The sequence below is a fragment of the Bidens hawaiensis genome, unplaced genomic scaffold (genome assembly GCF_021521415.1).
Source record: "Bidens hawaiensis isolate Kalapana, Puna unplaced genomic scaffold, B.hawaiensis_p1.1 tig00005142_1, whole genome shotgun sequence".
NCBI classification, from domain to species: Eukaryota; Viridiplantae; Streptophyta; class Magnoliopsida; order Asterales; family Asteraceae; genus Bidens; species Bidens hawaiensis.
In genome coordinates, this window is record NW_027491327.1 from 515,415 (window position 1) to 659,593 (window position 144,179).

The window sequence follows — 144,179 nt, forward strand, 5'->3', positions numbered from 1 at the left end:
TTCGCTTACCCGAAAGTGTAAACCAGTAATTACACAATACTATGCTGAGGGATTTAGTCCCTCACAAGTAAAGCATGATAAGGACAAGTTACCCTTAACAAATATTCCACCTTTTGTCACGGTGCATGGTGGGAATATTCGGTTTTTTTTTAGTTTTTGTTCCCATAATCTTTTCCCCTCAAAAAAAAAAAACACAATCAATAACTAATAAAATGAGGAAGATGGTGGAAACATTTTTGTATTTTTATTTATTTATTTATTTTTAATTATATTTTGAGTTATGATTTTTTTAATTATTTTTTTAGAGGTTTTTTGTGTAGCTATAAATTTTTCTCATCCTTCTCATTTTTATTTCCCTTTATAGAATAACTTGATCATAAATTATTTATAATATTCTTATACAAATATTCCGTAAAATAGAAAGACTTAATAAAACTTTTTTTAAATGAAGACTTTCTTGTGTTTTTGGCCATCACACTTCTTAAATTAGAGAACCACTTGCCCACTTTGGCCAGATTATGTTATTTTAACCAGTCCCACGCTGGCTTTAGAGTTTGGCTTAAGCGTTCCCGCGGAAACCATACCGACAGCTGTCACTTGACAGTTATTGTGCCGTCACAAGAGCATATCTCTAGCGTAGCACACTGTGAGACAAAACCTAGGTGGACTCAGGATTCAAACCGACAACCTCACAAGGTCTAACTCAAATTCTTCATTACCATAATCCACAAAAATGACTCAAGTGGTGATCGAATTTGGGTATCTACTGGAGAACCAAAGTCTTCCTACCACTAGGCCACATGTGGTGAATTAAAAGACTTAATAAATAATAATCCATACTTTATTTTTCTTAAAGTTAAAAAAATTAAAGCTCGTGACATTTCGATTAATTATAAACTTAAAAAAACCTAGGTTGACTCAGGATTCAAACCGACAACCTCACAAGGTCTAACTCAAATTCTTCATTACCATAATCCACAAAAATGACTCAAGTGGTGATCGAATTTGGGTATCTACTGGAGAACCAAAGTCTTCCTACCACTAGGCCACATGTGGTGAATTAAAAGACTTAATAAATAATAATCCATACTTTATTTTTCTTAAAGTTAAAAAAATTAAAGCTCGTGACATTTCGATTAATTATAAACTTAAAAAAAGCAAGGAAAAAAGAAAAAAGAAAGAAGTTTTGTAACAGAAAAATGCACTTAGTTTACCTTTTTACCCTCATCTTGGACCCTTGGAGACCACGTTTTGTTTACCGTGTCAGTAACTCTGATCACTCTGGATCTTTGTGAATTCTGTAACTGGAAGGCGATGAAATAATAATTTATTATTATTCGTTTTGTTTGAAAGAAAAAAAAGGACAAGGATAAAGAATACTGATAAATTGTGATAAAGTCTTAAAAAAAAGACTTGGTTTTTATATAATTTAGGTTTGATTCCTGTCTTAATTATTTAGTTTTACCGGCACTAGGTGATGATGACAGACTAGACGAGTATGTGATGTTAATTAGTTGGATACTTGAAGTGAATGTGTTTTATCTCACCGCACTGTCGTGCCTTTGGGCGAGTGTTCACGTGCGTTAGCCTTAGGTGAGGAAATCGTTTTAAAAACCGGTTTTTTAATCGCACCGGATTGATATAAAGCTAAATATATATAAATCCCTTGTATATTTAATATAATATTTTATTAGTTTTCGTTCGGTTTTTATTAGAATTTGTGTATTACTAATTTATTTGAATATTTTAGGTTCCGGGTTTCAACCATGTCAAAAAGAGGGCGAAAACAAGCAAAATGGGAGAAGGCCCGTCGCGCGTAACTTTGGGCTCAGTTTTCTAGAATCTTCTACAAATATTAAGACTTTGGACTCAGTTTTCTATAAGAATATTCTACAAATATTAAGTTTATGGGCTTAGATTTACAGAATCTTCTACTAATTTTAAGTTTATGGGCCTTAAAAGTCTATATAAACACCCATAAACTTAACCCTAATCATAACCTGAAAGCCATAAACAAAATTTGGAGCTCAAGAGATGATCTTTTGGAGGTTTTGAAGGCTTGGAATCATACGGTGGCGTGCTTATCATCCAAGAACGAAGACCACGGGTTTTATCGCCTTTAATCTTTCGTTTCTTTTGTTTTCCACCATGAATTTCTTTATTATTGTTTTGTTTTATTTTATGATGTTAGGCTAAAAATTATAGACTGCCTAGGCTTATGATGAACCTATTTTGACGTTGTGTTTTGATCTGGAATTTATTTATCGTTATGATTTTTATGATTTAGTAAAAGGTTTAATCATATTAAATTGATGCATATGGATATTTAGGATTGTTTGATTAATTGTTATTATTCCATAGTTGCCTAGATTATTGTTTGTCATTATGATAGGTTACTATTAGGTCATCTACTTTATGTTTTTGACTATTTTATGATTGATATGCATTAAGATCATAGGAATAATAATTATTAATTAATTAAACCTAAGTGTGTTGCTAACCTAAATCTGTAAGATGCTAGGTTATTGATAGATCTTTATTATTTGATCTTGCTAGATTTAGTTCTTCGTAAGGAGTCCGTCTAGGTTTGATTATTTAATTATTGTCTATTGAATCAATTCGATATATTAAACTGTCTTTGATTTCCGCGCTGTAAGGTAGGATTTCGTATAAAGGAACTAAACTGTAAACAATTGGGTGACCGTAAGCGAACTTGATTTTTAATACTGGTGTGCGTTAAAACTTGTTAGAAATCCATAGGCTTTCTCTTGAGAAGGGTCAGGGGTCCTATTTGGTTTTTCTTTTAAGTGTCTATTTGACGATCCCAGTCCATAACTAAATATTTTCCCGAGTCAATTCATTACCAAAATTTAAGGGAGTCTAGTCTAGGTAGTTTTCTCATCATCATCTTATTTTCATAACAAACTTTGTTTTCGTTTAATTTATTTGTTTTCTTAATTAGTTTTAATTATAGTATTAATTTAGTATTTTAAATAAAAACCCCCTTAAACAAATATAAATAATAAGTCGTGTTTTGTAGTCGAGTCTAATTAGCTAGTAAACGTAATTTAAAGAGTCTCGTGGGTTCGATAACCGGACTTACTTAGCTGTACTAGAGTCGACCGGTTCACTTGCCGGTTAGTAGTTTAGTTAAGTTTAAGAGTCTAGAATTTATTACTTAGTGTCTAGATTAGCGTGTTTTTATATAACTACTTTTAGCACATCACGGATTGTGCTAAAAAATGGTACAACCGGTTGAATCGTGCTAAATAACTTACTTTGTAATTTGATATAATTGCAACTTCAACTCAAAAAATAACCTAAAAGGATAAGATTCCATAATAAAATACAATCCAAAAGTATAATTATAATACAAAAAATTAATACAAAAAACTTGTTTTTAAAAATAATCCAAAAGTATACCCGTTTCAATGTTAATCGCTAGGTTAAAAGTAATTTTTAAAAAATATAGGCCGCAAAATATCAAAAATCTCTTGGGATTTAAACCGGCCAAAAGACGAGTGTATCCTGATGTGATGAATTTAACCAGTAGCCCATTTGAAGTATTCGTGTACGTAAAAATAGTTGAAATTTTTTGGTGGAAGGACTTACTAAAAGAGTTAGTGTTGTGTGTTTCTCCTGTCAGGTTTCTTGAATTTGCGAATTTTTTATCGGTTTATTTGCCCTCCTCCAATCCGTCTAGGTATTACTTTGTTGCATACTCCTAACATTAAATAAGTAAACAAAACTTATTGTCATGAAAGGTCTAAACTTTGCATATAAACAAACCACAGGTGCCACTCTGCAAACCTCCATAGCCTTTATATTTACGCTGACAAAAGCACATCGTCGTATAATATTAATATTAATTAATAATAATATAACTTGAAAACAATTCATTCCTAAATCTTTTTATTATCTCCTTCATTCATACCTCGTTCTTTCGATTCATTCGCAGAAACCCAGATTTAATAATCATCCAATTCCCCCAAATTGTTCTTCAATCCATCCAATTAGGGTTTTTTTCCGCCTTCGCGTCTTCATTCCAATCGAATTGCTGAGTTTTTGTGGCGAATCGATCAACACCCACCAAATTATCCAATTCAATCGGTTATTCGTCGATTGATTCATTTCAATTACCGATTCAGTCACCCAATTGCTCAAATTATCAGTTTCGACGTGTTCCGATTCACCCGGACCCTTAATTGGACTCAGTTTCTGAAATTAGGGTTTCTGTTCGATGAACAAATGAAGACGATTGATGAACTTAAACAAACCCATTATCATCCGCCCGTGAGTTTCGTCAAGAAACAACGAACAGCTACAGAGTACCGAGCAATTGTCGAAAACGTCGAAACCGGACCGGGTTTTATCGAATATGATAATGTGGTTAACGCCTGGTGTTCGGGTACTGAATTGAAGCCCAATTCGTGTTCAATTCAGTTGCTTAAGTCGTCTCGCGGACGGGTTTCGGTCCGCCCGTCTCGGTTTGCTGATTCAGGGAACGGGTCGTGGAATAAAGAGAACGATAACGAGAGCTCGAATAAGCGGAAAAACCCATTTAATGACGGGGAATTCGTATCGAAGAAGAAGCCGAATGTGGAGATGGAAGTGGATTTGTGTTTTATTGATGCTCCGGTGTTTTTCGATGATAATGTGTTTGATGGCAATAATAATAGTAATAATGTTAGTAGGGAGGTGAAGAAGAACAACCGGATCGATTTATTTGGCCCGCTGGATTTTGCGACGGGTGATATTGTTTGGGCAAAGTGTTCGAATAGGTTTCCGGCTTGGCCCGCGGTTGTGATTCATGCGAAACATGATGCTCCTGTTTCTGTGCAGAAAGCTTTTGTTGCCAACACTGTTTGTGTTATGTTTTACGGGTATTCAAGGAAAGGAACTCGGGTATGCTCGGTTTTTAAATTTCGGTTATTCGGTTACCTTATTATTCGGTTTCGTGTTTAATGGTTTTTGGATTGTGTTTATTATTTTTGGTTGTTTAGGATTATGCTTGGGTGAAGGGTGGAATGATCTTTCCATTTTTGCAGTATATGGATAGGTACTTTGTGCTTTATTTGTTGTACTTTTTAGTTATATTTTCATCAGGGCCGTTTCCAAGAATCACTAAAAAATTTGGGCCTGAAGATGAGTATAAATTCGGGCCTTAAGTAAAATAAGTAAAATATAAATTCGATTACTTATATATAAAAAATAATCGAGTATTGTATATGAATTTGGTTTTGGGCCTGACTTATTGGATATTGCTTAAACAAAACTTTTGATTGGGCATAATACCATTTTTTATAAATATATAAATATGTAGTTTTTTTTTTTTAAATTTTCGGGCCTAAGGCGGTCGACCTCCCTGCCTCCCCATCCCAGACGGCTTTGATTTTCATGGGAGTATTTTTATTTGGGGTACCCGAATGTTACAGCATCACAAGAGGGTAAAAATGTAAACTTTTGATCCGAGTCATCCGACCCCCTTGTGATGCATGTAAACGGAGGATACCCCGAGTAAAAAAAGTACTAATAATGGTTTACTAAAACTTTTATAAAAATTTTAGATTTGAGGGACAAACTCAATTATTTGGTTGCAAACGAGTGGATTTTCGTAAGGCGATAGAAGAGGCGTTAAGTATAGAAAATGGGAATTTGAATTCTGGATATAGAGATAAACAAGAATGTTCTATTGATTCGGATTTGGTTGAGACCCGTGTGGGACCCGCTACGGATCTTGATCATGAATATTTCAACCGTAATAAGGTAAGTTTTTGCGGATATTATTTTGTATCTTTATTTTGCATAACGAGTGGATTCTGATTATCTTTACTTGTTTAGAAATGCTGTGATGGTTGTAATCTTTGGGTACATGATGATATTTCAAGCAGTTGTTTCAAGGTATTATTATATTTACTAGCAGTTTTATTGATTCGTGACTTTTAAATTTTTAGAGTTTGACTTAACTGGTTGTATTGATATAAGGATATGGAAAACAATGTATATTACTGCACCGAGTGCAAAGATCAACATGCGTTTGACCAAATAGTTGTAGATGAAAGTCAACCCAAAGTCAGCAGCTGTACCGAAAGCAATGGCTACAGTACAATTCCTGAGAAGATACATGTTGTTTGTACGGACATGGAAGGGATTTACTATACAAATCTTCATCTGTAAGTTCGCATTTTTCCGGTTTTGAAATTTTAAATAATGTTTAATTAACTCAAGTTTTTATATGTTTGTATCAGAATTGAGTGCAAGTGTGTTTCATGTGGGACCAGGAAGCAAACTCCATCCGAATGGGAACGACATACCGGATCCAGAGCAAAAAAGTGGAAACACAGCATTAAAGTCAAAGATTCGATGTTACCACTAGAAAAAATGGTATAGTTTGATTAAAGTATGGTATATCCGTTATTATTCTTATTGACATTTAACGTTGCAGCTTGTAGACTTAAAGATTGATTATTATAAGGTTGCTTCGACTCAGTTAGATGAACAGCAACTGTATTCATTTCTTCAAGGTATAATTCATATTCTTAAGTTTAGTACTTCTACTGTTTTATATAAATAATATTGATCTTTTTGATAACTGTAGTGAAGTATGAACCTATTTATGCAAAGTGGACAACCGAACGGTGTGCAATCTGTAGATGGGATGAGGATTATGATATTAACAAAATCATTATATGTAACAGGTCTGATTATTTATTTTTTCAATATGCAATGTAATAAAATTGTGAACGGTTTATTTAATCAGGGTCAATAATGTTATTTTTATTTGTTATCAGATGCCAAATAGCTGTCCATCAAGAATGCTATGGAGTTCGTGACATGAATGATTTCACATCTTGGGTTTGTAGGGTGTGTGAAACGCCCGAGGTTAAGAGGGAGTGTTGTCTCTGCCCCATTAAAGGTTAAAGTAGTCGTTTACTCTGTTTTCAGTTTATTGTTTTTCAGAGTTAAGTTTGTTCAAGTCCAAAATGGATTTTTTTTTTGTCATTTTTCCATTTTCGTTCTTGGCACTAACTCTGTTAGATATTTTTGTTAAATGAAAAGGGCATTTCAGTCATTTTACACCTAAGGATTATATATGTAACTAATAGCAGTTGGGCTGTCCCAACTATTAAATTGTTTTAAGAAGGTGCTTGAATTGTCCTTCGATATGAAATTACCAAAATACCCTGTCAATTAACATAAAAATCTAATAGAGTTAGTGCTAGAGACGAAAATGGTAATATGAAAAAAATTCCATTTTGGACTGAAAGGGTTAAAGTATCAAAACCACGGGGATGAAAAACAAACATTAAATTGTATCATTTTTCTACAGGCGGTGCCTTGAAGCCAACTAATGTTGATACGTTGTGGGTCCACGTCATATGTGCATGGTTCCGACCCGAGGTCGCTTTCTTAAGTGGTGAAAAGATGGAACCCGCAGTTGGACTTTATAGGATTCCACCTGAATCATTTGTAAAGGTAAAAATTACAAACAATGTCACATGTTGACCAAAGCCAAACTTTATCGTGCTTATTTTTTTTTTTTGAACTTTTTTGTAGAGATGTGTAATTTGCAAGCAAGTTCATGGTTCGTGCATACAATGTTGCAAATGTTCCATATCCTTCCATGCCATGTGTGCTTCACGGGCCGGTTACTGTGTTGAGGTAATTTATCCATAAATTGTTTTTTCAGATATAATATAACATTAATTTGAATATTTGATGACACTAAAATGTTTGTTTCAGTTGCATTCATCTGAGAAAGGCGGGACATATAAAACCAAATGGTCAACATATTGTGCTCTCCACAAGTAATGCTACAAAACTTATTATTTATCATTATTGATTTTTGGGATTAGTTATTATTATTATTATTATTAAAAAATTGTTTTACGTGGTTATTTTTATTCAGAACCCCTGCAGATAACGGGATTGTGATCAGGACTTCTTCAGAGGTGTTTTGTGCAAAAGGATTACTTGAAAACAATAATCATAATCAGAGTTTTAGGGGGTCAAGGCTCGTGCAGTGTACAAGTTCGACTTCATCAACAGTCGAGGATGACGAGGAGATTGAGCCACAATCGGCTGCCAGGTGTCGTGTTTATAGACGAAAATCTACAAAAGTGCGTTTTTCTTTTAAATTATTATATTAAATTAATGACAAATCATATCCATTTGCTTTCTCTCACATCTATATATTTTATTATTATTTATTTTTAGAATGACTTGAAAGAAGCAATATTCCACCGGTTAATTGGCCCGACCCAGCATTCAGTAGATGCAATTGATCGCTTAACCTCTCACAATGTAATCTCATAATCGTTTTTTTAATATTTTGTTAATCTAAAAACATATTCTCGTCTTAATTCTTATTTTAATACAGGAAATTCAGGATCTGAATACTTGCTCTACATTCAAGGAACGACTCAATACTTTACAGGTATGGTTTAACTACGGGTCATGTTAATACGTGCACTTATGCATCGTTCTTATCGTGTGTGATGTGTCTCTAAATTCAGAGGATTGAAAAACACCGGATCTGTTTCGGTAAATCTGGAATACATGGATGGGGCCTCTTTGCACGCCGGAAGATTCTAGAAGGAGAAATGGTATTTTTATTTCTTTCAAAATGTTTCTAGAAACACATTAATTGTTTTATTAACTGTATTATTTTGCAGGTTCTTGAATACCGCGGTGAGCAAGTGAGGCGTAGTGTTGCGGATTTAAGGGAGGTACAATATAGGTCACAAGGGAAAGATTGCCGTGTGAGTTAATTCTTTAAATCTTTAATTATGAAAGTTAATTATTGTTTTAGTATTTATTGTGATTAATATAATATTATTTTGTTTTGCAGCTGTTTAAAATTAGTGAGGATATTGTAATTGATGCGACGGATAAGGGTAATATGGCTCGTTTAATCAATCATTCGGTAAGTTTCCTTTGTAAAAAGTTCAACGTTTGACTTTCTACTTAGTTTGACTGATCCAAATTGTTGACTCTTTTGTGCAGTGTATGCCCAATTGCTATGCTAGGATTTTGAGTATGGGTGTTGAGAGTCGGATTGTTCTTATAGCTAAAACCAACGTTGCAGCTGGCGATGAACTGACGTATGATTTTTACATATTGTTAAAAAAAATTAAAAAATGAGTTTGTTTGGTAGAAGTTTTTATATCATCTGTCTTTTGTGATGACAGGTATGATTACAAATTTGATCAAGATGTGCAGGATGAAGTAAAAGTCCCCTGTTTATGTAGAGCCGCTAATTGTCGAAATTTTTTATGAAAGCGCACACCATAATACTTGATTTTGCTTTTTTTTTTAAACCAGTTATAACCTGTAAATCTGCGGTTTTTAGGCAACTGAATATCCGGGTATTTTTTTTTCATTATAGTTTGATATAAAGCTACTTTAATTCTTGAGGTATAATGGTTTTTTTTAGGCTGCATCAAGTTACCCGATAATGTTCTAGCCAGTTTTTATTTTATTTTTTTGGATTTTTATTTCCATTTGTAGATAATTATATTTACATGATACACAAAATCACAAGTACTTATTTAATTCAATACAAACATAATTTGCTTTTAGTTCATGCTTGTGCAGTGCATCCAAAGCTTATTTCACCCTGCAAATAATTAAATAATACCCTTTAGACTTTAATATATGCATATATTTATATACATTTTTTAAAGACAAGTTTTATTTTACTTTTTGGAACCTAAACTCAACACATTTAGGTGTTTAAGACTTTGTCTTTGTCACTGAGCCACACACTATTTAATGAAGGACATGTTAACGTCTTAATACTTTTCGACTACTTGCTATAAAACTTTAAATTTAAAAGCAATAAAAAATAAACAAGCCTTTAGTATTTCTTCATCTGTCATAACAATGTGTCAAACTTCTTCCTTTTTTACCAATTGTTAAAACTCCTTAAGTTTCACTTAGAAAGCCAAACTTTTATTCGACCGACTCGTTCAAACCCGAAATATATTATATTTTATTTTAACGAAAAAAACTTCAATAAGTTATTTATCACGATAATCATCAAAATCCATCGGTAAATGCTTGAGACGTCACAACAAAATGTCGTGAAAACTATTTTTACCAACAAATATTAATTTTACTGGAGAGAGAAAGAAACTAACTTTCCACAATCGTATTCCTTATCAATGGGTGGAAACGAGGAGTTGACACGACATTTCTTCGGTAGAAGAGGCAGTCGTTTAGCGTCATAAGTGATCACCCTTGCCACTTGTTTAAAACATTCGCACATTGCCACACGGTCATCTTTGGTTCTCCCCAATATGTTTATGTTCTCGACTGACATGCAACAAAGGACCGATGACTCTTGACCGATCATGAAACCTAAGCACGGTGACAACATGGGTACAACCCATGCACAATTTGGGGCAGACAATGCGGCCAGGTTCCATGAAACCGATAGTAGACAGATTGTGATAAACCATATCTTGTAAATAAAATCCATTATTTGGTGGTAAAGTTGTCGAATATTGATTTTTACGCGTTTGTGTGTTGTGTATGTATATGTGACGTAAAGCTTCATGTATTAGGTGTGTTCTCATTAAGTCACACTTTTGTGCAAGTGTCGTATGAAAAATATGATGTGATTCAATAGTTAAGATGACATTTTATTTTAATAAAATAAAGAAAAACTAAATTGTCTAAGCTCTTTCTTGTTTCATTAGACAAATCGACATCCAAATGAGTATAAAAATCTTGGGAGTCTTAAATTATTGTGTGTGTGCAGAGAATTTTAAGTCCGTTATCATTTAACACCCTTTAACCTATGAAGGGAGTTGCATGCCACTCTTTGACCCTTGCCAACTTAGCTTTAACGCCTAGACGTTAAAGTATACCCCTAGGCCTTAGTTTTAGGAACTTTTTTTAGGCTAGGTTAGTGGATAGAGTGATCTTGCCATTTTTTAAGACGTGAGGTAGTTTTAATTCGATCGACTTTACTCAAGCTTTTAAGCCGCTAAAAAATATTTGCTTGTTTACGCATGGCTAAGTGGTTTAATTGTATGGTGTTCGTCATTTTAAATTGATGTGGTGGTTTCAAATCCTTACAAATTCAATGTTAGGGGATTTTAAATGAAAAAACTTGTTAAAAAATTGCTAGTTTAGGTTTCGGTCCTAGATAAGGGTGCAAACGTGCCGAGCCACTTGAGCGGGTTAATAAAAAGCTTGAAACGAGCCTAGCTTTTTCTAGCTCGAGTCAAGCCCGATCCTCATATGAAGCTCGTTTAGGCTCTTCGAGCCTTGTGATGTTTTTTAATTCAATATACATTAAACTTCTACGTATTATTTTCACATCGGATAACCGAGCTTGAGTCGAGTTCCAGCTAGTTTAAGGTACTATACTACCTCAAGCCAAGCTTAATGTTACAGGCCAAATACTTGAAGATCGAATTGCTTGAATGTGCTTGAATGCTTGGGTTTGCTTGCTCGTTCCGGACTTCATTGGGCATAACCTCAGTGAGAAAGGGAAGCGCGCATACGACCTGTTACCACTCGTTTGATGTGCCTAAGGCAGGACGAAACTAATGGACCTAATCATATGCAGACGAATTGGCTAGTCTTCGATGCACGGAGTCTGAAAAATTGCTCTGTAACATTAAAAACTCGTTTAAGCTTTTCTCAAAATATATGAAAACTAATAAAAAACATATACAAATTAATTAATCTTAAATATATAAAAACGAAACCTTTAAAAGCTCTTTGGTAATTCATAAATTCTCTCAAGCCATCTGATTGCTTTATTTGTAAATAAAATTTTTTTATGCATTTGACCCGAATTCACATGTATGGGTTTCACCAAACCCAGATAGCCCTTAAACGGGTTATAACATCTCATTATATTAAAAATTAATCTCAGCAAATATTTAATATGAAAATCCTATAAAATTGGGATATAATAAAAATTAATATATGATTTTTTTAAATATATATATATATATATATATATATGATTTTTTTAAATATATATATATATATATATATATATATATATATTTATAACTAGATTTTATCCCCAGTATTACGGGGGTTGTTTTACATTATTTGTTTTCAATATTTATATATGTCTATTTGGATTTTAATTTTATTTATTGTAAGAAAGTTAATAATTAATATACTTGAGGTTTAATGATGAAATGGTTTCACAAATAAATAATATGTTATAATCCGGTTTAAATGTTATTTGGGTTTGGTGATACCCATTACCCATTTATTTTCTTTATTATAAAATTGTTTCTTAATTATAAATAATATTTTTTTTTAAATAAAATAGGATATTAATTTTTAGTATATCCCTATTTTATAGGATTTTCATATCAAATATTTGATGGGATTAATTTTTAATATAATGATATGTTATAACCCGTTTAAGAGCTATATGGGTTTGGTGAGACTTTTACCCGTGAATTCGAGTCAAATGCGTGAGAAGCCTTCATTTACAAATAAAGTAATCTGATAGCTTGAGAGAATGGTTGTTTTACATATTTCGTTTTTTAATATTTACTTTTTGGATTTTAATTTTCTTTATTATAAGAAAGTTAATAATATACTTAGGGGGTTTGATGATGAAAGGGTTTTATAAAAAATGATATGTTGTAACCCGTTTAAAAGCTATCTGGATTTGGTAACCCATGACCCGCTTATGTGTTTTACTATAAAATTGTTTATTAATTATAAATAATATCTTTTTCTTTTTAAATTGGATATTAAATTGTAGTATATCCCTATTTTATAGGATTTTCTTATTAAATAATTGGTAAGATTAATTTTTTAATTTAATGAGATGTTATAACCCGTTTAAAAGCCATCTGGTTTTGGCAAGACACATACCCATGAATTTTGGTTAAATCAATGAGAGGTCTCAATTTAAAAATCAAGCAATCTGGTGGCTTCCATAAAAAGAGGGAGCGACTACATTGCGACACTTAAGATTTTAGGGTTTTTAATTATATATATTATAGATTAAGAAACAATTCTATAGTAAACAAACTAAATGGGTCATGGGTCTCACTAAATCCATATAGCTTTTAAACGGCTTAAAACATCTCACAACCAAATCCAGCTTTTAAAACGGGTTAATACATTTCATTTATTTGTGAAACCATTTCATCATCAAACCCTAAGTATATTATTAACTTTCTTATAATAAATAAAATTATAATTCAAAAAAATATATAAAGATTAGAAACGAAAAATATAAAACAATCCCCGTAATACGGGGGATTAAATCTAGTAAATAATAAAAGAGCCGATTTAAAAAAAAATGATCTCGTCTACGAGCAACAAACCACCCACCATTTCCCCATTTTATTCTGCATAAACCCTTTTATCCCCTAGGCTTAAACCCTCTATTCTCTCTATCTCTGAGGCTTATACAAGTTTCATTAGCATGGCCTTGAGATTGATCTTCATGAAAACAACAAAGATGATGAACGATAGTGTATTCCAACACAAACTCAAATACCAATCGGTTAACATATATGGGCTTACTAATCTAATGGCTGCAGCTGAATCTCAGTTATATTACTATTCATCAAGACCTTTCAGAAACAATTACAAACGTCGTCGATCCGCTATATATGACAGCGACAAACAAACCGACAAACAAGACCAAATTAGTGTTTATTTTTCTTTTTCAAGTAAAAGCTTATGAATTATCTTTGATAAATGTGTACAATTTAATCTAGCTTGTGTGGAATTTTTCAAAATTGTTTATTTTGTTGCAAGACATATGCTCTCATCAACTATATTTAGTTGACATCGTCGTATGTTTTTCAGGTAATGTTATTTTGTTTTTTTATTTTTTGAATTTTAATGTTATTTTGAATATGTATGAACAAGTTGTTTATTTTAATGAACGTTTTTTTAATACATTGTGTCATGATTTCCATCTACACACTCACGACGATTTGCTATCGGTCAGGGGTGTGACATGAAGTACATGCTTATTCATGACAATTCTTATTTCATACACTACCGAACATAGGATCCCGCCCGGGGGGGGGGGGGGGTAGCTCCTTTAGTGGAGATTCAGGGGCAATTCCTACTTGGTCAGGTGGAATTTGCTTCGATATTGCATGGGAATGGGGGTAAATGAGGACTGATGATCAATAAAAATATAGTTAATACTTTTTGTGAAGAGTTGAACCGTTTCATTGTGTATGCTCCAGACCTGTGTATAAAAGAAATCACATGTTCTTATTAAATTTAACACATGAACTAACACTTCGGTTTTCACCAAACTTGTTATTTTATAACAATTACTATTCTTATGATTATTGATTCCATATACAAATGAAATACTTTAATTTGAAAGTGTCCCAATCAAGATTCACAAAGACATTTATGGTGCATTCGGTTAGCATAATTTTTAAATGAAATTTGAACAATGTGATTTGGATTTTGGATTGGAAAAGGAATAGTTTCTTTGGAAAATCCATAATGTAGTTGGTTGATAAAAAGCTTGGAACGATTTGAGCTTGAGCAGGGCCCGATCCTCAAATAAAGCTCGTTTAGTTATTGAGCCTTAGCTCGAGCCTTGTGTATTTTTAAGTTTTCCCAGTATTGAAATTGTACGTACTAATTTTACACTGCACCGTAGAGATCAAGCCGAGCTTAGTGTCACAGGCCAAATATTTGAAGCTGAGATTGCTTCTTTGTGCTTGAATGTTTGGGTTTGCTTTTAATCGGGCACGACCTCAACAAGATAAACGACCCGTACATGCCTAGTTGTGCTTGCGCAACTAGCGCATAACTGGTTGCGAGTTGTTGCTACTCGCCTGATGAGCCCAAAGTAGGACGAAACCTGATCGTAAGTGGGAAGGAAGAGTTCAAAAGATTGCCCCGTGACATTAGTCTCGTTTAGGGGTGTTATTCAACTTTGTTTTTCGTGGTTTTGGGTTTTTCGTATCGGGTTCTTCGGGTTACAAAGTTTTAAAACTTAACCCGAAACCCAGCTCAAATCTCTCACAGGTTTTTCAGGTTCGGCTAATTCGGGTTTCGAGTATCATATATAAATTTTTTATAAAAAAAACCGCAATGCTTAAATTAAACAACATATTATTCTTTGCTCATAACGGAAATAACTAAATAATAAACCAACATAACCTGATAAAACAATTCAAAAAAAAAGTAAAACAAAGTAACAAACTCCAACAATAATCGTCTTTAATTAGGCGCGATTTTGTTGTTCGATTATAACAGTTTTTAGTAATAAACTAGAAAACATAAATTAACAATAAACTGTTGATCCATAATAGGTAAAATAACAGTCGACTTGGTCCAGATTCTGATAACTTTAGTGGCTCATAATTAACCCATTACACCTAAAAATATATTTAGATTTAAAACTAAAAGATTATTCGGGTTGATCCGAAACCCATAAATCAGACCCGAGAACCAACTCAAATTACTTCAGTTTGGGTTAGTCTTTTTTCGGGTTCGGATACGAGTTTTCTCGTGTCAGATTTCAGATAAAAGGGACAACCCTACTCTTGTTTAAAGTTTTTTTTTCCAAAAGAACAAATAATAAACGAGTCAAACCCTCCCTTTTTATTCGGTGAACAACACAAGTGGTAAACCCTTTTTCCCTCACAAGAGGGCTTAAACCCTAATCTCTGTTTTCTACCTCCGCCCCTTTACAAATATTCCGGTGACCGGAGCATGCCTTTCAGATTCTTCTCACTACCACACCTCCGTCAACTCAACTCCTCCTACATGAAGAACACAAACCCAACTGGGTCATCATCCAAGAGACTATGGTTTTTTAATCTAACGGCTGCAGCTCAATCGCGGTTATATTCATCCAGACCTTCTAAACACATCTCCCCTAAAAGCTTAATTGAAGACGAAGCTGAGCTTAGTGACTGGGTTAACGAGCTGAGATCCGACTCGTTTAAGAAGTCCAGACTGTATAGTGACAGTGATGTTAATGATGATGATGACGTCAGAGGACGTAAGGGTTCGGATTTGAAGAGGAAACGAGAGAGTGATGGTAATAATAATAATAGTAGGGGTTTGGGTGATCGCGGTGATTCGAGGGGACACGGGCGGTCGAATGGGCGGTTTTCGGGTGAATTGGAGAAAAAGATTGATGGGTTTAAACATGGGTTGGGTAAGGGAAACGTGTTTGGATTTGATTCGGAGCGGAAAGGGATAAAGGCGTTTAATCGGGATTTGAATAAGGGAAAGGGAAATGGGTTTGATTTGTCGTGGAAAGGGAGGAAGGCGAGTGGTGATTACGGGGTTGTGTTGAAAAGAGGGGGCAAAAGTGGGAGGTTTATGGTGTCGGATGAAGATGATGAGGTGCGGAAGGATACGGTGAGTAAGTTTACGGAGTTGATTAGTAGTGATGAAGGCGATGATGATGATGAGGAGGATGAAGAGGATATCGACGATGATGATGGTAATGATAATGGCGTTTTACAAAAGTCGGCTAGAGTGAACCCGCCTAGAGTCTCGCCGGATGGAAGTGAATCCTATCTAAGTGAAACAAGGTACATTTTCTGAGATATTGTATTATGCTCAGCCTTGGTTTTAATCGAAGACGCCTTTTGCACGCGAGGCGCAAGGTTTTATATAAATTTGTTGTGTATATATATATTATAGGTTTAAGCATCCCTACTTAAAATTTGGCTATAAATAAGCATTATAAAAACCACATGAATTTAGAAAGCATGTTGTACAACATTTCAATGCACACGCCTCAGCTGCTCCTCATGTCGCTTTTTTGCCTAAAAATCGCGCCTCATTTGCTTCTTTTGAGCTTTGGTTGCATGGAGCCAAAATAGATGAGATCTGCACCTTAGGTCGCCTCGCACAACAGTGCATTTCAGGCGTGCTTTTTTAAAGAAAGTCTCAGCTGATGTGATCGACCTTTTAATATTAAAATCATATGAATTTTCTACAGGTTTGATCAATGTTCGGTTTCACCAATGTCATTAAAAGCGATTAAGGATGCTGGTTATGAAAAGATGACCGTTGTGCAAGAGGCAACTCTTCCTGTCATTCTTAAAGGTTTGTATTTTCTGAATATCACTTAATATTGAAAAGTATAAATAGTCCAGTAATTAAATGAGATCGAATTTTGATTTGAAATTAATATAAAATTTTTGGGAAGGATGTGTTGGCCAAGGCTAGAACGGGCACTGGAAAAACCGTTGCGTTTCTGGTAAGAACATTGTATAAAAGCAATTTATAAAAAGAGTTGTATTTAGTTTTTAATATGTATTAATTTCAGCTCCCGTCAATAGAAGTAGTTGTGAAATCGCCAGCTGTCAGCCGAGATCAAAACCGACCTCCAATTCAAGTACTTGTCATCTGCCCGACTAGAGAGCTTGCAAGTCAGGCCGCCATGGAAGCTAACAAACTGATAAAGTATCATCCTTCTATTGGTGTTCAAGTAGTTATTGGTGGGACTCGGCTCGCTCTAGAACAAAAGCGTATGCAAGCAAGCCCATGCCAGGTTATCTTTCACTCTTATAAAAACTTTGATATCAAAATTTGTTAAATAACTAAAACTCTTGTTTTTATAACTGTTAGATTCTTGTGGCGACACCTGGGCGTCTGAAAGACCATATTGAAAACACCGCTGGATTTGCCACGAGGCTAAAGGGTGTTAAGGTTTTGGTTCTTGATGAAGCTGATCATTTATTAGACATGGGATTTCGCAAAGACATTGAGAGAATAATAGCAGCGGTCCCGAAAGAGAGACAAACATTACTATTTTCTGCCACGGTCTCGCCTGAGGTATTATCTTAATATAGTTTTATTGTGACACAAGGCACCGAATTGCGAATTATTTAGAAATGCTTTCTGATGTGAAGGTTCGTCAAATTTGTCATATTGCTTTAAAAAGAGACCATGAATATATCAACACTGTTCGCGAAGGTAGCGAAGAGACTCACACACAGGTATATTGTTTAAATATTGCTTATCTGTAATGGTTTATTATAAATTTAATGATTTTTATTTTTGTGAGCGTGTGTTTTAATTTTTTCAGGTTCAACAAACGCATTTAGTTGCTCCACTGGACAAGCATTTTTCACTATTGTATGCTCTCCTGAAAGATCATATTGCAGATGATCCTGACTATAAGGTAAATTTTTTTATTTATTTAAAAATCTTGACTTTGCATGAAACCGAATAAACCAGTCTGTATTCGAAAAACCGGACCGAAACAAAAACTGATAGCTTTGTTTTATGTTTTTGTGAAAACCTAACTTTGGGTTTGGTTTCGGTTTTGCATGAAATGAAACCGAGAAAGCCAGTTCAAACCGAACTTATAGATTTTCCTTCTTAAATTTTAATCAATTTATAATATATTAATAAATGTTCTAGCCCAATTGTATAACAAACAGTTAGTTAAAAATTATTTTTGTCCAAATTTTCAGCCTAAAATATTCAAGCCCAAATGCTAAAATTGAACCCAAACTGAAAACCGAAAGCAAAGGGTTTTCAAAAATTCAGAAGCCGAATTTTTACAACGGTTTTTTATGATTGTTGAATTTTCCTTTGGTTTAAAAACTCAAAAAAATCAACGGTTTTAATTTTTAAAACATGACTGTTAAGTGTATAACGTTTAAACTTTATATTCAGGTTCTTGTGTTTTGCACAACTGCAAGGGTGACACAACTTGTCGCTGACTTGCTTGGTGAGCTCAAATTAAACATAAGAGAAATTCATTCCCGAAAGCCACAGAATTACAGGACTCGGGTTTCAGATGAATTAGAAGGTCAAAGGGTCCTATTCTTGTAACTTCTGATGTGTCTGCACGTGGAGTCGATTATCCAGATGTAACACTTGTTATTCAGGTATGACTCTGTTTAAAGCACGCCCATTTTGACAGTTGACTTGAACCCGTTTTGATCTGCACAGGTTGGGATTCCGACTGATAAAGCCCAGTACATTCATCGGCTAGGAAGAACAGGGCGTAAAGGGAAAGAAGGCAAGGGATATTATTATTAGCACCATGGGAAGAATTCTTTTTGTCTACAGTTAAAGATTTGCCTATTTCAAAATGCGAACCGCCTTTGGTAGATCCTGATACAAAGAAAAAGGTTTGACTTTTTTCTTTCTTTTTCTCGGCTATTCAAAAAAATTAGCGGTTTGCTCTAAGTTGAGCTCAAAAAATGCCCGGCTTGAAAAAACTCGCTTGTAAGCGAGCCAAACCGATCTGACTCGGTTTGTAAACTAGCTGACCCGAGCCAGGGTTGGCTCTCGTGGCTCGCATGATAATTGCCTTGTTAGAATTAAACCCTAATTTTTTTAAATAATAATAACAATAATAATATTATAAGAAAAAAAATAATTAATATAGTATTTGAATCTATCTCTCAATCTTTTATTAAGAATTTAAAAAGTTAAAAATACATAATGGTTAAAAGTTTTTTGTTTCTGTGTCAGTATATGTGAAAATTTTAAAGCATAAATAAAAAAGCTAACAAGCCATGAGCTGACTTGAGCCTTTTACGAGCCGGGCTCGAGCTCTACTTTTCAGCTCACTAGATAAGCGAGACGAGCTGTCTCGTTTAAGTTGAGCTTGAACCCGAGTCCAGCGCTGCTCAATCTGTTCTCTATCTCATGGAAGTCAAAGGCTTGACTTTAGTTATGTGAGTCTTCAGGTGGAGAAGGCATTGTGTCATGTGGAGATGAAAAATAAGGAATCTGCATATCAGGCATGGCTCGGGTATTACAATTCGAACAAGACGATCGCGAAAGATAAATACCGACTTGTGGAGCTTGCAAATGAGTTTAGCCGATGCATGGGGCTTGATAATCCACCTGCACTTCCTAAACTTGTTATTGGTAAAATGGGATTAAAAAATATCCCGGGCCTGCGGTCTAAATGAGACCCTGGATTGGATGTGAGTGAGATTTGAGAAATTTTAGTAAAGCCATTAGAACAAAAACAGTATTATATGTTTATTTGGAACTATTTATCTTATTTATTGCATTTTGTTGCTACTTTATTAGCGTATGGTACCTCACTTTAAAACTCGTTTTTAAAGCAAACGGAACATGAAGACGCCCACAACAGCCACCATTCCCTGTTTAAATCTGATATGGTTCAGGCGCTTGAACACATTTCCTAGCAAGCGCGTCAAAGAGACGTATCCTATACATCTACAGTATCTGTGTTGTGGCACAATAGCAGTGATCTACAAGAAAATAGTTACTCGTCGATAAATCATACTCGTTTCTATTTTAATAATCTGTTAGTTTGATCATATCTATTTGTGATCCGCTCACCGCACTTGTGTTTATGCACATGTTTTGTGTTCATACTTGTGTTCATGATATTTCTTTAAGTGTCTTCGATGTTATTAAGGACTTGAGTTGAGTTCGTAGTTCAGCTACGACCCCTGTGTCACAATCTGTAGTTCTCAACACTTGCGAAACATTGTAAGACCGTCCACTCAAGCTGATAAATGTTCTTCTCACCCAAATCAAAATTTAGAACGTTAAAATATAGCTTTCTATAACGAATGTTATAAGATTATGTGTACTGGTTTAACTAAAAAGTGAAAACTTAACTCCTATTTATTAACACGTAGGCATGAGAACTCTCACTAACTTTTCCATAAAAAACACGTAATTGTATAACTAAGAACACGATTAATATTTATTTTCTATTTTTCTAAAAATTATGAAAAAGTGGTTTGATTGGTTAGACATGAGTTTGGTCCCACACCCCCTTCCCTTCACGCTAGTGGCCGCCAAGCCAATGATGCTCCTGCTCTTTGGCGCCCCTCACGCCCTACCCATTTTTGTGTTCATGTTTGGTGCCTTATGTGGCTGCTATGGACAAGGACGTTTAGAGGTGCACAAATCGGGTTTTTCAAATACCCGGTTCCGGGTATGGAACCAGGTTCGGGTATGACTGGGTATTAGAAAATTAGGTATTGGTAATACCCAGGTCGGGTTCAGGTCCGGGTACTGCCTCTAAAAACTATACACTTATGTATCAGGTTCGGGTCGGGTATATAACCGGGCATTCTAAAACTGGGTATTTGAATAACCTATTTTTGGGTATTGAAAAAAAAACATATTTTCAGGTTTTTTGGGGCTTTTTTCCGGGTATTTTTTGGGTGTATATTGGATTATCTAAGGGGTTGCACTTTTTAGGGGTATATTTTCGGGTATTTTCAGGTATTTTTCGGGTATAGATCGGGTATTTAAAAAATCCGGCTTCGGGTATTAGAAAAACTTGGTTTCGGTTTTCGGGTATTACCGAGTACAAATCGGGTCCGGTTTAGGTACGGATTTTGGTACTGAAATGCTTACCATCCATACCCTACGGATAGGGTCGGGTACGGGTTCGGGTATTAAAAACCCAGGTATAAAAAAACCGGCTCCGAGTTTTCTTTTTCAAGTCCGGTTTTGAGTTTGGGTTTTTTTTCGCACCTCTAAGGACGTTAGGCCATTAGCCCATAACAACTAGTCTAAGTGGAGTTTTAGATGATACGATGAAACTATAAAACTAAATTTAAAATTTTGAATCTTGTGATAAAATATTGATTGTAATAGACCCTAAGTATAAGTTAAAGATAAAACACAATATAATCACAATACATGTTGTTGCCTTTGCTATCGGATCTATATTATTATTTGTTGTTATCACTTATCATTATGCTTCTAAATCCTAAACTTATGATCCTATATATACATATAACACCACGTGCTTATAATTTCATCACCATATATCATCCTGCGACATTAAGGTTTTCATGGATATGTTTGATCCGAGAACTGTGGTCAAGGACAATGACTCTACTCCTGAAGATGGTTGTGATCATGGAGACTTTAGTTTTGCGTTCAACGATAGCAAGTTCTCTGATTGTCTTCTTCGCATCGCTATCTATTCAGAGCCAATATTCGAGTCTACACGGTCACCATCAGGTATATATCGATCATCTATCATGTATATCATTAAGTAAACCAGAGAACTAGAAAATCGAAGTCTCGCTAGAACCGGGTCAGTCATTTATTTATCAAATAAGTTATGCAAACTTTGCAAATTGCAAAACAAGTTTATAATAATTGTATGTCTTCTTTCACGAAAAATTAATTTAGATTACAACATGAACATATCCAGATTAAAAACTAATTGTTGAAGTTATATAAATCATTAGTGACGATAGATTAAGGGAAGCTCATATCATTATATATTACATTATCTTGAAAGTTTGAATAAAACTAATATTGGCTGCTAGGTATTCTAAATTAAAGAATGAAATGGTTGTCGGCTAAAAAGTTACCCTATATAATTGGGGATTGGTAACTTTATTTAATTTTTTTTAATATTCTGGTTCTTCAGTTCCATGTCTATATCCACTGGTTTTACCTAGAACCGAACCAGGAACCGTTTAATGCAAATACTGAGAATCGAAAACCTCAAGGTAACACACATTAGCGGTTCTGAGGCACTGGTTCGATTCCAGTTCCTCGGGTCTGGCGGTTCCGAACCGTTTCTTGCCCACCCCTAGAAAAATCTTGACAACTTGTCTTCGAGATATGTAATTAAATTTTTTTTTTAAATATTCTTTATCTCAAGGACGGGAATATGACAATATATAATTCAAACTGAAATATGAATTGTTTATAATTGTAGTAAGAGTTGAAGTCATGCATATTAGTTCTCCAATTTTGGCTGCAAGAAGTCCATTTTTCTACAAGGTGATTTGATTTCTGAATATTAATTTTTGTTAACTCGAAATTTGTTTCATTTTTAGTTGTTTGATAGTTTTCATGCAGCTCTTTACGAATGGGATGAGAGAGTCAGAACAACGCGATGTAACCTTGCGAATCAATGCATCAGGTATGTAATCGTCTGTTTATTAAATTTCTATGAAGTTTTTGTTTTAATTTTTATGTTTTACTTGTGGATTTTGAACAGAGGAAGCTGCTTTTATGGAACTTTTGAACTTTATGTATAGTAATAATTTGAGAGTTATAACCGCTACTGCACTGCTTGATGTACTAGTGATTGCTAACAAATATGATGTTCCTTCATGCATCAGACATTGTAGCCGTTTATTAAGAAATCTACCAATGACGCCTGAATCTGTACTTGTTTATCTTGATCTTCCCTCCGCTATTTTAACAGCCGAAGCATTTCGCCCCCTAACATTTGCTGCCAAGCAATTCTACGCGGTCCATTACAAGGACATTACCAAGTAAGTTTCATCCAAAGTAAATCCAAAATGTTTAATAATTATCTATATAGTATAATTAAGAAGTTTCGTGTCTTTTTGAATACTTTATTAGTTTTGTTATTATACATATCATTTTGATAGATAAACAATTGTGATGCCTTGTTGAGTTGGTTGGTGCTAATTTGTTAATGCACCGGGTAAAACACTAGTTAACGAACAATCTAAATTTTGTCAATAATGGCAGGTATCAATATGAGATTCTTAGCTTGCCACTTGCTAGTGTAGAGGCGATAATATCTAGTGATGATCTCAAGGTGGCAACAGAAGATGTAGTTTACACGTTTGTCATCAAATGGGCCTGGGCCCATTACCCTAAAAGAGAGGATCGTCATAAAATCCTCATGGCCCGCCTTGCAAAGTTTATTCGTTATCCTTACATGACACATCGAATGCTTGCAAATGTCCTCATTGTCAATGAGTTCGACCCTGAATTTGCCCAAAAGGTAGTAACGGAAGCAATTTCTTTTAAGGCTGAGGTCCTACGAAAACAACATACATATGAACAAAGGTTTGTGAAACGGACCTACAAGTACCAACCCGTTAAGATGGTTAAATTCGAACAACCCTATCCACATCATGTAGTGTACGTGGATTTAAAACGAGACGTGTGTGCAAGTTTCTTCCCATCAGGCTATGTTTGTTCCGAAACCTTTAATTTAGGCGGTAAAGGGTTTTACTTGTTTTTCCAATGTTCCAAAACAGTAAACACGCTCCAAGAAATGTCTTTCGGTATTTTTTTGGGTGCAATGGAAAAAGTGGCGATTTCTTTTACGGTTGACTACGAGTTTGCAGTATTGTCAAAGCCTAGTGAAAAGTTTGTTACAAAATGACATGGTAGCTATACATTTGAAGTTAAAAAAACTAGGTTTGAAAATAGTTTCTTTGTAACCTCTTGGAAGTTGTATATTGGGAATGTTTATTTCATTGATGATGCTCTTTATCTTTATGCTAAGCTTAATGTAAGGGATTTGACTAACAAAGAATTAAATGATATTTAGATTTTGTTCAATTACAATTTGTTGTCATCTACTTCTTGAACGATATACCATCAATTTTAAATAGAAAACTACAAAAACGATATAGACATATGTATTTATTTTTAACTATGATACATAAAAAGGCTATGTAATCACACATAAGTGCCTCCTTTTTCTCTTTGTCATACCTAATTAATTAGGGGTGTGTTATCAAATAAAAAGATTATGTAATCACACACACGTGCCTCTCTTTTCTCTTCATCATACCTATTTTTCTAAAGTTTTGGATCTATAAATTAACTGGTACAACCAATCCTCATATACAACCATATGCGACCCTCATCGTCACCGTAGCACATCACCGGTCAAGACCACCATCGTCGGTTAGCATTATTGTACATATATTCGTTGTCTCGCAAACATGTGTTCCTCAGGTTTGGTTACCTTTAGTTGTCATATATTGCTAATTGATATTGGATTGTAGTAATCCAAACTTTGGCCTATTGGCCGATATTAATCCTAACTTAAGAAATTCCCTACATTAATCTCAACTTTCACTATTGGCCTCCACTGAGTCTTTTCTTAACGGGAACTAACCTGTTTTGTTTTAGAGCAAAATATATTATTTATCCAAGTTGAGGGAGACAAATGAAAAATGTAATTTAACTTAAAAACTCACCACCATGGCCGCCCCGTCGCAGCCACCACCACCACCACCAACACCGCCGCCACCAACGCGACTGCCGTTTCCGACATCGCCACCACCACCACCGTTGCAGCCACCGACACTGCCACCACCACCACCACCTCCACCACCGCCCCCGCTACCACCATCGCCACCACCTCTGCCTCCTTGAAAATTTTTATAATTATTATTGCTGGCCAAAAGATCAAAGTTTGGATTATTAAAATCCAATATACCATTTTCAAAACCTCCCTTCATAAACTAGTGGTGGCAGCGGCGACGGAGGTGGTGTCGGTGGTGGCGGCTACGGCGGCCGTGGTGGTGAGTTTTTAAGTTACATTACGTTTTTCATTTGTGTTCCTCAACTTTGAGAAATGATATGTTTTGCTCTAAAACTAATCGGGTTAGTTTTCGTTAAGAAAAAGCTCAGTGTAGATCAATAGAGTGAAAGTTGTGATTAGTGTAAGGAATTTCTTAAGTTGGGATTAGTCAATGAATGTTATTGGTAAAAAGGGTCATTTTAATTATTATCCTATTTTAAAAATAATGTTTTTCATGTATTGTTGTTAAAATAAAAAAGAAGGGTGAGGGAAAAACGGTAATTTCAATAACCGTACGATTCCTTGTCATATTTTCCACTTCTGTATAACAATTTCTTGATTACAGTCGCTGAAGAGTACACGTACACATTACACAATATCATTTTTTCACACCCTGTTTCATTTCTGTTACTCTGTTTGTTAGTCTTCGTTTCTTTCTGTTATTCTGCTAGTTAGACATTTCTTGAACTGACGCTTCAATGGAGGACAACCGTGGTCTCATCAACCCTCATAACCAACATCGGAATTCCACATGTATGGCGCACATGTACAATTTCAGGCCACGTGCCGTTTCTCTGACAGACACGGAACGACTGAAAGCCGTCAAATCGTCGCTGGTATGCTTGTAGAACTCATTGAGATTTCAGGCATCATCCGTGAAGAAAGAAACCGTTTAAGGCCACCGGAAGTTAGTCACATCGGTCTTGAGAACGATTATTGGTGTATGATCGATACACACCTTCAACGCTACAACACCAATCGCCTGCTGTTTGGCCACAATTTCAGAAAGGTTGAAGAAAACAACGACGTTGAAAAGGAACAGGCAGAGGTAGACGTCACGTCCAGGCCGCCAGTTGCCTCATCATCCACCACGCCAACTCCGGCGATTGCTTTGGCGACATCGTTAAGTAATCGAGTTCGTCATTCTTAATTAATAAGGGATCCAGTCTCTTAGGCTGCTACCGTCGCCTTGTGAAGTCTCACACATTTTCCGTCTCGTGCACTTGATGTAGTTTCGCCACCGCCACCCAAATTGCAACAGGAAGAAGCCGTAGAGGAATTCAACCAACTGTTGAGTGAAAGTCGTCAATTAACCGCTAGTATTCGTGCTGAAATTCAGGACCTCCTTGCATTGCTTAGCGGATACAAGAGTCGAAAGCCAGGGAAAGATGGAGCCTTCGCCCTATAACCTTCACATATATTATTAGAGTCTGCAACCCTTTAATGAATCGCATCGCATGACCAATGAACGAATCGCATCGCATGACGGTGCGATGTGATTCCTCTCTATTTTGCGATTCAAATCGTTGTTGTCTTTATTTTACCATTCTATCAGCTATTTTCTCTGTGACCCTTGTTTATGACCCGTTTTACCATTTTAATGGGTTCTGGGTCATAACCACTTCATCTTTCTGTCTATTACATGGCCCGAACATACTCGTTCATTTCAAATCTCACTCACCAACCCGTTCACTACAAAGTTTACATTTTTCTAGCACGATATGGCTCGATTTGCTATCCTACCAAGTTTCATGGCAAACCGACCTAAAACACTTAACCTTTTAATTAAAATATACCTTCTTAGATCCGGTTTTCTCTTCAGATCTGATTCAACACGTGAATCTAGGCGTTTGTCTTGTTTGTCTACGATAATCGGTTGCAAATCACCTTCAATCTCGCCCAGATCTGGATTCGGAAGATAGGAGAGTGTTTGTGTGTGTGTTTTTAGTGTGTATGGAGGCAATGTTGAAATGAGAGTGGCAGGGTTTTATGAGGGGTTAAGGGTGTATATATACCCCCAAGCCCATGGACCTTAAGGCCCATCCCCGTCCATTAGTCCATCTTTTATTTTCCAAGTCCACACTCAACTTATTATTATTCAACATAAGTAAATAATAACACACAATTAATTAAATAACGGTCTTTTATTATTTATTCATAAAAGTAAGATGCTACAAGAAATTAAAAAATCAGGTACCCAAAAATATTTCACCATTTGTTTTTTGTTTTTTTTTTTGTTTTTCAATTTTGTTGGTTAGGGTTTGGATTTGTAGGTTAAATATTTGTTGTTACTATGTTATGTTAATTTGTTAAATATTTGTTGCGTTTATGTGTTAGGTTAAATCATGGTAAAGTCGAAAAGGATTGACTCTTTTTTTAAAAGAAAGGTTGATGAAAATCTAGACGAGGAGAATAAACGTCAAAAAGTTTCATCACAAAAGGAGCCACAATCACAAGAACAAGAAAATCCACAAGGACCACAACCACAATCAAATACAAATGAAGTGGATCCTAACCAAATAGAAAGAGATCCGGCTAAACGAAAAGCAACATGGGAGTACCCGGTTAATTTGAGGGAACAAGTAAGACGAGCTTATTTGAGTTTATGACCTTTTCAAATAAAACTTGCAGAATATAAGAATAAAGGTACAAGCAAGCATACTCGTAGGTTCCAATATTCCTGGTTTAATATTTTCCCTGGTTGGTTAGAGTATTCTCCAACAACATAATCTTGTATATCTCAAACACTTCAACATGTCCACTGAATCTTAGAGTTTGATGTAGAACCTATATAAATTATAGGAAAATCAGATTAAAAATAATACAAACAATAAAGTGAAAAGAAAATGAAATGACAATGCAAGTAAAGAATAATATATGATAATCGACCATTAGCGTAGAATAAATACTTTACCGGAATGTTGTGTACGGCTAATATATCGAGAGACGGACGGAAGAAATGAAAACGTATACAACTGGGCCGGTCCTGACCTAGGGCAAACCGGACAACCGGCCGGGTACAGGTTTTTCACAAGCACAAAAATTATCTATATACATATTATATATAGTTTTTAAAATATAAAACCGACGTAAGATCTTGCCGTAGAGATGTAGACTAGTTAAGATGAAATAAATAGATAGAATACAGCATGCACGAAACCTCTTCCGGTCATCGCTGGCAAAACCAACAGTAACATCGATAGCATGTGGTTATAAAGAAGATGGTCAAATAGTATTTATATATTGTTACTTAGGTTGTTCTAAAAGAAGCCCATGTATAACATAATCCAATTCAAAGCAAAATTTTTAAACTTATGATACAAATTCAAATTTCAACTTCTGTTTTTAAATACGTTTTGCTTTTTTCTAATGTAATTACGTATAAATGATGTCTGGACTTTCTTTTTTTTTTAATAAAATTTGCTCTTTTTTTTTAATTTGGTCTACATAACTTGTTACTCGTTAGATCATTAGGGTTTAGGGGTCTTTTTCTTTCGGCTTCGCCGAGTCATTTTAATCCTCAAAGCCGGGTCTAGTATACAACATCTTGACAGCTAATATATCGAAGAGTTAGAGAGAGAGAGAGAGAGAGAAATAAAAATGAATTTGAGAGGTTGTAATGCTAAGGTTATATAGTATGTATGGAGTAATTTGATATTATTAAGAAAGGTAATATGTGGCATGGCATCTAGGTAGACACAACGATGTCATGTGAACAAAATGGTTTTGATTTAATATTAATTAGATTATATTAGATTAGATTAATTGCCCATATATCAGTTAAAAACAAATACGATATAATCACAATTCACAAATGCATATTGTTACCTATTACCTTTTTTATCGGATCTATATTTATTTATCATTCTTCTAAATCCAAAACTTATTATCCTATATAATGCGGCGTGCTTATAACTTCATCACCATATATATTCATGGGACATTAGGGTTTTCAAATTCCTCAAACTCTTTTCACAGATTCGAATATGGATATGTTTGATCCGAAAACTATGGTCAAGGACTCTGACTGTCCTCATGAAGATGGTTGTGATCACGGAGACTTTAGTTTTGCGTTCAATGCTAGCAAATTCTCCGATCGTCTTCTTCGCATCGCTATCTATTCAGAGCCGATTGACCCTACACTGTCACCATCAGGTATATATCGATAATCTACTTTGTCGTAGGAAAAGCCAAAAGGTGTCATTGGTATAGGGGCACCTATCTCGATGACATGTCCTCGAGTAGGGTACTTAAAAAAAGTTATTTTTTTCTTAGATGCTCTATCTTGACGACTTGTCTTCGAGATAGAGTTATTAAAAAAACATATTTTTTAAATACTGTGTCTCGAGGACTAGAATATGACAATATATAATTCAAACCGCATTATGGATTGTTTATAATTGTAGTAAGAGTTGAAGTCATGCATATTAGCTCCCCAATTTTGGCTGCAAGAAGTCCATTTTTCTACAAGGTGATTTGATTTCAAAATATTAACTTTTGTTTACTCGAAATTTGTTTCGTTTTTAGTTGTTTGATAGTTTTCATGCAGCTCTTTACGAACGGGATGAGAGAGTCAGAACAACGCGATGTAACCTTGCGAATCAATGAATCAGGTATGTATATAGTTGTATGTTTATTTTATTTCTATGAAGTTTTTATTTTAATTTTTATATTCTATGATTTATGGACAGAGGAAGCTGCCTTTATGGAACTCTTGAACTTTATGTATAGTAATAATTTGAAAGTTAGAACCGCTACCACTCTGCTTGATGTACTAGTGATTGCGGACAAATTTGATGTTCCTTCATGCATGAGATATTGCGGTCATTTGTTAAGAAACCTACCAATGACACCTGAATCCGTACTAGTTTATCTTGATCTTCCTTCCACTATTTTAACCGCAGAAGCATTTCGCCCCCTAACATTTGCTGCTAAGCAATTCTACTCGGTTCATTACAAGGACATTACCAAGTAAGTTTCATCGAAAGCAAATCCAAAATGTTTAATAATTAATGAACAATCTAAATTTTGTAAATAATGCAGGTATCAAGATGAGATTCATAGCTTGCCTCTTGCTAGTGTGGAGGCAATTATATCTAGTGATGATCTCAAGGTGGAAACAGAAGATTCACTTTACAAGTTTGTCATCGAATGGGCTCGAGCCCATTACCCTAAAATAGAGGATCGTCGTGAAATCCTCATGACCCGCCTTGCAAAGTTTATTCGTTATCCTTACATGACACGTGAAATGCTTACAAATCTCCTCACTGGCAATGAGTTCGACCTTGAATTTGCCCAAAAGGTAGTAACGGAAGCAATTTCTTTTAAGGCCGAGGTCCCACAAAGGCAACATGAATATGAACAAAGGTTCGTGAAACGGTCCTACAAGTACCAACCGGATAAGATGGTTAAATTCGAACAACCCTATCTATATCATGTAGTGTACGTGGATTTAAAACGAGACGTGTGTGCAAGTTTGTTCCCATCAGGCTATGTTTCTTCCGAAGCCTTTAACTTAGGCGGTAAAGGGTTTTACTTGTCTTTCCAATGTTCCGAAACAGTAAAGACGCTCCAAGAAAGGTCTTTCAGGATTCTTTTGGGTACAATGGAAGAGGTGTCGATTTCTTTTGCAGTTGACTACGAGTTTGCAGTATTGTCAAAGCCTAATGAAAAGTTTGTTAAAATATGCCAAGGTAGTTATACATTTGAAGTTAAAAAAACTAGACAGAATTACAAATTTTGTCCTTTAAAAATAGCCAAAAACCGGTTCGTGTCCTTTTCTAAGTTTCCTTGCAGGCGGTGTACTTTAAACTTTTTTTTCCTACAAGTTTTGTCCTTTACGCTAACTGGGTTAGAAAAAGTCAGTTAAATGCCCTCACGTGAGACGCATGTGAGGGCATTTTTGTCTTTTTGCCTACCCTTCTTCTTCTTCTTCTTCTGTATCTATTAACACATTGATATAAACTCTCTCTCTCTCCTCTCTCTCCCTCTCCCCCTGTTACACTCCGGCAGCCACCGCCATCTTCACTCTCTCTCACACTTCTTTCTCTCTCTCTGGCCACCACCAGGTCCACCGCCATCACAGCATCCGGCGACCACCCACACCACCGGACATTCAATCTCCATCTCTATTCTCTCTCTACTCTAGCTGCAACCTCCATAACCATGGCCGGATTGATGAAACTGGCCGCTGGAAAACACACACCTATATCACCTACCTTGTTCATCCACCCATCCCCACCATTGCTCCACATCATCTTCATCATCGTCATCCAATCTATCACCACCACAACATCGACCACCATCTAAAGGATTTCATCAACCAAAAAAAATCGATGAATCTGTGAGCTTTGGTCTAGGTCGCTACCGCCGCGGCTTGTTGCCGACTGCCACCACTACCCACCACCTACCGCCGCCACCATCACCTTCAATCTCACCCACAAAATCAAACCATCATCATCCCAATCCAAATTCATTTCAATTCAATCGAAAACCCTAAAAATGATCGGTTCCGATCACCACAAACAACAACCCTCAATCTACAACCGATCTTACACCATCAATTCAACCTCAGCCATCGATTACCCACTAAAACCCTCACCTAATTCCACCCTTAATCGCTCCGAATCCGTCAAGAAACCCTCCGATTCAATTTCAACCTGAAACCTGTTTTGACCTGGAAAAAAGAAAGAAAGAAGAAAACCCTAAAATCACAACCGTCTTGTAACCGCAACAATCGAAATCAGAACCACAATCGGACTACTGCCACCGTCACACCGCCGCCTAGGGTTTCCCAAAGATACCCGGCAACAGTAGATCAGATGGAAAATAGGCGATAATAGCCAGGCAAGATAACAGTGGTGGCTAGAGGTGCAAGATGACGGTACGGGGGACAAATACAGTTGTAACCCGGCATCAGTAGAATCGAAATCGATTAGGGTTTGTATGTTAAAACCATGCGATAGTAGAACCGGCGATGGTGGAGGCATCGATTAAGGTGATGGAGAAGAAGAGTGGGAGGTATGGTGATGAAATGTGTGTGTGTGTTAATAGAAGAAGAAGAAGAAGAAGAAGAAGAAGAAGAAGAAGGGTAGGCAAAAAGACAAAAATGCCCTCACATGCGTCTCACGTGAGGGCATTTAACTGACTTTTTCTAACCCAGTTAGCGTAAAGGACATAACGTGTAGAAAAAAAAAGTTTAAAGGACACCGCCTGCAAGGAAAGGACACGAACCGTAATTTGGCTTTTTTTAAAGGACAAAATTTGTAATTGGGTCAAAAAACTAGGTATACAAATAGTTTCTTTGTAACCTCTTGGAAATTGTTTATAGGGAAAGATAGTGTTTATTTCATTGATGGTGTTCTTCATCTTTATGCTAAGCTTAATGTAAGGGAATTGGATCACAAGGAATTAAATGGTATTTAGATTTTGTTTCAGTTACAAATTGTTGTCATTTATTTACTACTTGAATGATATACCATCACATTTAAATAGAAAACCACAAAAACCATATAAACATACATGTATTTATTTTTAATATACATAAAAAAGGTTATATAATCACATAAGTGTCTCTCTTTTCTCTTCTTTGTACATGGCAACGCTAATAGTTCTTAATGGCTTAACAAAGCATTACTAGATATAATTAGATGCATATACATCAAATATTTATATTCTTATTTAATCATTTTTTTCTGTTTATAAATCAATGATTATTGCCTTACGATATTGATTTTGTTATGATAGCCTATACAATATTGTATTTGTTTTAAGATTCTCACTTTTATTTTTTGTTTTAAAACAAATTAAGGGTCATCATATTCGGGTTATACATGAGCGAACCAAAGACCTGAACCGGACCTACCTTTATGGCCGAGTAACTTATATGTTTCGTTAATTTCTCAGGTTATTTATTTCATGAATATGTCTTTTACCGTCACCGAACCTATACTGACCGACTTCCCATCGTAACACACGGTAGCTCTCGAGTATGTAATGCATTTAACTTTAAAATACCTGTGTTTCATGAAAAACGGTAACAAAAAAAAGGGAAAAGAAAAGAAAAAGAAAAATATTTATTTAGTCGCTTTACATAATATGATTATTTAGACCACTGGGCTTAGTAGGCCCAGATCACGAAGAACACACCCAATGAGTGGGCTGTGCCCTTGGGTTTTTCTTATGTCATGAGCTTCTTTTAATGGGCCAATTTGGCTAGACTCTTCCTGACAAAACAAATATACTATTACAAACTCCCCTTCTTTTATATGATTGCTTTGAAAAAAATATTTTATTTTTAGGTTTGCTAAAATTATACCAATGACAAGGAGGGAACTTCTATGATCCAAAATACTACTTTTTAGTTTTGTTAATTATATTATGAAACTTAGGCATGTAAACAAACCGAACGTTCAGTGAACTGTTCGTGAATCGTTTGACAGGAAGTTCGTTTGTGTTCGTTCATTTATTAAACGAACGAACATGAACAAAAAAGTTAGTGTTTATATAAATAAATGAACAAACGTGAACACATGTTCCTTTCGTTCATTTATTTATGTTCGTGAACGTTTGTTTATGTTCATTTTTATAAAACTTTCGATGAATCATGTACTTAATGTTTTATATTTGTTTGCTTGTGTTTATTTAAGTATGTTCTTTTATGTTGCTTTTTCTTTGTGCAATTATGTTCGTAAACTATTTGTTTAGATTTTAGATTAACGAACATAACCACACACGAGCATCTTCATTTATTAAATTAACAAACATGAACACAAATATTTGGTATCCGTGATCGTTTAAAGTTAAATGAATGAACACAAACAAGCCCTTATCCATGTTTATTCGGTTCCTTTACTGTCCTAATGAAGCTTTAATATATAAAAATGGATATTTAAACAATGTATAATGTAAATTATTGTAAGAGGCTTTTTAAGGTAAAAAGTAAGAAATTTACTAAACTTCAAGATGGCAAAAGTAGGTCGTGAGTTATGGACATTGGTAAATGGTAAGTATGGTCTACCATTTCATTAGAAGATGGTCCGGGTCCTGTGGCACACATAGGTCGAACCCATAATTTGTTTATTTTAACCGGCAGGGTACCGAAGAGTGGTTGCACTAACTGCCGTAGGCCCATAACACTAGCAGCATTTAGCGTTAGACGTTTAAATGTCAAAAGGCTGGAACTGGATCACCACGGTACCTTTTCATTTGGGTCAGAGCTTCTTCGATGTTCTAGTAAAAGCGCATGAAGTGGAGGAAAGAAAAAACAAGGTCTTTTTGTGAAATAGTGCCCCCAAACAAGCTTATGAGTGAGTGAGTTGTTTTTTTTTTCACTTTTGAGGGTTCTCTGGGGTAGTTTTGTGAGTTTTGAATCAATTACTAAAATGGAGGTAAGAGCCCATGAAAAAAAAATCAGAGAACTCACAAAACTACCCCAGAGAACCCTCAAAAGTGAAAAAAAAAAAACAACTCAGTGGTAGTTTTGTGAGTTTTGAGGGTTCTCTGGGGTAGTTTTGTGAGTTTTGAATCGGCTCTTAATCATTTGTGAGTTTTCGAATTTGAGTCAAATTCAGGTTTCTTAGTCTTATTCAAATGAGTTTTTTTTTTCTTTTTTTTTACATAAAAACATACGGTTGTATCATATCATACAACATGTTTCCCGTAACCCGAGAAACCATAATGTTGGGTAATTTAGTCCAACTTGACAACTAAGTTTTAAAGTTCAACACAAGAGCATTCGAAAACCACGAGAAGCCCTGATTTGTGGAATTCAAGTATATTTGATTATATAATGCAACAAGTAATTTTCTTATAAAGGTATTGAACTGACACATAGATTGGGTGAAACGTCGCAATGTTACAAAGACAATTATGGTAGGTATTGATTTAACTGTATCAGTTACCTTCTATGCTAATAGTTGTACCTTAGTAGCATGCATAACAATTACTGAAGTTCCAAAGTCACTATTGACCTTTAGTTACACCATCGAACTTCAAAGTTGCTACCAACCTTTGGTTTACTACCAAACTGCAATAACTTTCAGTGACCATTTTTAAGCAACTTTTTGTTATTAATGTCGATCTACACGACCAATGGAGGGGGACGTTGCTCGTTAGGCCTTACAAATGAGCGGTGCCCCCCGAGTGTTGCTCAGTACCACCAATGAGCGGTGCCCCTTGGAACACCTCATGACATTGAAGTCATAGAGATTTGTCGTCCAATAATCTTGAACAAGTGTATACTTCATACATCATAACTTGTACCAATATATATTGTGAATTCTCATTCTGGTCTACAAGTAAATCACGATTACCCAAATAGTGATTGACACTAAAATGACCTTCATAAATTTGAATTCCATATGTAAACTGAATTCGAAATTCGGTTAGGGTAAGACGGTAAAACCCGATTCAAATGTTGAAATTCGGATTTAAATCCATAATTTAAAATTTGGGTTTTTAAAACCTATTCAAATTATGAACACGCTAAATTATTGATTTATGTCAACTAAGTGAAAATTCCTGATCCAAAAAATGATTCCGGCGCACACTTGTTTCTAAAATCACGTTTTAGTGTCAAGATTTTAGTTATATTGTTTTATTTTATGCAACATATTATTTTAAAAAGCATATGTGCATTTGTGTGTGTGCGATACACATGTGTCAATTCAAGAATCTTTGACAACATGACATGCTTTGAATTGTAAGACACTTTCGATTATTGTTTAGTAGATGGTCGAGAACTCGAGGTGGAATGAATCTAAGTATACGACTAAGAAAACAACTATATGGATTACTTGTTAACTTCAAAAGTTTTGATAGACCGATTAGAATAGTCTATTTAATTCAACGGGTTTAAATGTGCTTCAATTCATTTTGTTGTTTTTTATGTTAATTATTATTTAAAATGTGATATATTTATTACTTATTTTTCACAACAAAACAATTTAAAGACAATGCTTTGTCTGATTTAACTACATCAACTTGCGTTTATGCTTAGAATGATGCAAGACTTGTCTATTTGGCTCGTTTGATAATAATAATAATAATAAAATAATAATTATAATAATAAAACGCTTTTATTATGACAAATGGTTTATATATGTTATATTTTTGCTTTCTTAAATCCAACTTCCCTTTACAACTTCTTTTTGTTTTTATTGATATAACTTGTTATTCTTCCAGAGTTCTAGACAAATCGAAATATATAAGAAATATTTTTAATACACTTTTTAGATAAATCATAATTAAAATGCTAATTTAGAGCATTCTCGACAGGTCCTTCATATTATTGTGAGTGAATTCTTTATATTATATAGAGTAGTTGTAGATGGTTGCGAGTGGAAGAGAGAGAAATTTTTGTTGATGATTAAATTTGAAGAAACACTGTTTATCCTATATCTTTTTAATGTTATTTGAAAGTGGTTGTGATTGTAGGAGAGAGAAAAAATAATGATAAGAGCGTACAAAAGTATTATTTTAATTGAAAAATAAAGAAAAAAAATATAATGCTTTGTAGTGTAATTATAGAGATAGAAATACTACTGAAAACGCTCTATAGCTTAATACTTTAAAGTTTTGTCATATAGGTTTTTCAAATAGTTACCTTTTAGCCTCTCTACTTTAGTTACAAAATTTGTTTCATTAGACTTTTGTCATAAGAGTTTTACATATATAATTTTTGGTAACGAGCTTTACATATATAGTTTTTGGTCACTCAACTCTAGGTTTTACATATTTATGTTTTGGCCCTCAATTTTGGTAATGAAACCTTTACCCTTTCAAATTAGATATTTACATTTTGGCCTATCAACTTTGGTAACAAAACTTTTGGCACAAAACAATTACTATAACGAATCGAATCGATACCAACCGACCCTGGCTTAATCTCCTGAAAGACTCATATTTGTTAAAAAAAGTTATACATATTTTATGTATAATTTTGTTTTAAAACAAAAGCATATGAAATGACCCGTTGATGCAACAGAAAGAGTGTTTGTCCATAGAACCATAGGTTATGGTTCAATTTTTATCACTAGTGTTTATATATATATATATATATATATATATATATAAACAAACTTTACTTTGTGGTTTATATGGGTCGTTTTGCATATTATTAGTTTTTTTCCTTTGGTTCGTATCAGGCCTCGAAACTGCAACCAAATTGATAGAATTGTCAAGTTATTTATCATATATTAAAAGGTGATTTTAGGGGCCATTTTTGTTACACACCTCGAGCCTTGAAATTTTAAGGGATTCTCGAGTCGACCTTGCCCGTCATTATGCATGGTAGCTTTTGAACATCTAATGTGTTTAACGCGTGAATAGAAATACTAAATGCAATTTCATACTTAAATATTGTACATTAATATATATATTTACCAAATATCTGGAAAAATGAAGCAAACTTTTTCAGATAAATATATATCTCTTATGAAATGATGTTGAAATCGTTTATATTTCATAATAAATAAAAATGGCCGACCAAAGTATAAGGTGGATAATGAAACAACGTTAGTGTAAGCTTCATATCCTCCCGACAGTCACAAATCATAATACTCGGCGGCCGCAATATAGTCGGTTCACTAGCACATGTCGTGTGGTCACCTATCCGATATAGTTGAAACTTGAATGTAGTGGGCTCTCAGTGCCATCACTTATCCCAAATAGTATCTCGGGTCAATTTCTCTTAGAATATAAGTCATGTGATGTGTTAACATTTAACAAGTTGCAATAATAAGAAATAATAATGGTTACTTAATTATTTTTTATCGCCTTTTGACATTTATATTTGCAAACACCATGAAAGAGATTGGGATAATAACAAGTTTGAATATTTAATCACGTTTATGTTGTTTTTGGATGAATTTATAAAATAACTACGATTATTTTATAAATTTGGTTCATCTTTAAATTGTGTAAACAATATAATACAATACCGAAAGAAATCTATAAACAAGAACGAAGAAGGTTATTGGTTACGTACGTCTTAAAAGAAATAGAAAACAGGAATAAAACTAAGATTAAGGCCGTTGTTCGAAGTGGTTCGTTTAAAACATATTTTGTGTCACCTCTGGCTCTTATAACGTGACAATCATCTAGAGTTGTATATAAGCAAAAGTAGTTATGATGTTCGAATTGACCGCTGAACTTGAAATACGTGTAACAAGGATATATGTTTTGTTGTTGCAAATTGCAATAGCTTGTGTGTTTTCTATGTGTTACGATAGAAAATTTACATTTAACCTCATTTAACCAAGGCAGCATCCTAGCTTTGTAGTCACTTAAAAAGAAAAGTGTTAAATAATTTAGCATTAAAATAAAAAAAATTACATTAAAAGTTTTTAATAGCGATGTTAACTAATTACATTTAATATACAAGATCTACTAAAATTTTAAAAAAGATTGGGGTTTGGGGACCTCGACCCCCTCTATGTGGGTCTGCCCTTGTGTCCGTCATGCAAAGAAGTTAATTCTAATAGGAACAAAGTTACTTCAAACAAAGACGAGATCATTGTGAATTGTGAGGAAGCGCAACTTCCTCAATAGAATGTCGACTTGAGAAGGTGGAAAAGTCGGGTGTAATAAGATGGACAGGAATATAGACATTCTTTCCATGTCATAATGTCATAATCGATTGAACATATATTTTTCCACACTCCAATAAGTTAGATTTAAGAGGAAGGTAGTGAACTCTTCTTGTGTTATAGGATGGCCATTACCATTTTATGCTACAATTTATGTTATTCGGTTTTAGTCTTTCACCACTATTTGGATAAAAGTGCAAGATTTGGTGCTTGAAGAGTTCCTATAACCAAATCACCACATTTTTAAGATACCATGAGTGAGTTCCAACTGGTTTAATGGATATAGTTTGTAGGCCTGTAAACGAACCGAGCGTTCGGTGAACATTTGTGAACCGTTCGGCGGGAAGTTCATTTATTTAATGAACGAACGAACATGAACAAAAAAATTGTGTTCGTTTAATTAAACAAACGAACATGAACACATGTTCCGTTCGTTCATTTATGCTCATGAACGTTCGTTTATGTTCGTATGTTTATGTTCGTTTATGTCTGTTTATTTATGTTCGTTTATGTATTAATAGAAAATAATTAAATATTATCTAGATAGGTCATTTACTTAAATGTTTTATATTTGTTAATTTGTGTTCATTTAAGTTCGTTTATGTTTGTTTGTGTTCATTTACATTTGTTCATGTACGTTCGTTTGTTTTTGTTCAGTTATGTTCGTTTACATTTTAAACAAACGAACACAAATGTCCCCTTTTAATATAAGAACATGACATAAATATGTGTTTAATTAAGTGTTCGCGTTCTTTTAAAGTTAATTAAATGGACGGACACGAACATGCCCTTATTTGTGTTCATTCGATTCGTTTACAGGCTTTTATTATTCACATTGATGAATACATAGGTCTCAATCTCTAGGTTCTGCCAATTTTATTTGTGTTCGTTTATGTTCGTGATGTTGGGTTTTAACAAGATTATCAAAGTCATAAAACTCCAATTTTATGAAAAACGCAGCGGATAAAAGATTTTAAATCTTGTTAGTTTATAGTGTATAAAACCAATTTTATACATGCAAAACCCAAACCCGGATCCAAATATGAAATACATACTATCAAACACATGCATGTCACTATAAGTTCATGCATGTTAAACTACCTTTCAAGTAAACCAAAGAAGTATGAAGGAGATGGTGAAAAGTAGGCAAGAACTTCAATAGGTAGTTCCTCAAGCTAGTATACCCCAAGCTCCAACAACACACTTTTAGCTAGGATTTTAGCGCTTGAAAAACACCTCCTTGTTCTTCTTCTCCTTTGGCCTAAAATTGGAAGAGAAAGGAAGAGAGCGAGAGTGTTTTTTGCTACTTGCAAAATGTGTAATGAAAAATGAAAGAGAGATGTTGTGGTCATTCAAAGGCACCACCCAAAGTGCCAATCACAACATTTGCATGTCTCCACTCACTTGAAAATAATAATATAAAATTGAATAGAGAAAGAGAGAAGGGGGGACGGCCACCCTCATGCTCATTTCAATTTTATTATTATTTTTTTTAAACAAGTTTTAAAATGTAAAACTTATTATGTTATGTATTTTCATTTCATAGAATTATAACATAACATTTTTCAAGCAACATGCAAATTGATAAGTGTTACATATTGTTATTTAACCATCTTAATTAACATTATGAATGTTCTCTCTCAAAATATAAATCATCCATGTGATGTATTCATTTCATAAGTACATTGTATTTAGAAACCCTTTCCAAATAACATAAGTGTCAATATTTATTTACTTATGATCATATCATATATAAACAAATATAATCGGTGTTTGTCTAGCTTGTTATTGGGTATGACCCGACTTGGATCATAACGTACTAGCCACATTAATCGTAATATGTGTCTTGGGCAGACCGAGTCCAACAATCTCCCACTTGCACAAGATACATGGAAGATTGATGCAAGTAGCAAATACCTCCTAACTACGGTTTATTACCCCTAATACGCATGATGAAGTGCCATTCAATAACATCATCCCTTTCAAGTCCCTTACTTGAAATGATTTAGGTGAAACTATCATTTATCCTTTTGCCACAGATGTCATGTCAAATCCAGAGACACAGAGTGATCATTCTCTGCTGATTTAACTTTGCAGGCCTTAGACATCTTACTCTCAACGAATAAGAGGGACAAATCTCCTTTTGACTACATATGTCTTTCACAATCACTTAGTATTGTACCTAATCTTAGACTTATGTACTGTCATGTTTCAGAGCAGCGAAGAACTAAGTCAAAGCATAATACTTGGTGAATATCAAGACCCAATATGTATCTCAGGTCGGAGGATACTATGATATTCGCCTTTTACTCAAATTTACTTATGATCAATCACAAAGATTCCATTTAGTAACATTTGAGAGCGGGTCAGTCCAATATTTATATCCCATAAATATCTATAAACCTTGGCAGCAACCTTTTGCTCTATATTCATACCTTATGAATATCTACCAATCCAAGTTCATAATAGTCTTACCTTCATACTTGTTCCCACAATTATGAGCGACTACGTACATTTAGAATAATTAACTTATTCATGGATTTAAACATGCTAAAATGGAACATAACTCAAAATGTCATAACGATAAACCATAATCATATGAATGAGTGAAAATAACAATTGTTCCGATATCCAAATACAAAATTAGATCATATCCAATCACTAGAATATCGAAGTCCTAAGGCACAAGTGTGACCTTCATGCTTTGGCCTTTCAAGGGGCTTCGTGAGTGGATCCGCAATGTTTTGATCAGTGTGAACTTTGCAAATGCATATCTTTCCTTTCTCAACTTCATCCCTTATGTAGTTGAACCTCCGCTCAATGTGCCTCGTCTTTTGATGAGCACGAGGTTCCTTGATTTGAGCAATCGCACCCTCGTTGTCACAAAAGATTTCTAGAGGGTCCTGAATGGTACGGACCACCCCTAGGTCGGCAATGAATTTCCTAATCCACGCAGCTTCTTGAGCTGCCAATGAGGCGGTGATGTATTTCGATTCTGTGGTGGACAAAGCTACCACATCTTGTTTCGAGCTCTTCCAAGAGACAGCCCCACCATTCATAATGAAAAGATATCCCGATTGTGATCGAGAATCATCTCGATCGGTTTGGAAACTCGCATCCATGTAACCTTTTACAACGATTTCCTCCTCACCCGAACCGTATATTAAAAACATGTCCTTAGTCCTTCTAAGGTATTTCAATATACTCTTTACCGCCATCCAATGGCTACTTCCCAGATTATGTTGGAATCTACTTGTCATGCTTAAAGCGCGTGACACATCCGGTCTAGTGCATACCATTGCATACATGATGGATCCAATAGCAGATGCGTATGGGATCCCATTCATTTTATCTTGCTCTTCCTTTGAGCTTGGACATTGAGATGCACTCAATATCGTTCCTCTTTGAATAGGTACCAAACCTCTCTTAGAGTTCTCCATCTTGAACCTTTTCAAGATTTTGTCAATGTATGCACTTTGGTTTAAACCTATCAACCGCCTTGATCTATCCCTATAGATCTTTATTCCCAAAATATAGGCGACTTCACCAAGATCTTTGATGGAAAAACAACTTCCAAGCCATGCTTTTAGACCTTCCATGGTTGGAATGTCATTCCCAAATAGTAGTATGTCATCAACGTACAATACTAAGAAGGTAATGATGCTCCCACTAGCTTTCTTATACACACAAGCTTCATCACCATTTTTGATGAATCCAAATTTCTTAACTTCATCAAAACGGTGATTCCAACTTCTAGATGCTTGTTTCAATCCATAGATTGATTTCTTTAACTTGCATACTTTGTTAGGATGTTGTGGATCGACAAAACCTTCGGGTTGAACCATATAGACATCTTCCTCAAGATGCCCATTTAGAAAAGCGGTTTTAACATCCATTTGCCATATCTCATAGTCATAATGTGCGGCTATGGCAAACAATATCCTAATAGACTTTAGCATTGCTACGGGAGAAAAAGTTTCATCATAGTCAACCCCTTGAGTTTGAATGAAACCTTTTGCTACAAGTCTTGCTTTATAAGTATCCAAGTTTCCATGCATATCGGTTTTCTTCTTGAAAACCCACTTACTTCCAACCGGTTTGGAATTAAGAGGTGATACAACCAAATCCCATACTTGGTTGTAATGCATGGATTGCATCTCTACGTTCATGGCTTCAAGCCATTTGTCACAATCGGATTGTGACATTGCATCACGGTATGTGGTGGGTTCATCCGAATCTACCACATAGCATCCATCCATGAAAAATCCATATCTTTCGGGTGGATGTCTAATTACCGGATTTGCGAACGTTTAGTGTGTTTTGATCAACCATTTCATCATTCTCAACAACCTCTTGCTGATTGCTAGTGTCAACCAAATGTGTAACGGCTTGTGGTTCTGGATCCTCCTCGAGTTTCACCGTTCTACTAGTACCTTCCATAAGGAACTTAGTTTCCAAGAACTTGGCGGATAAAAAGATTTTTAATCTTGTTAGTTTATAGTGTATAAAACCAATTTTATACATGCAAAACCCAAACCCGGATCCAAATACGAAATACATACTATCAAACACATGCATGTCACTATAAGTTCATGCTTGTTAAACTACCTTTCAAGTAAACCAAAGAAGTATGAAGGAGATGGTGAAAAGTAGGCAAGAACTTCAATAGGTAGTTCCTCAAGCTAGTATACCCCAAGCTCCAACAACACACCTTTAGCTAGGATTTTAACACTTGAAAAACACCTCATTGTCCTTCTTCTCCTTTGGCCGAAAATTGGAAGAGAAAGGAAGAGAGTGAGAGTGCTTTTTGTTACTTGCAAAATGTGTAATGAAAAATGAAAGAGAGATGTTGTGGTCATTCAAAGGCACCACCCAAAGTGTCAATCACAACATTTGCATGTCTCCACTCACTTGAAAATAATAATATAAAATTGAATAGAGAAAGATAGAGGGGGGGGGGGGACCATCATGCTCATTTCAATTTTTTTTTTGAAACAAGTTTTAAAATGTAAAACTTATTATGTTATGTATTTTCATTTCATAGAATTATAACATAACATTTTTCAAGCAAAATGCAAATTAATAAGTGTTACATATTGTTATTTAACCATCTTAAATAACATTATGTAATGTTCTCTCTCAAAATATAAATCATCCATATGATTTATTCATTTCACAAGTACATTGTATTTAGAAACCCTTTCCAAATAACATTGTATTTCACAAGTACATAAAATCCCGTTCGGTAAGTGTTCGTGAACCATTCGAGAACACATTATTTTCTTAACAAACGAACATGAACAAGGCATTGTTCGTGTTCGTTTGGTTCGTTTACAGCCCTAATAGTTTGTCTTACCACTCCCGCTTCATAGGAATCGCCTCTCAATTCATTCCAATGCGCTGATTGCATGGATAGGGGCTAGGGATAGCAACGGGCCGGGCTCGGGCCGGGTATTGCTAATCCCATACCCGTACCCGGTTATAAAATTCAGTCTCATACCCGGCTCATTACCCGTAGGGTATGTGTCGGGTAATTACCCCTCGTTTGCCAGATTGACAATGGAAAGAGCTCACCATTTCGGCTAGGCTAGACGAGTCTATACCGTGACCATGCGGGCAACTTTTCCCTTTAAGCCGAGTGCTAGGCATTAATAAATCAATAATGAATTGAAATAATCAAAGTTTTGGGAGTTAGCTAGAGAGCATTCACCAACAAAATCATCAGCGAAGAAAAGATGAGATAAGGTAAGTCCATTATTAAGAGTCGTTATTTGGAAAAATAATCCCAAGCAAGAAGCTTTCTTCATCAATGCATCCAATGCTTCCATTATTAGAATAAATAAGTTGAGTGAGATGGGGTCACCATGTCTAACCCCTTTAAGGGTGTACTCAGTACTCGAGTTAACTCTCGGATTTGCCTATGGTCCGAAGATGGCCATGATCGCTTTGCAATTTGTTGTATGCTGCTTTACCCTATACTTTGGCGAAAGTGAATGTTACCTCTTATGGTTTGAATCCATGGCCTCAAGATCACAAAGCAGTAACCGTACCAATTGCTCTAAGATCTGGCATCCTTGTATAACACCTAACTTAATGTTAACTCTTTTGTGGGAGCACCAATTACTAAAATGGAGGTAAGAGCCCATGAAAATAAAATAAATAACCAAAACCGTTCAATACATAAATAAACCACCCCAACCTTTTTTAGAATGAGTTCTAATTCTAATCTACTCGTATAAATCACATATATTATATCTTGCAAGATTTGAATCCTTCACATTTTGAATAAAGGGAGACACATTATCAAGAGGGTGTCCCTTTATTACAACATTAATGCTTGCTCATAGCAAAAGAGATTGTCGACGTACTAAGTTTCAAAAATTTACTATAATTAGGAGTGGCAAATGTGACCCATGGGTTGAATGAGTTGTAATAAAATGTATATAATGCGTTAGAATGGGTCAAACTAAAAAACGAAAAGGATTGAAATGGGTCAAAAGGGTTGACATTTTTTGAGTTTTTTTATTTATTTTTATGAAACGAGAAAAACAGAGGAAACTTTTTAGTTTTTTTACTTTTTTAGTTTTTTACTTATATTTCGAATTATGATTTTTTAATTTTTTTTTTGAATATTTTAGTAAGAGGTTTTTGAAATCTCAACCTATTTAACCCATTTCAAAAACCCATCATTAAAAAATTGAAAAAATAATAATTAAAAAATCATAAACGAAATATAAGTCAAAAACTAAAAAAGTAAAAAAACTAAAAAGTTTCATCCGTTTTTCTCGTTCCATAAAAATAAAAAAAAACTTCAAAAATGTCAACCCATTTTGACCCGTTTCAATCCTTTTCTTTTTTTAGTTTGACACATTCTGACCAATTATATACATTTTATTATAAATCAGTCACATTTGCACCCCTAACTATAATACATCGTTAATTTTAAAGAGCAATGCTAAAGTAACAAGTATATATATCCCACATCGTACATGTACACTACCGAATCATGCAAAGTATATACATATACTCTTCATAACTTTAGATTTTATATTCGAAGAAAAAATCATCGCGTAATTATTTATATTTGGTTACGCAATTTCAATCATCAATAAAGCAGTAGTAACTTGTAAATATCCCTTCCGAGTTCCAACCAAAGGCTTATTGGCCTAACGCTACGAATGTATTAAATAAAGCTGTCTTTTTAAATGGTAAAAATGCAAGTTACGTTGTAATTTACGAGAAAAGTTGAACGTGTTTAAGTTGCCATTCTAAAAAAAAGTTATTGTTTCCAAATACTACTCTAGTTGCTATTAGGTTTCACACTTATAACTTATATTATTTAATTTGATGGGAATGGATGAAAAGAAAACTATTTTATTTGCAACGAGTTCTTCTACCCGGCGTGTTGTGATGGGACAACTGACAAAACTCTAGTGTTACGACGATGAGTCGATGCGAATTCGGTTAGTATCGGTTACGTTCGTTAGGGTATAGAAATCGTTGGTAAAGTTTGAGCGTTAAAGCCAAAAAATTAATTCGTCAAATTAACATATAAAAAGATTAATATATAAGAAAACAAAATATTTAAAACAATGTTTATTTGATCGGCAAATCTGGGCAATGTAAAATACAAGTGTTGTTGGTCTCGGCCATTGTGGCAGTAATTCGACACAAATTCGGTCGGTTTTGATTACGTTCGTTACGGTACTGGAGCTAAAAAATATAAATATGAAGGTGGACCAATGACCAATTGGGGGGGGGGGGCGTCGGACGATAAACTTGTGCGTTGGTAAAACCCGTGCATTGTCCGTCACAGGCGTTGAGGCAGCGAGTCTACTCGAATTTGGTCGGTTTCCGTCAACTTTGTTATGATACCGGAAATAAAACAAAAAAAAATGCATTTGATCGGTTTCCTGATAACTTAACTAAAAAACCCACCAAATTTGCGGACTAATACGGTGCCGCCAAATGACCCAATACGACACTTGCAGCACCAAAGTTATACTTTATATATAGTAGTAATATACATGGAATTGTTATCATTAACTTTTATTAGCCACATAGACTAAAATATAGAAATAAAATACCTTTATTTTTACTTTTAAAACTAAATAAAGATAGAAAAAATAGAAAGTAGCGATCTTACATGGGCCCAATCTGCACTTTCCGGCTTTTATCTTTTCCCCTTAGCTAGGGGCCGCATTACGTGGGTATGCTTATCACTAATGTGATAGTTATTTTATCTTAACTTTTCTCTTAATATTAAAATAATTATAGAATAAAATTACATGACAGTTAGAATACCACATGAGTTAAGTACTTTAGTTTTAGTCGGGTACTCAGGTATATATGAGAATTGATTCACAATTAAGAGGTTCTGGTTCCGTATTGTTCATCACTAATTTTATACAAGTATTTGTTATTTCGATTATTATCTATAGATGTGACTCCACATCGACACATCTGTCATTACATTGTTTATAACCTCATATTTTTCTTTAGGGTTATAGATGGTTTGCTCTCATATTTTTCTTTTTTCATCAATCAATATTTATAACCTCTTGATTATTAATTAAAACTAGAAAAGTTTTTGCAAAATAAAATCAAATTGATCACTGAATTAAGATTGGTCAAGTATAAAGCCATCTTGAATGGGAGATTTTTGTGTTGTTTGTATCCTAGGTTGAAGAGAGAGAGAATATGAAAAGTTTGTAGTTATAAAATCTTTGAAACTAGAGGAGAGAGAAGGGGTTGGTTGGGTGATGTGGAGGTGTTTTTAGAGATCTCCGTTGGATGGGCATGATGACTAACCGAGGCATTATCCACGAAGTGGTCCTTGTGAAGTTATAAAAACTTTGTGTCTCGTAAAGAGTGGGAAACTATTACAACAATCCAATTGAGTCAAAAACCTCTCCGGACCCTAGACATGATGAATTACAACGTATAAATCGCAAATTATACCAAGCAATCGATATGCTTGGTTTGTGTGGTTTCTATGATTATAGGTGCTCCCAATACTAGCGTGCTTTTATAATAATTGCTATAAATTATTTGATTATGTTACATCCAGGCTTGTTATCACTCCTCTCCCAATCGCTTGCCTTATGTGACGACTTGTTTTTCTTCTTTTCCATGTTTTGGGTATCCATTGTGCATAAACATATATAATAATCTTTTATTTATTTTCTATTGTCATTCCTAAAGTCATGGATCATATTGCTGCAGTAATAACTCATGTCACCAAAAGTTTGTCACCGTGCCTTTTTCCGTTGTCGTTGTTGCCTTTGGCTCCATTTTTGTCATCGTGCCTTTTGCCGCTACGTTTTCTTATAGTTTACGTTTCTACGTTTTTTCTGTTTTCTTTTTGGAATCATATATTTGCATGCGTTTCTTATATCAATACAATTTTTTTTAATTTCAGCTTGAATGGTTGTTTTACTTCCACTTCAATTACGAGAGTGTTAGTTAAATATCTCAGTTGAGTTTATTGCATTTTACTATAGTTAAAAAGATATGATTTGACTCTTTTTTCCTATACAGTTTCTTTCATTGGATTATTATTATATAAAGTTGACTAATAATATAGATAAGATAAAAGTTCTCATGGTTTTATTACTTGGATTATTTAATATTTTTCCATACAATGCTTTTAGCCATTTTTATTGTTGTACCAGATTGTTGTGTCGGTCACCATGAATTGTAGGCTGACAGTCTGACACTTGTTTTCTTTGTGGACATACCACACACAATGTTTAAATACATATGACCTATGAGTGACGATGCAAGGGATATTAAAGGAGCCGAGGATAGCTGTTGGTAGATATCCACTAACACACTATTTATTACTTATATATGTTGGTGTTATCAAATACTAGATACAATCATTTGACTACAACTATTCTTGACACCTTCACTGGTCTTGGAAGTCTTCCATTATAGATTGTAGTGCGTTTTTTTAGTGCGAATGTTATAACTAATCACGGTTTTGTTTGGTTATCACTCTTTTTTTTAGTTCAATTTTAATTCGTCATTCCCACTTTTGAAAACTTGAAACGAAATATCCAAACCAATTCAGGTTATTGTATAAAGGATGTCTAACGTATAAATCATACAAATATCTTATGCGTCATAATTATGCATAAAGTAAAATAATATGCAATATATATAACTACTTACACAACATGTAAAATAATTACGCAACTTATAAAAATATCATGTAGTCTATGTTTAATCCTTTGTATGTTAATATATACGGGGGAGTGATCACGACAAAACTCTCCTTCCGCTAGTTTCACTATTTCAATGCTAATTCTTACGTTGGAACTAGACTGTAGGGAGTTTATCCATGACGAGGTTACCAGTATTGCCGAATGCGTAAATCAGTTTCGGTACTAGTCATTAATTACTATTGAAGCACACATGACACATATATCTAAGGCTCTATTTGAAATCGTTGGTAGCCTCTTAGTGATTCCATTAAGAGCCAGCTTTGAATTCATCAGGGATAGAATGTGCTTGGTTCACTTAAAAGACACCTCTTAATGGCTAGCCTCTTAATGGGTAAGATTTAAAAACATAACGACCGGATCAGAGACCAACTCTTATTCAGTCAGGCCTATTAGTGACTCAATACAAGATTGTCAAACAGCCTCAGGCTACTTGAATATTCCTAATATGACAAATGCACCAGCTACATCCACGAAATTCATTTAAATTGAGAGATGACTACAATAGTACAATACATTTAACAACTCGTTTGGGATCGTGTTTAAAAAGGCATGTACATTGAATATTCCTAATAAATATAATTAATACCAACCACCACGTGTCATCTTTATGCATTTTGTGATTAAAAAGCTAATTGTTTTATGTAACATTAAATAATTAAATATCATAATTGTTTGTAAAAAGATGAATCAAAAGTTGCATTTACACAACGCATGGCACTTGATCGTGATGAGGGTTGCAAACAATGAATCGTTGCATGATTTCCAGATTATTAAAATAATCTTAACAACCGGTCTTCTTTTACTTTAATATTGTGGTTATTGGGAAAAAAAGGAGAAAAAAAGACACGACCACTTCAGAAAAAAGCCTCAAAAAAACGTCCTGTGCAATAATATATGCCGGTCTGTCAACCTGCGTGTATCACGAGTTGTTTAACATAAGAACTTCACATATAGGCTATAGCAATAGTATACTATGATAATTAAAATAAGGTTTCATAAAAAATATAAACTAAAATACGAGTAAATGTAATTAATTATTAACATAATAAATGTATATTAAAGTTATATAAGAAAATTACATTTTTTATATGTTTTTAAGAACATGTGCTATTTTTTTACTAATAAAATCCTTGAAACAAATATAAGTAGAGAACATGTAAAGGGGTCGTATTTAACCATCTAACGTTCAGATCACATGGTACTTGGGATTTGTGAACATAAAAATTGCTAATTTAAGGTTGTATAATCAACTTAGTAGAAACACATGGGTTCTTCAGTGGAGATTCAAATTCGATCCTCACTTATGTCATTTTGGGTGAATATTGGCAATGAAGGATTTGAGCTAAGTCTTGTACAAGATTGTCAGTTTGAATTCCGAGCCCACCCTAGTTTCGTCTCACCATGTGTTACGCCAGAGAGTTGTGCTCTTGTGATGACACAACGACTATCAATTGGCAGCTGACGGTATGGTTTCTCGAGGAACGCCCAAGTCAAACTCTAAAACCAGGGTGGGCCAGGTTAAAACAACATACAGAATGGTACGTTGGGGCTCTCTAAATTTAAAGAGTGCAATAGTTTTATAAAAAAAAACTTATAAGTTAAAATTATAAGTCTAAAACAAGAAAGTGACCCATTTTTAGATGCCTTGCTCCCATTACATCTTGTCTTGAAATTTAGTTTTCCCTAAATAGAATTCTCATGCCACATCTATATTACAGGGTTGTTCATCAAATCGAATAACGAATTTTCAAGTTAAATCGAATTGAATAATCCGAATAATTGGTTTTTTTTGCCGGTATTCGTATTCGATTAAAAGTTGAACTATTCGATTTGTATTCGTATTTGTATTGTATGTCCAATTCGATTCGAATTCGTATTTGAAATTCGAATTCGAATAAATTCGATTTTAATTCGAATAAGTACAATCTAACTCAAATTTACCTATGCCAAAAATTCGAAAACCATAATTGTAGTTGCAAAAGAAACATATAAATTTAAAGTAGCTACAATACACATGATAATAAATTCAAAACTAAACTACAAATAGTATAAATTCAAAATATTCAAAACGAGAAGTAAGTAACACTCATATTTTTATAGGCTAGGAAATAATATGGCATATTAGGTTTAATAATTTGTAATGGATATTTATTATTTATGGATTTGACACAAATAAAAAAATATTATATATATATACACATATATGTATATATAATTTGAATTCGAATTTCGAATCGAATCGAATAATAAATTATAAATTCGTATTCGTATTCGATTCGTATTCAATTAATATACTCGAATGCGAATCAAATTCGAATTTTTTAAAACCGAATTCGAATCTTAATAATCGAATTCAAATTGAATCGAATTTCGAATATTTCGAATGCGAATCGAAATCTAAACACCCCTATATTACACCAATCTTTTACGCCTTTTCAAACTTGAATAGCAAGAATGCAACTAATCAAAATACCCTCCTGAAGAAACACTAAGTGACCCCGGGCAGATTACGGATAATCTGGGGGTTAAGTAGATGTTTCCCACGAGGGTTATGATGGTTGTTCTTCAGATGACCTGCAAAACAGACACCGTGAGCTCGTCACTGAGAAGGGGGGTTCCTCCTTGTGACCACCCTCCGGCGTGAGAATCAGACTAGATTGCTCTGAATATAAGTGTATATTAAGAGAAATAGCTAGTGAAGATAAGATGATGATACCGTTCCAAGGTGTTGGAGTATTTATAGCCGAAGATAGGTTTCCAAGCAGGTACAGCCAGCTGTATAATATTCCTTTTCTACCAACTGTGGGCTACGCACGTGCCATGCTGGTGGCTGGTGGGTAGGCAGCGGCTGATAGTGACATGGCCGGCTGTGTACTATTCCTTTTCCGCCGGCTGTGTACTATTCCTTTTCCGCCGGCTGTGTACTATTCCTTTTCCACTAACTGCAGGCTATGTACGTGCCACGACAAGGGTTGGTGAGTAGGCAGCGGCTGATAGTGACATTTTGTACTAGAGCGTGCTCCTCCTCGTACTGTTGTCGGTGAGCTGTCACCCTGTGATTGGTTCATGGGCTGCTTTGGTCAGATCTTGTCTATTTTGTCCATACCTTGGCAGGTATGGTACAAAAGATCTTCCAGAAGCGTACGGGCTGGCTCATTTGGGCGGGAGTATTCCCGCCTTGCTCATTCCTTCAGGTGACTATTGAATTATTGAGAGTTAGTGCCTTGTGCGTGTAGCCTTGCTATTAGTGCGGGTAGCCTTCCATGATGGCTTGTATCCGCAACTGCGGGAACAGGCGGGGTACTTCACCATTGGGAGGCTTTTCTTGCGGGAACAGCTGGCGTACTGCGCGTAAGGTCTTCATCTCTGAGCATGGTTGGTCCTGCGGAACCAGTTGGTCCTTGCGCAGACGTCCCTCTTCAAGGTGAGTCTTGCGGGTCCAACTGGGCTCTGCTGGGACCTACCTCTTCACCTCCCAATATTCAAGAGCAACCTTACATGAGTCACCAATTGTGGTGTTTACATGCACGTTCCACCTTGCCAAGGCCATCTTAGTTAGGGATTTTATCTATACCCGCCCTCTCCCCGAATACAAAATGTTTTTAGGGATCCATTTACTTCAGTCAAATAGCAAGTTATTTTAATCAAACAATTGTTTTTCAATTCAATTTCACCTGCAAGATCTTCGAGATAACACCATTTGTCTTCACGTTCGGTTGCATCAAACTGTTTTAACGGCCTCAACTAGTTGCAGCAAGTCCATTAGTTCCAAGGTTGTAGAAGGAGCCCGACATTAATCTGAGAGTAGTTCGACATTTCCATTGTAGAGTAGTAACCGTTCCCTGTATTGATATTTTTTTCTCATCCCCAAGCAAAACAGTTTCTTTATATAAAAACAGTGAAATATTATTTAAGAATTTGAGATTCTTTACATAGTTAATAGTTTAATATTTTTAAAATATTGGACTATAATTTGTCTTATCATATCTAAATTTTGCCTATATATAGAATAAACAAATATTGAGTGCAAATCCACATTAAACTTTATTGTTAAATAATATTACAATACTAGGATAGTACCCGTGTTACACACAGATGAAACATATATAAAACGTAATATATATGTAAAATCATATAAATTTAATGAAATGCAAATGTCGTATTTATATATAGATAATAATTTTACTTGAATTAAAAGACATCATAACTTATTTTAATTCAAATACAAAAATATACGAAAACTAACAAAGATAAATGAGATAAATGAAAGGTTAAAACATTTTATTACTTATACCATAAGTACAATAAGCTAACAAATGAAATTAGTCTTCAAATAAAAAAAATATATCCAAATCTTAAAACATAACAATAAAAAAACGCATCATTGTCTTTATTTATCAATCAATAAAAGGTAATCATAACCATTCTTTTTGAAACCTTCTCCAACTTAGGAGTTCAAGTTTAGTATCATATATCATTTTGCCATCAACTTCATCGACACCACTAAACACATTTGTCTTCTCTTCCACATTTGATGTTTTAAACTTAATTGCTGATATGGTAGATTCTTCATCAACGTCAAACACATCCACAAGTTTCCTCTTCATTTTATCAAATAATGTAATCGATGACTTCTTGAAATTATTTTCATCCTCAAATTCAAATTATGATTAGCATTTATTGACTAATAAAGTAATAATATGTTTTCATTGTTATGTTTTAATTTTTGGAGAATTTGATTTTTTATATTTATTTTTTTTATTTGGAGACTAATATCCTTTGTTTGTTTATTGTATTTAAGGTTATTGACTCGTGGACGCGACGAGTGGAAACATAAACAATGTTAATTAAACACATAGGGACCGGGGGAGTAAGATTATTATTAGTGAATATAAAGTAGGGACAATTTGTATGATATGATTTTACAAAAAACTATTCAGATGATGATTTATATAATTAAAAACTATTAATTATTGTAATGTTGGATATAACATACATGAGATAGAAAATTAAACTAAAAGGATTATACGTACATTAACACACCCTTAAGATATCCTACTAACAATCATAACATTAATACAACTTCATAACCCAAACAACGTTCCAAAAGTATTTAGAATAGTAAAACATATACATCTAGTTCCAAACCATTTTAAACATAATCAAAAAACTTTACAAGCTACATCAAAAATAACATATCATCCAAAAGCTTCACCATGTAGCATATCAGCATCACGAGCTAGATAATTGTCAACCAAAAGAAGGCAATTTTATTTACAACCTGCCATAACAAATAATAGTTAATTGAAAACCATTATGTAATCTTCAATTCGACCGACTAATTAAAAATCATAGTATATTTAAATTAAGGTTAAATAATCTTAATACAAAATTTACAACAATATATTCTGATGCATATACATATATTAGACACTTATATCATAATATAACTCTGGAATTATTATTATCTTATAACTATATATATAAAATCTGAGTTAAACAGTATAATTACTAATAATAAATTTAAGATTCTTATGTAATATTGTTACCCATGTTTGTTGATTGAAAAACAGGATAATACGATAGTATACACAACATGTAATAAACAGATTCTGTAGAGAGTTTTATGTTTATTCAACATGTTAATATGAAGGATCTCACAAACAATTTTAATAGATGTACGTTACAAAAGTCGAAGGGATTAACAAAAGAACGTACCTTAGAATACCGGCAGAATATCAATAATCGTGAGAAGTGATAAAACTTATAACACTATTGCAATAGTGGGCAAACGATCAACATCAGCCAAATTGTTTTGTGGATCCATTCTGCTGTTTGTGAAATAATATGATTGTATACAAATAAGTATATTGATATAAATATAAATGTATGCATATTAACAATAATATATATGAATGGAACAATGAGTAATAAAAATGAAATTTATAATGCTGTGGATTTTGCTTCTTAGATCGATCGACGTTGGTGTAAAAATTTTCCTGTCATACATTTTATATAGGAAGGTAAGATAATGTATATTTTTGGTTAATTGATTAAACATGGAATATTGTTCAAATTGATTCATTTTAAGTTCAAAATTTAAAACTGAAATTATATATATCATATATACAAAATATTGTTAAACCTATATGTGTGAGGATTACTATGAGTAAAATAAAATTGAAAACGATAATTAAAATAAAAATGAAATGTCAAACCGTGTTAATGTAAATGTATATATATCTAAACATGTAAATGGATATTCTAGTGAGATTTAAAAGTAACAATAATAATTTTATGATCTTTTCATTAATTATAATTAATTGTTAACAAATAACCTATGGTGTAGTGCAAACTCAACTATACTTAAAGTATGAATTTAAATTTAAAATGGGGTTTAAAGTTTTAAAATCCATAATACATAAAATGATTTTTTTTACCAAAATTTTATTAAAATAATATCCAATTAAAATGCGTATATCGTAATTGTGATATCTAAATATAAGATACTAAAAAGTAAAAGCTCAAAACAGAAGGAACTACTAATTTAAATAAAAATGCATTGGCAAACAGAAATTTTAGTAATATTTAAAAACAAAAACTTTTGTGATCATTTTGTTAATTATAATTATTTGTTACAAAATTTAACCTATGCCTTCTTGAATAAGGTCAAATTAAATGTTGAGTTATGAATTTAAAACTTTAAATGTTAAGTTTGACCAATGCTTATGTTACATATTGGTTTAAATGTTAATTAGCATTAGGATTAAAATTAATTGATTAATTATGTGAAAATTATAAGCATGGAAAGTGGATGACATGGAATATTACGTGGACACCCTAGGAAAAGAACAAGTGGACAAATTGGTTTTACTTTAATACATTAGTTAGATTAGATTTGATGATATTGTGTTTGGAAAGAGATGACTTTGGCGATATGTATGGTGGGACTTCAATAAAAAGCGTTCAAATACTTTTCCTTGTGTGGTGGTGGTAGTGGCTATGGCAGTAGTAGTATAGGATTTAAGGGGAAATCTAGTAAGTGTTGACCAAGGGAGTGGGTGGAGATAGTCGTCAAAACTTTGATCAAGTTTTCCAATGAACAAGGAAATAAAAATGGAGAAACCATTTCATTTTCATTTATCATCATATGAATATGAAATGCGGGTCCTTTTATAGTTATCATAATAGGACTTACTGATGTATGCAAAAGCTGAAGTATGTAGGAGTATGTATTTATGGTGTTTTTTTTATTTTTTATAGATAATTAGTTTTGTTTTATCCATTGTAGAAAAGAGCATTGTTTATTTATTTTTTGTGATAGAAATAGCCGTTGGAGGAGGGGGAGGGGTAATGGCCCGTCCAGAACGGGCATCCCTCGTCTTCAACCGTGGAATGCTCCACCTGACATGATGGTCGCATCGATGTTGTTCATTTCATTCTTGTCAGCAACCTTCCATTTCATCCAGACTTTGGAGCTCGACCAACCATTGTACATGCTTTTTTAGGTTTATAACCAATTGTTTTGGCCGATTTGAAGGATACTATTTATAAAAGAGTATTCTCCTTACATTTTAATAATTTTATCTTATTTTATCTTACTCTACTAATGAAGTAAAATAATGAGGCTTGGGTGTCAAACTCGTATTCAATTCTAACCTGATTTTCGCTTATAATCGCTCATCTCGTTTATCCTAGCTATCTATGGGTCATAAGCCAACAATTTTTGGCATTTGGGTTATAAAATAGTCAAGAAATTAATAGTAAATATTGATTAAAGATCAAACAAGTAGAATTATGAAAGTTAAACAAGTAGAAAATAACCAAGAGCAATCTTTTTTTAGAGTTGATTTGTTCCTCGGTATCCAATTTTTTCCTACAAACACTACATGCTACATTATATAAGGTAGTTAGCATACATGGTCTAAAACTGTTAATATTGGATAATGATGACGACGACTATTGTGATAAAATCATAAATGTTTTATATAAAAAGATTTTCTCAAATTTTTAAATTTAAGATTCTAGACTTTTTATTGTTTGTACTATATATTTCATTTCTTTTTTACATTTAACTTTGTTTATTTATTTTAAGTAACGGACCTTATTTATTTTTATAATTTGACAAATTCCGTGTAACATACTAGTTAAAAATTAGCATATATATAATTATCTTAGAACTAAAATAACAATAAAAACCATTATTGCGTTATTGAAAATTGAAATGCTATAGATAAACGTTTTCAGGTCTATATGGAATAATAATTTCGTGTTTGTAATATTTTAACTTGGAGAATTAGGACATAAAACCATCAAATAACCATATTGGTTAATGTCAATAGGGGTGGCAATGGGTCGGGTTTAGGTCGGGTTTTAGCCATTCCTAAACCCATACCCGACTATGAAAACTTGTCTCAAACCCGTCGGGTTTTAATCGGGTAATTACCCGTCGGGTTTCAGGTTTTCCCATCAGGTTTCGGGTTTCCAATCGGGTTTTGTCAAAATATCCATTGGGTATACCCGGCCTAAAACCATCGGGTTTCTATCGTATTTTGACAAAATATAACTAATCGATTACAAATAATGATTACCATAAAATAAAATGTCTCAAGTAATTGCTATAACAACTTTCAACAAATAATATATTTAAAATATTTCAAGTATACTATATACAAATATAGAAAAAGTTATGTTGGGTACATCGGGTATATAATCGGGTAAATGAGTTAATGTTATTGGGTAATCGGGTATATTGCAAATCCCAAACCAAAGCTAACGTCCAAACAAGTCCAAAGTAACATGCTAACACACTTAGGGGCTGTTTGGTAGCCTATTAACAGTCATTAAAAGGCTACCAAACAGTCCTTTAGACTGAACATTAAGTGGGTGGCGCAGGCCACATCGATCACGAAAACCACAACGGAAGGTCGTGGCAGGGGGCGTCAGTGGGTGGCGCAGGCCGGCTCGTGGCCGCTAATGGTGAGTGGAAGGTGCGGTAACGGCTAACTCACCACAGCAGGCTCAGGTGAGAAGGGGGGTGGGGGGTGCAAGTGGCAGTCAGCATCATGTAACACAATATGATATGATGAATCTTGATGGTAGTTTTAACAATACCAAGTAGCCTTACAAAGTCCTAGATTCTTTTATTGTATTAATTCTACAGCTTGTGTTCTACAATAAGAAAAGGCTTGAGATTCAAATATTGCAATATTCATAGATTAAGATATGTTTAACGATTAAGTTTAATTTTTATGTTTCTATTGTAAGTAGTTGAAATGCATAAAACTGTTTTAATTAGAAACAAGTAAACTAGTTATCATTTTGGTCTAATGACATGAAAGGTATGGTTAAGACTTAGGATATTAAGGTCTCATGTTTGAAACCTAACTCAAAAGGGTTTTCCTGTAGTGATAAGTTTCCTCCTTAAGAGTGTTCCTGTGTAAGTTAGGCATATGAAGCGTCAAAATAAGTAGGTGCGGGTTGATACCCGTCTCATAAAAGCTCACACGAGTAGCGGAGGCAGTTTCAAACAATGTTAAAATAAAGTTTGAAACAAGTAAAATTAATAATTTATTTGTTAGCAACTTCCAACTACATTTTGTGTTCGTCGTGATTTAAGACTTTCATATTTATTAATTTCCAGTTTCAATCCATTCCCAACTTCCATATAATAGTTAAGGGTCACATTAATAAAGCTGTACACATTAAATGATAAAAGTATGCATTCTACAATACTACGATATGTCTTATTATGGTGTTATTATAAAGCTATGAGTAATGAGTGTGTAAGTGTGATAACTAATAAGGGCTACGAGTAATGAGTGTGTGTGTGATAAATAATATAAAGTTAAAGTCACTCTTTTCTTTGGGTGACATATAAAAGCAAAAGTTTAGCATTAGATTGGAAAAGTAGTTTGAGTTTAATTTTATTAAATCTCATTTGTAACGTTCCGGGCCTTGTTTGGGTTGTAATCGTTTCTTTTCCTTTTGTTTTGTATGTTTTGACGCTTGATTTTGTAAATCGTTTCTTCTTTTATGTAACACCCTAAAATTTTAATGATGAATAAAGGAAGTTATGTTTAGTGATTTCGCGTAATTGATTAATGTCGGGGAAGGAGCGGGTCTTGGACTTGGATTAATTGAGATGGGTTAAATGAGAATGGGATTTCAGGGATATAAATACCCCCAAAATCCCAAAATATCTTCATTTTCCCCCACTCTCCTAAACACACACATACACACACACCAAGCACACCCAAAACCGCCGCCGGCCGGGCCGAGAAAGAAGGAAGGATCGAGCGAGGTCCGGGTAAGAGAGAAAGATTAGTGGTGATACCAAGATAAACGAGATCCAAACAAGCTCAAAAGGTATGATTCTTGATCTTGGAAGTTTAAAGATCCGAGCTTTTAGTGTATAAACGACCGAAAATGGTCGGGAAGTGTAGTGGGTGGTATTGAACCTTAGCAAGGGTGTTAAAATCGCCCGAAATGTTGATCAGAAACCGAAACAGCGGACATCTGGGCAACTTCGCCTTCATCTGGGCAAATTCGCCTTCATCTGGGCAACTTCGCCTTCAAGCGATGAACTTCGCCTGCAAGCTAAGTTCGTCTGATGAACTTCGCCTGCAAGCTAAGTTCGCCTGATGACAAGTTCGCCTGAGGTTTAAGTTCGCCTGATGATAAGTTCGCCTGAGGTTTAACTTCGCCTAAAGCTAAGTTCGCCTGAGGCTTAACTTCGCCTAAAGCTAAGTTCGCCTGAGGCTTAACTTCGCCTAAAGCTAAGTTCGCCTGAGGCTTAACTTCGCCTAAAGCCAAGTTCGTTTAGAAAATAAATTTAAAATCTAATGAAAAATGTGTTAAGACAGTTAATGGAAATAAAATTTTTCCAAGCTGACCTGGCAGCTCGACCCCAGCCAGGGGCTCTGCCCCTTGGACCCTGCTAGGGGCTGCCGCCCCTAGACCCCGCTGCCAGGGGCGCTGCCCCCGGACCCCTGTTCGTTGTGGGTCACATAAAGATAGAGATACATTATGAGAAGTGATAGTTAATTGATACGTATATTTGTTATACAGTCAGCCGTGCACAACTGAAGAAAGGGATTACGATTAACGGTGAACGTAACCGTGTTCAGGTGAGTTTCTAGCCCCATTTATGTGTTACGTTTTCGGGGCTGTGTGCATACTCAATATGTTTGTTAATACACTTATCCTAAGAGATAAGTGTATGCCTTATGTGGTTAATGTGAAATGTATGAATGATTGCTTGATGGTACGTGAACGATCTTCGGATATTGCACGTACTGTCAGGTTGTAAAGCTAAGTTAAGTAAGTATGATATGTATGCTTATGTGTATGAATGTGATAAAGTTAATAAAAGAAGGAAATGATGGTTGTATGGTTACGAAAAGGGTACCGAGCCCTAATAATACTCGAGCTACGATGTATGGTTGTATGGTAACGAAGAGGGAATCGAACCCTACTAATATTCGAGAACTAGGGAACCGAACCCTACTAATATTCGAGGAAAGAGGGAAACCGAGCCCTAATAATACTCGTGGAAAGAGGGAAACCGAGCCCTAATAATACTCGTGGAAAGAGGGTACCGAGCCCTAATAAAACTCGAGGAAGGAGGGTATCGAGCCCTAATAATACTCGAGGAAGGAGGGTACCGAGCCCTAATAATACTCGAGGAATGTAGGGCGTAATGCCCTTTATAACGTAAGATATGAAAGTAAGTTAATACAAAAGAAAGTATGAAAGTAAGAAAGTAAGGAAGTATGAAAGTATGAAAGTATGAATGAAAGAATATAATGTTATGTGAATGGTATGACTATGTGATTATCTAGAACTCACTCAGCGTAGCTGACTTTTAGTATGCACGCAGGTGAGTAGGATGAGGCAGCTCGCTTGAGGAGACACATGGCACCGAACAAGAGTCTGGCATCTGAAGACTTATGATGTTTTAATTTTAATGTTTTAATGTGAAAGACAAAAGATGTTTTGAGACAAGTTATGAAATATTGTAATGTTTTATGAAAGTTTTATATTCCGCGTAAATGTTTTAATTAACTCTGATATTTAGAACTGTGTTTATGAGTAAATCCAACACGAAAGTAGGGTTACCGGTAACGGGGCCTTACATTTTAGTTTTATTTTATTGGCCTTTCAAAAAAAAAGGACAAAAGTTAGGCCACATTAACGGATCATGGCGCACCATGGTTCCATGGACCATGAATGGGGCGTGAAGGGGCATCTGGTGAGCCAGACATCCGGTGTGGGAGAAAAGAAATAGTAGTTAGGCTCAGCAACGAAGCTTGGGCAAAAACGCCGGGAGAGGGTCTCAAAATTCCTGGACAAAAACGAGTATGGTTGAGCTCGTTGACTAAGGTGAGAAAAGAACAGTTGGGCTCAAGCAATTTATTCATTAAAAAAAATATAAAATAACCCACAGTTTTATATGTAGAATTTCGGTTTTCAAACGACCAACGAAATTTATTAATTGAACAACAAACATACCACAATAAAGCCTTGGTACAAATGAGACAAAAATGTTTAAAGTGTGGGAATTCTAAGAAGAATAATATTATGTGAGATTATTATCGGCCAAGTATAAAGAAGAAATTATTAAAAACTCAAATCCTAATTCAAATATATGATACTGTAGAAAGAAATTAAAATAACTGTTAATTCCAAACTTAATTTGTTGCTTTAAAGCATGGGTTTTAAAATATTAAATTATGCATTTAAGTTAGTTAGTTAATGACGTTTTTAACAGGATTTTTCTAATTGTCCTTTTATGTTGTTGGCCTCCTGTTTGCCATCATATATTTTTTTTATTGCCGTTATCGTGTTCACATATGTTTTAACTTTTAAGGCGGCTAATCTTATGTAAATTCGTATTTAAATTTTGATTTCTTTCTTTTGTATGAACTAAAACGTGTTTAATAATTTAGCAAATTGAAAATAAATAATCTTATATTTTGTGTATTGGCCGACAATAATCCCACATTTAAAAGTCATTACCAACGGTCCAATCTTTTAACTATTTTTATCTCAATGAATCTCCATTAAAAAACACTTAACATCGTTAAGTTTTTTTCGGAGTTTCGAACCGATGTTTTAGGGTTTTTGATTGGAAGAAGGATACGAGTCACCTGATATAAACCTTATCTCGAAAAGGTGATTCAAATGGCTTGATTTTTGCTAATTGTAAATTCAGACAGCCGAATTGAAACATTGTTTTATCGTTTGGATCACCGTTTTGAGTTAAGTTTTACATTAGTCAACTCATTTCTTTCTTCCAATCTCAAAAGTCCTAAAACATTAGTTTGAAACTCGAAAAAGAACTTAACGACGTCAAGTGTTTTTCACGGGGGTCCATTGAGACAAATATAGTAGAAAGGTGGGACGGTTGGTAGTGATTTTTAAATGTGGAACTATTACTGACCAATACATAAAATGTGGGATTTTTTATTTCCAATTTGTCTAATAATTTTAGTTCGAATCCAACGAAAATTTTAGAAGGTTAATTGGTTTCGAAGCTATGCGTAACGTGAAAATTTTAGAAAATTTTCATAGCTTAACCTTTTGATTTTTTATAATATAAGCCCTTGTAGAAAAAACAAACAGAAATTGTTCAATAAAGCAGTTTCTTACTAAAACTTAATCACTACCAAAAAACTACGTATTTCTGTCTAAAATTATACGTAAATTTAGCAACTGATTTGCGATCGGAATCAAAATGGTTGAAATATTTTCCGACCTAAAGAATGTCAGCCACAAAATAGGATCACCCACAAAGGTTTTTACCACCGCATTTTCAGTCGTAAATAGGCTATTTGCGACCTATTTGCACGACCAAAATTGCAATATGTGTGTACATGCACAAGACAAAAGATTAGTTATCTTAATTTGGTCGCACAATATAAAATTAGTTATGGTTGTTTATGGGCATACGAAGTAGAGAAAGAATGGAATTAGGATGGTGATCATGTAGCCAAATGGTATCAAAACGAATGCTACCCAGGCTTTTAGGTAGTGTTTGATGTATAGGAATGGAAGGCAAAATATTCCTTCAGTTAAGGCCTGAACCGATCTTTGTGACCCGGTTTTGGCATTTGGAAATGCAGGCTTCGATTTTTCAAACTCTATGTTGTTATTAAGGCCCGAGCCGATCTTCATGGCCTCAATTTCAAGCCTGAAGGGTAATTATCTGACTCAAAACTTGTTTCATTATTAACCCTACACATAATGTTATTTTTAATTCGTAGTCAGTCCAGTAGTAGTAGTAGTAGTAGTAATAATAATAATAATAATAATAATAATAATAAGTTAGATGAATAGAAGGATTTCAAAGTCATACAAGTGAGACTTGGGTCGATTTTGGTAACTGATTATCCAATGAATGAATTCAAAATTGGTAAATACTTTTTGGTACTTCTTCAAGTACACCAAGGAAAAAAAAATTTATCTACACCTTTTTTGGAAAAAAACAAAATAAATAAATAAAACTATAATAATGCAAGGAACCTTGTTTGTGTGCTTTAGTAACTTACATCGCTCAAAATTAATTTGTCCAAAAGTGGACTCTTTGAAGTATGAATTAATAAGTTGAATGCGTGAAAATTTAATTTAATTATTGCTTTGATGTCATTCCCTTCTTATACTTGGGTCTTATGGTTGGAAAAGACGTGTCTAAAGTCGGGGGTTAGGTCAGACCATTTATCAAGACTCGTGTATTAGAAATCAAGTTTATTAAGTATGCTATGGTGGGGGCCTTCGAAGCCCCTCCACAGTGCCACTTCAGCGTTATGTGGACGTTGGGGGCATCAAAGTTTCAGGGCATAATGTCCCTCTATGGTGAGGGGGGCTTCGAAGCCCTTTAAATAATATATTAAATAATATTATAATAATACAAAGATTTAAATTTATATAAAAAAAACCATACAAATAAAAATAAAAAACATACAAATACAAAAAATAAAAATATAACTAATATTCGTCGTCGTCGTCCTCGTTTGCATATTTGGCCAATATCTTTGCTTTTTCGTTTTCCATCACCACCCGCGTCACATGATCTAGATGCGATAGATCTTTTGTGAGGAGCTCGAATTCCTTTTCTCGCTTCCGCTCCAAGTGAACCTTTTGTCGTTGTTCATGCATCGTTTTGTATTCCGTATGCATCGCCGTTTTTCTTCGTGCATTCTCATGAGGTCCTCCTGTTTTTGTTTTTTAGCGTTGGCAATCTCAGTTAGCCTCAGCTCCAAGTTGTCAAAGTGCGAGCTCACGTCGGAACTCATAGAGGATGTGGTTATGGACGAAGATCCTCCACCTCTAGCCGCCGCCTTGGCTTTATCTCTTCTTACCGGCCGTGGCAACTCATCCGGTTCGTTAAAAATAAATTAAGGATCCAACTCGTTTAGAATAAGTTGACAACGACCATCGGACATGGGCTAAGACGGCGATTGATTGGCCGAAGTAGACGTTGTCTCTGACCTTTTGGACGGTCGCGGTGGTGATGATGTCAGGACCGGATGCCACTTTGACGAGCTTATCCATTGTCTCCAAATTTCCATCATATTGAAATCTTTACCATAAAGGGCCTTGTATTGTTTTAAGCAAGCCTCCAACATGTCGGCATCGCTCATGTCGTTTTTTCTGTTGTTGATAACGCAGGTGTGAACGGTTGTGAAGTCGGTTATTTTTATGCGTGTTGCCTTCCATTTGTTGTAGACGGACTCATTCCCACGGTACTCGCCTCGACACATTAAAGCAAAGAACTTAGTGTGTATGTCTACCCAAAACTCCGTGGAATGTTTGCCGTCACCTTCAATACATATAAAAGCTTAGTATTAGTAAACAAAAATAAAACATGGAAAACATACAAATATCACCCAACCCTTCTCCTCTCCTTCGACTATAAATAATAGAAGAGAACCAACGGTAAAGGGATCTGCAACCTCATTCTCTCTGTGAATTTACTCATCACTTACCATATTGATTCTCACGTCGGAGGGTGGTTACAAGAATACCCCTTCTATTTCCCTTCTCCTAATGAGTTTACGGTGTTCGATTTTGCAGGTGCATGCTGCCGGAACTCGTAACAACTAGTCCCTAATCATACTCAGTTTGAATCCTAAGCTAAGCCCATCAGGGGTTAGATTAGAGATTATTCATATCTGGTTGAGATATTAAGCTGTGCTTACCTAGGATTAGTTTAGTATTTCTTCAAACTTTAATTTCCTCGCATAATCTACATATTTAATGTATTATAAAATATTTAGAAAGAACATGCAAAGAACTTTTTTAATTTTAGGAGTTTTATAACCTTTTTATTTATATTGTCTCATATTTAATGCTTAGATTACAACATTTTAAAGGGATAAATGGTTTTTTACGTGGTGTTTGTTTTCTGAAAAAAGTTTTGTGGGAGCTCTTATGTATGCACCGCGTAGATCATGCGCAGATATGAACTTCTGCAGAGTGTTTGTTTCTTGCAAATATTTTATTAAAAAAATCTGCACGGGGCTTTTCTTTGTGTAGATTTGGGCCAACATCTTCTAACCTCATAAACCATCATTCTCCTTCACATACTCTCAACCCTAGCCACCACCCCTAGCTCCTCCACTAACCGTCGCCATTCATTTCGGCATCACTTTCCTTGACACGTCCGACGTGTACGGTCCTCACACCAATGAAATTCTCGTCGACAAGGTACTGATTATTATTATTATTGTTATTAATCAATCGGATTCGTTACCTAGGATTAGGGTTTGTTTATATTTATATTTAATAACGTTTTTTTTATTTTGATTTCAATTTGTTTTTGATTTTTTTATTTCAAATTTGGGTTATTTTTAAATTTTGATTTCAATTTGAGTTTTTTTTTAATGTTAGTTTGTGATTTTTTTATTTTGATTTTAATTTAGGGTTTTTTTTTATATTGATTTCAGTTCAGGATTTTTTTTAACCAACTTTTAAAAGTGTTTCAATTAAGTCACTTAACTTTAAAAAGTGTTCCAATTAAGTCACTCAACTTTCATGTTTGATTAAATTAAAGGTTTAACATGTTTTTTTTAGCTTTTTTCTTTTTTAATTCACATAGGAAATATTTTTATCTTTTTTATTGAAGTGGACGTTGAGCGACGACGTGAATTTAATTTTTATTTTTTAAAATTTTAATACAATTAATGTTTTTTTAAATTTTTTAAATTTAGCTACATATATTGCAAATTCTAACCACACATCTTATCCTCAATTTCTTTCTTGAAGCACACAAAAATCGGTGAGACTTAATTCCAAGATTTAGTGACCCGATTTGTGAAAAATATGCATCAGTTACCTAATTGAAACACAAAGTTGATTACTATTCTATGAGATTTTCCTTTTTTTTTCTATTTCAATTTAGGGTTTTTTAATATTATTTTGATTTCAATATAGGGATCTTAAATCGGTTTATTTAAATTTCAATTTATTTTTAGCAGTCTGCAAAAGTTAAAAAACAAACAGTCTTGTAGTTGCAGACTGAAGACTTTTGGTTCACCTTTTCTTCTAAAGAGATTGCAATGTGGACTGTGGACTGCAGACATTTTACATTTAAAAAGCAAACTACACCTTAGTCACTTACTTAATCCATATTAATAATTAATATGTTACAATAAATCATATATGTATTAATGAGCATAATACGTTAAAGATAAAATTATTTTAGTTTTAATTTTAAGAACTTTTTAGCCTTATTTTAATTTTATTATTTTGGTCTAGTCACTGCTATTTAAAACAGAAATCGTGCGGAAACCGCCACCTTAATTCGTATCTAATGATATAAATAGCATTATGCACGATGATAATAATAATGGGCATGCACATATTCAATTAGATACAACACCAATTATCTTCGCGTATCGCAGGCATTCGTGCTAGATTTTGTTGGAGAACTAGCACTTATTTGGAATTTGTCCTAAGAAGTGTTAGTGCATCCTTTTCTTTTCGTTGGATTTGCTTCCTAAATTTATAAATATTTACCGAGGTGTTGTTTTCATTGTCACACCCCAGCCTACGGAGGAATATGCCGGGACGCGAACTGTTGGTTCACAGCTCACAAGATATTGTCATACAATTTAAATGACAATATCTAAAATTACTTATATATTTACAAATCAAGTACACAAGTCTCAATCAATTATAAATAATACCAAAACAAATAATGCAATAACAACTTGTCTTTTTATTTATAGCCTAAAACCTATTCTATGTGATCTTCAACCTTCACTTTAAACCAAAGAATAACCTGCAATATGCGTATAAAATAAAATATATTTGCCAACACGAGGTTGAGTAAGTAATCACCAGATTTTGTTGTAATAATATAATATGTAAGAAATAAGCAAACCATATGAGCATCAACAATTAAACAATGAGCAAATAATTGGTGTCGTTTGACCATTTCCTTGCGACTACTAAGACGGCGTATGACAGACCTTAAATGAAAGACTTTAATGACAGACCTCTCAAAGTGCGATAAAATAAACAAATAAGCAACTTAGCATGTTGCATATAAGCATTCAATTGTTCAACACACAAAAAATCATGATTTACTAGTTATGGATAATGTGTAGTATGAAAATACTAATAGGTACGCAAAAAGTCCCCAAAAGGTTTGAAAACAGTAAAATAAGGGTGTGATTACTCACCTTATTAATAAGATGAGTTTAACGAAAGTATGAATGTAAAATCAGAACTTGAACTTTAACGTGCTAATTGAGCTGACACGAATAAACCTTAGACTTTGAGACAATAAAGTAGAATTAAATCCAAGAATAATACTGCTGGAATCAGATTAATCGGATCCCTAAAAATTTTAATATTTAAGCGAGCTGGTACTATTCAAAATCCAAAATTCGAATCTGAAATCAGGTTCTGACCAGTACACTCAAAATTTTATAATGAAAAAAAAAAGTCTTATGGCCCGAAAACTAGTTTTGACCAGAAATATAATTGAAAAACCATTAAAATTGACTTTTATGTACTTAAACGGGTCGAAATCAAATTGACCATCAAAACTCCTTCAATCAATGAAATTAATTGAGGGCTTTTGTTTAGTGAATAAAAACACACGAAATCACAAAAGATAACTTACCTGAATGATGAAAAGAACTAGGAGATATTCGATGTTAAAGTAGTCTTGAACACCAAAGTCAAACTAAGCTTGAAAAAACTTGAGTAATCTTGAAGAAATTGATAATGGAGGAGAGGGATTTCGTGATTATGGATATGGTGGCTAATGTTTCAGTAGTTTTTAGGGTTTTAATGACATGTTTTGATTAAATATTAAAGGTTAAAACTTGTTTATTAGGCAAACAACTCAATTAGGAAACGAAATAACTAATTGATGACGAAATCGAGCTTATTAACCTAAAGATTTCATTTGTAATACTATGGGAACAAATTTGGACTCATTATAGCATCATATGACTTATCTTGGGGCTTAAGTTTATTGATTTTTGGCACAAAAAAAAAAATAGTCCATGCACTTCTATAAATGCGATTTTTAGTCTTTTAAGCGATTTTATGGGTTTCTAGGAGTTGTTTGACGAGTTTAGAAGTTATGAGGATATAAAATAAGTTAAACCATGTTAAATACTAATAAATGCAAAATTTAAATAATTTGAAAGATCCGAATTATATTCTCGAGTCGGGTTAAATATAAACGAATACAAATACGAAAAATCCGAGATGCTACATCCATTTGCAAAAAAGAAAAGAAAAATATTTTGCACACATAAAATCCTGCTGCAACACATAAATACCTACTGTTGATATCAAATTTAAAACGATTAGTTGATACTTTGGCGAAATCGGTAGCTATTTCAATGATCTTCGATTACTTTACATGTTTAAACAGCTTGCGGCTCGTATCTCGCACAATAAAAGCTCGAATAAAGCTAGCTCAGGACATTTTGACTATCATCCCCATCGAAGGGTTAGGTCAGCACATGTTCGCAGTGGAGTACCAGACCATTCTTAAATATCGTTTAATGATCCCCCTGTTCCCAGTTGACGAGCCCTGCCCGGTCTACTGTAAAGTTTGTTTAGATAATTTTGGATTTTTGGTGAACATACGGTTCATTGCAAAGAACTCCCGGGGTTTAAATATATACATGATTTGGTTAGGGATATCCTCTGTGATGTGCTAAAACGGGCGGGAATCTCGGCAAAAAGAGGCTCCTGTAAATTTCTTGTCGAATCTGCGTGAAGGAAGGTCTACTCTACGACCAGCGAACATTCTTGTGTTTGGATTGGGGGGGCATGCTTGTGTGGACCTTACTAGGGTGTCCCATCTTGTCGGGCTTATGGACACCGGGTTTGTTGCTATGCAGGTCGTGCTAAAGGCATAATCAGGAAAATTGCTAAGCACGAGAAGGCGTGTACTGAGAATCAACACGCCTTTGTTCCTTTTGCTTTCGATACATTTGGGTATCTTGTCCCCGATGAGGCTACATTTCTAAAAAGAGTTCAGCTGGTCGTACACAGTAACTCAACGACGTCGAAGAACGATAAGTTTGTTTTTAGTAGGGTCGGTTTTGCCATTCAAAAGGGGGTGACGGCGCAGCTTGTTACCCGCTTACCTGACTCTCTATTGTAATTGGATCATTTTATTATAATATAAAATTAGTCCATGTTTTTTTAGTAATTATCAGAGACTTGTTCAAACTAGCTAAAAAGCCTTGATTTGAAACGACCTAAGCCAAGATGGCTCATTTTTGTAATCAAGCTTGAGTTGAGTTGAGCAGCCTTGTTTATTTCAAGCTCGATCTCGAACCCATCCTGGCTCACCTCGTTTACTACACTATGAGTTTATAATAATAACTTTTGATGGTATGATTGTTTAAAATTTGTAAATAATTAATAGTTATTACTTGCCGTTAAAAAAAAACTAAGGGTATGTTTGGTTGGAGGTAACGGAATGAAGGGGGAATGGAATGGGAAAAGGAATGGAATGGATAAGAGAATGAAATGGATCATTACCATTCGTTTGTCTTGTTTGGTTAACCTATAGGAATGAAATCAATTATTAATTTTTATTGTTTGGTATCCAAAAAAATTGTAGAAATGAAATAGAAATAATAAAAACACTCATCTCAAAATCCTTTTTAATCCAAAAAAAAAAAAACTTACAATGGTGACGGTGGTAGCTCCGGCGACGAAAATAGTGGCGATGGTGGCAGCGGCGGTGGTGGTGTCGGCGGAGTTGGTGGTGTTGCCAATGATAGTGGTGGTTGTTAGATGGTAGTGTTGTTGAAAAAGTAGGGTGAAGTAGGAATGGAATGAACAAAAAGAAGGGGGGTGGGAAAGAATGATTTTGATGGAATGAGATTCCATGTGTAATGGATGATTCCATTCCATTGAGCAACCAAACACCACTTTTTCCATTCCCACGTAATGAATAATTTCATTCTTACTGTCATTCCTGCATAACAAACGCTGCCTAATAGTTATTTGAATAGATAAAAGATTATAATTAGTTGATTTTTTCTAAAAAAAAACCAAGCCTCGCATTAAACGGAGAGAGCAAGGAAAAGTTGTCTTGATAGAGAGCCACTCAAGTTTGTGAAGTTAAAAAAGTCGTTAAAATGTGATGAGGGTCAAACTAGTCAAATTAAAAATTTGTATATGAAACTGTGAAAATATAGAAGGGGGGCAAAAACCGGGTCGATAAGTTAGAATAATAATAATAATTTGATTTTTATACTTATTTTTACTAATGCCTATAATATTGACCAAAATTATTATTTCGGTAATGGTCTTTACCATGTAAGTTCTTAATTAGTTATCTGTAGGTTTGAGCGAATATATTGTATAGACTACTAGAGTATCCATTAAATTGAACTAATACTGTTTATAACAACTTTTGAATTTTATTTCAATTTCTCATTTGGGGTTTTCTATAATTGTTGGCTAGAACACATCTAGTATTCCCACCTCATGTCGTATCAGAGCTCGTTAGTATCCTGATGGCACATTGGATTGGAGTAAATCGACCTCCTCGTTCTTACATGGAGACCGTGGAGTTGAGGGTTTGTGGCGTGCATTGGATGGCCTCAATGCTAAAGCAAGCAAACTTGACACTGTCATTGAAGAACTGCATGCCATGATCATAGGTGGTGATAACGTCTAAAAAGCCATTAGGGTTATTATTATGGTGTTATTCAGCATCCCATTTGAAGCAAAGGAGGCTATGGTCGCTAGTGGTAGCTATTGGCAGCTTGTCAACATGAAGAGGTTCATGCCTTATTCAACCAGACGTGATTGAGAAGACATTTATGAGGGTGGAGAATCAATAAATCAAGGAAACAAATGATGAAAAGAACGAAATCAAGGAAGTCAATTGCATTACTTATGTCCCTATGGTGGGTATTGAAATTTCAACAAAACAAAATGTGATGGAAGAGACATTTATGAGGATGGATAAAAAAAATCTTTTTAACTTAAACTCTCTACAAATCTACAATAAGACATCGAGGACTAGTTCTTTGAAGCGAGGAAGAATAACACAATGCATATTGATTTTGATGGGAATGTGGAAAAGGGTGGAAAAAACGCGCCAATAACTCCTAAAATAAACAAATAGCAAAGAATGTATTATTAATTTAAATTGGATTTTTTTAGCAATGTTTGGAACTACCCCCAATATTCGAGTCATCCGTCAATATTGATTGTGACGCTCCAAGTAAGACTCATCATGAGCATAACCAGAAGGAAACTTATCGTTCTAGAAAAACCCATTAAATGAGGTTTTGATTCTAAGACAAAAGAAATTCACAAAAGTTAACTAACGTCCCATATCATTATACAAGTTGACCAATTACTGGATTGTTATTTATTACCTTGAATAACTATAGTCTAGAATATTGACAGAATTTAATATTTTGTTTATGGTCTTTGTCATTTTATGTTTAGTTAATAAATGAATTACTTTGACCAAGTGTAATGTATAGTGTAGTAATATAATCTATAAATAAAGACTCATATGTAATAATTGGGACAAGGCATGATATTAATTATTTCACGTTTGGGTTTTCTATAAACAATTGCTAGAATATATCTAGCCTTTTTAGTTTTTACACAACTTAAGAATACCATCGCTTACTCTATCTTCAAATAAAAAATTACACAAAAACACATTATATTTTTTCTCTCATTCTTAATCAAATAATCTTTTTTATAACTTTATCATTATATTTTTTTCTCTCATTCACTCACAACCATTTTCAAAATATATTAAAAAATTTATAAGGTGCTACAAAAACTTTTATATAAAAAAATCACTATATTTTCTCTCTCATCCACTCATAACTTCCTAAATCACTCCCTATATTATATGTAAGACCCCAAACTCGGGAGGTCCTACAATTGGTCATTCATAAGCACATAGTTCAAAAACTGGAATAAACAGGAAACCGATGCAGTAGAAAACACTCAACATTCAAAGTTTAAATAAGAAACAAGATTTAACCAAGGTCAAATTCATTTAAACAAAGGGAAACAAAATGCCAGCCTTGATGCGGGTAACTCCATACGTAGCCAAGAGATCCTCTTACCAACACCTAACTTGCAAGCAGTCTGATATATATTGAAAACATCAGCTTTGCTGAGTGAATTCTAGTTTTAAAACCATCAATTAAGGCTTTAAACATCAAATAACAGTTCATAAACAGGTGTGCGCAACATAACATATAAAATAGTCGGTGCACTGGGTCGATCAAGGTCCATAAATGCCCCTAACAGGCCAAACACAAAGTCATAGCACTATTAGAGGACTTCTTCTATTGCCCTGTGAAGGGACTTCTTCTAGTTGCCCCGTGAGAGGACTTCTTCTATTGCCCAGTGAGATGACTTCTCTTGTTGCCATGTGAAGGGATTTCTTCTAGTTGACGCAACCCATGCACGACCATTAAAATCATAAACATTAAACATAACATCAAGCATACAAATCATATATAAATCCATATAACATATAATTGCATATAAACCATCAACATACATATTCATCATCTTAAAATCATGTTTTCTAAACCTGCGTGTAAAGATCATAAAACATAAATAAAATATATGTATGTTTGTAAACCATTTTCAGACTCTTTTATCATTATAACTTCATACATAGTAATCATATTGGTAAAAAAACACATCTAAATATATATACCAGCCCTAAAATCATTAAAACATTTAGCAGAAAGGGCATCTAGAACTCATCTTAACGTATCACGCGAGCTACTGAAATCTGGAGAACCGCGATACACCCGAGCCCTAAAATAAGCTCACCGCCTAGTCGTGATTCTATAGAGAGTGACTGTTTTAAAATCGTGGAGATGCCATAACCACCAATTGGTCCTTGACTGATGAGGGGAAAAGAACCACATCGATCTATGAATATAACGTCTGATTACTCACGATAATGGTGGGTAACAAGAGTAGGCAGGGCTTTATCAAAAGGGAATTAATTCAAAATTTACACAATGATTCCTCATAGTTTCCATCACAATTTAATTTTTCCAAAACTAAATAAATCAAAGATTTCATTTAAGTACAACTTGCACCAAAAGTTAACTTAACTAATGATTGCTTTATTCAGAGTTAATATATAATAACGGATATGTTATTCATACACCTTTTGGTTATCTACACACCCTACATACGATCGTATATGGGCTATACTATCGTATGAAACCCCATGTTAAAAGGGGTGTGGATTAGTCAAGGGTGTGTGAATAACCATAGCCTATAATTATACCGTACGTTTACATGAATTTGAGGCGTTACATACTACAGTTCCCTATTTGCCCTCCCGTGACAAGCGGGTGTGAAGTGGAGTTGTTTCTTATCAAGATGTACGTTTGTGTCCTTATATAAATGGATGTTTTCTTTTTCTTGTTTCAGCACCTTGTTGAGATGTAGACTTTGGTTGTATTGACATATTGAGTAATGAAAATTTGTTTTGTTGGTAAAAGAAAATCCAGCCTTTTTACACTCCCGCTCCACATGCTCATTAAATAAAAGTGAGTTTACTTATTTGTAAAATGCTATATGGTTTCATGAAAAGCTATCTCATTCATCCAACAACCCTAATACTTTGGTTATATTGAGTAATGAAAATTTGTTTTACTGGTAAAAAAAAAATTCCAGCCGTTTTACATAGGGGTGATCAAGAAATTCAAAATCCGAAAAAGAACCAAAATTCGAACCGAAACCGAAACTTGAATAATCCGATCCGAATTCTTATTTGGATATTCGGATCGGATCGATCCGAATATTCGAATAACTAATTCGGATTTGGATAAGGTTCCAAAATTTTCAAATCCGAACAATTCAAACCGAATAACCCGTTGTCCGATCTGATGAACACCCCTAACTTAAAACTCCCGTTCTGCTCTTTAAATAAAAGTGAACTTAATTATTTGTAAAATGCTGTATGGTTTCATGAAAAGGTCTCTCACTCTTCCAACAACCCTAGTACTTTGGAACACACTCTAAAGCAGGCCGGCCCTAAGGGAGGCTGGACGGTTGATGGCCACAGACCCGACAACCTGTTAGGCCCGAATTTTATTTTTAAATTATACGTATTTTTATTAAAACAATATGTATATTTAGTGTTTAAACTTAATTATATAACTACTAACTTGGTCTAGTGGCGAAGAGGTATTACTTTCAACCAAAATGTTATGGGTTCTAGTCTCATTTGAGACATATTTAATTCTATTTTACACAGAAGTTTTTTACGCAACCTAAATTATAACCAAGTAAGCCCCATATCAAAATTAAATGTTTTAAACCTAACAAAATACTCATTTTATTCAAGACCGAAAAAGATTTTCGTCTTCGACCCAAAGTTTTTTGTGCTTTCTCGGTGCCGGCTCTAAAGAAGGCAGGTAAAACAATGGGAGATTATTAGATTTCACGCCATGGGGCGCCGTGGAGGAGGGAACACCGCCGGCCGCCGGGGGCGCGGTGGAGGCGGGCTTGGAGGGGAATTACGCCGTCCAGACAACCGGCATGGAGGAAAGGTGGAAGGGGGGGGGGACCCCAGCGGCTAAAAATCTACCCGTTAAAAAAATAATAATAGTAATAATAATATAAATTTAACCATTTCTCTATAAATTCAAACTATTTTCTCAAGTTTACTCAAACAACTTTCATTTTCACACCAAATTATAACCATTTTCACACACACAAAAAAAATTAACCATGCATCCTAACCTGAACCCAAACCCGAACAGGAGCTCGATCTCAAACCCGAACCCAAACCCAAACCCAAACCAAAACCCGCGGGATCCGAGTTGTATGTGGTGGGCTGGTTTGCTCACAAATAACATCGACCTTAACAACCCATTCTATGCAAAATCAACAACGACCGATGATTCCTCCACATGCAACCGTTTAACCACGATATGTTCTTTCGGTCGCCGTATACGTCCTCACAAGTACCACAAACACAAATACCCGACACCCAAATACCCGAAACACAAGTACCCGAAACGCAAGTCCGCCGTCCAAAAAGAAATCATAAAAAAAAGAACTCGGGTGACGTTTAAACAACCGAAAGGGCGAAAGACAAAAGTGAGAAGCTGACGAGGAAATGGCGTTAGCGTTAGCGTGGATCGACTCTTCCGAAGACTCGATTCAAGGTATATTATAAAAATATTTGACTTGCGTCAGCTGTTCCACTAAATGGAACCTTCTAATCTTATGACTAAGCATGATAATGGTCCTTCTTTGGTTGGACAGCTAGCGCATGAAGATCATTGTTGCAGGCATGTATAATGTTGGCCTTTTCTGATTGGTCCATCGTGTAGTCTTGGGCATTATAAGGATCCTGACCTGTGATTGGTCTTTCCCTTCCATGTCACGTGGTGTCCTGTCTTTTAGTACAACATATCTTCCGCTGAATTCTTTGGGTTGTTAAGGATTAAGTATTTCTTTCGCGGAGTATATATATCTCTCTCTCGGAAGATATTCCGCGTATGCGGATGGTTATTTCTGCTTTGACGATATTATAACCTTCACAAAGTTATATTAATTAAAATATAAAATTATAGTCCATCTCGTACATTTAATAATCACACCACAAAAGTGAACTTATTTTTTGAAATGAATATATAGTTTTGAAATGCATATTTGACTCAAATGTATCTTTTAAGAGTATTACGTAAAGCGATCGAACTAGGTAGTCTTCATAAAAAATATTTCTTTTTTGAAATTTAATTTACTTTTTATGTAATAACATGTAGTATCTAATATTTTTCTAAATCGAAACACACATTTTTTATTTTTTTTCTTCGTTTTGAATAAATTTATTAAAAACTTGTATTTAATCTAACCATTTTTAGTTATGCAATATGTAAAAAAACTAAAGTTACATTATTGTGAATAAAACTTGGTTTTCAAAATATGTATCAACATGTTGAGAAAAGAAACTTTGTACTTAAATTTTTATAAAGATATTAGATATTAAATTTTATTAGAGAAAAACTAAATCATATGTTAAATAGAAACCGAGAAAGAAAAAGAAAATAATGATCAGAGGAGATTAGGGATGGCAATAAAACCCGAACCTGATGGGAAAACCCGACATAAATGGGACGGGTAATACCCGACCCGTTAGGGTTTGGGAATATTTTTGAAATTTTTTGCGGGTTTAGGACGGGTTTGGGATTTCTAATATACCCGATTACCCGACCTGATAACATAGACCCATTTACCCGATTATATACCCGATGTACCCGATATAGCTTATTATATATATACACATACTATATTCCAAATATATGATTTGTCGAAATTTGTTTATGCCAATTATTTGAGATATTTTACCTTTATGGTAATCATCTTTGTAATCGATTAGTTATATTTTGTCAAAACCCCGGTAGAAACCCAACGGGTTTTGAGCCGGATATACCCAACGAGTATTTTGTCAAAACCCGATAGGAAACCCGATGGGAAAACCCGAAACCCAACGGGTAATTACCCGATTAAAACCCGACGGGTTTGGGATGGACTTTTATAGCCGGGTATGGGTTTGAGAATACATAAACCCGACCCATTGCCATCCCTAGATGTCGCATTTAATACTACACATTAATTTATGAAAATTAGGAAAGTAATTAAAAACATACCTCATATTAGTTAAAAATTTCAAAATTATCTTTAATTGCTTTAACAATCATTTGAATCACTGACAAACTACTAACCCACTTGATAATCTTCATCTGACCTTAGGAGAAAACCCATCATAACCTCTGGCTGATCAACTTGGACCCTTATCTTCTGTCATTAGTGAGCCTTGAACTTTTTAAATTGAAGTATTTAATTATCTCACCTCAACCAATCGTGTCCGGATCATGGGCTCAAAATAACCTATTTCTACAAAAATTTAGTAAAACTTTATCTGTTATGATGTAATAAATTATTAAAATTTTATCATTAATTAATATTAGGTAGGAAAATATTTCCATTTAATGTTATTGGTGCATTAAATATTATTATGTCCACACTTACAAAAAAAAAAGTCTATATATATGACATCTCCCAAAGAATCTTCCATTGCTCCTGTGTACCACCTCTTCAATCAAAACACAAAGGTATTGCTCTCTCTCCTTTCTCTCTCTCTCTAAACCTTTATGTTTCTCTCTCTATAATACTCTAATCACAACTGTGTCCATATCCCACTAATCACTATGTGTTTGTTGCTGCATGTTCAGTAGATACAGACAAAGTTTCTTTGAATATTACGTACCTATTATATTTAATTCGGTGTTTGAAGTTTTCTTCACTCTGTTCTATATGTGTTATTGATGATTTAGCTTTCTTTTATGAGAGACCTAACCCGGACCTATTTAATGATATTCGTGCATATATCAACACATCATAATATGTATAACTTTCTTGTATTGTTTTATAAAAAAAATCTGATTTCTGATGCTAAAATTCGATATATTTTATGTGTTATAGTCTGCAAACAAATTTATTTTAATTAGCTGTAATTCTCATTTTAGTATAAACAATAATTAGTCATTTAATGTTTCTATCTCACTGTTTTAAGATTCACTGAATCAAAGTAATCATTCATGTTACACTATTCTTATTATTATTTTTTGTTTTTTAGTTTATTTTTTTGTAATAAAGTCGTTGTAAATAATAAATTGACTTTCATAATTCATAAAAGAAAATTATTATTATTTTTTGTTTTTCTAAGAGAAATATAATAATTCCCCTTCTTAAAATGTTAAATATAGAAAACAATATATGTTCACATCTTCTTAATCATGGTTTAATTAATTCTTCTTTTAAAGTGTCAAATAGCAAACAAAATTCAGAAATTTAACTAATAATATTATTTTCCTTATCTTTTTTTAAACAGTTTATTGTATAAGTTATATTATAAACCATGTATTTTATGTGGTGTCTACACACACCTGTGTGTGTGTGTATATAAATCAAGAAAAGTATATCATAAAATCTTATTACATATAATTATATTTGCAATATTTATAATCTCCAGCCATCACTGTCCCTACATGTCTTGTTTTGGCACACATAAACTATCAAATAAAATTACTACAACTCTTTCAGCATTTTGTTTACTTAAGTAACGTAACTCCCAAACACTCAAACTGCATTACTTATAAAATGCCACTTTTTTTTTCAGTTTTAAGTGAGGTATGCCTTTATTAATTATGTTATTTTTATAACATAATTACTCTACTTCAAAACTGTAATCACTAAAGTTATTTGTATATTTAGTATGCTAATTTTGTTTGTACCAGATCCCACCCCGTTAATTTTTCATCTATATTTATTATAATTCCCATTGAATGATCACTTATTGTCATTCATTGCAGGATCAAGAACATGGAGAACAAATTTGATTCAGAAAAAGTGATTGAAGAGTTTGAATCCTTAACCAAAGATGCCAAGAGGGTCCAAATGGAAACTTTAAAGAAAATCTTGATCGAAAATGGCGAAGCCGAATACTTGAAAAAATGGAACCTGGATGGCAAATTCGACCCCGAAACTTACAGTTCTTGTGTTCCTGTTGTTACCCACAAAGATCTTGAGCCTTATATTCAAAAAATTGCTGATGGTGCATCTTATCCAGTGCTCACAGGAAAGCCAATCACCACCATTACACTAAGGTGAATATTACACCAAAATATTGTATGGTTTTTGGTGTTTTGGTTCTTTAACGAACTGTTTGCTTTTGTTTGTAGCTCTGGAACTACTCAAGGGAAGCCCAAGTTTGTACCTTACAACGATGAATTGACTGAGACGACAATGCAGATTTACCGGACTTCTTTCGCTTTCCGAAACAGGTATTATGATTAAGATATAGATGCATATATATAGTAGGGTTTTTTTTTCGTAACCAATATTATGCTAAGAACTAGAGGTGCACATGAAACCAAAATATTGAAATAACTGAGCCTAAACGAAAGGTTTGGTATATTGTCTTTGGGAAAACCGAATTTCGGCTTGGTTACGAATTTGCATGAGATTAAAACCGAAAAACTGAACCGAATTTATGTATTTTTATTTTTTATTTTTAATATTAAGTAATATGTAAGAATTTAATAAATAGTGCAAATATCAGTTAATCATTAAGACCATTCGCTATGGCCGTTCAAGGAGGGGGGGGGGGGGGTTTGGTTTTGAACACCGCAGAGCGGCGAGGGGCACGGGGGGGGGGGTCACTTTCTCACACACACACATACATAAATATGTGTATATATATAATGTATATATGTGTGTGTGTAATGGGGCAGTAAAGGGCTTTAAACCACAACGACGTGTTATGGAGAAGGGCTTTGAAGCCCCGTTTCCTACGTAGCGATGACGTGAAGGGGCTTTAAAGCCCCTCCATAGTAATATAAAGATTTAGGTCTACATTCATTATTTGGGCCAATTTTTTCACCCCAAAATTTCAAGCCTAAATGTTTAATCCAAAACCAAACACAAACCAAAAACTGTAAAAACTGAAAGCAAGCGGTTTTTGGAAACTCAGAGACTGAATTATTGGTTTTGGTTCGGTACTTCGGTTTAACCCTAAAACCGACCCATACACACCCTTTCTGAGAACTGTTGTTATTACTTTCAGGGCATTTCCTATTGGAACTGGAAAGGCTTTGAGTTTCATCTTTGGAAGCAAGCAATTCACAACCAAAGGCGGGTTACTCGCGGGAACCGCAACCACAAACGTATACCGAAGCGCGCAGTTCAAGAAAACCATGAAGGCGATGCAAACCCCGTGTTGCAGCCCGGATGAAGTCATTTTCGCCCCCGATTTTCATCAATCTTTATACTGCCATCTCTTATGTGGACTCATTTTCCACCAAGACATTCAAATCATATCATCAACATTCGCCCATAGCATCGTGCACTCATTTAGAACCTTCGAACTCGTATGGGAAGAACTTTGTCACGACATCCGAACCGGTGTCTTGTCGCCTCGGATCACGGTCCAGTCCATAAGAACTGCCATGGAGAAGGTTTTGACACCGAACCCTGAACTGGCTGACAAGATTTACAACAAGTGTTTGGGTTTAACCGAGTGGAACGGGTTGATCCCGGAGCTGTTCCCGAATTGTAAGTACATTTACGCGATCATGACGGGCTCAATGGAGCCGTATTTGAAAAAACTCCGGGTTTATGCTGGCGGGGTCCGGTTGTTGAGTGCTGATTACGGGTCATCAGAAGGGTGGATAGGTGCCAATGTAAACCCGGATTTACCACCCGAGATGACATCTTACACTGTGCTACCTGATATAGGGTATTTCGAATTCTTACCGTTGACCAACATTGACCCAAAACCAATCGGGTTGACCGATGTCCAACTCGGTGAAGAGTACGAGGTTGTGGTGACAAACTTTGCGGGTTTGTATCGATACAGGCTAGGAGATGTGGTTAAGGTTATCGGGTTTCATAACGCGACCCCGAAGCTCCAATTTGTTTGTAGAAGAAACTTAATGCTGACCATAAACATTGATAAAAACACTGAGAAAGATTTGCAGTTATCGGTCGAAGCAGCTGCAAAACTTTTGGCTGCAGAAAAACTCGAAGTCGTTGACTTTACTAGCCACATTGACCTGACGACAGACCCGGGCCACTATGTGATATTTTGGGAAGTGAGCGGGGATGCGAGTGATGAGATTTTGAAAGAGTGTTGTAATTGTTTGGACGAGTCGTTTGTTGATGCGGGTTATGTGAGCTCGAGAAAAGTCAAGGCGATCGGGCCTCTTGAGCTTCGGGTTTTAAGTAGGGGAACTTTTCAGAAGATTTTGGATCACTATGTTGGGTTAGGGTCCGCGTTGAACCAGTTCAAGACGCCGCGTTGCGTGGGCCCGACCAACTCGAAGGTGTTGCAAATTCTTTGCAACAATGTTGTCAAGAGTTATGTTAGTAGTACATTTGGTTAAGGTAGTTCTTAGTGTTTTGTTATATTTGTTTTATTTTGTTTTTTTGTTGTTTTTTTTCTTTTTTCTTTTTCTGTTGGGCTTGGAATAATGCATTTGAATTGTGTATAAAAGGATTTACTTTTTACCTATTATAGTTCGTTTTATGTCAAAAATGTTAATTAAATTAATTTGCTTTTCTTTTTAGTTAAGTAAAAAAATATCACATTTTAATAAATTATGTTAGTTTGTTGATATATCAAAATAAAGGCTTTAGTCCAGTAGTGGAAGTGTTCATTTATGCTTTTTGTGAGTTGTGCTTCCATAAGATAACGCACCTACAAACCCACTTGGGCCACTGGCCACCCACAATATTAAATATTAAATATTGAATACATTATATTAATGGAAAATAATTAAGTTTTCAAAATGAAAATGATAGGCAAAATAAATAACTTAAGTTCTCACTTCTCAACGTTCAAAACTGAATCCAGAACAAAGAACAAAACAATTGTGGTTGGTAAATTTGTTTCCTTAACAAACATGTATCAAGCCCATGCCGGCCCAAACACCACCATTTCTTACTATTTTAATAAATAAATACTACTATATGCCACTTGTCATCTTCTTAGCAACTCTCACAAATTTTAATCAGTTTTCAAAGAATGGTATCTCATTCGGTTCAACCCGTCCCAATAATACTAACCGGATCCATTTTTTTAATTCTTTATTTCTTTTCATCAAACCCTAATTCCAGTTCATATCCAACAGTCGTTCCTCTCTTCCGTAGCCACTTACGCCATCGCCATCGCCATCGCCGTTCCTCTGTTCCTCTCTTCCACCTTCGTCTATTTTAACCCATTATCAATCTCTCTTAAAATCTCGCCGCCGCCGTCGCCTCCTTCATCGCCACCGTCGTCGCCTCCGTCATCGCCTACATTTAAATTGATTAACCTATTGTTTTTATATTGTTTTTCGTCTATGTTGAGTGCTAACCCTCTATTTTTTTTGTTGTTGCAGTCTTTCCGTCTTGGTTTCGCGTTGATACTAATGGAGTTGGTGTTCGCGATGATGTCACTTGTAATGCTATCAAGGAAAAATTGGTAAGTTGTACATACTGGTAAAATAGTTGTACTCCGTATAAATATGTCTGTATTTGAGTTTTGAATTGAAAATAATTGTTGCAGCAAATCAACTGTGTTCTTAACCGGTTTAGGTGCACAAGATTTAGCTCCAATGACCTTAGTTTTTTCACTTTGCTACGCTCTAGATACAAGGTTAAGTTCAGCCCCTATAAGGTAACTATTGTTTTCATTCAGTGATGATATGAATAGTATGGTACTTGTATGCATATAATTTTAAAAGTGCTTTAATGTTTTATTGATATGATTGTCTATTAGGCTATGAGACTATTGTGAATGAGAAATGGATTTGGACGAAAATTCGGACGAAGATCCTGACTGAGGATGGGGATAGTGACTACGATTGCCGGCATGTTTGGATTTGGAATTGGAGTCTCATTGGAATGGTGATGGGATATTATTTCTTCACCTACTTCCAGCCTACTCGTGTTGATGTAATCGTAATATTGTTGTTAATCAATATAGATTATTATTATTATTATTAGTCGAGTTTAGTGTGATTTGGTTATTTGATGACTTGATTGCTTTTGTCACGTGTCTATGTCATCATACATTGCATTTATAACATGAAGTAGATATATGAATATGCTTCGTTTTACATGCTAAATTGTTTTGGATGATCCTTTGCTAATCTTAGTACTCTCTTTAGTGATCAAACTGAATATTATAGGATAAATTGATAAGTTGTTGCTTTGATCACGTCTTTATGAAACATTGCATTTATAATATGAATTTATAATTTATATTTAATTGTAATTTGTAATTGTATTTTTCATTGATATTAGTAAAGAAATGATTCAATTATGTTATGAAACAAAGATGATGCTCCTAATAATATTTTAAGTTGACATTTGACACTATGAATCTGAAGGTATGCGCCACAATGAGTTAGTAAAGTAGATATATATTAAAATGTTGTACTCTTCACCTTTAAACTAATGATAAATCACATGTGAACTAAAGAGTATACATTTATTAAATTGATACAACTTTATGCAAGTTTAATGGCTACATAAAGGTTTTTTTTTCATTTATATTGACATCCTATTAATTTAGAATGTTATGTGCATATAATTCCGACTTCTTTCTAATTTAAACTTTCAAAACATTCCTTATCAATTCGATGACCAATTATGCTAAATATAAATCAAAAAATTGAGTTTTTTTTTTACTAAAATAGGGGGTTTGAAAAAAGTCATATAACATAATGAGGAGATTCAAAAATATTTACCAAATTAGGTTTTTTTTAAAACTCTATTTTTTCACTTTTACTTTTGTGGGAAAAAATATTTTCTATTAAAGAAAATTATCTAAAATAAGATGGATCAGAAAACCAAAATGAACCAAATTTTATTAGTGTATTTTCTTTTACTAAACTTTTTATTTTGTGGTTAAATTTTTATTTAATTTTCTTCAATACATGAAATGCCATTCAAAATAAAGTAAATAAAATTTGATCGCAATGAAACAATTCACGGTTATTTATCGTATAACTATTATCTTAAAGAATTTTCACTAATAAATGTTTTTTTATTTAACTTTATGCAAGTTTAATGGCTACATAAATGTTTTTTTTTCATCTATATTAACATCCTATTAATTTAGCATGCTATGTGCATATAATTCTGATTTTTTCCCAATTTAAACTATCAAAACATTCCTATCAATTCAATGACCAATTATGCTAAATATACTTCCCAATTTAAACTTTCTAAATTATCTTTACGGATTTTTCAACTTATTTAGAAAATTATAAGGAATGTTATGCTCCTTAGAAATCTTAACCAGAAAGAAGGCTTATGTAACGTTACTCGACTACAAATTATATCTTTGGGTATTCGTGTGGTTGAAGCAAAAATTATTTCTGGAACTAACATTGGACATACAGTTTTGATCCATAGATCACCACTAACTCCAACAGAAAACAAAATAACATATAAATTTCAATGACGACAATTTTCCCTTGCAGTATGTTTTGCGATGACCATAAACAAAAGTCAAGGTCAATCATTATCTTGGGTTGGTTTGTACTTGATAGAACCTGTGTTCTCACATGGACAGCTATACGTCGCCTTGTCAAGAGTTACAAGCAGGTTTGGGCTCAATATTCTGATTCTTGATAAACAAGGTAATCTAACCAATATAACCACAAATGTAGTGTATAAGGAAATTTTTTCTTATTTGTAGACTCATTACGTAATGTTTTGCTTTGTAATTCCTATAATTTTAATGAAAGTTGTAATTGTATTAACAATATATGATAATTGTGTTAGTGATTGTATTTTGTTTAACGTTTAAATATTGTAATTTTCATTAATTCCCCGTGTAATACACGGGTCTCAAACTAGTTGTTAATATAATGAGTCACAATCTATCTAGAACAAAAGTCGAAACAACCCCCTTGTTAGCAAAAAAAATGTTTTAAATCTCAAAAGGGCATTTTGGTCCGATTATCCGTTTTAAAGTTAGTCTTAAAACCTAAAGCCTTGTAAAAGGACGAAAAAGAACGCTTAATTAATACCCAGAGCAAGTAGTCAGGGGGTTTTCCCTTAAGGGTTTCTGCCTTGGGTTAAAGCTTGGAGCGTCTAACAATTGAGACGGTTGAAATCTGTCACAAGTTTTGAACTCGGGTAATAGTGATTGGTAGGTCAAAGGCTTACCACCGATCCAAAAGTTTTTAAGAAAAATAACAATAAATACAACATTTGAAATAAAACGTAATTTCAGTAATTTAATACCTATACACATGAAAACCACTACGGATTATGAAGGGTTAAGCTTGATAAATTCTAAAAATATTAGAGTTTGAGTTTGAGTTTGAGTCACTTATTTAATATTATCAAATTGTTTAAAGTCATTATGTTTATCGAGTTAATTAGGATAAGTTTATAAGCGTTAGGAGTCATAGTTGTTTTAAGTTTCGAGTGTAGCATAAATTTTTGATAGGGCTAATGGTTTATGTGTGATTTGTTTTTCGGTTTGTTCATATTAATAAAGAGACTATCAGTTATTATTTATCAGAATCATGCGTTCATGTGTTCATTATTAGGCTTAATTTCCAACAGATTGTGTTTTTTTTTTATAATCCTAATCTCCATTTCTTGATATATTCCATAAATTATCTCAGTTTTAATTCCGACATGACAAAACGTTTTGCATACACATCATAGCAAATGATGTAACAAATGAACAAAATAAAGAAAATGAATAGATTTCATCCGTTTATACAAAGTTTTTCCATTATGTGGGTCCCATTGAGTATATTGTAACAACATATTGACCCAAATGAGTGTGAAATGACTGAAACAATGGATATTTGTAATGAGTAATGACAAGACTTGTGAATGTATAAAGTTATCTTTATTCTCCATAACATGTGTCCCATAGATAAGAACACTTTTATTTCCTTACAATAAAATTGTATTTATTAAACCTTTATCAGGTTGAACGGGCACAGTTATTTGCTTTCAAGAGTTCAATTACATCCACCAGGTCCATATGGTCAAGTGGTTACGACCTTTCTCTTTCATGGAGAAAACCATGATTGGCATCATTACATTGTTTACATACAACTGCAACATGACAACTTTTTCTTTGTTATTTTTAAAAGGACATGTAAAAAATAGAACTTTAATCTGGATGTGCGGGTTTGAAGATATGAGGATGGTTTGGATGGGGATTTCAAAGTCAAATCGCTAATGTGGGAGCTCGATAACAAGAACCATCCGGGGGTATATGGGGTCTTTTGGTTGAATTAAGTACTGCTAAAAGTAAATTGTTTCATTTGGAGACAATTTCAACAAAAAACCGAATTCATTACAAGAGGAATAAATATTGGCGAGAATACTTTTGTGTTATGTGGCTTGTTTTCAAAAACCACAGTGCATCTAATGGTTCATTGCCGGGTGGCAAAATGGATTTGATCCATTATTCATAACACTGGGTTAAATTACCGGCCTTGTTGGGCTTTGATTCGGTCAAAGAGGAGTTAGAGTTTCTAATTTAACACAAGATTAACGAGGAGGGTCTAACGATTCAAGTGATTTCACTTATAACATGTTGGCTAATATGGGAACTAGAAATGACAAAACATTTAAAATCATTATGATCTCAGGTGGACAACGTGATGAATGATATAAAGGCTACAACGTTTTTATGGATGAAGCGTAGGAGGCGGAAATCAAATTTGGATTAGGAGTTTTTGTTTAACTTCTTTAATTTTCCTTTGTAGCTTTTTGGCTTTCTTGTTATTTACTTTGTAATTTGTACTTTTTGCGAGCTTCTTGCGGCTTGCAAGTTGCCTCTTTTTTCTGTAATGAATTTAGTTTTTAAAAAAGAAAGTAAAAGTAATAAAATAAAGAGAATTATATTATAATTAACAAAAAATAAAATAAAATATCAGTCAACCATAAGCATTTTGTTATCATAATATCTTCTTTTTTGGTGTAGGCATGTTAAATGATTTAGGTCCTATTGGTATGCAAATTAAAAAATTTTCACTTAGCGGATCCCATGAGTCAAGAAATCAAACATATGATTTTGAGTCTCATTTATTTTAGGGTGTGAAATGGATCATGTTTTCAGGTTGACGAGTTCAAGATAACACAACCTTGAAAATTGTGTCAGACATAAACACATGTGAACACGACACTAACATCCGCAGGCTGACACAACACAAACTGTTTAACCTGACCTTTTTTGCAAATAAATACTTTCATCATCATCATCATCGTACTCAGTATATCCCACCAATAGCAATGCTATGGTAGGGTCTGAGGAGGGTAAGATGTAGACAGCCTTACCTCTATCCCATAGGGATAGAGAGGCTGCTTCCGGTGAGACCCCCGGCTCGATAGTAGTTTTGAATCAAGCCTTGGACATAAGACACATAACACTCAATCATCGGGACACCGGCTGATTGGTGCATGTGCCCTTGTCTTTCGGCTATCAACGCCACCACATGATGCCTGATTAACCTTCCGCCACTTTTAACGTTATTTTCACGTGATTAGTAAAATAACGTCAAAATTAGTGCAATTTTACTTTTGCCCACCCGCTGATTGGTGCATGTGCCCTTGTCTTTCGCCTATCAACGCCACCACATGATGCCTGATTAACCTTCCGCCACTTTTAACGTTATTTTCACGTGATTAGTAAAATAACGTCAAAATAACGTCAAAATTAGTGCAATTTTACTTTCCGCCACTTTTAACGTTATTTTCACGTGATTAGTAAAATAACGTCAAAATTAGTGCAATTTTCACGTGATTAGTAAAATAACGTCAAAATAAATACTTTAATTTACAATTTTACGTCAAAAAAAATAAAATTCAAAGTGTTACATTGCAATTACAAAATCTTATGCTAATTTCCATTTAAAGTTTTAAATATTGATGTGATATACATGCACAACTAATTGAACTCATTACATTAAACTCGTTAATAAAACAAAATAAATAACAAATGGGTTAAACGGGTAAACCCTAAAACCCGCCAACTCGTCATGAGCACGACCCTTTTGCACTAAACCCAAACTCATGATTCAGTGTAATGAGCTATTGCCGAATCATAAATTCAATGTAGGAGCCACCAAATGAGGATGTCCTTTTAAATATCGAGCCACTGACATATTAAAGAATACGAAACTAAATAGCTTGTGCTCGTACACATGCCTTGGATGCTTTCCCATTCAAATTCTCAAAAATTCGAAGATTTGGTAGGCCTTTGCAAATGAACAAATTAAATTACTTCAATAAAATTGTAAAGTGTTTATATCATGAACACTAAATATTTGAAATTCCATTAGCCATAACTAATTTTCGAAGTTCCAAAGCAAAATTACTTATTTGCCCACTAGTAACCATCACAAAGTATTAAAACACTGATTTTGATATATATTTTCTCACGTTTATTTGTAGCTTATGGGCTAAAGGCCTTATTTACTATTTAGGCCTTTAGGGTTGTTGGTTACTTGGTTTCAGGCCTTATCTAAACAGATGGGGGCATATTTTTGAGAGATTAAAAGCCCATTTGTTTGGTAAAACCCCACAGAAATCTGGATTGGGTGTCGCCCCCATGGGCCCATAGGCCTAATTATGGCCCAATTATTTTGGTTAAAGTTATTTGGGCTTTTCTTTTCAAGCCTAATAAAATCTAAAGGTTTGGTTTTATACAATTTAAGGTTTTAAGGATAAACACATAGCATCTTTCGTAATCATGAAATAGATTGTTTTTAGTACTTGGTCCTATGGCAACTTTATATCAATGAATCCATAATGCAATACTTGATTCTATGGTACAAGGCCAGCCAGGTATTACCGCCAGATCAAGAACAAGCCATACCCAAAATCTCGATACTGTTGTGGTGTGCATATCCAAAGGTTAGGAATTACAACGTTGTAATGAAGACGAATGAGTAGGCTGAGTTCCACTTTAGATATTGATAAATTAGAATTGTTTGAATCATCTATCATCATCGCTGATTGTAGAAAGTTAGGTCAACAAAGTGTTGAGATTCTTTTAAGCTTTGTATGCTTTCGGGTAACGGATAAAAAATTGACTTCTTCTTAAGTTAGAAGTTCTGCATGGCATGTATTTTGCAATTGTGAAATGTTGCAAAATGGTTGCTTGGGTCGGGTCAATAGTGGTTTAGATCAACAGACTACAAATGTGTGATTACTTTGATTAAAATTTTTAAATGAGTTTTCCAAATGTCAACCAAGTTTTGTCTATGCTGCAACGTGCAAGATAAAAATACTTGTTTTCTCTTAAAAGTTGTAACGATCTCATGTTTACCTAACAGAAACCAAGACTTGTGACCTAGCGGTATCAATGTTTGTAGTAAAAGCTTTAATTTCTCAAGTGATTGGGATTTGTAGCCTCACGGCGAATATTTGTGTATATTTAAGAGTGGAGCTAGACGGTGTATGAGTTAGTTGTTATGAATAAAAACCTAGCAGAAAATGATAATATCAAATATACTCAATTTTAAATTTATGACATATATGCATTTCCTTTAAATGAATTGGGATATGAGACTATGAGATTAGTGTAAGGAGAATTGAAAGGATATTGTAGTTATATGACGAATCGTGAGTAATTATTAATTAATGAGATGTATGAAACTTTTAGTATGTAGAATAGGTAAATTTAAAGTTTTTGTAGTTGGGCAAACAACTAAACGTAATATTATGTAAAGCTCATATATACTGTTTAATGGAAATATTAAATAAGTAATTAACCACTAGACGTCTAGACCAACCTCCTTTAAGTTGTTATAAGTTATGAACATTGGTAAATATTATATTAACGTATTTACTAAAAAATAAGATTGGTTTTTTATGAGATTCCATAAATCAACATGACTATTTTTTTAATTCTTAACATGAAATAATCCACCACATATGCAATGTGAAGTGGGTTTTGTATCTTAAGTGGCATTATAAAAAAATGCATCATAGAGCATTTTATCACATATAGTGACCTTTTAATTATAATAATTACATAACATTATAACATTATTATATGTTACACATATGTAAAATACCTCAGCCTGCGCTGTGATTGAACTTGATCGTTACCTACACGTTATTAGATGTGAAATACATAGGATGGCGGATAAGAACGGTTCACTTTTATCAAAAGACCATAACGCGTAAAAGACGGCATTTTATAAGAAGTCTTAGAAAACGATACGTTTAAGTAAACACAATTCAATATTCTACTCATTTTGTACTTTCCCTCTCTAATGGTTTGTAACTTTATATTTTTATTTGTCATTTTCCTTTACACTTCCATGGCCAAATCATGATCCAAAATCTCGATACTGTTGTGGTGTGCATAACCTCTAAATTTGTTTTACATCATGACTTTTATTTTATAAACAAATCATGATCTCACCTGTTTTAGTAGATATCAGGATTATTTTAGCACTGACTTGAACAAAGGGTTTGGTTGATTGCTAAAAGAATAAACAGCCATAGAAATAGAACATTCTAAATTGACGTAAAATGTGAATACAATGTTTTGTCAAAAGAAACTCCAAGTAAATGCTAATAATGTTGGTCAAACACGTAGGTTTTTGTATTTTTGTGGGGTTTTTTTTTTTTTGATAATATATATAAAGTTTAGAAAAACTAGAGTATTTTGACATCTTAAATTATGCAATAAAATTGATTAAAAAATAATTGAGATTTCTAAATTAATGGGAAAAAAACTGGTTATGATAGTATATTTCATAATTTAATTGAACTATTCAACTCAATATCTACAATTTCTTCTTACACCACATAATTATAGAAAATACACATATATAGGAAGTACAGGGGCGGATCTATGTATATGAAACTGGGTTTACGAGGACCTACTGATTTTCGAGTTTTATATAGAACATCTATATAAAATATGAGAGCGAACTCACATATATTTTATGAGTGAACTCATACACAAAGTGGAATTTTGGTCCAGTGAAAGACATTCCATTTTGCTAATCTGTTGATCAGGGTTTGATTCCCGGTTTCAACCCTTTTTTTCTTTTCTTTTTATTTTTTAATTTTATTCTTTGAACTACTTAACTGATTTAAAAGAATGTAGGTGTGGATTTAATATATGTAAGTTATTTTGTGGTAATTGGATAGAAGAATGTGAAGGTATAAAATCTGTAATACACATGTTATAAGTACTAGGATAATAACCCGTGTTACACACGGGTGGAAACATATCAACAAACAATATAAAATATTAACAACATATCCAATCAACACAATATTTGGCATAAGTATTTTAGCTTTAAATATTACAAAAGATGTTAAACCATGTCTATAACATAAAAAGAAAATACTTTATAAATAAACAATGCAGTGAATAAGAAATAATATAACATAAATGAACCATTAGATCTGAAAAAAATAAAAAACACATATTAGTAACACATTTTGTAATATTAATTGAAAACTAAGCTTACAAATACATACCAGGTTTAAACTTTATCACATTAAATTTTCGAAAATCTCCTTGTAAACAACGTTTGTAGTTTTAGTTGTAAGCTAAGATTCTTTGTCAAGTATGACTAACTTAATACTGGGTATACTCTTCACTCTTGAAAAAGCTACATAAAATCTTGTAGCAACCAATTATATTGTTAATATGCTTAATTATATAATAAAGTCCAAATTAAAAATCTTGTAGCAGCTAATTATATTGTTATTATGCTTTTAGTGAATTGAAAATTTTTAAATATCCAAATACATGAAACATCCCAATTATAGTTAATTATATAATATTTATAGTCAATATATAACTAATTGAATAACTTAAATTGCAGTCAAACAATATTTGCTTTTATAAGTTAAATAGACTAAATGACACGGAACGTCCAAGATCATTTGGGATTTAGGGTTTGTATGCCAAATTTGGGGACTTGATTAGAAGTTTGATATAAAATGGCTTTAAATTATATTTATAGACTAACAATTATAAACAGACGACTGGTTATGAATTATATTAATTTAGAACTTCGTAACTATTTTAAAATATGACGAAGCAATAAATAACTAACGATGCTGTTAATTTGTGATTAACGGTTTCAAATAATTTTGACACTTAAAAGTTACACAACGACAATATTAAGTTATATGAACAGAAATCAGCTTATAAACGTTTCTCTTAATTTAAACGATGATTGTAATAATGAGTTTTTTTTAAGATCTAAACGAATGGTTTAGAATAAAGAAAAAAAAATAAACAAATTTTTGAGGTTTCAAACAAAACTGGATTTGTAAGTTTATCTAATATTTATTTAGTGATGATAATTGGTTTTATAATAACAATAAAGTGTTAAAATAATAATAATAATAATGATAATAATAATAATAATGTGTTAAAAGTAAAAAAAAAAACTAACAAACTGCTTTTTAAGAGACTCGAACCTGAGTCTGGATCAGTTTGAAACTTTGTATATAACCCGCAAACCAACTGGACTACAATAAGATTTTTTTTAAAGGATTGGTTCTTATTAATTATAAACACAACTTAAGTTTTATCTCCAAATCCATATAAACCCTAGAACTATAAATCACAAATTGATCAAGTAAATACCTCTGCCAATCTAAATTGACAGCGGCTTTGTACTTGCAGATAAATCCGAACATGAATCACAATTAACTTACCCATGTGTTTATTGGATTGAAGGAGATTAGCTTGGTCGGAGTACCGGAGTTAGAAGAGCTTGAGTCCGTTCGCAGAACGAAAGCTTAGAAGAAATTGAGAGGATATGCGAGTGCGAAAGGATCACGAGATTGTTCTACGATTTTATATAGAGTTAAAAGTCACGTTACAATCAGTTTGGTCAACCCACAATTTCCGCTCCATTAATTGGAGGCTTAAAACACTAAATTGAATTTCAATCATGGTGGCGAAACGCTCGGTTTGAAGTTACGAGTCAAATAGTCTCATCAATTGGCCGTTTTAAGTCTTAATTCAGTGTTAAATACTTGTCGGAAAAACGCCGATATGTGGCCGGACTTCTTGGTTGAGATGACAACGTAATAGGAGGCTTACTCCAAGTTTATTAAATTTTACATAAAAATCCTTCAACTTTATTAGCATTTAAAACTATTATATACAAAATTGGTACTTTAACTTTCATAAAACTAAAATATAATAATAAAATATAAAACCTTTATAACTTTAATAAGTTATATGAACTCGGAAATAAAAATCCAAAATGGGCCAGGTTTCGGTTGAATTGGACGAATGTCACATTAGGGTTGAGAGGATGATAACAAATGGCTTCAACTGGGTATCATGTTATCGGGTTATAGAAATAAAACGGGTCGCGTGGCTTTAGATTTTGTTTATTAAAATTTTATTGTGAATATGTGGAAATTAGATTTATGGAAGGTTGATGACATGTCTATGTGGACAACCTAGGTGAAGAATATATGGACAAAATTGTGTTGCTTTAATATATTAGTTAGATTTGTAGTAAAAATACTTGTTAAATATTACTAACATATTACAATTATTTGTAGTAAAATAATACTTGTTAAACATTACTTACAGATAACAAACTAACAATTCATTTTAATCTATTAATCTATAATATGTGAATGCTCTAATAATGATGTGTTTTTATTACAACGTATTTTTATTGTGTGATAAATCTTAACCGACCCGAAACAGAGAAACTGATCCAAATAGTAAACCCATTAAGAACAATTTCTGAATCCGTCAGTTGTCTTTAAAATCATAATTGTTAGCAAACCAAGAATAAACTATAAAAAACAGTAACACTAAAACATTATTTTTTCAATTGCTGATGCACATTCTTCTAAAAATACACACCTAATTAATTTATTTACACAGTGCGTGGCAACCCACATCCCTATATCTTAAACATTAACTAATAAGTGGGAAACTTTCATCCACAGATAGTTCTTAGTGGGTTTGGTATCTACAGCCACCTTTCGAGGGAGACCTGGCCACCGATCAAAGATGTAATAAGTGGTAAGTGTTCTAATGAGTAATAATGGTGTGATGTTTCTCTCCTAAAAATGTATGTATGTTTAAATCCTTGAAAATACAAGATTAAACGGGTTTTTAAAGTAGGAAAAAAGCAGTTGATAAAAAGTAAGGGAGCTAGAAACTTTTAAGTATTAGTGTTTGAGTGCTATCAACTTGATTATAGAATTTCGGTTTGGGTTAGACGCAAACTAAATGAATTATATGTTTTTTGAGCTTTAAAGATATTATGTAATAGAACATACAAATTGCATTTGATTAATTTTCACTAAAACACCAACCTTGAACAAGCCATATATACTTGAGCTTCTTTGGTTTAATCACCACATTAAACACTAGAATACCAAATCTAAACCAAAACTAAACCAAAATCCATTTTGCCAACTAAAATTCACTATTCTCCTATTTTTTTTATTATCATCACCAACCCATTTTAAGCCTTAAAGTTGACTTGATCACATGCACATGCTCAAAAACATACCAAACAAGTCAAAATTTGATCAAGAGTACAATATCTTAGCCTTTTCAAATTAAATGCCTCAAACTTGAGTATGAAACTTCCTTGTATCCTTTGGATTCTTTTGATGATGAAACCTCACCCGAATCTTTTAAACAATCGGCAAATAAAACCCTAAAACCTAAAGTCATGATCTAACAGTATTAACTTTAAAGAAGGTGTATTGGTTTTCAACTTTTCATCGATCTCAGGTATCATTTTTTGGTTATTGCCAGCCCCAACTAATGAATTGGAACGAATTGGTTGATATCGATTCCAAATTGTATTATATTTGTTTCCAATGGTCTTTTCAATGGTCCGTGACTAGCATAATGTTAACGCCGGTAGTTAAAGGTCACCAAAAAAGTCAACATTTTTTGCTGGGAAACTTAACCTGAACACCACAACCACCACCAATTGATTCACCACTAACCGATTCACCATCACTTGAGCACCACCAACTAAATCCGACGATAATTATAGGATTCCGGCGACCTCAATAATTGGGGCTTTTACTAGGCTAAGGTTCCTAAACGTCCGATCTAAGATTACGAAGATGTTTGGGACGAAAATGTTAAGTTTTCCGGAAAAAAAAGTGTGAGTTGTCCAGCCAAAAACATTTTTCCGACGACCTGAAACTAACGGCGTTAACATTCCGTTAGTCGCGGATCGTTGCAAACAAATATGATAAAAGTTGGGATCGATATCAGCCAATTTATTAGTTGGAACCAGTAGCAGTCAAAAGATAATAGTTAAGATTAATAAAAGTCAATACATCTTAAAATAAATATAAAATCATGTTTAAAAATATGGATAACTTATAATTAAGGTATTCATTTCGTTACCACTTTGCCGATCTTCTTTTCTTCTTATAAACTTGAACATTGATAGAAATTTGTAGTACCTCTTGCAAATTTGACTTGGATATGGTAATGATCATTGATCACCTCACCCCCACCCAACACACACAATCATTATTACATCGAAACTTCATTGTGTACTCCTTTCTCTAAATGTCCATAGTGTCATATTTTCTATATTTTTTTTTTCCAAAAGTCAAAACTTAATTACTCGAATTTGGTTTTAATTGAATGCCCATGTTTCTTTCAGAACGGCCACATTTAACTTACTTGATTGTCATATACTAGAGACAACTTTAGAGGGTCACATCTAAAGTAAAAATAAAGCAGGGCACTTAGATTTTTTCTTAATATGGGGAGAGTGATATTAATTGATTTTTAATAATATTTAGTTAATATGGTCCTCCGTATCAAAGGGCTTTAGGTGTAGTGACGTTAAAAAATTATAGTAAGGGTACAAACCTTATGAACAGAAAAAAAAATAAAATAAACAAGAATGCCAATAAAAAAAATATGATCCTCCAACGAGCATGCCAAATTTAAATTTAAAAGACATCGGTTTCAATATCTTTAAAAATAAAATGATTGTATATATAATCATTTAAATTTTAAAGTATACAACAAACGTTGAAGTAAAACTGTAAAACTAAAGGAACACATGTAAGTTGTTTATTTTAAAAATAAATAGAGGTGAATAACAAGAAGACTTAAACTAAGAGCCTTGTAAAGGAGCTATTCTATGCCCTCCCTTCCGATCTTCTCTCAAAATCCTCACGAATAGCATTCATGCTTAAAACCCCTTTCCTTTCTCTCACACACACAAGAGTTGTCATGTTCCTCCTCTTCTCTTCTCTTCTCTCTCCCCTCCATTTGATTAGATTGATGTCCTTAACATACACGCATCGAAGGTGCTTTAATACAATAACTGTTAAAATGTTGTTGGGTATTAAGATATTAATCTTAATGAAAATAAAAGTACCCTGTAACTAGAAAACACATAAAAATAAATCAACATTGAACTCTAACAACTTGTGTAGCTCATTCATATCGAAGTCTCTATATTCATCATTTTTATATGATATAGAGAAAAAGAAATAGATGAAACAACTAAAATATTACTAAACTGATAAAAGAATAACTTATAGCAAATTAAAGTGTATTTCTAATGGTTAAAATGTTGTTAAAGTGATTAAGCACAAGAGCAACAAGAATGAGTGCTCGACTATACAAGCAATAGCATTCGTTGCGTGTTGGTTGATTTGGAAAACAAGAAATGAAAAAATATTTAAGAATGTGTCGATATTGAAAGACAAAATGATCAATGACATAAAAGTTATATATATTTTTTATGGGTGAAGCATAGAAGTCGAAGAGCTATCTTGGATTGGGAAGATTGATGCAAATTTAATTTCGTTAATTTTTCTTTTTTGTAAACAGTTTGCAGTCCGTCTTGTATTTTGTACTTTATTTTCTATTTAGGCCTCTAGCGGCTTGTAAGGAGTTCATTCTTTTTTATAAAATCCGCCTTTCAAAAAAAAAAAAACACAAAACAGCAAATTAACATTAGGGAAAATTCCTTAAATAAGCATATATGAAAACAAATTTATAGTTTTAGGTATTATTTGCAAAAAAATCCAAAAATAGGTATTATAAACTAGTCGTGACGAGTAGTTTGTAGAACCAATTAAAACTTGTCGTGTGTCCTTAAACTAACCGTAACGAGCACATTCACTAATCATTTACTCGTCGCGACTAAATAAGTTTCATGCCTCGTAATCAGCACCCACGAGTAATTCATAAGTCCTTTAGTCGCGACGACTAGTTTACCCAGTTTGCATTCCCTACACGAGTAGTTTATTAGTAGTTAACTCGCCGCGACTAGTTTAACCTTATAATCTACTCGTTGCGACTAAATGACTTATGAATTACTCGTGGGCGTTGATTACGAGGCATGAAACTTATTTAGTCGTGACGAGTAAATGATTAGTAAATGTGCTCGTTACGGTTAATTTAAGGACACATGGCACGTTCTAATTGGTTTATACAAACTACTCGTCACGACTAGTTTATAATACTTATTTCGGAAATTTTTTACATATGATACCTAAAACCAGAAATTTGTTTTCATAAATGCTTATTTTGAGAATTTTCCCTTAACATTAAACTCCCAACAACTCGTATAATATGGATTAAGTTAAAAAGCAAATTGGATTTTAATAATCTCCGCTTAATGCAGTTGGCAGATAATAGCCACAACTTAGAAAATAGTTGTCACCGGTCCCAACTTTCACAATGCTTGTTTTCATTGGGCCTGTTAAAAAAATTTAACGACGTTAAGTTTTTTCCAAATTTCAATTTATGTTTTTGTGCTTTCGTTCAAAATGAAGATACGAGTCGATTTATATAAAATTTATCTCAAAATGGTGGTCCAAACAACTAAAGGATGCTTCAATTATGGTGTAAACTTTTAATTAACAAAATCAAGCTGTTTGGAACACCGTTTTTAAGTAAGTTTACATCAATTGATTCGTCGAAAGCCCTAAAAGATTAATTTGAAATTTGAAAAAAAACTTAATGTCCTTAAGTTTTTTCTAACAGAGGTCCAATAAAAATAAGTTATGTAAAAGTTGGGACTGATGATAATTATTTTTTAAACTATAATTATTATCGAACAACTATACTAAATTAGGATTAGTAAAATTCAATTCGACAAAGTTAAAGGGTAATCACATAATTTCCATAACCCCAAGGTATAACATTAATTAAAAGTAAAAGAAAAGTACATGCTCATGAGTTTAGCCTTTGCTGCTTTTGATTTTTAACTTCTTCTTCTTTTTACTTTTCCTCTTGGAACTATTATTATCATACCCTTTTCTTCACAAAACTCCTCAACTCATCTTTTCATCACTTTCCTCTCATTTCACCCATAATTTCTCAAATCAGAATCTTTTTACAAAACCCACAAAATATACCAAACTGAGTCACTGTTTTCTGCAACAAATTAACCATCTTTATTATTAATTTTAGCCAAGAATGTCCGAAAGCTCAGCAAAAGTAAGGCTTGTTAGGTGCCCAAAATGTGAAAATCTGCTGCCTGAGGTTACAGAATATGCAGTTTATCAGTGTGGTGGTTGTGGTGCTGTTCTTCGTGGTAAAGCTTGTTGCTTTTTATTATTTATTGCTTGATTCAAGAAACCCTGATGTGGGTTTTTAAATGCATGATGTATATGTGTTTCTTGTGAAAAAAATATTATTTTTGAGCTTTTTTTTAGGTTTTCTTGATGTATTCTTGTGAAATAATATTATATTTTGAGCTTTTTTTAGGTTTTCTTGATGCATTCTTGTGAAATAATATTATTTTTTGAGCTTTTTTAAGGTTTTCTTGATGTATTCTTGTGAAATAATATTATTTTTGAGCTTTTTTTAGGTTTTCTTGATGTATTCTTGTGAAATAATATTATTTTTTGAGCTTTTTTTAGGTTTTCTTGATGGGTTTGTGAAAATATGTGTTTAATGTTTATTCCTGTGAAATAATATTATTTTTTGAGCTTTTTTTAGGTTTTCTTGATGGGTTTGTGAAAATATGTGTTTAATGTTTATTCTTGGGTTTTCTTGATGGGTTTGTGAAAATATGTGTTTAATGTTTATTCTTGTGAAATAATATTATCTTTTGAGCTTTTTTTAAGGTTTTCTTGATGGGTTTGTAAAAATATGTGTTTAATGTTCATTCTTGTGAAATAATACATTTTTTGATCTTTTTTTTAGGTTTTCTTGATGGGTTTGTGAAAATGTGTGTTTAGATGATTTTTGTTGTATTTGTTTGTGATTTTGGGGTTAATTTAATGCTATTTTGTGAAGAATTTGAGATGGGTTTTGGAAGATGTTACATTTTGTTGACTTGTTCTGTATGTGTGTTTTCTGTAGCTGTCAAAATCAAGATTATGTGTGGTTTTGAATTAGCACAAAAGGGTGCTGGTAGACTTTTATTTTATTTTATTTTATTTTTTTGGTGATATTGATGCTTCATATAATATATGTCTGTGATTTGGTCAATATTCTGTGTGATTCTTGGTTCATTTATAATTTTATTAGAGTTGAAGTATTCTTCATAATATTTTTTTGATTTTTTTTATAATTACAGCAGAGAATAAACGAACTAATTCCGGTATGTCTTCGGAGAAATCCGGTGACGAAAGTGAGACGGTTTCGACCAAAATCCCTAAAGAATCAGTGAATCTTGATTTCTCAAATAGAAGTGTAAACAACATGAGTTTAGGGTCTGAAAATGGGTTCACAAAGATCGGTTCAGGGCTCAATGGCAACATAGAGTTTGAAGAACCGAAGCCCGTATTTGCAAGTACCAAAACCGGGTCAAGAAGATCGGTCCGGGCCTCGAATCGGAGGTACACCGAGTCCGAACTTCAAGAAGGTCCTTCAAGTTACCATTTTGCGGCTCCGCCTCCTCGTCATGAATATGCCGAACTCGTTCAAGGCCCGAATGATCATCTAGAGGTTAATGATGATCGGGCCGAGCTTTTAAGGAAATTAGATGAGCTCAAATTTGAAATCGTTCGGTCTCAAGAAAAAGTTCCTATGCAGCATCATAATAATAATATTATTCCATCTTATATGCATCATGCAAGCCATTCTGTAATGTCAGGTTCAAATCAAGTTCAAGTTTTTGCCGATCCGTTTAGGTCACAGAATCATAGAAGAGGCCCGATTTTGCCTTATGAACAAAACCTATATCATCAATATTATTCTGGGCCATATGTTAGTAATGAGATGACCGATAATCGATTGTTTCACCACCCGTCCTGTTCTTGTTTAGTTTGCTACAATAAACACCACCAAGCTCCACTGCCGCCACAACCGCCGCCACCACCGCCTATAGCACCGCCTGTTTTCAATCGTCGGTTCTCCAATATTTCTTTAAACTCGCATAATTCCGAACCCCGTTCACGATGGTCTAACGAAATCCGCCGCCCTCCGAGAAGAATCTTGGCCACCGGAGTGAGGCGGTGCCACCCCGTGGCTGGCGGCTCTCCATTCGTGTCGTGTTGTAATTGTTACGAGTTGCTTCAAGTACCGAAAAAGAATATAAAGAAAGTGAGATGCGCATCGTGTTCGGAAGTGATGGTGCTTTCGATTGTGAATAAACGGCTTGTGCTTTCGGTTTATAAAGAATCTAATAAAGATCCCAGGAAATTGATTGACAATCACAAGACTCATGAACATGCAAAATGGGGTGGTACTTTTTCATCTGAAGATTATGACAATTCGGGTAAATATGACTTCGAGTCAATGGATAAGTTGCAGTCAACAGGTCCGGGTTTGGCTTCATACAAATCTGCCGTCTCGTACACATCCGAAGATGAAATCAAGGTTAATATTATTCTAGACGAAAATCCTGCTGATGTGGCGGATAATGTTAATAAACCGTCTCCACCGCCTTCGGGCTCACCATTGCAAGATCATTTCGAGTATTCAACAAAGTATAATCGGGCCGGAAAAGGAAATGTAAGCAAAAGATCAGAAATAGAACAGGTTGAAAAGCTCGTTAACGGGTCTCACGCGAGATCAATGAAAGATGTTGTGGTCGCGAGTGAGATCGAGATTTCGTCTAATGAATATTGTGTAAACACGGGCACGTCTCTAGAATCTGGGGATACGGACCGACAAAGAGAGAATAAAACGTTTTTTGAGCGTGTTATTAAGAAAAGCTTTAGGGAGTTCTCAAAGTCTAGTCAACATGTTGACCAGGGCAAAGTCAATGTGACAGTCAACGGGCATCCTATACCGGATCGGTTGGTCAAGAAGGCTGAAAAGCTTGCTGGACCCGTACTGCCCGGTGATTATTGGTTAGTAACTTAGTAGTTAGTACCATATTTAATAAAATTCATATAAATTAGTAACACGTTTCTTGATTATTAATTCGTTTTCTTTGTTGTTTATTCTTTAGGTATGACCCGAGAGCTGGATTTTGGGGTATGATGGGTGGCCCTTGTCGTGGCATAATTCTGGTAATTTTCTTGATCATTTATTTTTTATATGACAACTACACAAATAGTAAAAAAGATTATATAAAACTAGGGGTGTCAAATGTGACCCATGGGTTGAATGGGTTGTAATAAAATGTATATAATGAGTCAGAATGGGTCAAACTAAAAAAAGAAAATGATTGAAATGGGTCAAAACAGGTTGACATTTCTTGAGTTTTTTTTTTATACGGAACGAGCAAAACGGAGGAAAGTTTTTTAGTTTTTTTACTTTTTTAGTTATTGATTTATATTTCGAGTTATGATTTTTTAATTATTTTTTTGAATATTTTAGTGAGGGGTTTCTGAAATCTCAACCCATTTTGATCCATTTCAAAACCTCTTAAAAAATCATAACTCGAAATATAAATCAAAAACTAAAAAAGTAAAAAAAAAACTAAAAAGTTTTTTCCATTTTTCTTGTTCCATTAAAAAAATAAAATAAAAAAAAACCCTCAAGAAATGTCAACCCGTTTCAATCATTTTCTTTTTTTAGCTTGACCCTTTCTTTTCTTAGCCTGACCCATTCTGGCCCATTATATACATTTTCTTACAACCCATTCAACCCATAGGTCACATTTGCCACCCCTATATAAAACGCAAACACGCCAAATGGTAGCCAAAATCTTTAGCTAATATAACCTTCTAATTTTATTCAAGTTATATTATATCTGTAATAATAATACTTTTGTAACCATAGCTACAAATGACATGATTCAACGTTTCAATCTGAACCTGCTACCGACGTGTCCCCTCTAATTTGTTAAATAATGGATTTTGCAGCCATTCATTGAGGAATTTAATCATCCAATGCCGGACAATTGTGCGGATGGAAACACAAATGTTTTTGTAAATGGGAGAGAGCTTCATCAAAATGATTTGGCTTTGCTTGCGCGTAGAGGATTACCAACCGAGTCGCATAGGTCTTATGTTATTGAGATATCCGGGAGAGTGCTTGATGAGGAATCGGGTTTAGAGCTTGAAGGCCTTGGTAAACTTGCCCCAACGTAAGTCCCCGAGACACGAACTATAATATGTGTGCCCATCTTAATGATTGAAAAAGATAGCTAAAAAGAAATGATCAGCAAGAAATCCGTTCATTTAAATGTTCATGTTTATTCGGTTCCTGTGCATGCCTAGAACTTTCTTACCTTGGTTTAAAAAAGCGTTAGGCGAGGTGAGGCGTTTTGGTCCATAAAACCAAAGCGCTAGGTGCGAGGCGAGAGCTTCATGTACGTGAGGCGTTCAATACAAAAAATACTAAAAATTAATTATACCTGACATATTCTACTTGTTAATCAATTATAAAGATAAAACATATTTATAAGACTAAACATGAATACTTTATACGTAGTTTAACATTATAAAAACACACTTAAAAGTTGCAAAACACTTAAGCATTCTTAAAAACGAGCTGACTAAATATAAAAAATGTATTACACAAGCATTTAATAATAAAAGAAAGTATAAATGTATAGTAAAAAAGAATAATGAAGAAAACATACCTCTTGAGTCGTAAAAAGATGTGTAATAATTAGGAGAAGATAAGCTTGAACCGATTAAAAAGATGAGAGTAATAATTGAGGAGCAGATAAACTTTGATTATGAAAATTAAAGAGTGATTTGAGTTGAAGATAGAATGATAAAAATATATAATATGGCTGGTAATGTTTTACAAATGAGGCCCAACGTTAATATTTAAGCAGATGGCCCAAGTAGTTACATTTTTAATTAAATTTAGACTGCATCACATGAGGCGCGCCCCAAACGCCTCATGCCTCACCCGCTGATGCGCCGCTTCAGCCTCAACGCCTCGAGCGCCTCACGCCTGAGGCGCGCCTTCTTAAACCAAGTTTCTTACTGTAATTATATACCAATATGCTAAACGTCGAATTAAAAGAAGGAAAGATAAAATTTTCTCCTACTTTGCATGCCGAGTAAGCGTTATACACAACACAAATTACTACCACTGAATACTTCTCAATCTATGAAATTTTTGGAATCATGTAGCCACTATGGCAAGATGGACTTGAACCCAGTCTATATGTACATGTACGGGAATGTTTTATGTTAATCGACGAAATTTGATGTTTCTTATCATTTTTTGTAAGTTGTGAGGAATATGGTCTTTGGCACCCATTAATGCCGCTATGCATAGATCCATTTATGGTTGCAAAAGACCAAATTGCAAAAAATGAGTAGAAACGTCAAACTTTGTTAGTTAACATAAACCACTGACTTACTGTGCATGAAGACTGTGTTCCGGCACATCAATTCCTTCCGTGGCTACATGATTCCAAAGATTTCCTAGCTTGAGATGAATTCATTGTTAATGACTTGTGTTTCGTATAAGGCTTAATATCATTATTTAAAGCGTGAGGAAATTTGATCGTTGCTCTAGAACATGAATAAAAATTTGTTTAGATTAATAAGGTAACCACCCTAAAATAACATGATGGACTCGTTTCTGTTAGGGTGATAATCATTTGTTGTTGTATCGACAGGGTGGAGCACAAGAGACATGGATTTGGGATGAAGCCTCCAAGAACTGATGTGTAATGGGCTCGTGAAACTTAACAGCTCGCAAATATAGCTTAGATCTTTGTGTATGCGATCAACGCAAGAATTTTCTTTATCCTAGGATTTGTCGGTTCGAAATGTGCATTTGATAAGTTGTGTTTTTGTTTTGTATATATCTTGCAAGTTGTAAGTTAGTTAAGCCTCATATGTTGATTGATTTCTCATGTGGTTTGGATGTTTGATCCACGACCCGATAAATTGACGGTATTGTCTTTAGACATTTTTCGTTGTATTCATTAAAGAGTAGTGTTTACATCGGGAAAAAAGGCAAGCGAGCAACAAGCTGTATCACTAGCATTCTGAATTTAATTGCGTTGTATTCTAGCAATTTGTTATAATATTTTAGATATTTTTGAATTTTATGCATGGCATTAAGTTGAAAGCAAGTAAGTGGGCCCGGTTGGTCCAGGCCGTGGAGGTTGTGATTTAATCTTGCAACTTGTAGTCCATTCGTATTTTACGGTTAATTTACGTTTAGTATTAAAATAATAATGACAGTTAATTCAAAATAATGGTGGTTTGTATTTTGGAGCTGGCAAAAATGGACGTTGATATAGTTTTCGATGTTGACTTGTCAACTATATTTCATAAATGCCTTTGGAAGGTGACAAATTATTGTACGTTATCATTTTTAGTTATTGTTTGTTGTTTTTTTCAAGTCATTTAATGATTAAACAGAATGGCTATGAAATTCACTAATTTTGGCATTATTCAAGGTTATTTTTAAAGAAAGTATGAAAAAAAACACGAATTAATTATGTAAACAACTTGTCAAATAGTTATCTAAGTGTAATTAATATTTATTTTATTTAATCTATGGAGTTAATCAAAATGTGAAGGGCTGTATGGGCTATGCTATAGCTATATCACCGACGTCTTATTTCACACCATCAAACAATTCACAAAATACTCATGTGATTGTTTGATTAAAAATGCCAAACTTTGAAAATTAATTATTAGTCAGAACAGCCATTTGAACAATATTCAGATAGTTATCTTGACCATTGGGGGTCAAACTTTCAGAATTACTGGTCAGAGTGGCCGTTTGACGAATATTTGGAAGATTGTTCTAACCATAGATGGTCAAACATTGAAAAAAATGTGGTTAAAACTATCGTTCGATCTCTATCCAGCCAATCACTTGAAACAGTATAAGATTAAATGTCAGACGGTGTATATAAACCGTCTTATTATTTACATGAAATGCATAAACTTTATGTTTAAACTCCCCTTTCATCTGAACAACTTTATGCCACCTTTTACTCAACAACCATCTCTTGACTATAACACTAAACCAACCCTCCAAGTGAACCCATTCATCTTCTCTCTCTCTCTCTCTCTCTCTAAATATTTTAGAGAGAGAAATCTCTCCCCACACACTCTTCTCAAATATGAAAAAGATGAAGCTTGTTTTGAACAACACTCAAATATTATTAAACCAAAAGCAGAACCAAGCGTTAGTTAAGACTGCTATCTGTTTACTATTAATAGGCCTTACATATCGCTTTTATTTCTCAAATTCGTTTATCTTTTCCTCCGTCATTGTTGCCGACGACCACCACAAACTGCCGCCGTCACTGCCGCCTGTAGAGGCGAACTCTGACCAGTTCCCGTTCAATAAAACCGGACTTCACGAAGGTATCTTTCCGTTTAAACTGTTTTTCATTTGTTTTTTATGATTTAACGTATCACTATATAGTTTTTAACATAAAAAGCGTATAAATAACTAAAGTGATTATGCTTTTATAATAATTATTATAATTATTATTGCATTTTTAATTTAGAGTAATTATTATTGTTCAAGTGGTAGGAAGTGTTGGGTTATTCAGTGAAGACCTAAGTTCGATCCTCACTTGTGTCACTTTTGGTGGTGGCGATAACGAATTTGAGCTAGGCCTTGCCAGGTTGCTAGTTCGAATCCCGAGCCCACCCGGGTTTTCATTCCACCGTGTGTTACGCCAGCGAGTTCTGCTCTTGTGGTGGCACAACGACTGTCAAGTGGTAGCTGACAGTATGGTTTCCCGAGGGAACCCCTAAGCCAACTCTGAAGTCCGCGTGAGTCTAGTTAATACAAAGTTGTCTAGCAATAGTATGGGAATAAGGCTCTTTAAATTTAGATAGTCCGCTGGTCTAACATACAGTAAAGTCGCCGTTCGAACAAATTATTATTGCTGTGGTTCAAAAGTCTGTAATTATTATTAATACACTTGATTTTTATAATATATCTACTATAATTTAAAACTGTAATTATTATTACTATACCTTTTTTTTCATAATATAATTATTATAGCTATAGTTTAAAGGGAGAAGTTAAAATACAAAGGGGGAGGGGGGGGGGGGGGGGCAAAATGGGAAGGGTGATAAGGATTTGTGGTCATACAAAAAACCCCTAAAGAAATTTCCAAAAAATTAATAAAAAAAATATAACTTAATATATAAATAAAAAATTAAAAAAACAAAAATGTTTCCCTCATCATTCTCATGCAAAAAAAAACCCCGAAAAGACACAATGTAGAAACAAAAGACACAATGACGAAAATGAACAAAAAGACACAATAAATCGCAAAATATAACACAATGTTGACTAATATAACACAATATCAAGAAAAAAATACACAATGTCAAGGAAAAAAGACACAATTAATGACGAAATTAAACACAAAACACAATGATAAACAAAAAGACATAAGGGACTTTTTCACTCAATATTGTGTCTTTTTTGAGTTTTATTTATTTATTATTTTTATTATTATTTTTTAAGAACGATGAAGACGGTGGAAACATTTTTGTGTTTTTACTTTTTTTGTTTTTTTATTAATTTTGAGTTATGATTTTTTATTTATTTATTTTTAAATTTTTTTAAAGTATTTTTTATGTGGCTATAAATCCTTCTCATCCTTCTTATTTTTGTCTCTTTTGTAGAATAACTTGACCCATAGTTTAAAATGGTAGTTTTTATACTGTAATTACTATAGTTTAAAAATGTAATTATTATTACTCTAAATCATTTTTCTATAATATAATACTACTAGTTTTAGAGCCCGTGTTACACACGGGATAATTCAAATTATAAAATTATAAGTAAAACAAATAATTACATAGCGTATATGAAAAAAAAATGTATTACATCTATGCTTGTATCTATATAATGTGTACATAAATTAATTTTATTTATATGAAAAAAATGATTTTCTTAAATGAACTTAATAAAAAAAATGGCCGTGCAAAATCGTACCCGGGAATGCTTCTTTCTATTGAAAAATTCATTCTCGGTGTCATAAATGTATAATTGAAAGAATTTTGGTTATGAACCAATTTCGAAAACAAAACTTCTCATACGATATTAGTTCTAACCACTTAGCCTAAATACAAAAGAGACGTTACCTTTATTGATATATTTATCAATTTACCACCCATCAAAGGAAAGTAAGATATTAAATTGCAGCAATGGATGTTCTTCAAGAACTATGTTTTTCTGAGCTACACCATAAAAAAATTTTTGATAAGGTTCAGAGAGCTTCTCAACTTTGTCATAATGATAACATAAAAAATAACATGTTAACCCATTAAATTTTGTGAATATTTTGTTTCATTTGAGCATAGTTTTGCATGACATGATTCCCATATAACGTTCTGATCACTATTGAAGGAAAAATTAATGTTGACATAAATATTTCAAATTTGATAAAAGTTAGAAGCATTGATAGGCATGGGGGTGCCATGTTGAAAGTGTTTGCAATCTTTTCTTAAATTTTAAAAGTTGGATCCCGAACCTTTTGTTTATTTCAAAAAATGCCCATAAAAATAAACTTGAAACCCGAATCATGTTTAAAATTCTAGCTTTCATACTTTTGACATTTTAAAGTTAACATATTGAACCCATAACAAATTTAACGATAAATCTATTTTGCATTGTCAAACTTTTAAAAATACTCAAAATTTTCATTTTTGACCCGTAACAAATTTTGACCTAAATGCAATTAACTTGTACTAAACAATCTATTTACCAACTTTTGACTCATAAAATCAAATTTAACTTCCACAAAAAACCCGAAACAATTTTCATTTGAGAAACATGATTTGTTATTGATTTTTGGAATTCACCAGGTATTTTGAAATATGTAGTAAAATAATATGTTAATATTTATATTTATAAAAATATATAGATATTTTATAAATATAGTGTAAAAGGAAAATGAATAATTATTGATTTATTATATATATATATATATTAGAGTATATTAGTTTTGGAGGAAAAAATTGTAAGAATTAACCAAAACATGACAAGTGTTCCCATTTATTTTACTTTATTAGAATAGGTATATAGCTTAAAATTGCAATATGTATTTTTATGTTTAATGGGTTAATTTTATTTATCGGTGTTAAATGGGAATGTTGAATTAATTTTTGTGACGATTTAGGTTCACCGGAATGTGATATATTCGCCGGAGAATGGGTGAGGGATCTGACGGGTCAACGGTACACCAACTCCAGCTGCAAGACGATCGAACCCCATCAAAACTGTATGAAGAACGGGCGCCCAGATTCCGATTACATTTATTGGCGTTGGAGCCAGTTCGACTGTGATTTACCAACGTTCGACCCCGAGTTATTTCTTCGTTACATGAGAGATTGTCACACCCTCAAAATCCACTAACGGAGTTTTACCGTCAGAGGGTGTGAACTAACAGGATCGGAATCATTAGTTATAATCAAATATCATAAGTAAAGTTTTCAAAACACGAAAACATTTAAGTGTAAATAAGTGCGGAAGCGTAAATTCATAAGCCAAGTGTTGTGTCACGCAGGACGACTTAAAACCCAATTAATGACAGTTTAAAAGCAAGTTTACAAAAACGATAGAGTTCAATGTAATGCATGTTCCTATACCGCGCGCCCGCCTCGGCTACCTGAGAATAACATACTAAAAGTGTCAACACGAGGTTGGTGAGTTCACAAGTTTATATAAATAAAGCGTTTGCGTTTGCGTTTTGCGTTTGCGTCTTGCGTTTTGCGTTTGCGTTTGCGTTTGCGTTACCAGATAATGTTAAATCAATTATATATCTATATGTAGCTAGTCTATAAAAAAAGTATTACTAAGTGTTCGACACCGAAGCTGACTGTTTATCAATTGCATTGCCACCATGTCTATCCAGACCATGGAAAATGTGTTAGCCAAGATTACACCCGCTCGACCTCCAGTCGAGTTTAGCGTTGGGTGGGGTTTGTCAAACCCAGTAGTACTACTCAACAGTGACTCGCTATTATCCAATACTAAACGGTTCGATGTGTATGAAGGACTTTTGTTGTTTCGTTTGCCACTTAGCCTTTACAAGTGATATATAATCTAATAACAAAATCTAAAAGCGTTTCGGAGTATGTATTCTCCCCCAAGTGAAAAAGCGTTTAAAATAGTTAAAAGGGGAACATGAAACTCACTGTTTGCGAAGAACTCAAAAACAAGTTAACCAAGAGATGCGCGTCACAGAAAATCCTCACTAGCGTTATAAAACAAGAATGAGATTTTCTAAGTGTTGGAACTATTATTGAGTCTCTAGATTCGGCACATAATACCTATGCATAAGATACGTTTCGTGTTTCGTTTGTGAATTGTGTGTGACTCAACAAACACATTGGTGATACGTTACATGTATGAACAACTATTTACGTGTCAAGTATTAGTATTATACATTACTAGCAATTATTCCCCACAAGGGCAATTTGGTCATAAACGTAGCAATTATTTAACAACAAGCATGTTTCATGTATTTTCATATAGTTCAGCAGCCAGTTTTATCAAGACAGAATTCTACTTGAAAGATTACTCTATTCAACAGATCATAGAATATCAATTAATTCACCAAAAATCGTCACAAAAGCATGTATGAGTTAGGTTTCTAGAACTATATTTATTGTATTTTTATTCTACATAGTTTACTCACAATGATCAAAACATTACAGTAAACTCACAGCAGTCAAAATCATGCGTAACAGAATTTTATTTGTTATTCCCGTTAAATGAAAAATCCAATTAATGCAAGACCAATTGGGTTAGGTTCCTAACTCAATGTCTTTTTTTCCAGAAGTGGAACCAACCCTTTTGGTCTTGTAGTTTACGAGATATCTTAGTCGCAAAACAGCCTAACAGCAGGTCTCCCAAATCAGCCTTGCACAACAGTTTTGTAAAATAATAAAAACAGACTTTTATATGTCCAAAAATTACAAATTCGGACTTTTCAGAAACTAGACTCGACCTAGTATAGTGTAGATTCAACAATCGTATCAAAACATAACATTAACATCGTGTTACAGCCGTCCAAACACGAATTCAATAATCTGTCCAGCATCAGTTTTCATCAAAACTCAATAAACAATTAACCTATGAACTAACAATCATGCATGTAACCCTAAATCATCAGCAAACAACATATTTAACACTTAGGGTTTTTGATTACAGGTTTAATCATACAATTAAATGTAGAATGGATTAGATATGGTGTTTATATTACCTAGTTAGCTTCTTAACTCTTCGATCAAGCTTGAAACCGACTTGTATACGTGTGTGTGTGTGTGTGCCTTGTGGTTCGGTCAACGAGAGAGGAGAGGGGAGGGGGGCTGCCGCCAGGTGAGAGGGGAGGGAGAGAGGGGATTAGGGTTTAGGTTATTAATATGTTGTTTATATATATAATTATGTTACACTTAACCCCCTTAAGCTTCTAATTAATCAATTTCTAGCATAACATAGACTTTTGCATCTTGAGTTAATGTTTTACATATGAATATCAAATAACACATAAACCTAACACATAATTCTCAAATACTTATTGTTTGGATGTTTGTCGTTTATTCACCAATGGTTTGCGTCAACTCGTTTGCGTTTCGGTGCAATCCCGAAAGACTACATGTGTAGTGATTGTCAAGCGTCATTTAAAACCCTAGTTTAAATGTAATGAGATGTGCGTTATAGATCAAGTGATCTTAAGTTTGAATTGACGGAGTTAACCTGAAATTGACGAGTGTCACATCATTCCCATGTTGAAAGAATTTTCGTCCCGAAAATTTGAGTTAAGTCGCGATGGGTGTCTGAAAAAGCAAGAAAATTTTCAGTTTGTCATATCATCCCCTAGTAGAAAGAAATTTCGTCCAGAAATTTAATTCATACCTCCGGTGATTTCTGACGGTTTGACGGTTTTCGGTGTTTAGTCAACCCTTCATAAAGGCGAGGATACTTTTTCATCATTTGGTCCTCGCGTTCCCACGTGAACTCCGGTCCACGTCTCGAGTTCCAACGAACTTTAACGATTGGAATTTTGCTGTGGTTTAGTGTTTTTGTTTCCCAATCCAAAACTTCGACTGGTTCTTCAATGAAGCGTAGCTGTTCATCAACTTGCAACTCGTTCAAAGGGACTGTTTGGGTTTCATCGGAAAGGCATTTCTTCAAATTGGATACATGGAATACATTGTGTACGCCACTGAGTTCCGTTGGTAGATCCAGTCGGTACGCTATCGGGCCAATGCGCTCAGTTATCCGGTAGGGGCCAACGTATCGTGGATTGAGTTTGTTTCGCTGTCCGAAGAGAACCACACCTTTCCAAGGTGAGACTTTGAGTAATACTTGGTCGTTCACTTGAAATTCAAGAGGCTTTCGGCGCTTGTCGGCGTAACTCTTTTGGCGATCTCGTGCTGCTGCCATACGGTTTCGAATTTGGACAATCTTTTCAGAGGTTTCAAGTACTAGTTCTGGACCAGTGATTTGGCTATCACCCACCTCTGCCCAACAGAGAGGTGATCGACACTTCCGTCCGTACAACGCTTCAAACGGCGCTGCTTTAATGCTTGCGTGGTAGCTGTTATTATATGAAAACTCAACCAGAGGCAAGTGAGGTTCCCAACTTTTTCCGAAATCCAGCACGCATGCACGCAACATGTCCTCCAAGGTCTGAATGGTGCGCTCACTTTGCCCATCCGTCTGAGGATGGTATGCTGTGCTCATATCAAGGCGGGTGCCTAGTGCGCTCTGTAGTGACTTCCAGAAGTGCAAAGTGAAATGGGAATCTCGATCAGATATAATTGAGACAGGCACTCCGTGTCTAGACACTACTTCTTTCATGTAGGTGTGAGTCAGTCTTTCCATTTTGTCCGATTCCTTGATTGCTAAGAAGTGTGCAGACTTTGTCAACCGGTCAACGATCACCCAGATGGTATCGCATCCCGTCGGTGTTTTGGGTAATCCCGTGATGAAATCCATTAAAATGTGTTCCCATTTCCACGTTGGAAGTTCCGGTTGCTGTAGTAGACCAGATGGTTTTTGATATTCTATTTTGACTCTTGCACAAGTCAAGCATTTGCTCACGTACGTGGCAATGTCGGCTTTCATGTTTGGCCACCAGTAAAGTGCTTTCAGGTCATGGTACATTTTATCTGAGCCAGGGTGGATGGAATATCGGGACTTGTGTGCTTCGTCCATCACTAGAGTTCTCAACTCTCCGTATTGTGGAACCCAAATCCGGTTTTCAAAATATCGGACCCCGTCCGATTTGGTTTCAAGTTGCTTGTCCATGCCCCGCATGAGTTCTGATGGGAGATTATCATCATTCAAGGCTTCGAGTTATGCATCGCGAATCTGATCGGGTAAGTTGGCGTGAATCATGAGTTGTAATGCTCGCACTCGCCTTGGTTTATCGGTTTTTTTTCTGCTGAGAGCGTCGGCCACTACATTGGCCTTGCCAGGGTGGTACTTGATGGCACAATCATAATCCTTAAGCAGCTCGACCCAACGACGCTGTCGCATGTTCAGCTCCTTCTGATCGTAGATATGTTGGAGACTCTTGTGGTCGGTGTAAATGGTAAACTTGGTACCGTACAAGTAATGCCTCCATATCTTAAGAGCAAACACCACAGCTCCGAGTTCCAAGTCATGGGTCGTGTAGTTCTTCTCGTGAATCCGTAGTTGTCGAGAGGCATAGGCTATAACTTTCTCGAGTTGCATCAGCACGCAACCGAGACCTTGTATCGATACGTCACAATGTACCTAAAAATTTTCTGTTCCCTCGGGAAGGGCTAGAATAGGGGCGCTACAGAGTTTGGTTTTCAACAGTTGGAAAGCGGATTCTTACGCGTCACCCCAATTGTACTTAGTACCCTTGTGAGTCAAAGCGATGAGGGGTTGAGCAATCTTTGAAAATCCCTCAATAAAACGCCGGTAGTAGCCGGCCAGTCCTAGGAATTGTCGCACCTCAGTCGGTGTCTTAGGTGCTTCCTAGTTTTTGATGGCCTCTACTTTGCCGGGATCGACATGGATACCATTCTCATTGATCACATGTCCTAAGAAGTAAACCTCGCGAAGCCAAAATTCGCATTTCGAGAGTTTAGCGTACAGGTGTTCCTTATTTAGTAATTCCATAATTAACCTCAAGTGTTCTTTGTGGTCGGTCTTGTCCTTGGAGTAGACGAGGATATCATCAATAAAGACAATCACAAACTTGTCGAGGTACGCCTTGCATACTCTGTTCATGAGATCCATAAATACGGCTGGTGTGTTGGTTAAGCCAAAAGGCATAACTGAAAACTCGTAGTGACCATACCGAGTCCTGAATGCCATCTTTGAAATATCTTCTTCACGCACTCTTAATTGATGGTAACCAGATCTCAGATCGATCTTTGAGTAGTAACTCGATCCTTGAAGCTGGTCGAACAGATCATCAATTCGGAGTAAGGGATAACGGTTCTTGATCGTCACCTTGTTCAGCTCTCGGTAGTCGATGCACATGCGGAAAGTCCCGTCCTTCTTTCGGCCAAATAAGACAGGGGCTCCCCATGGTGATGAGCTAGGTCGGATAAAACCTTTATCCAACAAATCTTGCAATTGAGTGGACAACTCATGAAGCTCTGCCGGTGCGAGCCGATACGGAGCTCGAGCTATGGGTGCTGCACCGGGGGTCAATTCGATTTGGAACTTGACTTGTCGAATAGGTGGGAGTCCAGGAAAATCCTCCGGGAAGACTTCTGGAAAATCTCGCACAATCGGTATGTCTTCGATTTGTTTCTCCTCCGCGGGTTTCTCGACAATATGGGCTAAAATCGCCGGATGACCCTTTCGTAAATATTTCTGCGCCTTCATGAGGATGATGACGCTGGTGGTCATGCCGCTCTTCTCGCCCTGGATCGAAATGATCTCGCCGGAAGGGGTAGTGATGTGGACTATCTTGTCGTGACATATAATCTCCGCTCGGTTCTCAGATAGCCAGTCCATGCCGACAACGACATCGAAACTACCAAGTGTAAAAGATATGAGGTCGATATCAAAAGTATGACCTAACAGTTTCAACTTACATCCCGCAAGTACATGAGTTGTTTCTATAGACTTACCGTCAGCTAATTCAACAGGAAACTTAGCATCTAACGGGGTTGGAGTTAAGTCTAAGAGTTTACTAAAGGCTTTCGATACAAAACTCCTATCAGCTCCAGTGTCAAACAAAACAGAAGCAAAACAGTCGTTCACAGGAAACTTACCAGTAACCACATTCGGATCGTTGCGTGCCTGGCCCGACCCAATGACGAATGCTCTACCTTTACCACTGCTCCCGCCACTGTTATTGCCTTCATTGTTCTCATTCTGCTTCAGTTTGGGACAATCCTTCCTGAAATGACCCTCTTGACCACACTCGAAACACCCTTTAGTCGCAGTAGGATGTTTAGGAGCACCCTTTGCCGCTAGGTCTCCCCTACATTCCTTGGCCTGATGACCTATTTTTCTACATCTCAGACATTTGATACGGTCGCATGGCCCAGCATGGTGATAGTTGCATTTGTTGCATTTCGGGTGTTTCCCAGCATAGCTGCTCGAACCCTGTCCGCCACCGTTGTTGTTATTGTTGGAACTCTGATTATTGAAGCTCCGAGTGAGTTCGGGCTTACAGTAGTGTTGTTGCTGTGGGAGGTTCGAGGATGAGGACCTGATGTTGTCAAATTTCCTCTTTCCATTATTCGGGTTGTTGTTGTTGTCAGTGCTAGGGTTGTCACGGGTTTTAGAGTTTGAACCTCTATGTGGTAACGCACCTTGGGTCACTGCCTGATCCGTCAGTTTGTGAGCTAACCAGATTCCTTGTTGAATTGTAGCCGGTTTAGAAGACGTCACCATACCCTGAATTTGTGGTACCAACCCATCGATATACATCTCGATCCTCTTACTTGGCGGGTCTACCATCCGTGGACACATCACTGCTAGCTCATGAGAACGGGTGGTGTAAGCTTCAATCTCGAAACCCACCATTCTCAACGACCAAAACTCAGATTCCAACTTCGCGATCTCCTCTCTAGGACAATACTCTTCCCGCATCATATTCTTGAACTCTTCCCAGTTCATAGCGTTAGCCAATTCCAATCCAAGAATTTGCACATTGGAGTTCCACCAAGTGAGAGCAGAATCTTCCAGTGTTCCTGCAGCAAATTTGACCCTACTGACGGGTTGACAGTTACACATCTCAAAAGCTGATTCTGCCTTCTCAGCCCAACGCAGGAAACCTATGGCTCCCTCAGTGCCCTTAAACGAATTGGGCTTGCAATCCAGGTAGTTCATGAAAGTACACGTTCCAGTTGGACCTCCGGCTTGATTCTGAACATGTGCGGCTAGAGCTGCCGCCGCATGGTCATTCAATAGGGTTTGGAGTTCTGTCGCGGTTAGGTTGATGTTACCGCGACCGTGTCCAGCGTTTCTTCTAGACATCTAGGTGTTATCATCCTAAGATGTCGTCGCCTGAGAACACGTCCGAGTGTGCATCCTCCTCAGTATCTTCCTCGGGTTCTTCCTCAGGTTCTTCTGCATCCGGGGCAATCTGCGCCCCTAGTGTGTCGCAGCGGGCTAGAGCTGTCGCTGCAAGGGCTCTTGCACTAAAAATTTGGTCACGCATATCTATCATCTCTGCTTGCATTTTGTTCATAATCTTCATCTGCTGATCATTAGTATCCTGCATTTCCTTCATAGCCCCGTGAGGCGGGAAATTTCTTCCCTAGCCTCGGTTCCATCTCTTATCAATCCGGAAACGTTCGCTCTCGCCGAGCGCATAAAACCCGCGTCACGTTTTTAACAAGAAACAACAGCTGCGAGAACTCGCTCTATAGGTTCGGTTATGGGTGGTAGGGTGTTGGGGTAAGCAGGACGACTCTGGTGAGGTAGTGGGGGAACTTGTTCGCGATAAACCATACGTCTGATCAGACTCGGGTACCAATCCCAGCTAATGTCGTCGTCGTACATGCCTCCAGACAGGCGATACCTCTTCGGTGCAGGGGCTTCTAGTTCCGGGACTACTCGGGGTGGCGATGAGATAGGTAGCTGCGGTTCCTTTCCAGGGGCGTGAGACATCGGCTCGGATGATGATGACGATGGCGTCGTCATCCTTACAGGATAAGTCGTGTATGGGTTACGCGCGTACGAATGAATGAGGTTAAGAGATAAAGAAAATGAGTAACTAAATATATAACATATCTATATACTTATATGCAGTGCGTAAGATCATAACTAATGGGTCGTTGCGGTTATAGTCTAGTATTCATGCAATTTCTAGTTCGCTATAACCAATGGCTCTGATACCAATATGTCACACCCTCAAAATCCACTAACGGAGTTTTACCGTCAGAGGGTGTGAACTAACAGGATCGGAATCATTAGTTATAATCAAACATCATAAGTAAAGTTTTCAAAACACGAAAACATTTAAGTGTAAATAAGTGCGGAGGCGTAAATTCATAAGCCAAGTGTTGCGTCACGCAGGACGACTTAAAACCCAATTAATAACAGTTTAAAAGCAAGTTTACAAAAACGATAGAGTTCAATGTAATGCATGTTCCTCTACCGCGCGCCCGCCTCGGCTACCTGAGAATAACATACTAAAAGTGTCAACACGAGGTTGGTGAGTTCACAAGTTTATATAAATAAAGCGTTTGCGTTTGCGTTTTGCGTTTGCGTCTTGCGTTTTGCGTTTGCTTTTGCGTTTGTGTTACCAGATAATGTTAAATCAATTATATATCTATAGGTAGCTAGCCTATAAAAAAAGTATTACTAAGTGTTCGATACCGAAGCTGACTGTTTATCAATTGCCTTGCCACCATGTCTATCCAGACCATGGAAAATGTGTTAGCCAAGATTACACCCGCTCGACCTCCAGTCGAGTTTAGCGTTGGGTGGGGTTTGTCAAACCCAGTAGTACTACTCAACAGTGACTCGCTATTATCCAATACTAAACGGTTCGATGTGTATGAAGGACTTTTGTTGTTTCGTTTGCCACTTAGCCTTTACAAGTGATATATAATCTAATAACAAAATCTAAAAGCGTTTCGGAGTATGTATTCTCCCCCAAGTGAAAAAGCGTTTAAAAGAGTTAAAAGGGGAACGTGAAACTCACTGTTTGCGAAGAACTCAAAAACAAGTTAACCAAGAGATGCGCGTCACAGAAAATCCTCACTAGCGTTATAAAACAAGAATGAGATTTTCTAAGTGTTGGAACTATTATTGAGTCTCTAGATTCGGCACATAATACCTATGCATAAGATACGTTTCGTGTTTCGTTTGTGAATTGTGTGTGACTCAACAAACACATTGGTGATACGTTACATGTATGAACAACTATTTACGTGTCAAGTATTAGTATTATACATTACTAGCAATTATTCCCCACAAGGCAATTTGGTCGTAAACGTAGCAATTATTTAACAACAAGCATGTTTCATGTATTTTCATATAGTTCAGCAGCCAGTTTTATCAAGACAGAATTCTACTTGAAAGATTACTCTATTCAACAGATCATAGAATATCAATTAATTCACCAAAAATCGTCACAAAAGCATGCATGAGTTAGGTTTCTAGAACTATATTTATTGTATTTTTATTCCACATAGTTTACTCACAATGATCAAAACATTACAGTAAACTCACAGCAGTCAAAATCATGCGTAACAGAATTTTATTTGTTATTTCCGTTAAATGAAAAATCCAATTAATGCAAGACCAATTGGGTTAGGTTCCTAACTCAATGTCTTTTCTTCCAGAAGTGGAACCAACCCTTTTGGTCTTGTAGTTTACGAGATATCTTAGTCGCAAAACAGCTTAACAGCAGGTCTCCCAAATCAGCCTTGCACAACAGTTTTGTAAAATAATAAAAACAGACTTTTATACGTCCAAAAATTACAAATTCGGACTTTTCAGAAACTAGACTCGACCTAGTATAGTGTAGATTCAACAATCGTATCAAAACATAACATTAACATCGTGTTACAGCCGTCCAAACACGAATTCAATAATCTGTCCAGCATCAGTTTTCATCAAAACTCAATAAACAATTAACCTATGAACTAACAATCATGCATGTAACCCTAAATCATCAGCAAACAACATATTTAACACTTAGGGTTTTTGATTACAGGTTTAATCATACAATTAAATGATAGAATGGATTAGATATGGTGTTTATATTACCTAGTTAGCTTCTTAACTCTTCGATCAAGCTTGAAACCGACTTGTATACGTGTGTGTGTGTGTGTGTGCCTTGTGGCTCGGTCGACGAGAGAGGAGAGGGGAGAGGGGCTGCCGCCAGGTGAGAGGGGAGGGAGAGAGGGGATTAGGGTTTAGGTTATTAATATGTTGTTTATATATATAATTATGTTACACTTAACCCCCTTAAGCTTCTAATTAATCAATTTCTAGCATAACATAGACTTTTGCATCTTGAGTTAATGTTTTACATATGAATATCAAATAACACATAAACCTAACACATAATTCTCAAATACTTATTGTTTGGATGTTTGTCGTTTATTCACCAATGGTTTGCGTCAACTCGTTTGCGTTTCGGTGCAATCCCGAAAGACTACATGTGTAGTGATTGTCAAGCGTCATTTAAAACCCTAGTTTAAATGTAATGAGATATGCGTTATAGATCAAGTGATCTTAAGTTTGAATTGACGGAGTTTGAATTAACGGAGTTAACCTGAAATTGACGAGTGTCACAGAGATAAATCAATGGCTTTCATCTGTAATTCGATATCTCGCAACCATGTGCAGTCATTACTCTGCATTCTCTCACAGGTTGGTTATGTTCACCATGTTTGATATTTCACGTGTTTGGGTTTGTGTTTTACAAGTTTGCATATGTCACACCCCGACCATGACGGAAACGTCGGGGCGCAACCGATTGTTCATCGCACACGACACTATTAAGTGACAATATTTAATCAACTCATTTAAATTCATAAAAACACAAAGAGTCACATAACTTGTTCATACAATAACCGAATTCAAATCATAGTAAATAATATATTGTTCGTTTTGCTAATATCCTATTAGTCTCGATAACGTTTTTTTTCTTCAAATCCTCGAGTCAACCTAAAGTCAAACCTGTAACATTGCATAAATAGATTTTGTCAACACAAAGGTTGGTGAGCAATTTCATAGTTTTTGAACAATATATATATAATATGAAATTCCACAACTTGTATACAAAACAATAAATAATAGCAACAATTTAGATAAATGAAATCGTTAATAAGAATACATTAACGACACCTTTCTATAAGGGGATGCCAAATATACTCGGATTTTGTATGAAATCGTTAATAAGAATACATTAATCGACACCTTTCTATAAGGGGATGCCAGATATACTCGGATTTATGAATCAACCATCCAAAAGCGGTAAACACATTAGCACTTAAGCATATAAGCATATAATCACCAAATCGAGCATTTATTTAAGTGAAGTATACAATAAAGTTTGTGGTTTAAGACTCAAGTATAAATCATTTGGATTTGAATAAGTTTGCAATGTCACCCCCAAAATATAAAAGAGTGAAAACGGGGGATGAAAGTACTCACATTCAAGTAATAAACTTGAAAGATTTGATGATTTGGAGATTAACCGGAACGATGAGTTTAACGAACGAAGCCTAAAGGAGAAGAAGTCTTGTATTAGAAAAGTTGTCTTGGAAGTCTTTAAATGAAAATAAATGTTAAGAAATATAAACAATTTAAAGTTTAAGGTTTAAAATGTAAATATTTAAGAAATTATAATAATAGTCCTTTAAAAATGTAAGTTTGCTTGAAACCGGGTTAAAGTATCTAGCCCTTAATTTTACTCAACCTATGTAAAGTAATAAGGTGGGTAAAAATGCAAGAAAACAAGTCCCTTTATAATTTAGATACTAAAACGGGTTTTAACGAGTGTTCGGGTGGTCGGTTCGGGTCTTGGTGACTTGACCAAACCCAAAGTCAACTTTCCCAAAATAATAAATGTATGAGATAACTCAATAAATCTTAAAGAGACTTAACCAAGTATGTAGTTCTATTGTTTTAGAACTAACAACGTCCGTTAATCGAGTGTTCGGTTTAGTCGGTCCAAACTTTGTTATAGGATCAAGTTTGATTCAACATTCCGAGTACTTTGTGAAAATAATTAAAATCAGTTTATAAAGTATTTTTAAAGAAACATATAAGCTTTAATGGTTAAAAACACACTTGTGTTTCTTAAGCGAGTAAACTTGGTTTAGTTCGGTTTGGTTCGGTTTTTTATCTTGGAATAAGGCCAAGAATGGTTACCACATGTCCAAACATCATAAAACTTGTAAAATAATTTATAAATAATAATACTAAAGTTTTACATACAAAAAGTCAACAACAAAGTCTTTAAACGAAAGTTCGGTTTCCGGTTCGGATTATGCTTCGGGATAAGACCGAGGTTAGATTATACAAACCCATAACCATGGAACTAATTAAAATGATTTTAGAAACTCAAATCTTACATAAAACATGTTTATACAACTATTTAAACAAACTAGTAAACAAGAGTTTCGCTTCCGGTTTGGAGCTACTTACGGAATAACCGAGGCTAGTCTCTACAAACCCATAACCATGGAACTCAAAATGTAAAATAAAACTAAGATGAGCAGAAGTTAAACAAGTATAACTAGTTTGATAGTTAGATGCGGAAAATATGTATAATCAAGGACTACTACGAGTCCTCCATGTAGCTTTGTCTTATGGGCCGGACACTTAACCGACCGAGACTGGAGAAATGCCCACCGAAGGTACAAAGGGTGCTATTATATATATGTTGTATTACAATCTTCAAGTATAAATAAGTGTTAACAAGTTGATTATAATGTAAGATTATGGTCAGTTTGACTTTGGAAAGTCAAACTGCCAAAAAAAATATGAAGAACACCTTTGAATGCTTGAGAATTGGAAGAGAAAGAGATGAATGAGCAAGGATTAATGAAGGGGATAGGGGTGTATATATAGAGTGGGTTGAAAGGGTCAAGCATGGGGTGTGATATCAAGGTTTGCATACAAGAGGGGTCAAAACAAGTCACAAAACAACAAAAAAATAAAAAATAAAAAAATGGGCTGCTGGTCTGCTGCTGATCTGCTGCTGGTCAGCACGTCAGTTCGCGTCCGGAAGTTCGTTTTTGATGTATCTTGAGCGTTTTAAGTCCGTTTTCGAATCCGTAAAAGGGGTTTTTCAAATTAGACAAGCGGGAATGTTTTAGTAACATAAAATCCAATATTTTATATATTTGAAATGTTCGGGATATTAATCGGGTCGGTTTACAACATAAAAACAAATACAAAATAAATACAATTTGACCCGAAATCGAGGATTGTCACAGCATGGGTGAGTTTTGGGTTTAAATGAATCAAAAATAAAAAAACCTGTCTTTTTGTTTATGAAATTATTCGGTTTCGGTTTTCAATTTTCATGATGGGTTCGGTTGAAATAATTGGATTGGGCAAAAAAAAATTGTCAAACTAATTAATTTAAGTGAGCATTGGGCCTAATCCTTTAGTTGTGACTTAGTGGTAGGAGCATTGGGTTTTTCAGTGCATACTCAATTTCAAATCCCACTTATTTCACTTTTGGGTGGATATTAACAATGAAAGATTTGAGCTAAGACTTGTGCAAAGGTTGCTCAATTCGTCCCACACTCACAGCGTGTGTTACGCCAGAGAGTTCTGCTCTTGTGATGACACAACGATTGTCAAGTGGCAGTCGGCGGTATGGTTTCCCTGAGGAACGCCCAACCAAAACTCTAAAACCAGGGTGGGCCCGGTTAAGACAACATAGTCTGTCTAAAATGGGGTATCGAAGCTCTCCAAACTTAAAAAGAGCGATAGTCTAAATATAAGAAAGTCTGTTATAAAAAGTGGAAAGAAAAAGTGAAAATTGATCCTTTTTTGTTAATTAATGTTTAATTGTTTGCTACTTATTTACATCTAAAGTTTTTGAATTAAGTTATTTATTAATTTCTTTTATATATATATATATATATATATATAACTTAATATTTGATTTTTTTTCAGTTCTATTAATTGGGATTGACAACTTTTGGCTAAAAAAGTGGTCCAAATAGAATTTATTAATGCTTATTATTTATATTACACATTTACATATAAAATCTTGGATTGCATTGTTTATAATTTCTCATAAATTACTTTGTCTTGTAACAAAGATGTGTTGTTTACAGCCAAATGGTTATCTGTTTTAGTCATTTAAGATTACATTAGGTGAAATAGGCTGTTCAAAAAAATATATATAAAAAAAATGAAAAAGAAAAATTTTTCTTTTTTTTTCTTTTCAGTTTAGTTCAATATTTTTATTTTTTGGTTGATAACACAACCAAATTGGAATTTTGTTTCTTTAACAAAAAAATTATTGGGTTAGGTTATTTCGGTTTCTTACACACCCTAGTTTTTATAAAGATTAACTCTAGTAATGTGCTTAAGGTTGGAGAAGCAAAAGATGGTTCATTGAATCTTACAACTTCACACTATCAGTAATTTGGTCACCTTTTCTTCTAAAGGCAAATATATTCGAGGACAACGACGGGCATTCGTCGGGTGCAATCGAGCTTCATCTCGATGAGCTTGATTCGGTTTGGGTTAACGAGTTCAGTAACTTCAACTATATTTTTATTTCAGGTGGAAAATGGTTTTTAAAAACCACGATATACTACGAAAACAACACAATAATAGGGTGTCATAATTGTAACAAAGAGAATATAACGGAAACCGAGTTCCATTACGCGTATCGAAAAGCCCTCCGTACCACTCTCGGGTTCATAACAAACCCTAGCCATAAAGTGTACATGTTTTTCCGGACCACAACACCCGATCACTTTGAGAATGGGGAATGGAACACCGGAGGGTATTGTAACCGAACGGGTCCGTTTAAAAATGGAGAGGTTAACATGACGGATATCGATATGATAATGAGAGAGGTTGAGTTGGAAGAATTTGAGAATGCATACGACACGTTTGTCGTTGTTGAGGCCAGATGGGCACCCAGGCCCGTACCGCGGGTTCCATCCGTTTGATGGGAATGTAAAGGTACAAAATGATTGCTTGCATTGGTGCTTGCCCGGCCCGATAGATTCATGGAATGATTTAATGATGAGTTTATTGCTTAATGTATGAGTGACATTTAAACTGTAAATGGTTAGATGGATTCATTTTTTTATTTAATATATCTCATGTTTGTATTTTATAAATGGTGAGTTGGGTCCATGATAAAAAGATTTTTTTATTATTATTAAAAAAAGCTAGAGATAATAATAATGTCTTCACATATGATAATCTTTGCTTTCATGTTTTTAGACCGTGTGTAGTGAATCGAGCCGTTATAGTTATAGAGACGTTTTGCATCATGTGGCGTCACGTTATTAAGATTTTTTTGGCTAAAAGGAATGTAATGGTCCTAATGGATGAAGCAATTTCAAATCATTACCTTATTATTATTTTTATATTAAAAAAAACAAATGAATCAACCAATCACATTCTACCCTTTCTTCCCCACCTACACTTTGTGGAAAGCGCTCCCAGGTGTTCCCGGTGCTTTGGGGGGTTTTTGGATGAGAAAAGTGTCTCACTACACATGATCTTATAAATCAAGAATAGTCGATATCAATTTATTTTATATGGTTTTGTATGTTTTTTTACGAATTTTAAATGGTAAGTTAACAACAATCTTTAGTGTTACTGAATTTGATTAAAAAAAATAAAACTATAATAACATAAATGCTAAAAGAAATCCTTTTAGATAGAAATGATAAAAATGATTAAACCATGAGGATGTTTTGGACGGCTTACTCAAAGAACAACAGCGAAACTTTCATTCTTTCATGGTCTCATTACCATGTAGATTTTTTTTCTTAATGACACCCTATTTAATTGACGTTCTAACAATAATTGCTATCATGAAAGAAACATATATCATATTATCATAATATAGATTTAGACGTGCTATCTGTTGATGAAATATGTGTAACCTCCAAGTCTAAAAAACTTGTATCATTGTGATATCATCATGTCAAATCAAATTAAAAATGCCATAAGTTTTTTTAGATAATCTTTACCTTAAGTATGCTTATGATTAGATTATTGGCTCTTAACCTAAATCCATGACTTTCTAACCACAAACAATGATAGTATTCACAATTGTTCCTTACCATTTGATGTTAATATTTGTTCTATTTTCCTTACATTTTATCACGGAAAGCCTCTCTATTTACCCTCCACTAACGGCGTGGAAAGAGCAGCTGTGAGAAGCGGAAAAACCATCAGAAAACGACGATTGTTCGTGACGGTTTCCACAGAAAGACCCCTTGGGTCTGGCAAACGGATCACAATTACAGGTACCTAGGAGCATACCGATGGAATGAACGAAATACGAACAGTTAACATAATATGGTCATAGATCTTAGGTTGTAACTTGATCATGAGCGAATTTGTTGATGTTGCACCCGTCAAGTATGGAAAGTGCCTACGTTTGTGATTTTGCTGGATTATATTTTTGTAATATAACAAATCTAAATCATTAATTTGTTCCTAGTTTGCTTCCTTGTTTATTCGATAAATCATTAATTTGTTGCTCGTTTGCCTTTTGTTTCTATGTAATGTATGATTTACTTGTATAAAAACTCTTTTAATAACCTAAAATCTTTCAAGAAGTTTGCTCTAATTAAAAGCAAAGTGGTTCATTGAGAAAAATGTTAAAAAGTTACATGGTTGTTAATTTGTTATACACTTAGGTTGATGGTGGTAGATTATTAGATTTTGAGTCGAAGTGTCGAACTTACAAATACTATTTGTTTATATCTTTAATAGTAATATCCGTTAGAGTAGTTATTATCATTTTGTATAAAAAAAATATCGGGTTTCAAATTGGATAACACCAAGGCTTTCGACAAACGTAGCTATGCGCCTATGCCTAGGCGAAGTTTAAATAATTGGGCCTAATGACTAATGGGCTAACAATTAATGAGCTAACCATTGATAGGCTTACCATTAGTGTTTAATAATTATAGGCCCGCCTCTTATGGGTTGATTATCAATGGATTTATGAGTTATATGGGTTAAATACCCAATTAATAAAATCAGATAATCAAGAAAGCCATGCGAAACTTTTAATTGCCAGCACATCAAGCCACGTCAGCATTATACTAATGTCGTTACCTATTTTCAATGGGGGACTATAAACCAAAAAAGATGAAAAAGGTGGACTACAGGTGGGAAACAGCCAAGGTTGGATTATTATTGGTCAATACAGAAAATGTGAGATTATTTTAATCCAATTTGTCATATAACAATGATATCTGTTAACCAATTATTATTATTGAAGTAAATTCTGATATATATTTCTGTATTGAAATTACAGACTTCAATACCTTTCCAATGGATGATCCAAGAACCTATTAAGCAAATCCAGCAAAATGAAAGCACCACGAGCCTTGTTACCGAAAGGGGGGGGGGGGGGTATTAACCATCCTGTGGCATGAGAGTCAGTAGCAAGCCTTTACTCTTTAAAAAAAGTAGTGCTAAGTGCGAGAGATTAAGATAGCATACATGTACCTTTTGTCAATCTGCAGTAATTATAAAAGTGAGAAGTAGGGTTGGCATCATTGATGACGTTACTGGTCCCCGTTATTTGTAAATGGTCTTGACAGTGGTCTTGACAGTGGCACCTTTTAGGCTTTTATTCTTATTGAATGTTCGAAATATTTCTTTTTTTCTCTTTTGGGACCAAGTAATTTATAGCTGGGCACTATCCGGGTTGATCTTTTGCTCAAACTGGGTCATTTTGATATGGGTTATCCGACCCATTCCTCTTCAGTTATCAAGTGTAAAAAATATTGAGTTTCAAATTGGATTATGAAGAGGTAGGTCCCAGCAGAGCCCAGTTGGACCCGCAAGACTCACCTTGAAGAGGGACGTCTGCGCAAAGACCAACTGGTTCCGCAGGACCCACCATGCTCAGAGAGATGAAGACCTTACGCGCATACGCCAGCTGTTCCCGCAGGAAAAGCCTCCCAATGGTGAAGTACCCCGCCTTTTCCCGCAGCTGCGGATACAAGCCATCAGCGGAGGCTACCCGCACTAATAGTAAGGCTACACGCACAAGGCACTAACTCAATAATTCAGTAATGTCACCTGAAGAAGGAATGAGCAAGGCGGGATTACTCCCGCCCAAATGAGCCAGTCCGTACGCTTCTGGAGGATCTTTTGTACTATACCTGCCAAGGTATGGACAAAATAGACAAGATCTGACCAAAGCAGCCCATGAACCAATCACAGGGTGACAGCTCACTGACAACAGTACGACGAGCAGCACGCTCTAGTACTTAATGTCACTATCAGCCGCTGCCTACTCACCAACCCTCATCGTGGCACGTACATAGCCTGCAGTTGGTGGAAAAGGAATAGTACACAGCCGGCCATGTCACTATCAGCCGCTGCCTACCCACCAACCACCAGCATGGCACGTGCGTAGCCCACAGTTGGTATAAAAGGAATATTATACAGCTGGCTGTACCTGCTTGGAAACCTACCTTCGGCTATAAATACTCCAACACCTTGGAACGGTATCACATCTTATCATATACGATCTTATACCATCACATATCTTATCTGCTCTAGCTATTTTTCTTAATATACATTTATATTCAGAGCAATCTAGTCTGATTCTCACGCCGGAGGGTGGTCACAAGGAGGTACCCCCCTTCTCAGTGACGAGCTCACGGTATCTGTTTTGCAGGTCATCAGAAGAGTAACCATCTTTGCCGGACCTAACCCTCGTGGGAAACATCTACTTAACCCTAAGATTATCCGTAATCTGCCGGGGTCACTTAGTGTTTCTTCATTGGCGCCATCCGTGCATAAAAACTAGAACTAATTTTCAGTTTTTTCAAAACCTCTGGAAAGATGGTTAAGGTTACTCCGATGCCAAGGCCAGCGAGTGACCAAGAAACCCCGGTAACCACAACCCCAGCTACTGGGGGGAACACCGGCGAGTACACAATTTTTACGAACATTACCCCGGTTACCTAAACCGGGGCAAGTGCATTAACAATCCTTCACTGGGATTCACCGATACCCAGTTGGAGAGACAACAGAAGAGGCTCCCCCGCCAAATACTTGATCAAGTTAAAGCCTGGGCGGAAGCACGTCAGAAGGAATTCCAAGCTGAGTTGGATGAACGCTTACGTTCATTCCAACAGGCTGACGAATTCAGAAGCACTCGACAACAACTCAACATGAGCAATGAGTGCGAGTACTTGGATGATGATTGGGAGGAGTCCGACAGTGACGCAAACCCTCGTCATAGGGCGAAAAGGAAGCGCAAGGAAACGAACTTCCAACCAAGAAGGAATTTTGGAGAAACCTTCAAACTAAGGAATGCGGGGGGAAACCCACGTGACTTCTCCAAAACCTTTAGACCAACTGTTGCAAATGCGGGAACGTCCAAGTTTGCAAGGGACATTGCGGAAGCAATCGCCCCGAAGAGTGCCAAACAGATGTCCAACATCGGCACTTATGATGGTATATCCGACCCAGATGATCACTTGAACAGATTCATAGCGGGGGCAACCGTCAGCAACTGGACGGAACCCACGTGGTGTTATATGTTCCAGATGACGCTGGTTGGAGCGGCCAGGGCGTGATTTGATCGTTTACCGGTCCACCACATCTATGATTGGGCGGACTTCCAACACAAGTTCAGCCAGCACTTCAGCCAACAGAGGAAATATACTGAAGAGCAGTGGACGATCCTCAACTGCGTTAGAGAAGAGGATGAATCTTTACTAGACTTCATCACTCGCTTCAACTCGAAAAAGCTGAGTCTGGGCACCATAAGCGAAGATCTTGTTCGCGCCGCTTTCATCCAGGGCGCCGAATACCCAGAGCTTATCCGCACGTTGACGGGTAAAGACGGCATGCCATCCACATGGGATGCCATCATGACGGCGGCCAAGCGCTTTGCCGAAACGGAGAAGCAACTGGGTAGGGATCTTCCCCAAAGTACAAACCTCTACACGCAGAGGACTAGAGAAAACAACGTCCGGACCGCCCGGCAAAACAAAAAGAGGAAGCTAGGTATTTGGCAGTCAAGGGTAAACTTTGACACCTCATCCAGCTCTCGCCCTCTAGTAGGCGGAAGGGATAACACGCACCCATCAAGCCGAAACCCCCGGTGGACGCCACTCACCAAAAGCGTCACGGAGATATTTGCCACCGAAAAACTCCCATGGCCAAAAGCTCCAATGGTCCGGCATCGACATAATGCGGATCAGAGCAAATCCTGTGACTTCCACGGGACAAAGGGTCACACCACTGAGGAGTGTATATCCTTGAGGGATATTGTTGAAACATTCGTCAAGGATGGAAAACTTACACACCTTGTGGCATCAATCAAGAATGGAGGGAAGAATGATAACCGATACAAAAGCAACGAACGAAAGCCCGTTGACATCAGCATCCACATGGTTCATAGTAACGTCAGAAGAAGAAAAAGACGAACGACAGAACAATGCGCGTGGAAGGAAGCTGAGGTGCGCTTCCCGCGAGTGCCAGGAGGACCCAGCAAAGAAGGCCCTATCGTCATCAAAAGCCAGCTGGGGCACTACATCACTTCCCGCACTCTTGCTGACAACGCCGCCTCGTCAACGGTTATGTACAGGCAGTTCTTCGACAAGCTGGACGACGAAGACAATGAACGCCTGGAAACGGTCTACGCCTCGATGGAAGGGTTCGACGGCAGCACAAACACCCCCTGGGTATCCTATCTTTCCCCGTCATTCTCACAGACGGGAAACACTCCCGCACAGAAGACGTGGACTTTGTCGTAATGAGGAAGCCACACCACACATATGACATTCTCTTCGGGAGAGACGGGATGGCAAGATTCAATGCCGTGGTATCTTCAGTCCACGGCATGATGGGATGGCCAACAGCTGAGGGTGTAGCGATGATCACCGGTATCCCCCAGGTATGCATCGCATCTGTCTCATCAAAACCCAAACCAAAGATGGCTAAACCAACAATCACCGAACCAGAAGAATGGGCCTTCAATGGCAAATACCCTGACCAGGCTGTTACCATTGGCCCAACAGTCACTGATCCTACGCGCACCTTACTAAAACGCTTACTACAGAAAAACGCTAACATCTTCGCGTGGACACCAGCTGACATGACTGGTGTACCTCGAAGTAAGGCAGAGCATAAGCTCAAGTGTGACCCGGCTTTTACGCCAGTCATACAAAAGCGCAAAGTAATGGGGGCGGAACAAGCTAAAGCGTGTAGAACCCAAGTCAAGGAACTCCTTGACGCGGGCATCGTACGAGTTAGCAGATATCAAACATGGGTTGCAAATCCCGTCATGGTACCGAAGTCTAACAAACAATGGCGCATGTGCATAGATTTCAAAGACTTAAACAAAGCATGCCCCAAAGATTGTTACCCGTTACCCGAAATTGATCTTAAGGTAGATTCGTTAGCACCGTTTCGCCTTAAATGCTTCCTTGATGCGTATAAGGGGTACCATCAAATCCACATGGCCGTTGACGATCAGGACAAAACCGCATTTCGGACGCCCGATGACACATTTTGTTATCAAATGATGCCATTCGGACTTAAGAATGCCGGGTCCACATACCAACGCCTGATGGACAAAGAGTTTCATGCCCAAATTGGGAGGAACTTGGAAGTCTACATGGATGACTTGGTCATCAAAAGCACTGACCCAGAAACGATGTTGAAAGACATCGAAGAAACTTTCAACACGCTCAGAAAGATAAACATGAAGCTCAACCCGAGAAAGTGTTCCTTTGGGATGGAAGAAGGGAAGTTCTTAGGAGTCATTGTTACTAAAGATGGCTTCAGAGCGAACCCTGAAAAGGTCGAAGCCATTATCAAAATGGAATCACCTACTACCATCAAGCAAGCTCAGACACTGAATGGACGCCTAGTCGCACTTAACCGCTTTTTGGCAAACCATGCGGATAGGTCGTTCCCATTCGTGTCCACATTGAGAAACTGTTTAAAGAAAACGCACTTCCGCTGGACACCAGAAGCGGAAGCAGCTTTTCAGGAAATTCGGTCACGCTTGATCGAACTCCCAACGCTCACAGCACCAGAAGCGGGGGAGGAATTAATCCTATACCTTTCCGCCACAGATAGAGCAACCGGGGCCGTCCTGCTAGTAGAGCGAAAAGGCATCCAGATGCCAATCTACTATGTTAGCCGTGTCCTAACAGACGTAGAAACCCGGTACTCCACCCTGGAAAAATTAGTCTTAGCACTTGTACAGGCTTCACGCAGGCTAAGACGATATTTCCAAGGTCACCCAATCACCATTCTCACCAACTTCAAACTCGCAAACGTTCTAGGCAAACCCGAATTGTCAGGACGCCTAGCCAAATGGGCAATAGAATTGGGAGAATACGCGATAAAGTACAAGCCGAGGCCAGCCATAAAAGGCCAGGTCTTGGCCGACTTTATTGCAGAAGTCCCCGCTTCGCGGGAGAAAGAGTGCCAGGAGGAGGCTCAACCCTCTCCAGCACAGGACATCGATGATGTCTGGCGACTCTACACTGATGGAGCAGCCAGCAATGAGGGCTCAGGCGCAGGGTTGAAACTAACCAACCCAGCAGGCCAAGAATACACTTACGCTATTCGACTGGATTTTCCAAGTACAAATAACGAAGCGGAGTATGAAGCATTCTTGGCCGGGCTGAGAATTGCGCGTAAGATGGGAGTGAAAAACTTGGAAGCCCACGTGGATTCCATGTTAGTAGCCAACCAAATAAACGGGACGTACACGGCCGTGAACGACACAATGGCCCTGTACCTCGCACAAGCAAAAACCCTTATGCGCGACTTTAACGATTGTAAAGTTATACACGTCAAGCGTAGCGAAAACAAATCTGCGGATGCGTTAAGCAAGCTTGCATCATTAGCCTTCACCCACTTGGGAAAGGACATCCGCATTGAACTCCTTGGAGCACCATCAGTCCCGCACAAGGAAATCTGTGTCATCCAAACCGGTACAGAAACGTGGATGACACCAATAATAAATTACCTTGCGGCGGGTATACTACCAGTTTCAAAAACACAGGTAAGAAAAATACGCTGTAAAGCACTGAATTATCAACTCATCGATGACATCCTTTACAGACGTAATTTTCTTGGCCCACTCCTAAGATGCGTGGACAACCAAGATGCTGGCTACCTCCTAAGGGAAGTGCACGAGGGCATCTGTGGAGTACACGCAGGTCCACGCGCTGTTGTAGCTAAGCTAAACAACGCGGGATACTTTTGGCCGGGGATGCATACGGATGCGCTGGCATACATCAGAAAGTGTAGGTCTTGCCAACTCTACGCACCCAACACGCACCACCCGAAGAATGAACTTGTTCCAGTCACCTCTTCATGGCCATTTCAGAAGTGGGCCATCGATGTGACAGGCCCATTTCCCACAGCAGCAGGGAACGTTCAGTTTCTGGTGGTAGCCATCGACTACTTCACCAAGTGGATAGAAGCAAAACCCTTAGCCCAAACAACCGCAAAACATATCAAAAAATTTATTTGGGAATTTATTATTTGTCGTTTTGGACTTCCCCAGAATTTGGTGAGCGATAACGGCACCAACTTTGCTGACAGGAAGCTACAAAAGTGGCTGGAAGAACTTCAAATCACCCACACCTTTACCTCAGTGGCGCACCCGCAGGGTAATGGTGAGGAGCAAATAAGAGCATCGTCGACGGCATAAAGAAAAGACTCTTGGAACATAGATCCGGCTGGGTGGACGAAGTTCCACACGTCCTTTGGGCAAACAGAACGCTGAAAAAGGCCAGTACGGGAGAAACCCCGTTCAGCCTCACTTATGGCACTGAAGCCATGGTCCCGGTCGAAATTGGTTTACCCTCACCAAGGGTCTTGATTCAGCCAGAAGACAATGATGCGAAAAGACGGTTAGACCTTATGCTAACCGAAGAACGCAGAGACTTAGCCGCAGCGCGTGAAGAGAACTACAAGCGACAAATGCAAAAGTACTACAACACGCGGGTAAAACTCTGCAACTTCAATGTCGGAGACTACATACTGCGTGACAACGAGGCTTCGAACCAAGAACGCCCAGGAAAGCTGGCCCCGGTCTGGGAAGGGCCATACATTATCAAAGAAGTTTTGGGAAAGGGCGCATACCGGCTCGAAAGGCTCGATGGCACCCCCATCCCAAGAACATGGAATGGAGTTCAATTACGCAAATGTTACATGTAGATCAATTCCAAACTTATAAAGAAAGGCCTAGAGCCACTTCTAATGGAAATGATTCTCCTTTATCACATTGTGTTGATAGCCTTACCTTTATACTTATTCAAAACACTGATATGCCGGTATTCACCGCATAAATAAGTGGGGAAGTAAGTCGTTGCGTGTGGAAGGCGACAAAACCCGCATAAACACAAGAAACGGCAAAAAATTCTAAGGAAAAGATGAGAAAAACCTTCACGCAGGTCAGTTATAGGTAAAGTTTGGTCATCCCACTAAATGAAAGTGACGGTCCTACCCGCACAATCATGATAGAGGAAACTGAACATTAACCTATTGACAACCACGCGTCGAAAGGTTAACTTATTCAAAACACTTGGAAAATTGCTAAGTTAAACTAAAGTATGCATGAGCGAATCATATATTGTTTATGAGGCAAAACAAGTGCCAAATTAAACTATAATATGCATGAGCAAGTCATATAACGTTTATAAAGCAAGTCATTAAGTGAAAGTGACGGTCCTACCCGCACAAACATTTATATTTCAAAAAGATTCAAAGATTCAAAAATAAGAGGGAATATACCCCCTTACCTTGGTAACCAAGAAACCGTAAGACAAGTGCGGATACAGTGTCAAGGCGAAACCCTTCACATACTTAGCACCTGCAGGGAATTGAAGCCAAGAATACCTTGGTAACCAAGAAACCGTAAGACAAGTGCGGGTACAGTGTCAAGGCAAAACCCTTCACATACTTAGCACCTGTAGGGAATTGAAGCCAAGAATACCTTGGAAGTCAAGTAACTATAAGACGAGTGCGGGTACAGTGTCAAGGCGAAACCCTTTACATACTTAGCACTTGCAGGGAATTAAAACCAAGAAGGATCTTCTGGGCCATGCTTGTGGAAAGGGAAATAACATCCCCGCATAGCAGGAACGTTGAGAACTAGATTGTTTGAAGCTCCAAGATGGAATTGGTTGTTTAACATAATTGATCACTATGTCAAACTACCAAAACCTCGTGGAGAATCTACACAAGTGAAACTCAACGCTCCTGACTTACGAGGAAGTTACACACCTACCCGCATCATACCCAAAGATCAAGCAGAAAAGTCGGGAATTTCTGCACGTGACATTAGGGAAACCGCGGGAAGAATCCCCACGGACAACCTTAAAACTAAAAACCCTTTTCAAAACCCCTTGCTTAAGTCCAAAAGTTCACCTCACTTATTAACAATTCATGAGAAGAACATTGGACTGGGGGGACTTGAAGAGGTAGGTCCCAGCAGAGCCCAGTTGGACCCGCAAGACTCACCTTGAAGAGGGACGTCTGCGCAAAGACCAACTGGTTCCGCAGGACCCACCATGCTCAGAGAGATGAAGACCTTACGCGCATACGCCAGCTGTTCCCGCAGGAAAAGCCTCCCAATGGTGAAGTACCCCGCCTGTTCCCGCAGCTGCGGATACAAGCCATCAGCGGAGGCTACCCGCACTAATAGTAAGGCTACACGCACAAGGCACTAACTCAATAATTCAGTAATGTCACCTGAAGAAGGAATGAGCAAGGCGGGATTACTCCCGCCCAAATGAGCCAGTCCGTACGCTTCTGGAGGATCTTTTGTACTATACCTGCCAAGGTATGGACAAAATAGACAAGATCTGACCAAAGCAACCCATGAACCAATCACAGGGTGACAGCTCACTGACAACAGTACGACGAGCAGCACGCTCTAGTACTTAATGTCACTATCAGCCGCTGCCTACTCACCAACCCTCATCGTGGCACGTACATAGCCTGCAGTTGGTGGAAAATGAATAGTACACAGCCGGCCATGTCACTATCAGCCGCTGCCTACCCACCAACCACCAGCATGGCACGTGCGAAGCCCACAGTTGGTTGAAAAGGAATATTATACAGCTGGCTATACCTGCTTGGAAACCTACCTTCGGCTATAAATACTCCAACACCTTGGAACGGTATCACATCTTATCACATACGATCTTATACCATCACATATCTTATCTGCTCTAGCTATTTCTCTTAATATACATTTATATTCAGAGCAATCTAGTCTGATTCTCACGCCGGAGGGTGGTCACAAGGAGGTACCCCCCCTTCTCAGTGACGAGCTCACGGTGTTTGTTTTGCAGGTAATTAGAAGAGTAACCATCTTTGTCGGACCTAACCCTCGTGGGAAACATCTACTTAACCCTAAGATTATCCGTAATCTGCCGGGGTCACTTAGTATTCTTCAGATTACACCAAGGCTTTTGACATACGTAGCACAATGAATTGGGCCTAATGACTAATGGGCTAATCATTAATGAGCTAGCCATTGATAGGCTTATCATTAGTGTTTAATAATTGTAAGCCGCCTCTTATCGGTTGATTATCAATGGGCCTAAGCACATATTAAAGGTTTAGGTACTCACTTTCAGAAATAATAAAGAAATTTTTGTCACAATGGCATTTTAGGATAAAATCCTTTTTAGTATACAAACAGATTAGTTTTATATCACATGAATATTATTGCCTGTAAGTTAGAATTCTTTAAAAATCCCACATAATAATAATAATAATAATAATAATAATAATAATAATAATAATAATAAGAATAATAATAATAATAATAATAATAATAAAGTGATCAAATAATTCATTTGAATATTTATAAGCAAGACTAACATGATGAACGATGGTTGTATGGTCACACCATCACCAAACCAAATTATTAGTTTTGGAATGCCCAAATCTTTGTGATGCATTGCCATATGCTAAGTCATCCAACCGCAAGCAAATGCCATGTGGGTGATGTAAAATGAAGATACAAATATTCATATTCAAATCATAGAATTGATGTTTAGTGGTTTCTTGGTCGGTATAGAGTATGTTAGGTATGAGTTCTTTTTTCTTTTTATAAATAGCTTTTTATAAGAAAAATCGTTTAATTTAATTTAGTTAGATAAAATTTTAGAAATTAAGTTTGTAATTAGCACACATTTTTATCCAATTTAAGCAATAATAAAAGAGAAATGTGTGCAAAGGTAACATGATCTTTTGTTCCTATTGGTCATAATATGTGCATAAATTTGGTACGTGTGGGATTGCGTTCAGAGTTTGGGTTGCCATTTGAAAATGGCTCGATTTGACTCCATTTGGGAGGCTTAGGATCCTCACACCAATTTTTTACCTATACGGCTCGTATAGGATTATTCGGGCCGTGTGTCGACGTTGTCGGACATTGTTTATGGTGCCTTATATAGCCTTATACAGGCCATATAAACATTTTTTTATTAATTTTTTTAGACACTCTTATAATATGTGTTAGTTATCTTTATTTTGAAAATTAGAGAATGTAAATACACTGCCTTACGAGATTAAATTTACATAAAGACTTGAAGATGAGTAAAGTATTGAAATGTTAGAATAATATAATAGGATAAACTGAATTTAAATTTACATAACTTACTAACTTACTTGGCTAAGTAATTTATAGTTGTAACCCGAGAACATACATTTAAGATTATATTCTAACGTTTTTTCTGCAAAAGTTTTCTATACGGTCATATACAACCCATATAGGTTTTATGGTGTATCAGGTGCTATATGAGCAATTAAATACCTATACGGCTCGTATAGATCTATATGGTCGTAGAGGCTGCAAAAAGTTGTTTTTTTCTCCCCTTCGTACACTTGTCAATCAAGCGTAGCCTATACAACCCTTGTACTGTCCTATATGTGCCGTATAGGCATGTCCAGTCAGCATGGCGGTGGTGTATGAAGATCATATCCCTTTTGGGATGATCATGACATGGATTAACACTTCACTGGTTTCGGAAAAGAAGAAAAAAGTAATCCTTGCTATTGTTGTTTCGACTTGGTGGGTCATTTAGAAACATCGAAACATGGTTGCTCATGCTGGTGAAGAGAGGAAAAAGGACCTTATTTCAACTCTCTTCTCAACTACTCATTTTGGTAGATTAGTAATAAAGATGAGAAAAATCAAACGTTAGTTGGCATGAGTGGTTTAAAAATCCTCTTCTTGTCATGTAACTATTTATTGTTCCGTTTTTAGCTTTTGCTAGTCTCTTATAATAATTAAAGAAAAAAAAACCAATCTAAAAAAGTGTGCATAACTTTAGCCGTTAAATTTTGACATTTACACCAATCATGCGTACAAAGGAAACATGGTTTCTTTGTTACAATCGTATGAATGAAGATCGAATTGTCAACCCGAACATTAGACTCTCATTCCCAAACTAATAGGGGTTTGGGTCGTCAAGTGGCTTCAAAGAAAATAAATAATTCATATTTTTATCAACCTGTCTCAAGAACTGCTCGTCCTAGCAACCCACTGCCAAATGTCACCAACCCATTGGCCCGTATTTATTTTCTTGTTCCTTTTCTTCTTGTTATCAATTAATTCAATATATAAATATGATTTTTGTATAATAGCTTAAATCATCTAACTTAAAAAAACAATATAAAAACATTGCCATATTTAAATTATTTATATGAATATTTTGATATAAGTTTTGTTGAAAACCAAGTTCTTTCATAAATGAATATTATTTTTTATTATTGTTCTATTACTGATTTGTAAATTGAGTTTTATTTTTTCTATATATTTTAATAGTCATAAGCTACATCTATTTAATAAAAAAAAAATTGTTCGGGTTTGGTTGTGAATGAGAAAAAAAATTTGAACTAGATTGAGTCGTATAGTTGATTAGAGATAATTAGTTTTTATTAAAGGTTAGGTTGGTTTGGGTTGTGAATTTGGGTAGTTCAGCCTATAATTTTCCCAATCTGGTTATTTTGGAAGGCTTAGGATCCTCGTACCAACCAATTTACCTTCCCAATCTGGTTATTTTGTTTTCGAAACCATAATTAGAAGTTCAGCCTATGATTTTCATTAAAACCGATTGAACCCTGACTTTGAACACCCTAATTGTAACCAATAAAAAAAGAGTTCTTTTTTACTGTGTTTAATCACTAAACTAGTAAGGGTCAAAACATAGTGGCCATAACTAAATATCAACATAAGCACATTGCTACCATAATAACCATCAAAAAATAAAACTAAACAGTTTATTCACTTGCTATGTTTCAACATAACAGAAGTAACTTTAAATTGACTAATTAAAACACCTTTCTAAATTTTTTATAATTAAAAAAAAATAACTTAAACTACTCAGTATAAACTTATATTTAAAAGCATCTAAAGAGTAAATTAGTAAAAACTTATAATAAACCAATCCCAACACCCCCTAAATAATCAAAGGGCCACATTACCAATATAAAGGAAGGCAGCATACCTACAAATTGCCCATTTGCCCCCCTCAACTTTGTAAAAAAACAGACCACTAAAATTAGATTTGATATGATGACATGGGAACTCAAAAACGTTAAAATATAGAAGATGGTGACAACACAACTGTAACGTTTTTTATTTTTTTGGGTAAAATAAGTATCCATGGGTAAAAAGTAAAAACCTACCTCATATCATCATTTGTACAATGTACAACACCAGTTGTACACTCCAAAGATTTAGAATTGCTCCATTAAACCCCTTGTTAGCATTGTAATGTACCACCACACATGCAAAGAGTACAACCCTTTTATCCATTCTCATATAGACAAATCCCAAGTACACATTCACAAAACATAATCTTCCATTTGTAAAAAACATGTTTCATGTACATAAATAACACACAATGTGAAGAACAAAAGCAATTAAATTCCAGAAAATCCTTACACATTCAATAACAAACCCGACCCGAGCCTGAACCTAAGGCGAGATTTCAAGCCGAGGCTCGAAACAAAACCCGGTAAACAACTGAAGCGGAAACCGTTTTGTAACGGGGCATTTTTGTGACCATTTCCATTGATTCTTTTTCAAATCGAACACCAAAAGCGCCGGCGCACCGTAACTTTGAATGTAGATTAAGTCATCGGTCCCACCGCTAGCAAACACGTCATCGAGCTCACCGAACCCTTGAAAGAACCGGTGTGGCATTCGAGCCACTTCTCGCCACTCGTTCTTGTTTTCGAGAACCCAAATCCCGATCCCCGTAATAACATCTTGTCGCTCCTGTTTCCCGATCCCACCCACCATAACTAACGACTCGTTAAGGTTCATCAACCGCCCACACGTAAGCGAGCAAGGGACCGCGATAAACCCACGTGCCAACAAATTATTATGAGCCGGTGAACCCGAAAGATCATAGCCCACGAGCCCGTGTCGGTTCTCCTGAAACGACCCGGTTGAGAAAATCAAGAAGTACAAAACCCTGTTACAAATCACGCTCTCGTCACCACCTCGCCATCCAGTCAGCATCTCGGTCACGGGCGTCGTCCACGTCATGGTGACCGAGTCGTACACGTGGATCGAGAGGTCCCACTGGAAGAAATTATCGGGTACTTGTTTTGACTTCACGACCGTCACCGAATAGCTTGTTGACTTCCGGTCAACCGAGATCGAGAGCGCGCTATAGTCGCATAACCGTAAACCGGGCGGCTCGTAGAGGCGAACGCAGCGTTTAGTGTGTAATCAAGATTACACACGTAAAGCTCGGTTCGACTATCGTTATCCATGAAACAAACAAGCCCGCTCGATGACGAAACGAACCATTGCGAGGTTTTGACCATGTACGGGAGGTCAATCCCGTACCATTTCCTTAAAACCGGATCATACGCGTACCCAACCGGCTCATCCGAGCTCGTGAACATGAAATACCACGGCTTTTGTGACATAACCGGTGACCCAGTCAATAAAAACCGTCGCGAATTCACAATTTCGTGCCATCGTTTACACACGCAGCCGAAACGAAAGATGCTTGCAATCGGGAGGTAAGCGAGAATCCGCTCGAGTAAATCATCGGGCAAGATTGAATCGAGCGATACCGCGTGTAAATTGTCGGTTTTACCCTCCTCATCTGAGACTGAATCCAACAAATTGTTGTCTTTTGGAAAATCATCAAGAAAAAGACTAATCCATGAAGTTTCACCCTTCATGGTCAATGACAACAGGTCAAAGTCAAACCTGGTCAAACAAAGTCAAAATTCCCAATTTAATCACCAAATGTTTGATTTAAATAATAAAGACACAGACCCAGATAATAATTCATCATAAAGGGTGGATCTTGAACCTAGAATTTGATTATTTGCATGTACCCAAAATACAGCACATAAAGACATTTTAAGGGCATATTCTTGACAATGATGAACAAGAAACCACAATTAATATTTTTTAAACAATAAAATCTGTATTCTTGCTGTGAAGAAATCAAGAAAGATTAACAAGAAACAATATCCACATCAAAATTTATGATATAAATGGATTAATACAAGATTTGGAAATCAAACACTAAAAATAAAATTAAAATTAATATGAAAACCAAATGATGGTATAATAATAAAAGTTAGGTAAAGTACTAACAGCAGATAGAGCTATCAATCAAACATCAAGAAAAGAAAAACACACCAATTGGAAACTGAATGAATAAACAATTATGACACTTTTAATAATACTTTGGATAATAATAATATAGTAAGTAAAAATTTTCAAGAAAATTTACCTAAATTGGAGTAAATTATTCTTGGGTTTGTGTAAGAATGCTTGAATCCAAATGGGTATTTCAAGATTGTTGAAAAAGATGAATCTTGAAGATGGGTAGTGAAGAAAGCCCTAATCTTTTTCCATAAAAATGCAAATTTTGGGGTAAAGAAGAAGAAGAAAGAAGAAAAGGGTGTTTTGAGATTTTTACAAGTCTTATCTCTATGTTGAATGTTGGACAAGACAGAGAAAATAAAGCATGGATTTGAAAGGGTTTCTTTCTCTTTTGCTTTATTTAATAAAATAATGGGTAGTGGAGTGTAAGCAGGAAAGGGTGTTGTGTGATATGGATGGAGGGAGGTGTGAGGTGTGAGGTGTGAGGTGTGTGTTTATTTAGAGGATTTGATGCATTTTAAATGAGGAAGTGGAAGAGGGGAGAGACAACTTTTTTGGGATTTTGCACAAGATCAAATGGTATTATTTGTAGTACAAAAAATGTTTGATCTATTACATAATTAAATTGTATGATACCATTCCACAATGGTATTAGAAAATTTATTGTTATTGGTACTAAACTAGTATTTTATATGGCGTTTTGTGTTGGACAGATTGGATAATACGTTGGGTAGGTTGGATTTGTTTATATACCTGCTGCTTTGTAGTGGTGTATTAATATGGGTTCGGTTAATTAACATATAAAAAAAAGTTAAGTATTTAAAAAAACATTTATCCGGTCGATAACACTCGAGCATAGACATAAAACGTTAACAAAGATGAATTATAACTATTATTAATAATAATTATAAATTGTAATATAAAATATTCATATAGGTATATGTGTTTCTTTAAAATAAATAAAGGAATTACAAAAACTGGGTAAGCCTAATAACGACGCAAATACACATGTAACCGGATTCGAACCTACAGTCCACCCCATTAATTAGTGTGTTTTAACAAATAGAACATCAACCACCAAATCAACACATCATATTGGTTATCCACCAAAATAATGTATCTAAAACATAAAACAGCAAGCTAAAGTTTGTGACACCAACCACCACTTTTACTCTATATAGATAATTCCCTATTATGTGATACATAAGTTCAATAGTAACACAAGGAGTTAAAAATAAATAAATAAATAATAAAAAAGAAAAGGAAACAAATTCTCCTAAAATAACTAGGCATATATATTTTTTCATATTTCAACTTCTATGAAGTTTCTTTCATTTCTACAACTATAAAAATCGGTGTTTTAGACGATGCTTATGTAAAAAGCCCTTTTTTCTAATATTTACTAGTGAATTTGATCTTTCTTTATTTTTGTCTACAATCATTTATGAGCAGAGTATGGATCTTTTGATCTTGAAACTAGCTACTCACATATTATTCTTTTTCACGGCTATGATTTATTTCCGTATAAAGTTGTGGTAGGGATGAGCAAAATTCGGTATGGTACCGATTGGTACCGGTACCGAATCGGTACCAAGGTTTTGAGTTTTCGGGATCGGTACGGTACCGATATTTCCTGAATTTTACCTTAAATACCGGTACCGTACCGGTACTGAACCTAACATTTCGGTACCGATAACGGTACCAAAAATTTGCGATTTTCGGGATCGAGATTTTTGGTACCGGTACGGTGCAGAGCTCATCCCTAAGTTGTGGCACCAGTATATATAAGTTGAAAAACGTATATTAAACCTAGAGGACATTTTGCTTATTCATGCTAGATTGATAAGGATGATGAAGTGCGATCTAAAATTGTGAATAACCCAAAGATATGACAGATTTGATTCCTTCTTTCATTCCTCTATTTGGTTTGGTCTTACGGGTCGTGATGGATAATAATCATATTTGAGAATATTTTGGTCACTAGTCTCATCTTTTACAATATTTTTCTTAAAAAAGACTTAACCCGAATTTCAAACCGATGTTTTAGAGTTTTTTGATCGGAAAGATGATATAAGTCGATTGATGTACAAGTGACCTCGAAATCGTGCTTCAATCGAGTGAGACTCGGTCAACGGTTGTGATTTAGATGGTGTAATCAACTGGTCGTTTAGGTTCTTAATTTGGAATGTAAGGGTCACCGGAGTTAACGCGCTGGATAAAGCTTTTTTTCCGAACGGCAAGAAAAAAAATGTTTGTTTTAACGAAGGTCCAATAAGAAAAAATTGTGTAAAAGGTGGGACTAATAGCTAGATTATTTTTATGTGAGATTATAATCGGCCAACCGTAATACTTTTTTAAAAAAACAAACAAACAAATACTACTAAACTCCAATTTTAAATGGGTTTAAATGTTTAATGCGCAACATTGGCTGCTAAGTCTGATGTTGAGATTCAAAAGTTGAAATTTTGCAATAATTTTGGTGACAATCACGGATGTGAATTATTTGGACAAAACAATCACACTCACCAAATTAAATACACTATAGTTTAATGACAATTTTATGATAAATCATATAATATTTGACTAATCACGACATATGTGAAAATCTATGTTATAACCTTTTTGAAATACTAAAATGAATAGTCACGATTTCTTTAAAGAAACAATTGTATTTTAAACAGGACACTAAGTTAAATAATTGGGGCTAAATGGGATTAAATGTTGCAAACGTGTATTTGGTAATTGTTTTTGTTCTAATGTACAAAGGGGTCACCTAAATATGCAGTGAATTCAGTTGCACTTGATTTTAAAAATTACTAAACAAAAATTAAACACAGCTTAAAATGGCATCTTTGGAATGGAAAGAATTGTGTAACTTAAATTAGTAACTTGTTGCTGGTTTGTTTCCATTTGGTATGCCCAGTGCTTAGCGTCTTGCTTATGCTGTGGTGTTAATAAAATTTTTAGTTGTTCAAAAATATATAATAAAAACTAAACCGTAGTTAGAGTAATTATTTGTCAAACTTAAGAGTTAACTAAAATTTAATTTAACTTTACACCTATATATATTTATTAGTTAATATTTATATATTGATCTATCAAAGATTCATCTATTATTTAGTAATTTTTTTTACTCTTTTAACTAAGGGGTTGTTTGTTAGCCTCTTAATTATTATTAAGAGGTTACCTCTTAACTATTCAGACATAAGGCTATCTCTTAACCATTAAGAGGTTGTGAACTATTAACGGGCTATTAACACATTCTCTTAATTTACTTCAATCGCTTACATATATATATATATATATAGTGAAAACTCTATAAACACATTCTCAACCACATGTTTTTAATTAATGTTTAAATCTTGTGGTCCACAATTAAAGGGAATAAAAAATGTAAATATAAATATAGTTTTTTCTCCCTCCTGAAAACATATATAAAAATTAGTTAAAAAATAGCAAAACATTTTTTTTTATGTTTCGATGTTTTGTATTAAATGTTACAGCATATATTACATGTAACAAAAAAGAAAAAAAAATAAACGATGTTACATAGAGTTTTCACAACTCAAATGGGTTTTCATTTTAACATTACCCTATATATATTGCTAGATTGCTTGTAGTTTAATTTGCTACAAAACGAGATTGATGTCATTCTAAATGTCATACGAATCTATAGGGTCATGTATGTGGAATAAAAAGTGTCACGTTTAACTTATTTAATGGCAAATGTAGCTATGTATAGTGTGTCGTTTGGGGTTTTGTAGGCTTGGTTCTAATGTAGCTGTGTACAGTGTGTCACTGTGTCACGTGGCGTTTTATAGGTTTGGTTTAATAATTGTACTGTATTTGTGTCTTGTATGTGTGTGACATTTGAGCCAAAACAAGGTACACCTCAGTACGTATTTATCGATTAAGCAAATAAATGCCTTTTGCGTAACAAACGAACGATTAACTGAACGGGTCGGGTTATGACTCAGAAATCCCGAGGGCCATCTATAAGTGTTATACGTTTAATATAAGCTAAAATATTAGTAATATGGCCTTAGTTCGATAGCAAACAAGTTAAACGAAAACATGCTCGTTTAACTACCCGCTATAGATTTAAACGCGAAAGATAGTTACAAACCAAGCATTGTATCATCCGTTAAGCCGAAAAAGACTTACCAAACACTTAATTGAAATGTTTTAAGCGATCCGTGAAAATATTTTTGATTTTTACAAACGTATAGTA

At 35.2% G+C, this 144,179-nt stretch overlaps 4 protein-coding genes and 4 pseudogenes across 7 annotated transcripts; 7 read left to right on the forward strand and 1 right to left on the reverse strand.

The window, feature by feature from the left end:
• Window positions 1-4,160: 4,160 nt before the first annotated feature.
• Window positions 4,161-9,463, forward strand: LOC143628954 (histone-lysine N-methyltransferase ATX3-like). Its single transcript, XM_077098384.1, has 20 exons — window positions 4,161-4,905; window positions 5,004-5,059; window positions 5,568-5,766; window positions 5,842-5,901; window positions 5,986-6,173; window positions 6,249-6,384; window positions 6,446-6,524; window positions 6,599-6,698; window positions 6,792-6,916; window positions 7,331-7,476; window positions 7,558-7,662; window positions 7,744-7,808; window positions 7,910-8,120; window positions 8,218-8,304; window positions 8,381-8,437; window positions 8,517-8,606; window positions 8,676-8,762; window positions 8,852-8,926; window positions 9,007-9,104; window positions 9,192-9,463. Exons 1-20 carry the CDS (start codon window positions 4,249-4,251, stop codon window positions 9,277-9,279), a joined length of 2,709 nt encoding a protein of 902 aa, XP_076954499.1. The 5' UTR covers window positions 4,161-4,248; the 3' UTR covers window positions 9,280-9,463.
• Window positions 9,464-15,695: 6,232 nt separating this feature from the next.
• On the forward strand, window positions 15,696-19,961 carry LOC143628955 (DEAD-box ATP-dependent RNA helicase 31-like; annotated as a pseudogene). The gene is made up of 10 exons (XR_013152850.1): window positions 15,696-16,529; window positions 16,943-17,048; window positions 17,147-17,203; window positions 17,273-17,497; window positions 17,575-17,781; window positions 17,859-17,945; window positions 18,035-18,130; window positions 18,631-18,845; window positions 18,910-19,091; window positions 19,656-19,961. The product of XR_013152850.1 is annotated as a DEAD-box ATP-dependent RNA helicase 31-like (transcript).
• Window positions 19,962-22,624: 2,663 nt separating this feature from the next.
• LOC143629009 (BTB/POZ domain-containing protein POB1-like) lies at window positions 22,625-24,247 on the forward strand (annotated as a pseudogene). Its single transcript, XR_013152859.1, has 4 exons — window positions 22,625-22,710; window positions 22,789-22,852; window positions 22,931-23,210; window positions 23,434-24,247. The product of XR_013152859.1 is annotated as a BTB/POZ domain-containing protein POB1-like (transcript).
• A 3,110-nt stretch (window positions 24,248-27,357) lies between these two features.
• Window positions 27,358-71,139, forward strand: LOC143629010 (BTB/POZ domain-containing protein POB1-like). The gene is made up of 7 exons (XM_077098412.1): window positions 27,358-27,594; window positions 28,991-29,167; window positions 29,562-29,625; window positions 29,704-29,983; window positions 30,056-30,753; window positions 69,206-69,386; window positions 71,040-71,139. Exons 1-7 carry the CDS (start codon window positions 27,358-27,360, stop codon window positions 71,137-71,139), a joined length of 1,737 nt encoding a protein of 578 aa, XP_076954527.1.
• A 6,269-nt stretch (window positions 71,140-77,408) lies between these two features.
• LOC143629033 (jasmonoyl--L-amino acid synthetase JAR6-like) lies at window positions 77,409-81,295 on the forward strand. The gene is made up of 4 exons (XM_077098423.1): window positions 77,409-77,464; window positions 78,725-79,018; window positions 79,094-79,195; window positions 79,978-81,295. Exons 2-4 carry the CDS (start codon window positions 78,735-78,737, stop codon window positions 81,293-81,295), a joined length of 1,704 nt encoding a protein of 567 aa, XP_076954538.1. The 5' UTR covers window positions 77,409-77,464; window positions 78,725-78,734.
• Window positions 81,296-99,869: 18,574 nt separating this feature from the next.
• LOC143629035 (uncharacterized) lies at window positions 99,870-104,106 on the forward strand. Its single transcript, XM_077098424.1, has 4 exons — window positions 99,870-101,150; window positions 101,252-101,312; window positions 102,111-102,334; window positions 103,832-104,106. Exons 1-4 carry the CDS (start codon window positions 99,883-99,885, stop codon window positions 103,884-103,886), a joined length of 1,608 nt encoding a protein of 535 aa, XP_076954539.1. The 5' UTR covers window positions 99,870-99,882; the 3' UTR covers window positions 103,887-104,106.
• Window positions 104,107-122,665: 18,559 nt separating this feature from the next.
• LOC143629012 (protein trichome birefringence-like 26 pseudogene) lies at window positions 122,666-123,266 on the forward strand (annotated as a pseudogene).
• Window positions 123,267-138,211: 14,945 nt separating this feature from the next.
• On the reverse strand, window positions 138,212-140,161 carry LOC143628956 (F-box/kelch-repeat protein At3g61590 pseudogene; annotated as a pseudogene). The gene is made up of 2 exons (XR_013152851.1): window positions 140,076-140,161; window positions 138,212-139,540 (listed from the first exon to the last, which is right to left on the reverse strand). The product of XR_013152851.1 is annotated as an F-box/kelch-repeat protein At3g61590 pseudogene (transcript).
• Window positions 140,162-144,179: the final 4,018 nt, after the last annotated feature.

Coding starts and splice junctions, on each gene's coding strand:
- LOC143628954 (XM_077098384.1), top strand. CDS start 4,249: ATGAAGACGATTGATGAACTTAAACAAACCCATTATCATCCGCCCGTG. Junction 6,174..6,248: donor TACTATACAAATCTTCATCT/GTAAGTTCGCAT, acceptor TGTTTGTATCAG/AATTGAGTGCAAGTGTGTTT. Junction 6,525..6,598: donor ACTGTATTCATTTCTTCAAG/GTATAATTCATA, acceptor TGATAACTGTAG/TGAAGTATGAACCTATTTAT.
- LOC143629010 (XM_077098412.1), top strand. CDS start 27,358: ATGGTAAAGTCGAAAAGGATTGACTCTTTTTTTAAAAGAAAGGTTGAT. Junction 29,626..29,703: donor CTTGCGAATCAATGAATCAG/GTATGTATATAG, acceptor ATTTATGGACAG/AGGAAGCTGCCTTTATGGAA. Junction 29,984..30,055: donor CATTACAAGGACATTACCAA/GTAAGTTTCATC, acceptor TAAATAATGCAG/GTATCAAGATGAGATTCATA.
- LOC143629033 (XM_077098423.1), top strand. CDS start 78,735: ATGGAGAACAAATTTGATTCAGAAAAAGTGATTGAAGAGTTTGAATCC. Junction 79,019..79,093: donor ATCACCACCATTACACTAAG/GTGAATATTACA, acceptor TTTTGTTTGTAG/CTCTGGAACTACTCAAGGGA. Junction 79,196..79,977: donor TCTTTCGCTTTCCGAAACAG/GTATTATGATTA, acceptor TATTACTTTCAG/GGCATTTCCTATTGGAACTG.
- LOC143629035 (XM_077098424.1), top strand. CDS start 99,883: ATGCAGCATCATAATAATAATATTATTCCATCTTATATGCATCATGCA. Junction 101,151..101,251: donor GTACTGCCCGGTGATTATTG/GTTAGTAACTTA, acceptor TTTATTCTTTAG/GTATGACCCGAGAGCTGGAT. Junction 101,313..102,110: donor CTTGTCGTGGCATAATTCTG/GTAATTTTCTTG, acceptor TGGATTTTGCAG/CCATTCATTGAGGAATTTAA.